Raw genomic sequence first — 144,179 nt, 5'->3', positions numbered from 1 at the left:
ATGCTTCACTTCAGGTTTACTGTATCCCTCTGACCTTCTTATTGACGATGAAACACAGAAATTGCATCGGTATTAAATACAAAAGGGACAATGCCGACTTAAGTACAAGAAGACTGACTCTTCCTACTGTCTATGTTTTGAACCATTCCTGTGACACTAGTTATAGATTCCGATGCTACACTTCAGGTTTACTGTATCCCTCTGACCTTACTATTGGCGATGAATCACAGAAATTGCATCGGAATTAAATACAAATGGAACAATGCCGACTTAAGTACAAGAAGACTGACTCACCTTACTGTCTACGTTTTGAACCATTCCTGTGACACAAGATATAGATTCCGATGCTTCACTTCAGGTTTACTGTATCTCTTGGACCTTCTTATTAACGATGAAACACAGAAATTGCATCGGAATTACATAAAAATGCACAATGCCGACTTAAGTACAAGAAGACTGACTCATCTTACTCTCTATGTTTTGAGCCATTCCTGTTACGCAAGTCACAGATTCTGATGCTTCACGTCAGGTTTACTGAATCCCTCTGACCTTCTTATTGGCGATGAAACACTGAAATTGGATCGGAATTAAAATAAAAAAACACAATGCCGACTTAAGTACAAGAAGACTGACTCTTTTCACTGACTATGATTTGAACCATTCCTGTGACACTAGTTATAGATTCCGATGCTTCACTTAAGGTTTACTGCATCCCTCTGACATTCTTATTGACGATGAAACACAGAAATGGCACGGAATTAAATACAAAATGCACAATGCCGACTTAAGTACAATAAGACTGACTCTTCGTACTGACTATGTTTTGGACCATTCCTGTGACACTAGTTATAGATTCCTATGCTTAACTTCATGTTTACTGTATCCCTCTTACCTTCTTATTGACGATGAAACACGGAAATTGCATCGGAATTAAATAGAAAAGGCACAATGCCGACTTATGTACAAGAAGACTGACTCTTCTTACTGTCTATGTTTTCAACCATTCCTGTGACGCTAGTTACAGATTCCGATGCTTCACTTCAGGTTTACTGTATCCCTTGGACCTTCTTATTGACGATGAAACACAGATATTGCATCGGAAATAAATACAAAAGGCACAATCCCGACGTAAGTACAAGAAGACTGACTCTTCTTACTGACTATGTTTTGAACACTTCCTGTGACACTACTTACAGATTCCGATGCTTCACTTCTGGTTTACTGTATCCCTCTGACCTTCTAATTGACGATGAAACACAGTAATTGCATCGGAATTAAATTGAAAATGGCACAATGCCGACTTAAGTACAAGAAGACTGACTCTTCTTACTGTCTACGTTTTGAACCATTCCTGTGACGCTAGTAACAGATTCCGATGCTTCACTTCGGGTTTACTGTACCCTCTGACTTTCTTATTGACGAAGAAACACAGAAATGGCACGGACTTAAATACAAAAGGCACAATGCCGACTTAAGTACAAGAAGACTGATTCCTCTTTTTGTCTATATTTTGAACCATTCCTGTGACACTAGTTATAGATTCCGATGCTTCACTTGAGGTTTACTGTATCCCCTGGTCCTTCTTATTGACGATGAAACACAGAAAGTGCATCGGAATTAAATACAAAAGGCACAATGCCGACTTAAGTACAAGAGGACTGACTCTTCTTACTGTCTATGATTTGAAACATTCCTGTGACACTAGTTACAGATTCCGATGCTTCACTTCAGGTTTACTAAATGCCTTGGACCTTCTTATAGGCCATGAAACACAGAAATTCCATCGGATTTATAAACAAAAGGCACAATGCCGACTTAAGTACAAGAAGACTGACTCTTCCTACTGTCTAGGTTTTGAACTATTCCTGTGACACTAGTTATAGATTCCGATGCTACACTTCAGGTTTACTGTATCCCTCTGATCTTCTTATTGACGATGAAACACAGAAATTGCATCGTAATTAAATACAAAAGGCACAATGCCGACTTAAGTACAAGAAGACCGACTCTTCTTAGTGACTGTTTTGAACCATTCCTGTGACACTAGTTATAGATTCCGATGCTACACTTCAGGTTTACTGTATCCCTCTGACCTTCTTATTGACGATGAAACTCAGAAATTGCATCGGAATTAAATACAAAAGGCACAATGCCGACTTAAGTACAAGAAGACTGACTCGTCTTTTTGTCTATGTTTTGAACCATTGCTGTGACACTAGTTATAGATTCCTATGCTTCACTTCAGGTTTACTGTATCCCATGGACCTCCTTATTGACGATGAAACACAGAAATTGCATCGGAATTAAATAGAAAATTCACAATGCAGACTTAAGTACAAGAAGACTGACTCTTCCTACTTTCTATGTTTTGAACCATTCCTGTGACACTAGTTATAGATTCCGATGCTTCACTTCAGGATTACTGTATCCCTCTGACCTTCTTGTTGACGATGAAACACAGAAACTGAATCGGAAGTAGTTACAAAAGGCACAATGCCGACTAAAGTACAAGAAGACAGACTCTTCTTACTGTCTATGCTTTGAAAAATTCCTGTGACACTAGTTATAGATTCCGATGCTTCACTTCAGGTTTACTGTACCCCTAGGACCTTCTTATTGACGATGAATCACAGAAATTGCATCGGAATGAAATACAAATGGCACAATGCCGACTTAAGTACAAGAAGACTGACTCTTCTTTTCGTCTATGATTTGAACCATTCCTGTGACACTAGTTATAGATTCCGATGCTTCACTTCAGGCTTACTGTATCCCTTGGACCTTCTTATTGACGAAGAAACACAGAAATTGCGTCGGAATTAAATAGAAAAGGGACAATGCCGACTTAAGTACAAGAAGACTGACTCTTCCTACTGTCTATGATTTGAACCATTCCTGTAACACTAGGTATAGATTCCGATGCTTCTCCTCAGGTTTACTGTATCCCTTGGACGTTCTTATTGACGATGAAACACAGAAATTGCATCGGAATTAAATACAAAAGGCACAATGCCGACTTAAGTACAAGAGGACTGACTCTTCTTACTGTCTATGATTTGAACCATTCCTGTGACACTAGTTATAGATTCCGATGCTTCACTTCAGGTTTACTGAATTCCTTGGACCTCCTTATTGACGATGAAACACAGAAATTGCATCGGAAATAAATAGAAAAGGCACAATGCCGCCTTAAGTACAAGGAGACTGACTCTTCTTACTGTCTATGCCTTGAACAATTCCTGTGACGCTAGTTACAGATTCCGATGCTTCATTTCAGGTTTACTCTATCCCTCTGACGTTCTTATTGACGATGAAAAACAGAAATTGCATCGGAATTAAATACAAAAGGCACAATGCCGACTTAAGTACAAGAGGACTGACTCTTCTTACTGACTGTTGTGAACCATTCTTGTGACACTAGTTATAGATTCCGATGCTTCACTTGAGGTGTACTGTATCCTTCTGACCTTCTTATTGACGATGAAACACAGACATTGCATCGGAATTAAATACAAATGGCACAATGCCGACTTAAGTACAAGAAGACTGACTCTACTTACTGTCTATGTTTTGAACCATTCCTGTGACACTAGATACAGATTCCGATGCTTCACTTCAGGTTTACTGTATCGCTTGGACCTTCTTATTGACGATGAAACACAGATATTGCATCGGAATTAAATACAAAACGCACAATGCCTACCTAAGAACAAGAAGCCTGACTCTTCTTACTGACTATGTTTGGAACCATTCCTGTGACACCAGTTAGAGATTCCGATGCTTCACTTCAGGTTTACTGTATCCCTCTGACCTTCTTATTGACGATGAAACACAGTAATTGCATCGGAATTAAACAGAAAAGGGCTTAATGCCGACCTATGTACAAGTAGTCTGACTCTTCTTACTGTCTATGTTTTGAACCATTCCTGTGACACTAGTTATAGATTCCGATTCTTCACTTCACGTTTCCTGTATCCCTTGGACCTTCTTATTGACGATGAACCACAGAAATTGCATCTGAATTTAATACAATAGGCACAACGCCGACTTAAGTACAAGAAGACTGACTCTTCTTACTGACTTAGTTTTGAACCATTCCTGTGACACTAGTTACAGATCACGATGCTTCACTTCAGGTTTACTGTATCCCTCTGACCTTCTTATTGACGATTAAACATAGAAATTGCGTCGGAATTAAATACAAATGGCACAATGAAGACTTAAGTACATGTAGTCTGACTCTTCCTACTGTCTAAATTTTGAAACATTCCAGCGACGCTAGTAATAGATTCCGATGCTTCATTTCATGTTTACTGTATACCTTGGACCTTCTTATTGACGATGAAACACAGAAAGTGCATCGGAATCAAATAGAAAAGGCACAATGCTGACTTAAGTACAAGAAGACTGACACTTTCTACTGTCTATGTTTTTAACCATTCCTGCGGCACTAGTTATAGATTCCGATGTTTCACTTCAGGAATACTGTATCCCTCTGATATTCTTAATGACGATGAAACACAGGAATTGCATCGGAATTAAATACAAAAGGCTGAATGCCGACTTAAGTACAAGAAGACTGACCTTTCTTACTGTCTATGCTTTGAACCATTCCTGTGACACTAGTTATAGATTCCGATGCTTCACTTCAGGTTTACTGAGTCCCTTGGACCTTCTTATTGACGATGAATCTCAGAAATTGCATCGGAATTAAATATAAAAGGCACAATGCTGACTTAAGTACAAGAAGACTGACTCATCCTACAGTCTATATTTTGAACCATTCCTGTGACACTAGTTATAGATTCCGATACTTCACTTCATGTTTACTGTATCCCTTGGACGTTCTTATTGACGATGAAACAGAGAAATTGCATCGGAATTAAATACAAAAGGCACAATGCCGACTTAAGTTCAAGAAGACTGACTCTTCCTACTGTCTATGTTTGAACCATTCCTGTGACACTAGTTATAGATTCCGATGCTTCACTTCAGGTTTACTGTATCCCTCTGACCTTCTTATTGACGGTGAAACGCAGTAATTGCATCGGAATTAAATTGAAATGGGCATAATGCCGACTTAAGTACAAGATTTCTGACTCTTCTTACTGTCTATATTTTGAACCATTCCTGTGGCACTAGTTATAGATTCCGATGCTTCATTTCAGGTTACTGTATCCCCTGGTCCTTCTTATTGACGATGAAACACAGAAATTGCATCGGAATTAAATACAAAAGGCACAATGCTGACTTAAGTACATGTAGACTGACTCTTCCTACTGTCTATGCTTTGAAACATTCCTGTGACGCTAGTTATAGATTCCGATGCTTCATTTCAGGCTTACTGTGTCCCTTGGACCTTCTTATTGACGATGAAACACAGAAAGTGCATCGGAATTAAATATAAAAGGCACAATGCCGACTTAAGTACAAGAAGACTGTCTCTTCTTACTGTCTATGCTTTGAACAATTCCTGTGACACTAGTTATAGATTCCGATGCTTCACTTCAGGTTTATTGAATGCCTTGGACCTTCTTATAGGCCATGAAACACAGAAATTGCATCGGAATTATAAACAAAAGGCACAATGCCGACTTAAGTACAAGAAGATTGACTCTTCCTACTGTCTAGGTTTTGAACTATTCCTGTGACACTAGTTATAGATTCCGATGCTACACTTCAGGTTTACTGTATCCCTCTGATCTTCTTATTGACGATGAAACACAGAAATTGCATCGTAATTAAATACAAAAGGCACAATGCCGACTTAAGTACAAGAAGACCGACTCTTCTTAGTGACTGTTTTGAACCATTCCTGTGACACTAGTTATTGATTCCGATGCTTCACTTCAGGTTTACTGTATCCCTCTGACCTTCTTATTGACGATGAAACACAGAAATTGCATCGGAATTAAATACAAAAGGCACAATGCCGACTTAAGGACAAGAAGACTGACTCGTCTTTTTGTCTATGTTTTGAACCATTGCTGTGACACTAGTTATAGATTCCTATGCTTCACTTCAGGTTTACTGTATCCCATGGACCTCCTTATTGACGATGAAACACAGAAATTGCATCGGAATTAAATAGAAAATTCACAATGCAGACTTAAGTACAAGAAGACTGACTCATCCTACTTTCTATGTTTTGAACCATTTCAGTTACACTAGTTATAGATTCCGATGCTTCACTTCAGGATTACTGTATCCCTCTGACCTTCTTGTAGACGATGAAACACAGAAACTGAATCGGAAGTAGTTACAAAAGGCACAATGCCGACTAAAGTACAAGAAGACAGACTCTTCTTACTGTCTATGCTTTGAAAAATTCCTGTGACACTAGTTATGGATTCCGATGCTTCACTTCAGGCTTACTGTATCCCTTTTACCTTCTTATTGACGATGAAACACAGAAATTGCGTCGGAATTAAATGGAAAAGGCACAATGCCGACTTAAGTACAAGAAGACTGACTCTTCCTACTGTCTATGTTTTGAACCATTCCTGTAACACTAGTTATAGATTCCGATGCTTCTCCTCAGGTTTACTGTATCCCTTGGACGTTCTTATTGACGATGAAACACAGAAATTGCACCGGAATTAAATACAAAAGGCACAATGCCGACTTAAGTACAAGAAGACTGACTCTTCTTACTGACTGTTTTGAACCATTCTTGTGACACTAGTTATAGATTCCGATGCTTCACTTGAGGTGTACTGTATCCTTCTGAACTTCTCATTGACGATGAAACACAGACATTGCATCGGAATTAAATACAAATGGCACAATGCCGACATAAGTACAAGAAGACTGACTCCACTTACTGTCTATGATTTGAACCATTCCTGTGACACTAGATACAGATTCCGATGCTTCACTTCAGGTTTACTGTATCGCTTTGACCTTCTTATTGACGATGAAACACAGATATTGCATCGGAATTAAATACAAAACGCACAATGCCTACCTAAGAACATGAAGACTGACTCTTCTTACTGACTATGTTTGGAACCATTCCTGTGACACCAGTTAGAGATTCCGATGCTACACTTCAGGTTTACTGTATCCCTCTGACCTTCTTATTGACGATGAAACACAGTAATTGCATCGGAATTAAATAGAATAGGGCTTAATGCCGACCTATGTACAAGTAGTCTGACTCTTCTTACTGTCTATGTTTTGAACCATTCCTGTGACACTAGTTATAGATTCCGATTCTTCACTTCAGGTTTCCTGTATCCCTTGGACCTTCTTATTGACGATGAACCACAGAAATTGCATCGGAATTTAATACAATAGGCACAACGCTGACTTAAGTACAAGAAGACTGACTCTTCTTACTGACTTTGTTTTGAACCATTCCTGTGACACTAGTTACAGATTCCGATGCTTCACTTCAGGTTTACTGTATCCCTCTGACCTTCTTATTGACGATGAAACATAGAAATTGCGTCGGAATTAAATACAAAAGGCACAATGACGACTTAAGTACATGTAGACTGACTCTTCCTACTGTCTATGTTTTGAAACATACCTGTGACGCTAGTAATAGATTCCGATGCTTCATTGCATGTTTACTGTATACCTTGGACCTTCTTATTGACGATGAAACACAGAAAGTGCATCGGAATTAAATAGAAAAGGCACAATGCTGACTTAAGTACAAGAAGACTGACTCTTCCTACTGTCTATGTTTTTAACCATTCCTGTGACACTAGTTATAGATTCCGATGCTTCACTTCAGGATTACTGTATCCCTCTGATATTCTTATTGACGATGAAACACAGAAATTGCATCGGAATTAAATACAAAAGGCTCAATGCCGACTTAAGTACAAGAAGACTGACCTTTCTTACTGTCTATGCTTTGAACCATTCCTGTGACACTAGTTATAGATTCCGATGCTACACTTCAGGTTTAATGTATCCCTCTGACCTTCTTATTGACGATGAAACACAGATATTGCATCGGAATTAAATACGAAAGGCACAATGCCGACTTAAGTACAAGAAGACTGTCTCTTCTTACTGAGTGTTTTGAACCATTCCTGTGACACTAGTTATAGATTCCGATGCTTCACTTCAGGTTTACTGTATCCCTCTGACCATCTTATTGACGACGAAACACAGAAATTGCATCTGAATTAAATACAAATGGCACAATGCCGACTTAAGTTCAAGAAGACTGACTCTCCTTACTGACTATGTTTTTGAGCCATTCCTGTGACACTAGAAATAGATTCCGATGCTTCACTTCAGGTTTACTGTATCCCTCTGACCTTCTTATTGACGATGAAACACAGTAATTGCATCGGAATTAAATTGAAATGGGCATAATGCCGACTTAAGTACAAAAAGTCTGACTCTTCTTACTGTCTATGTTTTGAATCATTCCTGTGACACTAGTTATAGATTCCGATGCTTCACTTCAGATTTACTGTAACCCTTGGACCTTCTTATTGACGATGGAACACAGAAATTGCATCGGAATTGAATACAAATGGCACGATGCCGACCTAAGTACAAGAAGACTGACTCTTTTTACCGACTGTTTTGAATCATTCCTGTGACACTAGTTATAGATTCCGATGCTTCACTTCAGGTTTACTGTATCCCTCTGACCTTCTTATTGACGATGAATCACAGAATTTGCTTCGGAATTAAATGCAAAATGCACAATGCCGACTTGAGTACAAGAAGACTGACTCTTCTTTTTGTCTATGTTTTGAACCATTCCTGTGACACTAGTAATAGATTCCGATTCTTCACTTCAGGTTTTATTTATCCCTTTGACCTTCTTATTGACGATGAAACACAGAAATTGCATCGGAATTAAATAGGAAGGTCACAATGCCGACTTAAGTACAAGAAGACTGACTCTTCCTACTGTCTATGTTTTGAACCATTCCTGTGACACTAGTTATAGATTCCGATGCTACACTTCAGGTCTACTGTATCCCTCTGAAATTCTTATTGACGATGGAACACAGAAATTGCATCGGAATTAAATACAAAAGGCACAATGCCGACGTAAATACAAGTAGACTGACTCTACTTACTGACTGTTTTGAACCATTCCTGTGACACTAGTTATAGATTCCGATCCTTCACTTGAGGTGTACTGTATCCTTCTGACCTTCTTATTGACGATGAAACACAGACATTGCATCGGAATTAAATACAAATGGCACAATGCCGACTTAAGTACAAGAAGACTGACTCTATTTACTGTCTATGTTTTGAACCATTCCTGTGACACTAGATACAGATTCCGATGCTTCACTTCAGGTTTACTGTATCGCTTGGACCTTCTTATTGACGATGAAACACAGATATTGCATCGGAATTAAATACAAAAGGCACAATGCCTACCTAAGAACAAGAAGACTGACTCTTCTTACTGACTATGTTTTGAACCATTCCTGTGACACCAGTTAGAGATTCCGATGCTTCACTTCAGGTTTACTGTATCCCTCTGACCTTCTTATTGACGATGAAACACAGTAATTGCATCGGAATTAAATAGAAAAGGGCTTAATGCCGACCTATGTACAAGTAGTCTGACTCTTCTTAATGTCTATGTTTTGAACCATTCCTGTGACACTAGTTATAGATTCCGATTCTTCACTTCAGTTTTCCTGTACCCCTTGGACCTTCTTATTGACGATGAACCACAGAAATAGCATCGGAATTAAATACAAAAGTCACAATGACGACTTAAGTACATGTAGACTGACTCATCCTACTGTATATGTTTTGAAACATTCCTGTCACGCTAGTAATAGATTCCGATGCTTCATTTCATGTTTACTGTATACCTTGGACCTTCTTATTGACGATGAAACACAGAAAGTGCATCGGAATTAAATACAAAAGGCACAATGCCGACTCAAGTACAAGAAGACTGACTCATCCTACTGTCTATATTTTGAACCATTCCTGTGACACTAGTAATAGATTCCGATGCTTCACTTCATGGTTACTGTATCCCTTGGACGTTCTTATTGACGATGAAACAGAGAAATTGCATCGGAATTAAGATCAAAATGCACAATGCCGGCTTAAGTACAAGAAGACTGAATCTTCTTACTGTCTAAGATTTGAACCATTCCTGTGACACTAGTTATAGATTCCATTGCTTCACTTCAGGTTTATTGAGTCCCTTGGACCTTCTTATTGACGATGAAACACAGAGATTGCATCGGAATTAAATACAAAAGGCACAATGCCGACTTAAGTACAAGAAGACTGACTTTTCCTACTGTCTATGTTTTGAACCATTCCTGTGACACTAGTTATAGATTCCGATGCTACACTTCAGGTTTAATGTATCCCTCTGACCTTCTTATTGACGATGAAACACAGAAATTGCATCGGAATTAAATACAAAAGGCACAATGCCGACTTAAGTACAAGAACACTGTCTCTTCTTACTGAGTGTTTTGAACCATTCCTGTGACACTAGTTATAGATTCCGATGCTTCACTTCAGGTTTACTGTATCCCTCTGACCATCTTATTGACGACGAAACACAGAAATTGCATATGAATTAAATACAAATGGCACAATTCCGACTTAAGTTCAAGAAGACTGACTCTTCTTACTGTCTATGTTTTGAACCATTCCTGTGACACTAGTTATAGATTCCGATGCTTCACTTCAGATTTACTGTAACCCTTGGACCTTCTTATTGACGATGGAGCACAGAAATTGCATCGGAATTAAATACAAATGGCACGATGCCGACCTAAGTACAAGAAGACTGACTCTTCTTAAAGACTGTTTTGAACCATTCCTGTGACACTAGTTACAGATTCCGATGCTTCACTTCAGGTTTACTGTATCCCTCTGACCTTCTTATTGACGATGAATCACAGAAATTGCATCGGAATTAAATGCAAAATGCACAATGCCGACTTGAGTACAAGAAGACTGACTCTTCTTTTTGTCTATGTTTTGAACCATTCCTGTGACTCTAGTTATAGATTCCGATTCTTCACTTCAGATTTTCTGTATCCCTTGGACCTTCTTATTGCCGATGAAACACAGAAATTGCATCGGAATTAAATAGGAAGGTCACAATGCCGACTTAAGTACAAGATGACTGACTCTTCCTACTGTCTATGTTTTGAACCATTCCTGTGACACTAGTTATAGATTCCGATGCTACACTTCAGGTCTACTGTATCCCTCTGATATTCTTATTGACGATGGAACACAGAAATTGCATCGGAATTAAATACAAAAGGCACAATGCCGACGTAAGTACAAGTAGACTGACTCTTCTTACTGACTGCTTTGAACCATTCCTGTGACACTAGTTATAGATTCCGATGCTTCACTTCAGGTTTACTGTATCCCTCTGACCTTCTTAGTGACGATGAAACACAGAAATTGCATCGGAATTATATACAATTGGCACAATGCCGACTTAAGTGCAAGAAGACTGACTCTCCTTACTGTCTATGTTTTGAAAAATTCCTGTGACACTAGTTATAGATTCCGATGCTTCACTTCAGGTCTACTGTACCCCTTGGACCTTCTTATTGACGATGAATCACAGAAATTGCATCGGAATGAAATTCAAATGGCGCAATGCCGACTTAAGTACAAGAAGACTGACTCTTATTTTTGTCTATGTTTTGAACCATTCCTGTGACACTAGTTATAGATTCCGATGCTTCACTTCAGGCTTGCTGTATCCCTTGGACCTTCTTATTAACGATGAAACACAGAAATTGCGTCGGAATTAAATAGAAAAGGCACAATGCCGACTTAAGTACAAGAAGACTGACTCTTACTACTGTCTATGTTTTGAACCATTCCTGTGACACTAGTTATAGATTCCGATGCTTCTCCTCAGGTTTACTGTATCCCTTGGACGTTCTTATTGACGATGAAACACAGAAATTGCTTCGGAATTAAATACAAAAGGCACAATGCCGACTTAAGAATAAGAGGACTGACTCTTCTTACTGTCTATGATTTGAACCATTCCTGTGACACTAGTTATAGATTCCAATGCTTCACTTCAGGTTTACTGAATTCTTTGGACCTCCTTATTGACGATGAAACACAGAAATTGCATCGGAATTAAATAGGAAAGGCACAATGCCGACTTAAGTACAAGAAGACTGACTCATCTTACTGTCTATGTTTTGAACCATTCCTGTGACGCTAGTTACAGATTCCGATGCTTCATTTCAGGTTTACTCTATCCCTCTGACCTTCTTATAGACGATGAAACACAGAAATTGCATCGGAATGAAATAGAAAAGGCACAATGCCGACTCAAGTACAAGAAGACTGACTCTTCCTACTGTCTATTATTTGAACCATTCCTGTGACACTAGTTATAGATTCCGATGCTTCACTTCAGGTTTACTGTATCCCTTGGACGTTCTTATTGACGATGAAACACAGAAATTGCATCGGAATTAAATAGAATGCTCACAATGCCGACTTAAGTACAAGAAGACTGATTCTTCCTACTGTCTATGTTTTTAACCATTCCTGTGACACTAGTTATAGATTGCGATGCTTCACTTCAGGATTACTGTATCCCTCTGATATTCTTATTGACGATGAAACACAGAAATTGCATCGGAATTATATACAAAAGGCACAATGCCGACTTAAGTACAAGAAGACTGACCTTTGTTACTGTCCATGCTTTGAACCATTCCTGTGACACTAGTTATAGATTCCGATGCTTCACTTCAGGTTTACTGAGTCTCTTGGACCTTCTTATTGACGATGAATCTCAGAAATTGCATCAGAATTTAATGCAAAAGGCACAATGCCGACTTAAGTACAAGAAGACTGACTCATCCTACTGTCTATATTTTGAACCACTCATGTGACACTAGTAATAGATTCCGATGCTTCACTTCATGTTTACTGTATCCCTTGAACGTTCTTATTGACGATGAAACAGAGATATTGCATCTGAATTAAATACAAAAGGCACAATGCCGGCTTAAGTACAAGAAGACTGACTCTTCTTACTGTCTAAGATTTGAACCATTCCTGTGACACTAGTTATAGATTCCAATGCTTCACTTCAGGTTTATTGAGTCCCTTGGACCTTCTTATTGACGAAGAAACACAGAAATTGCATCGGAATGAAATACAAAAGGCACAATGCCGACTTAAGTACAAGAAGACTGACTCTTCCTACTGTCTATGTTTTGAACCATTCCTGTGACACTAGTTATAGATTCTGATGCTACACTTCAGGTTTACTGTATCCCTCTGACCTTCATATTGACGATGAAACACAGAAATTGCATCGGAATAAAATACAAAAGGCACAATGCCGACTTAAGTACAAGAAGACTGTCTCTTCTTACTGAGTGAGTTGAACCATTCCTGTGACACTAGTTATAGATTCCGATGCTTCACTTCTGGTTTACTGTATCCCTCTGACCATCTTATTGACGACGAAACACAGAAATTGCATGTGAATTAAATGCAAATGGCACAATGCCGACTTAAGTTCAAGAAGACTGACTCTCCTTACTGACTATGTTTGAACCATTCCTGTGACACTAGTTATAGATTCCGATGCTTCACTTCAGATTTACTTTAACCCTTGGACCTTCTTATTGACGATGGAACACAGAAATTGCATCGGAATTAAATACAAATGGCACGATGCCGACCTAAGTACAAGAGGACTGACTCTTCTTACCGACTGTTTTGAACCATTCCTGTGACACTAGTTATAGATTCCGATGCTTCACTTCAGGTTGACTGTATCCCTTGGACGTTCTTATTGACGATGAAACACAGAAATTGCATCGGAATTGAATAGAATGCTCACAATGCCGACTTAAGTACAAGAAGACTGACTCTTCTTACTGTCAATGATTTGAACCATTCCTGTGACACTAGTTATAGATTCCGATGCTTCACTTCAGGTTTACTGTATCCCTCTGAGCTTCTTATTGACGATGAAACACAGAAATTGCATCGAAATTAAAAACAAAAGTCACATTGCCGACTTAAGTACATGTAGACTGACTCTTCCTACTGTCTATGTTTTGAAACATTCCTGTGACACTAGTTTTAGATTCCGATGCTTCACTTCAGGTTTACTGAATTCCTTGGACCTTCTTATTGACGAAGAAACACAGAAATTGCATCGGAATTAAATACAAAGGGCACAATGCCGACCTAAGTAGACGAAGACTGACTCTTTCTACTGTCTATGTATTGAACCATTCCCGTGACACTAGTTATAGATTCCGATGCTACACTTCAGGTCTACTGTATCCCTCTGAAATTCTTATTGACGATGGAACACAGAAATTTTATCGGAATTAAATACAAAAGGCACAATGCTGACGTAAGTACAAGAAGACTGACTCTTCTTACTGACTGTTTTGAACCATTCCTGTGACACTAGTTATAGATTCCGATGCTTCACTTCAGGTGTACTGTATCCCTCTGACCTTCTTAGTGACGATGAAACACAGAAATTGCATCGGAATTAAATACAAATGGCACAATGCCGACTTAAGTACAAGAAGACTAACTCTCCTTACTGTCTATGTTTTGAACCATTCCTGTGACACTAGATATAGATTCCGATGCTTCACTTCAGGATTACTGTATTCCTTGGACCTTCTTACTGACGATGGAACACAGAAATTGCATCGGAATTAAATAGAAAAGGCACAATGCCGACTTAAGTACAAGAAGACTGACTCTTCCTACGGTCTATGCTTTGAACCATTCCTGTGACACTAGTTATAGATTCCAAATCTTCACTTCAGGTTTACTGTATCCCTTGGACCTTCTTATTGACGATGAAACACAGAAATTGCATCGGAGTTAAATACAAAATGCACAATGCCGACTTAAGTACAAGATGACTGACTCTTCCTACTGTCTATGTTTTGAAACATTCCTGTGACGCTAGTTATAGATTCCGATGCTTCATTTCAGGTTTACCGTATACATTGGACCTTCTTATTGACGATGAAACACAGAAAGTGCATTGGAATTAAATAGAAAAGGCACAATGCTGACTTAGTTACAAGAAGACTGACTCTTCCTACTGTCTACGTTTTGAACCATTCCTGAACACTAGTTATAGATTCCGATGCTTCACTTCAGGATTACTGTATCCCACCTGACCTTCGTATTGACGATGAAACACAGAAATTGTGTCGGAATTAAATACAAAAGGCACAATGCCGACTTAAGTACAAGAAGACTGACTCTTCTTTCTGAGTGTTTTGAACCAATCCTGTGACACTAGTTATAGATTAAGTAGCTTCACTTCAGGTTTACTGTATCCCTCTGACCTTCTTATTGACGATGAAACACGGTAATTGCATCGGAATTAAATACAAAAGGCACGATGCCGACGTAAGTACAAGAAGACTGACTCGTCTTACTGACTATGTTTTGAACCATTCCTGTGACACTAGCTAGAGATTCCGATGCTTCTCTTCAGGTTTACTGTATCCCTCTGACCTTCTCATTGACGATGAAACACGGTAACTGCATCGGAATTAAATTGAAAAGGGCATAATGCCGACTTAAGTACAAGAAGTCTGTCTCTTCTTACTGTCTACGCTTTGAACCATTCCTGTGACACTGGTTATAGATTCCGATGCTTCACTTCAGATTTACTTTATCCCTTGGACCTTCTTCTTGACGATGAAACACAGAAATTTCATCGGAATTAAATACAAAAGGCACGATGCCGACGTAAGTACAAGAAGACTGGCTCTTCTTACCGATTGTTTTGAACCACTCCTGTGACACTAGTTATAGATTCCGATGCTTCACTTCCGGTTTACTGTATCCCTCTGACCTTCGTAATGACGATGAATCACAGTAATTGCATCGGAATTAAATGCAAAAGGCACAATGCCGACTTGAGTACAAGAAGACTGACTCTTCTTTTTGTCTATGTTTTGAACCAGTCCTGAGACACTAGTTATAGATTCCGATGCTTCACTTCAGGTTTTCTGTATCCCTTGGACCTTCTTATGGACGATGAAACACAGAAATTGCATCGGAATTAAATAGAACTGGCACAATGCCGAAAATTGCATCGGAATTAAATAGAACTGGCACAATGCCGACTTTAAGTACAAGAAGACTGACTCTTCCTACTGTCTATGTTTTGAACCATTCCTGTGACACTAGTTATAGATTCCGATGCTTTACTTCAGGTTTACTGTATCCCTTGGACGTTCCTATTGACGATGAAACACAGAAATTGCATCGGAATTAAATAGAAAAGGCACAATGCCGACTTAAGTACAAGAAGACTGACTCTTCTTACTAAGTGTTTTGAACCATTCCTGTGACACTAGTTATAGATTCCGATGCTTCACTTCAGGTTTACTGTATCCCTCTGACCATCTTATTGACGATGAAACACAGAAATTGCCTGTGAATTAAATACAATTGGCACAATGCCGACTTAAGTACAAGAAGACTGACTCTTCCTTCTGTCTATGTTTTGAACCATTCCTGTGACACTCGATATAGATTCCGATGCTTCACTTCAGGTTTACTGTACCCTTGGACGTTCTTATTGACGATGAAACACAGAAATTGCATCGGAATTAAATAGAAATGGCACAATGCCGACTTAAGTACAAGAAGACTGACTCTTCTTACTGACTATGATTTGAACCACTCCTTTGACTCTAGTTAGAGATTCCGATGCTTCACTTCAGGTTTACTGTATCCCTTGGACCTTCATATTGACGATGAAACACAGATATTGCATCGGAATTAATTTGAAAAGGGCATAATGCCGACTTAAGTACAAGAAGTCTGACTCTTCTTACTGTCTATGTTTTGAACCATTCCTGTGACACCAGTTATAGATTCCGATGCTTCACTTCAGATTTACCTTATCCCTTGGACTTTCTTATTGACGATGAAACACAGAAATTTCATCGGAATTGTATACAAAAGGCACGATGCCGACGTCAGTACAAGTGGTCTGACTCTTCTTACCGACTGTTTTGAACCATTCTTGTGACACTAGTTATAGATTCCGATGCTTCACTTCAGGTTTACTGTATCCCTCAGAACTTCGTATTGACGATGAATCACAGAAATTGCATCGGAATTAAATGCAAAAGGCACAGTGCCGACTTAAGTACAAGAAGACTGACTCTTCTAACTGTCTATGATTTGAACCATTCCTGTGACACTAGTTATAGATTACGATGCTTCACCTCAGGTTTACTATATCCCTTGGACGCTCTTATTGACGATGAAACACAGAAATTGCATCGGAATTAAATAGAAAGGGCACAATGCCGACTTAAGTACAAGAAGACTGACTCTTCTTACTGTCTATGATTTGAACCATTCCTGTGACACTAGTTATAGACTCCGATGCTTCACTTCAGGTTTACTGTATCCCTCTGACCTTCTTATTGACGATGAAACACAGAAATTGCATCGGAATTAAATAGAAAAGGCACAATGCCGACTTAAGTACTAGAAGACTGACTCTTCCTACTGTCTATGTTTTGAACCATTCCTGTGACACTAGTTATAGATCCCGATGCTTCACTTCAGGTTTACTGTATCCCTCTGACCTTCTTTTTGACGATGAAACACAGAAATTGCATCGGAAATATATACAAAATGCACTATGCCGACTTAAGTACAAGAAGACTGACTCTTCCTACTGTCTATGTTTAGAACGATTCCTGTGCCACCAGTTATGGATTCCGATGCATCACTACAGGTTTACTGTATCCTTTGGACCTTCTTATTGGCGACGAAATACAGAAATTGCATCGGAATTGAATAGAAAAGGCACAATGCCGACTTAAGTACAAGAAGACTGACTCTTCTATTTGTCTATGTTTTGAACCATTCATGTGACACTAGTAATAGATTCCGATGCTTCACTTCAGGTTTACTGTATCCCTTTGTACCATCTTATTGACGATGAAACACAGACATTGCATCGGCATTAAATAGAAACGGCACAATGCCGACTTAAGTACAAGAAGACTGACTCTTCCTACTGTCTATGTTTTGAACCATTCCTGTGACACTCGATATAGATTCCGATGCTTCACTTCAGGTTTACTGTATCCCTTGGACGTTCTTATTGACGATGAAACACAGAAATTGCATCGGAATTAAATTGAAATGGCACAATGCCGACTTAAGTACAAGAAGACTGACTCTTCTTACTGACTATGATTTGAACCACTCCTTTGACTCTAGTTACAGATTCCGATGCTTCACTTCAGGTTTACTGTATCCCTTGGACCTTCTTATTGACGATGAAACACAGATATTGCATCGGAAAGAATTTGAAAAGGGCATAATGCCGACTTAAGTACAAGAAGTCTGATTCTTCTTACTGTCTATGTTTTGAACCATTCCTGTGACACCAGTTATAGATTCCGATGATTCACTTCAGATTTACTGTATCCATTGGACCTTCTTATTGACGATGAAACACAGAAATTTCATCGGAATTGTATACAAAAGGCACGATGCCGACGTCAGTACAAGTGGACTGACTCTTCTTACCGACTGTTTTGAACCATTCTTGAGACACTACTTATAGATTCCGATGCTTCACTTCAGGTTTACTGTATCCCTCTGACCTTCGTATTGACGATGAATCACAGAAATTGCATCGGAATTAAATGCAAAACGCACAGTGCCGACTTAAGTACAAGAAGACTGACTCTTCTAACTGTCTATGATTTGAACCATTCCTGTGACACTAGTTATAGATTCCGATGCTTCACTTCAGGTTACCTGTATCCCTCTGACCTTCTTATTGACGATGAAACACAGAAATTGCATCGGAATTAATTACAAAAGGCACAATGCCGACTTAAGTACAAGAAGAATGACTCTTCCTACTATCTATGTTTGAACCATTCCTGTGACACCAGTTATAGATTCCGATGCTACACTTCAGGTTTACTGTATCCCTCTGACCTTCTTATTGACGATGAAACACAGAAATTGCATCGGAATTAAATACAAAAGGCACAATGCCGACTTAAGTACAAGAAGACTGACTCTTCTTACTAAGTGTTTTGAACCATTCCTGTGACACTAGTTATAGATTCCGATGCTTCACTTCAGGTTTACTGTATCCCTCTGACCATCTTATTGACGATGAAACACAGAAATTGCCTGTGAATTAAATACAATTGGCACAATGCCGACTTAAGTACAAGAAGACTGACTCTTCCTTCTGTCTATGTTTTGAACCATTCCTGTGACACTCGATATAGATTCCGATGCTTCACTTCAGGTTTACTGTACCCTTGGACGTTCTTATTGACGATGAAACACAGAAATTGCATCGGAATTAAATAGAAATGGCACAATGCCGACTTAAGTACAAGAAGACTGACTCTTCTTACTGACTATGATTTGAACCACTCCTTTGACTCTAGTTACAGATTCCGATGCTTCACTTTAGGTTTACTGTATCCCTTGGACCTTCATATTGACGATGAAACACAGATATTGCATCGGAATTAATTTGAAAAGGGCATAATGCCGACTTAAGTACAAGAAGTCTGACTCTTCTTACTGTCTATGTTTTGAACCATTCCTGTGACACCAGTTATAGATTCCGATGCTTCACTTCAGATTTACCTTATCCCTTGGACCTTCTTATTGACGATGAAACACAGAAATTTCATCGGAATTGTATACAAAAGGCACGATGCCGACGTCAGTACAAGTGGTCTGACTCTTCTTACCGACTGTTTTGAACCATTCTTGTGACACTAGTTATAGATTCCGATGCTTCACTTCAGGTTTACTGTATCCCTCAGACCTTCGTATTGACGATGAATCACAGAAATTGCATCGGAATTAAATGCAAAAGGCACAGTGCCGACTTAAGTACAAGAAGACTGACTCTTCTAACTGTCGATGATTTGAACCATTCCTGTGACACTAGTTACAGATTACGATGCTTCACTTCAGGTTTACTATATCCCTTGGACGCTCTTATTGACGATGAAACACAGAAATTGCATCGGAATTAAATAGAAAGGGCACAATGCCGACTTAAGTACAAGAAGACTGACTCTTCTTACTGTCTATGATTTGAACCATTCCTGTGACACTAGTTATAGACTCCGATGCTTCACTTCAGGTTTACTGTATCCCTCTGACCTTCTTATTGACGATGAAACACAGAAATTGCATCGGAATTAAATAGAAAAGGCACAATGCCGACTTAAGTACTAGAAGACTGACTCTTCCTACTGTCTATGTTTTGAACCATTCCTGTGACACTAGTTATAGATCCCGATGCTTCACTTCAGGTTTACTGTATCCCTCTGACCTTCATTTTGACGATGAAACACAGAAATTGCATCGGAAATATATACAAAATGCACTATGCCGACTTAAGTACAAGAAGACTGACTCTTCCTACTGTCTATGTTTAGAACGATTCCTGTGCCACCAGTTATGGATTCCGATGCATCACTACAGGTTTACTGTATCCTTTGGACCTTCTTATTGGCGACGAAATACAGAAATTGCATCGGAATTGAATAGAAAAGGCACAATGCCGACTTAAGTACAAGAAGACTGACTCTTCTATTTGTCTATGTTTTGAACCATTCATGTGACACTAGTAATAGATTCCGATGCTTCACTTCAGGTTTACTGTATCCCTTTGTACCATCTTATTGACGATGAAACACAGACATTGCATCGGCATTAAATAGAAAAGGCACAATGCCGACTTAAGTACAAGAAGACTGACTCTTCCTACTGTCTATGTTTTGAACCATTCCTGTGACACTCGATATAGATTCCGATGCTTCACTTCAGGTTTACTGTATCCCTTGGACGTTCTTATTGACGATGAAACACAGAAATTGCATCGGAATTAAATTGAAATGGCACAATGCCGACTTAAGTACAAGAAGACTGACTCTTCTTACTGACTATGATTTGAACCACTCCTTTGACTCTAGTTACAGATTCCGATGCTTCACTTCAGGTTTACTGTATCCCTTGGACCTTCTTATTGACGATGAAACACAGATATTGCATCGGAAAGAATTTGAAAAGGGCATAATGCCGACTTAAGTACAAGAAGTCTGATTCTTCTTACTGTCTATGTTTTGAACCATTCCTGTGACACCAGTTATAGATTCCGATGATTCACTTCAGATTTACTGTATCCCTTGGACCTTCTTATTGACGATGAAACACAGAAATTTCATCGGAATTGTATACAAAAGGCACGATGCCGACGTCAGTACAAGTGGACTGACTCTTCTTACCGACTGTTTTGAACCATTCTTGAGACACTACTTATAGATTCCGATGCTTCACTTCAGGTTTACTGTATCCCTCTGACCTTCTTATTGACGATGAAACACAGAAATTGCATCGGAATTAAATTCAAAAGGCACAATGCCGACTTAAGTACAAGAAGACTGACTCTTCCTACTGACTGTTTTGAACCATTCCTGTGACACTAGTTATAGATTGCGATGCTTCACTTCATGTTTACTGTATCCCTCTGACCTTCTTATTGACGGTGAAACACAGAAATTGCATCGGAATTAAATACAAATGGCACAATGCCGACTTAAGTACAAGAAGACTGACTCTTCTTACTGACTATGATTTGAACCACTCCTTTGACTCTAGTTACAGATTCCGATGCCTCACTTCAGGTTTACTGTATCCCTTGGACCTTCTTATTGACGATGAAACACAGATATTGCATCGGAATTAAATACAAAAGGCACAATGCCGACTTAAGTACAAGAAGACTGACTCTTCCTACTGTCTATGTTTTGAACCATTCCTGTGACACTAGTTATAGATTCCGATGCTTCACTTCAGGTTTACTGTATCCCTCTGACCTTCTTTTTGACGATGAAACACAGATATTGCATCGTAATGAAATACAAAAGGCACAATGCCGACTTAAGTACAAGATGACTGACTCTTCCTACTGTCTATGTTTTGAACGATTCCTGTGACATTAGATATAGATTCCGATGCTTCACTTCAGGTTTACTGTATCCTTTGGACCTCCTTATTGGCGACGAAATACAGAAATTGCATCGCAATTAAATAGAAAAGGCACAATGCCGACTTAAGTACAAGAAGACTGCCTCATCCTACTGTCTATGTTTTGAACCATTCCTGTGACACTAGTTATAGATTCCGATGCTTCAACTCAGGTTCACTGTATCCCTCTGACCTTCTTATTGACGATTAAACACAGAAATCGCATCGGAATTAAATAGAAGAGGCACAATGCCGTCTGAAATACAAGCAGACTGACTCTTCTTAGTGTCTATGCTTTGAACCATTCCTGTGACGCTAGTTACAGATTCCGATGCTTCACTTCAGGTTTACTGTATCCCTGCGACCTTCTTATTGACGATGAAACACAGAAATTGCATCGGAATTAAATACAAAAGGCACAATGCCGACTAAAGTACAAGGAGACTGACTCTTCTTAGTGACTAAGTTTGAACCATTCCTGTGACACTAGTTAGAGATTCCGATGCTTCAATTCAGTTTTACAGTATCCCTCTGACCTTCTTTTTGACGATGAAACACAGAAATTGCATCGGAATTAAATAGAAAAGGCACAATGCCGACTTAAGTATAAGAGGACTGACTCTTCTTACAGTGTATGTTTTGAACCATTCCTGTGACACTAGTTATAGATTCCGTTGCTTCACTTCAGGTTTAGTGTATCCCTTGGACCTTCTAATTGACGATGAAACACAGAAATTGCATCGGAATTAAATAAATAGGCACAATGCCGAATTAAGTACAAGAAGACTGACTCTTCTTACTGACTATGTTTTGAACCATTCCTGTGACACTAGTTATAGATTCCGATGCTTCACTTCAGGTTTACTGTATCCCTCTGACCTTCTTATTGACGATGAAACACAGAAATTGCATCGGAATTAAATTCAAAAGGCACAATGCCGACTTAAGTACAAGAAGACTGACTCTTCCTACTGACTGTTTTGAACCATTCCTGTGACACTAGTTATAGATTGCGATGCTTCACTTCAGGTTTACTGTATCCCTCTGACCTTCTTATTGACGGTGAAACACAGAAATTGCATCGGAATTAAATACAAATGGCACAATGCCGACTTAAGTACAAGAAGACTGACTCTCCTTACTGTCTATAATTTGAACCATTCCTGTGACACTAGATATAGATTCCGATGCTTCACTTCAGGTTTACTGTATCCCTTGGACCTTCTTATTGAAGATGAAACACAGAAATTGCATCGGAATAAAATAGAAAAGGCACAATGCCGACTTAAGTACAAGAAGACTGACTCTTCTTACTGTCTATGTTTTGAACCATACCTCAGACGCAAGTTACAGATTCCGAAGCTTCACTTCAGGTTTACTGTATCCCTCTGACATCCTTATTGACGGTGAAACACTGAAATTGCATCGGAATGAAATGGAAAAAGCACATTGCCGACTTAAGTACAAGATGACTGACTCTTCTCACTGACTATGATTTGAACCATTCCTGTGACACTAGTTATAGATTCCGTTGCTACACTTCAGTTTTACTGTATCCCTCTGACCTTCTTATTGCCGATGAAACACAGAAATTGCATCGGAATTAAATAGAAAAGGCACAATGCCGACATAAGTACATGAAGACTGTCCCCTCGTACTGACTATGTTTTGAACCACTCCTGTGACGCTAGTTACAGATTCCGATGCTTCACTTCAGGTTTACTGTAGCCCTTGGACCTTCCTATTAACGATGCAACACAGATATTGCATCTGAATTAAATACAAAAGGCACAGTGCCGACTTAAGTACAAGAAGACTGACTCTTCCTACTGTCTATGTTTTCAACCATTCCTGTGACACTAGATATAGATTCCGATGCTTCACTTCAGGTTTACTGTATCCCTTGGACCTTCTTATTGACGATGAAACACAGATATTGCATCGGAATTAAATAGAAAAGCACAATGCCGACTTAAGTACAAGAAGACTGACTCTTCTTACTGTCTATGTTTTGAACTATTTCTCTGACGCAAGTTACTGATTCTGATGCTTCACTTCAGGATTACTGTATTACACTGACATTCGTATTGACGATGAAACACTGGAATTGCATCGGTATGAAATAGAAAAAGCACAATGCCGACTTAAGTACAAGATGACTGACTCTTCTCACTGACTATGATTTGAAATATTCCTGTGACACTAGTTATAGATTCCGTTGCTACACTTCAGGTTTACTGTATCCCTCCGACCTTCTTATTGCCGATGAAACACAGAAATTGCATCGGAATTAAATAGAAAAGGCACAATGCCGACTTAAGTACAAGAAGACTGACTCCTCGTACTGACTATGTTTTGAACCACTCCTGTGACGCTAGTTAGAGATTCCGATGCTTCACTTCAGGTTAACTTTAGCCCTCTGACCTTCTTTTCGACGATGAAACACAGAAATTGCATCGGAATTAAATACAAAATGCACAATGCCGACTTAAGTACAAGAAGTCTGACTCTTCTTACTGACTGTTTTGAACCATTCCTGTGACACTAGTTATAGATTGCGATGCTTCACTTCAGGATTACTGTATCCCTCTGACCTTCTTATTGACGTTGAAACACACAAATTGCATCGGACTTAAATACAAATGGCACAATGCCGACTTAAGTACAAGAAGACTGACTCTCCAAACTGCCTATAATTTCAACTATTCCTGTGACACTAGATATAGATTCCGATGCATCACTTCAAGTTTACTGTATCCTTGCACCTTCTTATTGTAGATGAAACACAGAAATTGCATCGGAATTAAATAGAAAAGGCACAATGCCGACTTAAGTACAAGAAGACTGACTCTTCTTATGGTCTACGTTTTGAACCATTCCTCTGACGCAAGTTAGAGATTCCGATGCTTCCCTTCAGGTTTACTGTTTCCCTCTGACATTCTTGTTGACGATGAAACACTGAAAATGCATCGAAATGAAATAGAAAAAGCACAATGCCGACTTAAGTACAAGAAGACTGACTTTTCTTACTAACTATGATTTGAACAATTCCTGTGACACTAGTTATAGATTCCGATGCTACACTTCAGGTTTACTGTATCCCTCTGACCTTCTTATTGACGATGAAACACAGAAATTGCATCGGAATTAAATAGAAAAGGCACAATGCCGACTTAAGTACAAGAAGGCTGACTCTTATAAACTGTCTATGTTTTGGACCACTCCTGTGACGCTAGTTACTGATTCCGATGCTTCACTTCAGGTTTACTGTAGCCCTTGGACCTTCTTATTGTCGATGAAACACAGATAAAGCATCGAAATGAAATACAAAAATCACAATGCTGACTTAAGTACAAGAAGACTGACTCTTCCTACTGTCTATGTTTTGAACCGTTCCTGTGACACTAGTTATAGATTCCGATGCTTCACTTCAGGTTTACTGTATCCCTCTGACCTTCTTTTTGACGATTAATCACAGAAATTGCACCGGAATTAAATACAAAAGGCACAATTCCAACTTAAGTACAAGAAGACTGACTCTTCCTACTGTCTGTGTTTTGAACGATTCCTGTGACGCAAGTTACAGATTCCGATGTTTCACTTCAGGTTTACTGTATCCATCTGACCTTCTAATTGACGATGAAACACAGAAATTGCATCGGAATTAAATTCAAAAGGCACAATGCCGACTTAAGTACAAGAAGACTGACTCTTCCTACTGACTGTTTTGAACCATTCCTGTGACACTAGTTATAGATTGCGATGCTTCACTTCAGGTTTACTGTATCCCTCTGACCTTCTTATTGACGGTGAAACACAGAAATTGCATCGGAATTAAATACAAATGGCACAATGCCGACTTAAGTACAAGAAGACTGACTCTCCTTACTGTCTATAATTTGAACCATTCCTGTGACACTAGATATAGATTCCGATGCTTCACTTCAGGTTTACTGTATCCCTTGGACCTTCTTATTGAAGATGAAACACAGAAATTGCATCGGAATAAAATAGAAAAGGCACAATGCCGACTTAAGTACAAGAAGACTGACTCTTCTTACTGTCTATGTTTTGAACCATACCTCAGACGCAAGTTACAGATTCCGAAGCTTCACTTCAGGTTTACTGTATCCCTCTGACATCCTTATTGACGGTGAAACACTGAAATTGCATCGGAATGAAATGGAAAAAGCACATTGCCGACTTAAGTACAAGATGACTGACTCTTCTCACTGACTATGATTTGAACCATTCCTGTGACACTAGTTATAGATTCCGTTGCTACACTTCAGTCTTACTGTATCCCTCTGACCTTCTTATTGCCGATGAAACACAGAAATTGCATCGGAATTAAATAGAAAAGGCACAATGCCGACATAAGTACATGAAGACTGTCCCCTCGTACTGACTATGTTTTGAACCACTCCTGTGACGCTAGTTACAGATTCCGATGCTTCACTTCAGGTTTACTGTAGCCCTTGGACCTTCCTATTAACGATGCAACACAGATATTGCATCTGAATTAAATACAAAAGGCACAGTGCCGACTTAAGTACAAGAAGACTGACTCTTCCTACTGTCTATGTTTTCAACCATTCCTGTGACACTAGATATAGATTCCGATGCTTCACTTCAGGTTTACTGTATCCCTTGGACCTTCTTATTGACGATGAAACACAGATATTGCATCGGAATTAAATAGAAAAGCACAATGCCGACTTAAGTACAAGAAGACTGACTCTTCTTACTGTCTATGTTTTGAACTATTTCTCTGACGCAAGTTACTGATTCTGATGCTTCACTTCAGGATTACTGTATTACACTGACATTCGTATTGACGATGAAACACTGGAATTGCATCGGTATGAAATAGAAAAAGCACAATGCCGACTTAAGTACAAGATGACTGACTCTTCTCACTGACTATGATTTGAAATATTCCTGTGACACTAGTTATAGATTCCGTTGCTACACTTCAGGTTTACTGTATCCCTCTGACCTTCTTATTGCCGATGAAACACAGAAATTGCATCGGAATTAAATAGAAAAGGCACAATGCCGACTTAAGTACAAGAAGACTGACTCCTCGTACTGACTATGTTTTGAACCACTCCTGTGACGCTAGTTAGAGATTCCGATGCTTCACTTCAGGTTAACTTTAGCCCTCTGACCTTCTTTTCGACGATGAAACACAGAAATTGCATCGGAATTAAATACAAAATGCACAATGCCGACTTAAGTACAAGAAGTCTGACTCTTCTTACTGACTGTTTTGAACCATTCCTGTGACACTAGTTATAGATTGCGATGCTTCACTTCAGGATTACTGTATCCCTCTGACCTTCTTAATTACGTTGAAACACAGAAATTGCATCGGACTTAAATACAAATGGCACAATGCCGACTTAAGTACAAGAAGACTGACTCTCCAAACTGTCTATAATTTCAACTATTCCTGTGACACTAGATATAGATTCCGATGCATCACTTCAAGTTTACTGTATCCCTTGCACCTTCTTATTGTAGATGAAACACAGAAATTGCATCGGAATTAAATAGAAAAGGCACAATGCCGACTTAAGTACAAGAAGACTGACTCTTCTTATGGTCTACGTTTTGAACCATTCCTCTGACGCAAGTTAGAGATTCCGATGCTTCCCTTCAGGTTTACTGTTTCCCTCTGACATTCTTGTTGACGATGAAACACTGAAAATGCATCGAAATGAAATAGAAAAAGCACAATGCCGACTTAAGTACAAGAAGACTGACTTTTCTTACTAACTATGATTTGAACAATTCCTGTGACACTAGTTATAGATTCCGATGCTACACTTCAGGTTTACTGTATCCCTCTGACCTTCTTATTGACGATGAAACACAGAAATTGCATCGGAATTAAATAGAAAAGGCACAATGCCGACTTAAGTACAAGAAGGCTGACTCTTATAAACTGTCTATGTTTTGGACCACTCCTGTGACGCTAGTTACTGATTCCGATGCTTCACTTCAGGTTTACTGTAGCCCTGGGACCTTCTTATTGTCGATGAAACACAGATAAAGCATCGGAATTAAATACAAAAATCACAATGCTGACTTAAGTACAAGAAGACTGACTCTTCCTACTGTCTATGTTTTGAACCGTTCCTGTGACACTAGTTATAGATTCCGATGCTTCACTTCAGGTTTACTGTATCCCTCTGACCTTCTTTTTGACGATTAATCACAGAAATTGCACCGGAATTAAATACAAAAGGCACAATTCCAACTTAAGTACAAGAAGACTGACTCTTCCTACTGTCTGTGTTTTGAACGATTCCTGTGACGCAAGTTACAGATTCCGATGTTTCACTTCAGGTTTACTGTATCCATCCGACCTTCTAATTGACGATGAAACACAGAAATTGCATCGGAATTAAATAGAAAAGGCACAGTGCCGACTTAAGTACAAGAAGACTGACTCTTCTTACTGTCTATGTTTTGAACCACTCCTGTGATGCTAGTTACATATTCCGATGCTTCACTTCAGGTTTACTGTATCCCTTGGACCTTCCTATTGACGATGAAACACAGATATTGCATCTGAATTAAATACAAAAGGCACAATGCCTACTTAAGTACAAGAAGACTGACTCTTCCTACTGTCTATGTTTTGAACCATTCCTGTAACACTAGATATAGATTCCGATGCATCACTTCAGGTTTACTGTATCCCTTGGACCTTCTTATTGACGATGAAACACAGATATTGCATCGGAATTAAATAGAAAAGCACAATGCCAACTTAAGTGCAAGAAGACTGACTCTTCTTACTGTCTATGTTTTGAACTATTCCTCTGACGCAAGTTACAGATTCCGATGCTTCACTTCAGGTTTACGGTATCCCTCTGTCATTCGTATTGACGATGAAACACTGGAATTGCATCGGTATGAAATACAAAAAGCACAATGCCGACTTAAGTGCAAGAAGACTGACTCTTCTTACTGTCTATGTTTTGAACCATTCCTGTGACACTAGTTATAGATTCCGATGCTTCACTTCATGTTTACTGTATCCATTGGACCTTCTTATTGACGATGAAACACAGAAATTGCATCGGAATTAAATACAAAAGGCACAATGCCGACTTAAGTACAAGAAGTCTCCCTCTTCTTACTGACTGTTTTGAACCATTGCTGTGACACTAGTTATAGATTGCGATGCTTCACTTCAGGTTTACTGTATCCCTCTGACCTTCTTATTGACGTTGAAACACAGAAATTGCATCGGACTTAAATACAAATGGCACAATGCCGACTTAAGTACAAGAAGACTGACTCTCCTTACTGTCTATAATTTCAACCATTCCTGTGACACTAGATATAGATTCCGATGCTTCACTTCAGGTTTACTGTATCCCTCTGACATTCTTATTGACGATGAAACACTGAAATTGCATTGGAATGAAATAGAAAAAGCACAATGCCGACTTAAGTACAAGAAGACTGACTCTTCATACTGTCTATGTTTTGAACCTTTCCTGTGACACTAGTTACAGATTCCGATGCTTCACTTCAGCTTTACTGTATCCCTCTGACCTTCGTATTGACGATGAAACACAGAAATTGCATCGGAATAAAATAGAAAAGGCATAATGCCGACTAAAGTACAATAAGACTGACTCTTCTTACTGTCTATGTTTTGAACCACTCCTGTGACGATAGTTACAGATTCCGATGCTTTACTTCAGGTTTATTGTAGCCCTTGGACCTTCTTATTGACGATGAAACACAGATATTAAATCGGAATTAAATACAAAAGGCACAATGCCGAATTAAGTACAGGAAGACTGACTCTTCCTACTGTCTATGCTTTGAACCATTCCTGTGACACTAGATATAGATTCCGATGCTTCACTTCAGGTTTACTGTATCCCTCTGACCTTCTTTTTGACGATGAAACACAGAAATTGCACCGGAATTAAATAGAAAAGCACAATGCCGACTTAAGTACAAGAAGACTGACTCCTCCTACTGTCTATGTTTGAAAACGATTCCTGTGACATTAGTTATGGATTCCGATGCATCACTTCAGGTTTACTGCATCCTTTGGACCTTCTTATTGGCTACGAAATACAGAAATTGCATCGGAATTAAATAGAAAAGGCACAATGCCGACTTAAGTACAAGAAGACTGACTCTTCTTACTGACTATGTTTTGAACCATTCCTGTGACACTAGTTACAGATTCGGATGCTTCACTTCAGGTTTAATGTATCCCTTGGACCTTCTTATTGACAATGAAACACAGAAATTGCATCTGAATTAAATACAAAAGGCACAATGCCGACTTAAGTACGTGTAGACTGACTCTTCCTACTGTCTATGTTTTGAAACATGCCTGTGACACTAGTTATAGATTCCGATGCTCATTTCAGGTTTACTGTATCCATTGGACCATCTTATTGACCATGAAACACAGAAAGTGCATCGGAATTAAATAGAAAAGGCACAATGCTGACTTAAGTAGAAGAGGACTGACTCTTCCTACTGTCTATGTTTTGAACCATTCCTATGACACTAGTTATAGATTCCGATGCTTCACTTCAGGTTTTCTGTATCACTCTGATCTTCGTATTGACGATAAAACACAGAAATTGCATCGGAATTAAATACAAATGTCACAATGCCGACTTAAGTACAAGAAGACTGACCTTTCTTACTATCTATGCTTTGAACCATTCCTGTGACAGTAGTTATAGATTCCGATGCTTCACTTCAGGTTTACTGTATCCCTCTGACCTTCTTATTGACGATGAAACACAGAAATTGCTTCGGAATTAAATACAAAGGCACAATGCCGACTTAAGTACATGTATACTGACTCTTCCTACTGTCTATGTTTTGATACATTCCTGTGACACTAGTTATAGATTCCGATGCTTCATCTCAGGTTTACTCTATCCCTTGGACCTTCTTATTGACCATGAAACAAAGAAAGTGCATCGGAATTAAATACAAAAGGCACAATGCTGACTTAAGTACAGGAAGACTGACTCTTCCTTCTGTCTATGTTTTGAACCATTCCTGTGACACTAGTTATATATTCCGATGCTTCACTTCCGGTTTTCTGTAATTCTCTTACCTTCTTATTGACAATGAAACACAGAAATTGCATCGGAATTAAATACAAATGGCACAATGCCGACTTAAGTACAAGAAGACTGACTCTTCTTACTGACTATGATTTGAACCACTCCTTTGGCTCTAGTTACAGATTCCGATGCCTCACTTCAGGTTTACTGTATCCCTTGGACCTTCTTATTGACGATGAAACACAGATATTGCATCGGAATTAAATACAAAACGCACAATGCCGATTTAAGTACAAGAAGACTGACTCTTCCTACTGTCTATGTTTTGAACCATTCCTGTGACACTAGTTATAGATTCCGATGCTTCACTTCAGGTTTACTGTATCCCTCTGCCCTTCTTTTTGACGATGAAACACAGAAATTGCATGGTAATGAAATACAAAAAGCACAATGCCGACTTAAGTACAAGATGACTGACTCTTCCTACTGTCTATGTTTTGAACGATTCCTGTGACATTAGATATAGATTCCGATGCTTCACTTCAGGTTTACTGAATCCTTTGGACCTCCTTATTGGCGACGAAATACAGAAATTGCAAGGCAATTAAATAGAAAAGGCACAATGCCGACTTAAGTACAAGAAGACTGACTCTTCCTACTGTCTATGTTTTGAACCATTCCTGTGACACTAGTTATAGATTCCGATGCTTCAACTCAGGTTCACTGTATCCCTCTGACCTTCTTATTGACGATTAAACACAGAAATCGCATCGGAATTAAATAGAAGAGGCACAATGCCGTCTGAAATACAAGCAGACTGACTCTTCTTCGTGTCTATGCTTTGAACCATTCCTGTGACGCTAGTTACAGATTCCGAAGCTTCACTTCAGGTTTACTGTATCCCTGCGACCATCGTATTGACGATGAAACACAGAAATTGCATCGGAATTAAATACAAAAGGCACAATGCCGACTTAAGTACAAGGAGACTGACTCTTCTTAGTGACTAAGTTTTGAACCATTCCTGTGACACAAGTTAGAGATTCCGATGCTTCAATTCAGTTTTACAGTATCCCTCTGACCTTCTTTTTGACGATGAAACACAGAAATTGCATCGGAATTAAATAGAAAAGGCACAATGCCGACTTAAGTATAAGAGGACTGACTCTTCTTACAGTCTATGTTTTGAACCATTCCTGTGACACTAGTTATAGATTCCGTTGCTTCACTTCAGGTTTAGTGTATCCCTTGGACCTTCTTATTGACGATGAAACACAGAAATTGCATCGGAATTAAATAAATAGGCACAATGCCGAATTAAGTACAAGAAGACTGACTCTTCTTACTGACTATGTTTTGAACCATTCCTGTGACACTAGTTATAGATTCCGATGCTTCACTTCAGGTTTACTGTATCCCTCTGACCTTCTTATTGACGATGAAACACAGAAATTGCATCGGAATTAAATTCAAAAGGCACAATGCCGACTTAAGTACAAGAAGACTGACTCTTCCTACTGACTGATTTGAACCATTCCTGTGACACTAGTTATAGATTGCGATGCTTCACTTCAGGTTTACTGTATCCCTCTGACCTTCTTATTGACGGTGAAACACAGAAATTGCATCGGAATTAAATACAAATGGCACAATGCCGACTTAAGTACAAGAAGACTGACTCTCCTTACTGTCTATAATTTGAACCATTCCTGTGACACTAGATATAGATTCCGATGCTTCACTTCAGGTTTACTGTATCCCTTGGACCTTCTTATTGAAGATGAAACACAGAAATTGCATCGGAATAAAATAGAAAAGGCACAATGCCGACTTAAGTACAAGAAGACTGACTCTTCTTACTGTCTATGTTTTGAACCATACCTCTGACGCAAGTTACAGATTCCGAAGCTTCACTTCAGGTTTACTGTATCCGTCTGACATTCTTATTGACGTTGAAACACTGAAATTGCATCGGAATTAATTAGAAAAGGCACAATGCCGACTTAAGTACAAGAAGACTGTCTCCTCGTACTGACTATGTTTTGAACCACTCCTGTGACGCTAGTTACAGATTCCGATGCTTCACTTCAGGTTTACTGTAGCCCTTGGACCTTCCTATTAACGATGCAACACAGATATTGCATCTGAATTAAATACAAAAGGCACAGTGCCGACTTAAGTACAAGAAGACTGACTCTTCCTACTGTCTATGTTTTCAACCATTCCTGTGACACTAGATATAGATTCCGATGCTTCACTTCAGGTTTACTGTATCCCTTGGACCTTCTTATTGACGATGAAACACAGATATTGCATCGGAATGAAATAGAAAAGCACAATGCCGACTTAAGTACAAGAAGACTGACTCTTCTTACTGTCTATGATTTGAACTATTTCTCTGACGCAAGTTACTGATTCTGATGCTTCACTTCAGGATTACTGTATTACACTGACATTCGTATTGACGATGAAACACTGGAATTGCATCGGTATGAAATAGAAAAAGCACAATGCCGACTTAAGTACAAGATGACTGACTCTTCTCACTGACTATGATTTGAAATATTCCTGTGACACTAGTTATGGATTCCGTTGCTACACTTCAGGTTTACTGTATCCCTCTGACCTTCTTATTGCCGATGAAACACAGAAATTGCATCGGAATTAAATAGAAAAGGCACAATGCCGACTTAAGTACAAGAAGACTGACTCCTCGTACTGACTATGTTCTGAACCACTCCTGTGACGCTAGTTAGAGATTCCGATGCTTCACTTCAGGTTAACTTTAGCCCTCTGACCTTCTTTTCGACGATGAAACACAGAAATTGCATCGGAATTAAATACAAAATGCACAATGCCGACTTAAGTACAAGAAGTCTGACTCTTCTTACTGACTGTTTTGAACCATTCCTGTGACACTAGTTATAGATTGCGATGCTTGACTTCAGGATTACTGTATCCCTCTGACCTTCTTATTGACGTTGAAACACAGAAATTGCATCGGACTTAAATACAAATGGCACAATGCCGACTTAAGTACAAGAAGACTGACTCTCCAAACTGTCTATAATTTCAACTATTCCTGTGACACTAGATATAGATTCCGATGCATCACTTCAAGTTTACTGTATCCCTTGCACCTTCTTATTGTAGATGAAACACAGAAATTGCATCGGAATTAAATAGAAAAGGCACAATGCCGACTTAAGTACAAGAAGACTGACTCTTCTTATGGTCTATGTTTTGAACCATTCCTCTGACGCAAGTTAGAAATTCCGATGCTTCCCTTCAGGTTTACTGTTTCCCTCTGACATTCGTGTTGACGATGAAACACTGAAAATGCATCGAAATGAAATAGAAAAAGCACAATGCCGACTTAAGTACAAGAAGACTGACTTTTCTTACTAACTATGATTTGAACAATTCCTGTGATACTAGTTATAGATTCCGATGCTACACTTCAGGTTTACTGTATCCCTCTGACCTTCTTATTGACGATGAAACACAGAAATTGCATCGGAATTAAATAGAAAAGGCACAATGCCGACTTAAGTACAAGAAGGCTGACTCTTATAAACTGTCTATGTTTTGGACCACTCCTGTGAAGCAAGTTACAGATTCCGATGCTTCACTTCAGGTTTACTGTAGCCCTTGGACCTTCTTATTGTCGATGAAACACAGATAAAGCATCGGAATTAAATACAAAAATCACAATGCTGACTTAAGTACAAGAAGACTGACTCTTCCTACTGTCTATGTTTTGAACCGTTCCTGTGACACTAGTTATAGATTCCGATGCTTCACTTCAGGTTTACTGTATCCCTCTGACCTTCTTTTTGACGATTAATCACAGAAATTGCACCGGAATTAAATACAAAAGGCACAATTCCGACTTAAGTACAAGAAGACTGACTCTTCCTACCGTCTGTGTTTTGAACGATTCCTGTGACGCAAGTTACAGATTCCGATGTTTCACTTCAGGTTTACTGTATCCCTCTGACCTTCTAATTGACGATGAAACACAGAAATTGCATCGGAATTAAATAGAAAAGGCACAGTGCCGACTTAAGTACAAGAAGACTGACTCTTCTTACTGTCTATGTTTTGAACCACTCCTGTGACGCTAGTTACATATTCCGATGCTTCACTTCAGGTTTACTGTATCCCTTGGACCTTCCTATTGACGATGAAACACAGATATTGCATCTGAATTAAATACAAAAGGCACAATGCCTACTTAAGTACAAGAAGACTGACTCTTCCTACTGTCTATGTTTTGAACCATTCCTGTAACACTAGATATAGATTCCGATGCAACACTTCAGGTTTACTGTATCCCTTGGACCTTCTTATTGACGATGAAACACAGATATTGCATCGGAATTAAATAGAAAAGCACAATGCCGACTTAAGTACAAGAAGACTGACTCTTCTTACTGTCAATGTTTTGAACTATTCCTCTGACGCAAGTTACAGATTCCGATGCTTCACTTCAGGTTTACGGTATCCCTCTGTCATTCGTATTGACGATGAAACACTGGAATTGCATCGGTATGAAATACAAAAAGCACAATGCCGACTTAAGTGCAAGAAGACTGACTTTTCTTACTGTCTATGTTTTGTACCATTCCTGTGACGCTAGTTACAGATTCCGATGCTTCACTTCAGGGTTACTGTATCCCTTGGGCCTTCTTATTGACGATGAAACACAGATATTGCATCGGAATTAACTACAAAAGGTTCAACGCCGACGTAAGTACAAGAAGACTGACTCTTCTTACTGACTATGTTTCGAACCATTTCTGTGACACTAGTTAGAGATTCCGATGCTTCACATCAGGTTTACGGTATCCCTCTGACCTTCCTATTGACGATGCAACACAGTAATTACATCGGAATTAAATTGAAAAAGGCACAATGCGGACTTAAGTACAAGAAGACTGACTCTTCTTACTGTCTATGTTTTGAACCATTCCTGTGACACTAGTTATAGATTCCGATGCTTCACTTCATGTTTACTGTATCCCTTGGACCTTCTTATTGACGATGAAACACAGAAATTGCATCGGAATTAAATACAAAAGGCACAATGCCGACTTAAGTACAAGAAGTCTCCCTCTTCTTACTGACTGTTTTGAACCATTGCTGTGACACTAGTTATAGATTGCGATGCTTCTCTTCAGGTTTACTGTATCCCTCTGACCTTCTTATTGACGTTGAAACACAGAAATTGCATCGGACTTAAATACAAATGGCACAATGCCGACTTAAGTACAAGAAGACTGACTCTCCTTACTGTCTATAATTTCAACCATTCCTGTGACACTAGATATAGATTCCGATGCTTCACTTCAGGTTTACTGTATCCCTCTGACCTTCTTTTTGACGATGAAACACAGAAACTGCATCGGAATAAAATAGAAAAGGCATAATGCCGACTAAAGTACAATAAGACTGACTCTTCTTACTGTCTATGTTTTGAACCACTCCTGTGACGATAGTTACAGATTCCGATGCTTTACTTCAGGTTTATTGTAGCCCTTGGACCTTCTTATTGACGATGAAACACAGATATTACATCGGAATTAAATACAAAAGGCACAATGCCGAATTAAGTACAGGAAGACTGACTCTTCCTACTGTCTATGCTTTGAACCATTCCTGTGACACTAGATATAGATTCCGATGCTTCACTTCAGGTTTACTGTATCCCTTGGACCTTCTTATTGACGATGAAACACAGATATTGCATGGGAATTAAATAGAAAAAGCACAATGCCGACTTAAGTACAAGAAGACTGACTCTTCCTACTGTCTATGTTTGAAACGATTCCTGTGACATTAGTTATAGATTCCGATGCTTCACTTCAGGTTTACTGTATCCTTTGGACCTTCTTATTGGCGACGAAATACAGAAATTGCATCGGAATTAAATAGAAAAGGCACAATGCCGACTTAAGTACAAGAAGACTGACTCTTCTTACTGACTATGTTTTGAACCATTCCTGTGACACTAGTTACAGATTCGGATGCTTCACTTCAGGTTTAATGTATCCCTTGGACCTTCTTATTGACAATGAAACACAGAAATTGCATCTGAATTAAATACAAAAGGCACAATGCCGACTTAAGTACGTGTAGACTGACTCTTCCTACTGTCTACCTTTTGAAACATGCCTGTGACACTAGTTATAGATTCCGATGCTCATTTCAGGTTTACTGTATCCATTGGACCATCTTATTGACCATGAAACACAGAAAGTGCATCGGAATTAAATAGAAAAGGCACAATGCTGACTTAAGTAGAAGAAGACTGACTCTTCCTACTGTCTATGTTTTGAACCATTCCTATGACACTAGTTATAGATACCGATGCTTCACTTCAGGTTTTCTGTATCACTCTGATCTTCGTATTGACGATAAAACACAGAAATTGCATCGGAATTAAATACAAAAGTCACAATGCCGACTTAAGTACAAGAAGACTGACCTTTCTTACTTTCTATGCTTTGAACCATTCCTGTGACAGTAGTTATAGATTCCGATGCTTCACTTCAGGTTTACTGTATCCCTCTGACCTTCTTATTGACGATGAAACACAGAAATTGCTTCGGAATTAAATACAAAGGCACAATGCCGCCTCAAGTACATGTATACTGGCTCTTCCTACTGTCTATGTTTTGAAACATTCCTGTGACACTAGTTATAGATTCCGATGCTTCATCTCAGGTTTACTCTATCCCTTGGACCTTCTTATTGTCCATGAAACACAGAAAGTGCATCGGAATTAAATACAAAAGGCACAATGCTGACTTAAGTACAGGAAGACTGACTCTTCCTGCTGTCTATGTTTTGAACCATTCCTGTGACACTAGTTATATATTCCTATGCTTCACTTCCGGTTTTCTGTAATTCTCTTACCTTCTTATTGACAATGAAACACAGAAATTGCATCGGAATTTAATACAAAAGGCACAATGCTGACTTAAGTACAAGAAGACTGACTCTTCACACAGTCTATGTTTGAACCATTCCTGTGACACGAGTTATAGATTCCGAAGCTTCACTTCAGGGTTTCAGTATCCATCTGACCTTCTTATTGGCGATGAAACACAGAAATTGCAACGGAATTAAATACTAAAGGCACAATGCCGACTTAAGTACAAGGAGACTGACTCTTCTTACTGACTGTTTTGAACCATTCCTGTGACACTAGTTATGGATTCCGATGCTGCACTTCAGGTTTACTGTATCCCTCTGACCTTCTTATCGACGTTGAAACACAGAAATTGCATCGGAATTAAATGCAAATGGAACAATGCCGACTTAAGTACAAGAAGACTGACTCTCCTTACTGTCTAAGTTTTGAACCATTCCTGTGACACTAGATATAGATTCTGATGCTTCACTTCAGGTATACTGTATCCCTCTGACATTCATATTGACGATGAAACACTGAAATTGCATCGGAATTAAATAGAAAAAGCACAATGCCGACTTAAGTACAAGAAGACTGACACTTCTTACTGACTATGATTTGAACCATTCCTGTGACACTAGTTATAGATTCCGATGCTACACTTCATTTTTACTGTATCCCTCTGACCTTCTTATTGACGATGAAACACAGAAATTGCATCGGATTTAAATAGAAAAGGCACAATGCCGACTTAAGTACAAGAAGACTGACTCTTCTTAATGACTATGATTTGAATCACTCCTGTGACGCTAGTTACAGATTCCGATGCTTCACTTCAGGTTTACTATATCCCTTGGACCTTCTTATTGACGATGAAACACAGAAATTGCATCGGAATTAAATACAAAACGCACAATGCTACTTAAGTACAAGAAGACTGACTCTTCCTACTGTCTATGTTTTGAACCGTTCCTGTGACACTAGTTATAGATTCCGATGCTTCACTTCAGGGTTACTGTATCCCTTGGACGTTCTTATTGGCGATGAATCACAGAAATTGCATCGGAATTAAATACAAAATGCACAATGCCAACATAAGTACAAGAAGACGGACTCTTCTTACTGACTTTGTTTTTAACCACTCCTGTGACACTAGTTATAGATTCCGATGCTTCACTTCAGGTTTACTGTATCCCTCTGACCTTCCTATTGCCGATGAAACACAAAAATTGCATCTGAATTAAATACAAAAGGCACAATGCCGACTTAAGTACATGTAGACAGACTCCTCCTACTGTATATGTTTTGAAACATTCCTGTGACACTAGTTATAGATTCCGATGCTTCATTTCAGGTTTACTGTATCCCTTGGACCATCATATTGACCATGAAACATAGAAAGTGCATCGGAATTATATAGAAAAGGCACAATGGTGACTTAAGTATAAGACGACTGACTCTTCCTACTGTCTATGTTTTGAACGATTCCTGTGACACTAGATATAGATTCCGATGCTTCACTTCAGGTTTACTGTATTTCATGGACCTTCTTATTGACGATGAAACACAGATATTGCATCGGAATTATATAGAAAACACAATGCCGACTTTAGTACAAGAAGACTGACTCTTCTTACTGTCTATGTTTTGAACTATTCCTCTGACGCAAGTTACAGATTCCGATGCTTCACTTCAGGTTTACTGTATACCTCTGACATTCTTATTGACGATGAAACACTGGAATTGCATCGGTATGAAATAGAAAAAGCACAATGCCGACTTAAGTACAAGTAGACTGACTCTTCTTACTGACTATGATTTGAACCATTTCTGTGACACTAGTTATAGATTCCGTTGCTACACTTCAGGTTTACTGTATCCCTCTGACCTTCTTATTGACGATGAAACACAGAAATTGCATCGGAATTAAATACAAAAGGCACAATGCCGACTTAAGTACAAGAAGACTGACTCCTCTTACTGACTATGTTTTGAACCACTATTATGACGCTGGTTACAGATTCCGATGCTTCACTTCAGGTTTACTGTAGCCTTTGGACCTACTTATTGACCATGAAACACAGAAAGTGCATCGGAATTAAATACAAAACGCACATTGCTGACTTAAGTACAAGAAGACTGACTCTTCCTACTGTCTATGATTTGAACCATTCCTGTGACACTAGTTATATATTCCGATGCTTCACTTCAGGTTTTCTGTAATTCTCTGACCTTCTTATTGACGATGAAACACAGAAATTGCATCGGAATTAAATACAAAAGGCACAATGCTGACTTAAGTACAAGAAGACTGACTCTTCACACTGTCTATGTTAGAAATATTCCTGTAACACTAGTTATAGATTCCGATGCTTCACTTCAGGTTTTCAGTATCCCTCTGACCTTCTTATTGACGAAGAGACACAGAAATAGCATCCGAATAAAATACAAAAGGCACAATGCCGACTTAAGTACAAGAAGACTGACTCTTCTTACTGACTGTTTTGAACCATTCCTGTGACACTAGATATGGATTCCGATGCTTCACTTCAGGTTTACTGTATCCCACTGACCTTCTTATTGACGTTGAAACACAGAAATTGCATCGGAATTAAATACAAATGGCACTATGCCGACTTAAGTACAAGAAGACTGACTCTCCTTACTGTCTATGTTTTGAACCATTCCTGTGACATTAGATATAGATTCCGATGCTTCACTTCAGGTTTACTGTATCACTCTGACATTCTTATTGACGATGAAACACTGAAATTGCATCGGAATGAAATAGAAAAAGCACAATGCCGACTTAAGTACAAGAAGACTAACTCTTCTTACTGACTATGATTTGAACCATTCCTGTGACACTAGTTATAGATTCCGATGCTACACTTCAGGTTTACTGTATCCCTCTGACCTTCTTATTGACGATGAAACACAGAAATTGCATCGGATTTAAATAGAAAAGGCACAATGCCGACATAAGTACAAGAAGACTGACTCTTCTTGCTGACTATGTTTTGAACCACTCCTGTGACACTAGTTATAGATTCCGATGCTTCACTTCAGGTTTATTGTATCCATTGGACCATCTTATTGACCATGAAACACAGAGAGTGCATCGGAATTATATGGAAAAGGCACAATGCTGTCTTAAGTACAAGAAGACTGACTCTTCTTACTGTCTATGTTTTGAACCACTCCTGTGACACTTGTTATAGATTCCGATGCTTCACTTCAGGTTTATTGTATCCCACTGACCTTCCTATTGACGATGAAACACAGAAATTGCATCTGAATTAAATACAAAAGGCACAATGCAGACTTAAGTACAAGAAGACTGACTCTTCTTACTGACTATGTTTTGAACCATTCCTGTGACACTAGTTATAGATTCCGATGCTTCACTTCAGGTTTACTGTATTCCTTGGACCTTCTTATTGGCAATGAAACACAGAAATTGCATCTGAATTAAATACAAAAGGCACAATGCCGACTTAAGTACGTGTAGACTGACTCTTCCCACTGTCTATGTTTTCAAACATTCCTGTGACACTAGTTATAGATTCCGATGCTTCATTTCAGGTTTACTGTATCCATTGGACCATCTTATTGACCATGAAACACAGAAACTGCATCGGAATTATATGGAAAAGGCACAATGCTGTCTTAAGTACAAGAAGAGTGACTCTTCTTACTGTCTATGTTTTGAACTATTTCTCTGCCGCAAGTTACAGATTCCGATGCTTCACTTCTGGATTACTGTATCCCTCTGACATTCGTATTGACGATGAAACACTGGAATTGCATCGGTATGAAATAGAAAAAGCACAATGCCGACTTGAGTACAAGAAGACTGACTCTTCTCACTGACTATGATTTGAACCATTCCTGTGACACTAGTTATAGATTCCGTTGCTACACTTCAGGTTTACTGTATCCCTCTGACCTTCTTATTGCCGATGAAACACAGAAATTGCATCGGAATTAAATAGAAAAGGCACAATGCCGACTTAAGTACAAGAAGACTGACTCCTCGTACTGACTATGCTTTGAACCACTCCTGTGACCCTAGTTACAGATTCCGATGCTTCGCTTTATGTTAACTGTAGCCCTTGGACCTTCTTATTGACGATGAAACACAGATATTGCATCGGAATTAAATACAAAGGCACAACGCCGCCTTAAGTACAAGAAGACTGACTCTTCCTACTGTCTATGTTTTGAACCATTCCTGTGACACTAGTTATAGATTCCGATGCTTCACTTCAGGTTTACTGTATCCCTCTGACCTTCTTTTTGACGATGAAACACAGAAATTGCTTCGGAATTAAATACAAAATGCACAATGATGACTTAAGTACAAGAAGATTGACTCTTATAAACTGTCTATGTTTTGGACCACTCCTGTGACGCTACTTACAGATCCCGATGCTTCACTTCAGGTTTACTGTAGCCCTTGGACCTTCTTATTGTCGATGAAACACAGATATAGCATCGGAATTAAATACAAAAAACACAATGCCGACTTAAGTACAAGAAGACTGACTCTTCCTACTGTCTATGTTTTGAACCGTTCCTGTGATACTAGTTATAGATTCCGATGCTTCACTTCAGGTTTACTGTATCCCTCTGACCATCTTTTTGACGATGAAACACAGAAATTGCACCGGAATTAAATACAAAAGGCACAATGCCGACTTAAGTACAAGAAGACTGACTCTTCCTACTGTCTATGTTTTGAACGATTCCTGTGACGCAAGTTACAGATTCCGATGTTTCACTTCAGGTGTACTGTATCCCTCCGACCTTCTAATTGACGACGAAACACAGAAATTGCGTCGGAATTAAATAGAAAAGGCACAGTGCCGACTTAAGTACAAGAAGACTGACTCTTCTTACTGTCTATGCTTTGAACCACTCCTGTGACGCTAGTTACAGATTCCGATGCTTCACTTCAGGTTTACTGTAGCCCTTGGACCTTCCTATTGACGATGAAACACAGATATTGCATCTGAATTAAATACAAAAGGCACAATGCCGACTTAAGTACAAGAAAACTGACTCTTCCTACTGTCTATGTTTTGAACGATTCCTGTGACGCAAGTTACAGATTCCGATGTTTCACTTCAGGTTTACTGTATCCCTCTGACCTTCTAATTGATGATGAAACACAGAAATTGCATCGGAATTAAATAGAAAAGGCACAATGGTACTTAAGTACAAGAAGACTGACTCTTCCTACTGTCTATGTTTTGAACCGTTCCTGTGACACTAGTTATAGATTCCGATGCTTCACTATAGGTTTTGTGTATCCCTTGGACGTTCTTATTGACGATGCAACACAGAAATTGCATCGGAATTAAATACAAAAGGCACAATGCCGACATAAGTACAAGAAGACTGACTCTTCTTGCTGACTATGATTTGAACCACTCCTGTGACACTAGTTATAGATTCCGATGCTTCACTTCAGGTTTATTGTATCCCACTGACCTTCCTATTGACGATGAAACACAGAAATTGCATCTGAATTAAATACAAAAGGCACAATGCCGACTTAAGTACAAGAAGACTGACTCTTCTTACTGACTATGTTTTGAACCATTCCTGTGACACTAGTTATAGATTCCGATGCTTCTCTTCAGGTTTACTGTATCCCTTGGACCTTCTTATTGGCAATGAAACACAGAAATTGCATCTGAATTAAATACAAAAGGCACAATGCCGACTTAAGTACGTGTAGACTGACTCTTCCCACTGTCTATGCTTTCAAACATTCCTGTGACACTAGTTATAGATTCCGATGCTTCATTTCAGGTTTACTGTATCCATTGAACCATCTTATTGACCATGATACACAGAAACTGCATCGGAATCATATAGAAAAGGCACAATTCTGTCTTAAGTACAAGAAGACTGACTCTTCTTACTGTCTATGTTTTGAACTATTTCTCTGACGCAAGTTACAGATTCCGATGCTTCACTTCTGGATTACTGTATCCCTCTGACATTCGTATTGACGATGAAACACTGGAATTGCATCGGTATGAAATAGAAAAAGCACAATGCCGACTTAAGTACAAGAAGACTGACTCTTCTCACTGACTATGATTTGAACCATTCCTGTGACACTAGTTATAGATTCCGTTGCCACACTTCAGGTTTACTGTATCCCTCTGACCTTCTTATTGCCGATGAAACACAGAAATTGCATCGGAATTAAATAGAAAAGGCACAATGCCGACTAAAGTACAAGAAGACTGACTCCTCGTACTGACTATGTTTTGAACCACTCCTGTGACGCTAGTTAGAGATTCCGATGCTTCACTTTAGGTTAACTGTAGCCCTTGGACCTTCTTATTGACGATGAAACACAGATATTGCATCGGAATTAAATACAAAAGGCACAACGCCGCCTTAAGTACAAGAAGACTGACTCTTCCGACTGTCTATGTTTTGAACCATTCCTGTGACACTAGTTATAGATTCCGATGCATCACTTCAGGTTTACTGTATCCCTCTGACCTTCTTTTTGACGATGAAACACAGAAATTGCTTCGGAATTAAATACAAAATGCACAATGATGACTTAAGTACAAGAAGATTGACTCTTATAAACAGTCTATGTTTTGGACCACTCCTGTGACGCTAGTTACAGATCCCGATGCTTCACTTCAGGTTTACTGTAGCCCTTGGACCTTCTTATTGTCGATGAAACACAGATATAGCATCGGAATTAAATACAAAAAGCACAATGCCGACTTAAGTACAAGAAGACTGACTCTTCCTACTGTCTATGTTTTGAACCGTTCCTGTGATACTAGTTATAGATTCCGATGCTTCACTTCAGGTTTACTGTATCCCTCTGACCATCAATTTGACGATGAAACACAGAAATTGCACCGGAATTAAATACAAAAGGCACAATGCCGACTTAAGTACAAGAAGACTGACTCTTCCTACTGTCTATGTTTTGAACGATTCCTGTGACGCAAGTTAAAGATTCCGATGTTTCACTTCAGGTGTACTGTATCCCTCCGACCTTCTAATTGACGATGAAACACAGAAATTGCATCGGAATTAAATAGAAAAGGCACAGTGCCGACTTAAGTACAAGAAGACTGACTCTTCTTACTGTCTATGCTTTGAACCACTCCTGTGACGCTAGTTACAGATTCCGATGCTTCACGTCATGTTTACTGTAGCCCTTGGACCTTCCTATTGACGATGAAACACAGATATTGCATCTGAATTAAATACAAAAGGCACAATGCCGACTTAAGTACAAGAAAACTGACTCTTCCTACTGTCTATGTTTTGAACGATTCCTGTGACGCAAGTTACAGATTCCGATGTTTCACTTCAGGTTTACTGTATCCCTCTGACCTTCTAATTGACGATGAAACACAGAAATTGCATCGGAATTAAATAGAAAAGGCACAATGGTACTTAAGTACAAGAAGACTGACTCTTCCTACTGTCTATGTTTTGATCCGTTCCTGTGACACTAGTTATAGATTCCGATGCTTCACTACAGGTTTTGTGTATCCCTTGGACGTTCTTATTGTCGATGCAACACAGAAATTGCATCGGAATTAAATACAAAAGGCACAATGCCGACATAAGTACAAGAAGACTGACTCTTCTTGCTGACTATGTTTTGAACCACTCCTGTGACACTAGTTATAGATTCCGATGCTTCACTTCAGGTTTATTGTATCCCACTGACCTTCCTATTGACGATGAAACACAGAAATTGCATCTGAATTAAATACAAAAGGCACAATGCCGACTTAAGTACAAGAAGACTGACTCTTCTTACTGACTATGTTTTGAACCATTCCTGTGATACTAGTTATAGATTCCGATGCTTCACTTCAGGTTTACTGTATCCCTTGGACCTTCTTATTGGCAATGAAACACAGAAATTGCATCTGAATTTAATACAAAAGGCACAATGCCGACTTAAGTACGTGTAGACTGACTCTTCCCACTGTCTATGCTTTCAAACATTCCTGTGACACTAGTTATAGATTCCGATGCTTCATTTCAGGTTTACTGTATCCATTGAACCATCTTATTGACCATGATACACAGAAACTGCATCGGAATCATATAGAAAAGGCACAATGCTGTCTTAAGTACAAGAAGACTGACTCTTCTTACTGTCTATGTTTTGAACTATTTCTCTGACGCAAGTTACAGATTCCGATGCTTCACTTCTGGATTACTGTATCCCTCTGACATTCGTATTGACGATGAAACACTGGAATTGCATCGGTATGAAATAGAAAAAGCACAATGCCGACTTAAGTACAAGAAGACTGACTCTTCTCACTGACTATGATTTGAACCATTCCTGTGACACTAGTTATAGATTCCGTTGCCACACTTCAGGTTTACTGTATCCCTCTGACCTTCTTATTGCCGATGAAACACAGAAATTGCATCGGAATTAAATAGAAAAGGCACAATGCCGACTAAAGTACAAGAAGACTGACTCCTCGTACTGACTATGTTTTGAACCACTCCTGTGACGCTAGTTAGAGATTCCGATGCTTCACTTTAGGTTAACTGTAGCCCTTGGACCTTCTTATTGACGATGAAACACAGATATTGCATCGGAATTAAATACAAAAGGCACAACGCCGCCTTAAGTACAAGAAGACTGACTCTTCCGACTGTCTATGTTTTGAACCATTCCTGTGACACTAGTTATAGATTCCGATGCATCACTTCAGGTTTACTGTATCCCTCTGACCTTCTTTTTGACGATGAAACACAGAAATTGCTTCGGAATTAAATACAAAATGCACAATGATGACTTAAGTACAAGAAGATTGACTCTTATAAACAGTCTATGATTTGGACCACTCCTGTGACGCTAGTTACAGATCCCGATGCTTCACTTCAGGTTTACTGTAGCCCTTGGACCTTCTTATTGTCGATGAAACACAGATATAGCATCGGAATTAAATACAAAAAGCACAATGCCGACTTAAGTACAAGAAGACTGACTCTTCCTACTGTCTATGTTTTGAACCGTTCCTGTGATACTAGTTATAGATTCCGATGCTTCACTTCAGGTTTACTGTATCCCTCTGACCATCTTTTTGACGATGAAACACAGAAATTGCACCGGAATTAAATACAAAAGGCACAATGCCGACTTAAGTACAAGAAGACTGACTCTTCCTACTGTCTATGTTTTGAACGATTCCTGTGACGCAAGTTACAGATTCCGATGTTTCACTTCAGGTGTACTGTATCCCTCCGACCTTCTAATTGACGATGAAACACAGAAATTGCATCGGAATTAAATAGAAAAGGCACAGTGCCGACTTAAGTACAAGAAGACTGACTCTTCTTACTGTCTATGCTTTGAACCACTCCTGTGACGCTAGTTACAGATTCCGATGCTTCACGTCATGTTTACTGTAGCCCTTGGACCTTCCTATTGACGATGAAACACAGATATTGCATCTGAATTAAATACAAAAGGCACAATGCCGACTTAAGTACAAGAAAACTGACTCTTCCTACTGTCTATGTTTTGAACGATTCCTGTGACGCAAGTTACAGATTCCGATGCTTCACTTCAGGTTTATTGTATCCCACTGACCTTCCTATTGACGATGAAACACAGAAATTGCATCTGAATTAAATACAAAAGGCACAATGCCGACTTAAGTACAAGAAGACTGACTCTTCTTACTGACTATGTTTTGAACCATTCCTGTGACACTAGTTATAGATTCCGATGCTTCACTTCAGGTTTACTGTATCCCTCTGACCTTCTTATTGACGGTGAAACACAGAAATTGCATCGGAATTAAATACAAATGGCACAATGCCGACTTAAGTACAAGAAGACTGACTCTCCTTACTGTCTATAATTTGAACCATTCCTGTGACACTAGATATAGATTCCGATGCTTCACTTCAGGTTTACTGTATCCCTTGGACCTTCTTATTGACGATGAAACACAGATATTGCATCGGATTTAAATAGAAAAGCACAATGCCGACTAAAGTACAAGAAGACTGACTCTTCTTACTGTCTATGTTTTGAACTATTTCTCTGACGCAAGTTACAGATTCCGATGCTTCACTTCAGGATTACTGTATCCCTCTGACATTCGTATTGACGATGAAACACTGGAATTGCATCGGTATGAAATAGAAAAAGCACAATGCCGACTTAAGTACAAGAAGACTGATTCTTCTCACTGACTATGATTTGAACCATTCCTGTGACACTAGTTATAGATTCCGTTGCTACACTTCAGGTTTACTGTATCCCCCTGACCTTCTTATTGCCGATGAAACACAGAAATTGCATCGGAATTAAATAGAAAAGGCACAATGCCGACTTAAGTACAAAAAGACTGACTCCTCGTACTGACTATGTTTTGAACCACTCCTGTGACGCTAGTTAGAGATTCCGATGCTTCACTTCAGGTTAACTGTAGCCCTTGGACCTTCTTATTGACGATGAAACACAGATATTGCATCGGAATTAAATACAAAAGGCACAATGCCGCCTTAAGAACAAGAAGACTGACTCTTCCTACTGTCTATGCTTTGAACCATTCCTGTGACACTAGTTATCGATTCCGATGCTTCACTTCTGGTTTACTGTATCCCTCTGACCTTCTTTTTGACGATGAAACACTGATATTGCATCGGAATTAAATACAAAATGCACAATGGCGACTTAAGTACAAGATGTCTGACTCTTCTTACTGACTGTTTTGAACCATTCCTGTGACACTAGTTATAGATTGCGATGCTACACTTCAGGATTACTGTATCCCTCTGACCTTCTTATTGACGTTGAAACACAGAAATTGCATCGGACTTAAATACAAATGGCACAATGCCGACTTAAGTACAAGAAGACTGACTCTCCAAACTGTCTATAACAATCAACTATTCCTGTGACACTAGATATAGATTCCGATGCATCACTTCAAGTTTACTGTATCCCTTGCACCTTCTTATTGAAGATGAAACACAGAAATTGCATCGGAATTATATAGGAAAGGCACAATGCCGACTTAAGTACAAGAAGACTGACTCTTCTTATTGTCTATGTTTTGAACCAATCCTCTGACGCAAGTTAGAGATTCCGATGCTTCCCTTCAGGTTTACTGTTTCCCTCTGACCTTCTTGTTGACGATGAAACACTGAAATTGCATCGAAATGAAATAGAAAAAGCACAATGCCGACTTAAGTACAAGAAGACTGATTTTTCTTACTAACTATGATTTGAACAATTCCTGTGACACTAGTTATAGATTCCGATGCTACACTTCAGGTTTACTGTATCCCTCTGACCTTCTTATTGACGATGAAACACAGAAATTGCATCGGAATTAAATAGAAAAGGCACAATGCCGACTTAAGTACAAGAAGACTGACTCTTATAAACTGTCTATGTTTTGGACCACTCCTGTGACGCTAGTTATAGATTCCGATGCTTCACTTCAGGTTTACTGTATCCCTTGGACCTTCTTATTGACGATGGAACACAGATATTGCATCGGAATAAAATAGAAAAGCACAATGCCGACTTAAGTATAAGAAGACTGACTCTTCTTACTGTCTATGTTTTGAACTATTCCTCTGACGCAAGTTACAGATACCGATGCTTCACTTCAGGTTTACGGTATCCCTCTGACATTCGTATTGACGATGAAACACTGGAATTGCATCGGTATGAAATAGAAAAAGCACAATGCCGACTTAAGTGCAAGAAGACTGACTCTTCTTACTGTCTCTGTTTTGAACCATTCCTGTGACGGTAGTTACAGATTCCGATGCTTCACTTCAGGTTTACTGTATCACTTTTGCCTTCTTATTGACGATGAAACACAGATATTGCCTCGGAATTAACTACAAAAGGCACAACGCCAACGTAAGTACAAGAAGACTGACTCTTCTTACTGACTATGTTTTGAACCATTACTGTGACACTAGTTAGAGATTCCGATGCTTCACATCAGGTTTACGGTATCCCTCTGACCCTCCTATTGACGATGCAACACAGTAATTACATCGGAATAGAATTGAAAAAGGCACAATGCCGACTTAAGTACAAGAAGACTGACTCTTCTTACTGTCTATGTTTTGAACCATTCCTGTGACACTAGTTATAGATTCCGATGCTTCACTTCATGTTTACTGTATCCCTTGGACCTTCTTATTGACGATGAAACACAGAAATTGCATCGGAATTAAATACAAAATGCGCAATGCCGACTTAAGTACAAGAAGTCTCCCTCTTCTTACTGACTGTTGTGAACCATTCCAGTGACACTAGATCTAGATTCCGATGCTTCACTTTAGGTCTACTGTATCCCTCTGACATTCTTATTGACGATGAAACACTGAAATTGCATTGGAATGAAATAGAAAAAGCACAATGCCGACTTAAGTACAAGTAGACTGACTCTTCATACTGTCTATGTTTTGAACCATTCCTGTGACACTAGTTATAGATTCCGATGCTTCACTTCAGGTTTACTGTATCCCTCTGACCTTCTTATTGACGATGAAACACAGAAATTGCATCGGAATAAAATAGAAAAGGCATAATGCCGACTAAAGTACAATAAGACTGACTCTTCTTACTGTCTATGTTTTGAACCACTCCTGTGACGATAGTTACAGATTCCGATGCTTTACTTCAGGTTTATTGTAGCCCTTGGACCTTCTTATTGACGGTGTAACACAGATATTAAATCGGAATTAAATACAAAAGGCACAATGCCGGATTAAGTACAGGAAGACTGACTCTTCCTACTGTCTATGTTTGAACCATTCCTGTGACACTAGATATAGATTCCGATGCTTCACTTCAGGTTTACTGTGTCCCTCTGACCTTCTTTTTGACGATGAAACACAGAAATTGCACCGGAATTAAATACAAAAGGCACAATGCCGACTTAAGTACAAGAAGACTGACTCTTCCTACTGTCTATGTTTTGAACGATTCTTGTGACGCAAGTTACAGATTCCGATTGTTCACTTCAGGTTTACTGTATCCCTCTGACATTCTTATTGACGATGAAACACTGAAATTGCATTGGAATGAAATAGAAAAAGCACAATGCCGACTTAAGGACAATAAGACTGACTGTTCATACTGTCTATGTTTTGAACCTTTCCTGTGACACTAGTTATAGATTCCGATGCATCACTTCAGGTTTACTGTATCCCTCTGACATCCTTATTGACGATGAAACACAGAAATTGCATCGGAATAAAATAGAAAATGCATAATGCCGACTAAAGTACAATAAGAGTGACTCTTCTTACTGTCTATGTTTTGAACCACTCCTGTGACGATAGTTACAGAATCCGATGCTTTACTTCAGGTTTATTGTAGCCCTTGGACCTTCTTATTGACGATGAAACACAGATATTACATCGGAATTAAATACAAAAGGCACAATGCCGAATTAAGTACAGGAAGACTGACTCTTCCTACTGTCTATGCTTTGAACCATTCCTGAGACACTAGATATAGATTCCGATGCTTCACTTTAGGTTTACTGTATCCCTTGGACCTTCTTATTGACGATGAAACACAGATATTGCATGGGAATTAAATAGAAAAGCACAATGCCGACTTAAGTACAAGAAGACTGACTCTTCCTATTGTCTATGTTTGAAACGATTCCTGTGACATTAGTTATAGATTCCGATGCTTCACTTCAGGTTTACTGTATCCTTTGGACCTTTTTATTGGCGACGAAATACAGAAATTGCATCGGAATTAAATTGAAAAGGCACAATGCCGACTTAAGTACAAGAAGGCTGACTCTTCTTACTGACTATGTTTTAAACCATTCCTGTGATACTAGTTATAGATTCCCATGCTTCACTTCAGGTTTACTGTATCCCTTGGACCCTCTTATTGACGATGAAACACAGAAATTGCATCGGAATTAAATACAAAGGCACAATGCCGACTTAAGTACAAGGACACTGACTCTACCTACTCTCTATGTTTTGAAACATTCCTGTGACACTAGTTATAGATTCCGACGCATCATTTCAGGTTTACTGTATCCCTTGGACCTTCCTATTGACCATGAAACACAGAAAGTGCATTGGAATTAAATACAAAAGGCACAATGCTGACTTAAGTAAAGGAAGACTGACTTTTCCTACTGTCTATGTTTTGAACCATTCCTGTGACACTAGTTATATATTCCGATGCTTCACTTCAGGATTTCTGTATTTCTCTTACCTTCTTTTTGACAATGAAACACGGAAATTGCATCGGAATTAAATACAAAAGGCACAATGCTGACTTAAGTACAAGAAGACTGACTCTTCACACAGTCTATGTTTGAAACATTCCTGTGACACTAGTTATAGATTCCGATGCTTCACTTCAGGTTTTCAGTATCCCTCTGACCTTATTATTGACGATGAAACACAGAAATTGCATCGGAATTAAATACAAAAGGCACAATGCCGACTTAAGTACAAGGAGACTGACTCTTCTTACTGACTGTTTTGAACCATTCCTGTGACACTAGTTATGGATTCCGATGCTTTACTTCAGGTTTACTGTATCCCTCTGACCTTATAATCGACGTTGAAACACAGAAATTGCATCGGAATTAAATGCAAATGGCACAATGCCGACTTAAGTACAAGAAGACTGACTCTCGTTACTATCTAAGTTTTGAACCATTCCTGTGACACTAGATATAGATTCCGATGCTTCACTTCAGGTATACTGTATCCCTCTGACATTCTTATTGACGATGAAACACTGAAATTGAATCGGAATTAAATAGAAAAAGCACAATGCCGACTTAGGTACAAGAAGACTGGCTCTTCTTACTGACTATGATTTTAACCATTCCTGTGACACTAGTTATAGATTCCGATGCTACACTTCAGGTTTACTGTATCCCTCTGACTTTCTTATTGACGATGAAACACAGGAATTGCATCGGATTTAAATAGAAAAGGCACAATGCCGACTTAAGTACAAGAAGACTGACTCTTCTTAATGACTATGATTTGAATCACTCCTGTGACGCTAGTTACAAATTCCGATGCTTCACTTCAGGTTTACTGTATCCCTTGGACCTTCTTATTGACGATTAAACACAGAAATTGCATCGGAATTAAATAAAAAAGGCACAATGCTACTAAAGTACAAGAAGACTGACTCTTCCTACTGTCTATGTTTTGAACCGTTCCTGTGACACTAGTTATAGATTCCGATGCTTCACTTCAGGTTTACTGTATCCCTTGGACGTTCTTATTGACGATGAAACACAGAAATTGCATCGGAATTAAATACAAAAGGCACAATGCCGACATAAGTACAAGAAGACGGACTCTTCTTACTGACTATGTTTTGAACCACTCCTGTGACACTAGTTATAGATTCCGATGCTTCACTTCAGGTTTACTGTATCCCTCTGACCTTCATATTGCCGATGAAACACAGAAATTGCATCTGAATTAAATACAAAAGGCACAATGCCGACTTAAGTACATGTAGACTGACTCCTCCTACTGTCTATGTTTTGAAACATTCCTGTGACACTAGTCATAGATTCCGATGCTTCATTTCAGGTTTACTGTATCCCTTGGACCATCATATTGACCATGAAACACAGAAAGTGCATCGGAATTATATAGAAAAGGCACAATGCTGACTTAAGTATAAGACGACTGACTCTTCCTACTGTCTATGTTTGAACCATTCCTGTGACACTAGATATAGATTCCGATGCTTCACTTCAGGTTTACTGTATTTCTTGGACCTTCTTATTGCCGATGAAACACAGATATTGCATCGGAATTAAATAGAAAACACAATGCCGACTTTAGTACAAGAAGACTGACTCTTCTTACTGTCTATGTTTTGAACTATTCCTCTGACGCAAGTTACAGATTCCGATGCTTCACTTCAGGTTTACTGTATCCCTCTGCATTCTTATTGACGATGAAACACTGGAATTGCATTGGTATGAAATAGAAAAAGCACAATGCCGACTTAAGTACAAGAAGAATGACTCTTCTTACTGTCTATGATTTGAACCATTTCTGTGACACTAATTATATATTCCGTTGCTACACTTCAGGTTTACTGTATTCCTCTGACCTTCTTATTGACGATGAAACACAGAAATTGCATCGGAATTAAATAGAAAAGGCACAATGCCGACTTAAGTACAAGAAGACTGACTCCTCTTACTGACTATGTTTTGAACCACTATTATACGCTGGTTACAGATTCCGATGCTTCACTTCAGATTTACTGTAGCCCTTGGACCTTCTTATTGACCATGAAACACAGAAAGTGCATCGGAATTAAATACAAAACGCACATTGCTGACTTAAGTACAAGAAGACTGACTCTTCCTACTGTCTATGCTTTGAACCATTCCTGTGACACTAGTTATATATTCCGATGCTTCACTTCAGGTTTTCTGTAATTCTCTGACCTTCTTGTTGACGATGAAACACAGAAATTGCATCGGAACTAAATACAAAAGGCACAATGCTGACTTAAGTACAAGAAGACTGACTCTTCACACTGTCTATGTTAGAAATATTCCTGTAACACTAGTTATAGATTCCGATGCTTCACTTCAGGTTTTCAGTATCCCTCTGACCTTCTTATTGACGAAGAAACACAGAAATTGCATCGGAATTAAATACAAAAGGCACAATGCCGACTTAAGTACAAGAAGACTGACTCTTTTTACTGACTGTTTTGAACCATTCCTGTGACACTAGTTATGGATTCCGATGCTTCACTTCAGGTTTACTGTATCCCACTGACCTTCTTATTGACGTTGAAACACAGATATTGCATCGGAATTAAATGCAAATGGCACAATGCCGACTTAAGTACAAGAAGACTGACTCTCCTTACTGTCTATGTTTTGAACCATTCCTGTGACACTAGTTATAGATTCCCATGCTTCACTTCAGGTTTACTGTATCCCTTGGACCCTCTTATTGACGATGAAACACAGAAATTGCATCGGAATTAAATAGAAAAGGCATAATGCCGACTTAGGTACAGGAAGACTGACTCTTCTTACTGACTATGTTTTGAACCATTCCTGTGACACTAGTTATAGATTCCCATGCTTCACTTCAGGTTTACTGTATCCCTTGGACCCTCTTATTGACGATGAAACACAGAAATTGCATCGGAATTAAATAGAAAAGGCACAATGCCGACTTATGTACAGGAAGACTGACTCTTCTTACTGACTATGTTTTGAACCACTCCTGTGACACTAGTTATAGATTCCGATGCTTCACTTCAGGTTTACTGTATCCCTTGGACCTTCTTATTGACAATGAAACACAGAAATTGCATCTGAATTAAATACAAAAGGCACAATGCCGACTTAAGTACGTGTAGACTGACTCTTCCTACTGTCTATGTTTTGAAACATTCCTGTGACACTAGTTATAGATTCCGATGCTTCATTTCAGGTTTACTGTATCCATTGGACCATCTTATTGACCATGAAACACAGAAAGTGCATCGGAATTATGTAGAAAAGGCACAATGCTGACTTAAGTACAAGAAGACTGACTCTTCCTACTGTCTATGTTTTGAACCTTTCCTATGACACTAGTTATAGATTCTGATACTTCACTTCAGGTTTTCTGTATCACTCTGATCCTCGTATTGACGATAAAACACAGAAATTGCATCGGAATTAAATACAAAAGTCACAATGCCGACTTAAGTACAAGAAGACTGACCTTTCTTACTCTCTATGCTTTGAACCATTCCTGTGACACTAGTTATAGATTCCGATGCTTCACTTCAGGTTTACTGTATCCCTCTGACCTTCTTATTGACGATGAAACACAGAAATTGCTTCGGAATTAAATACAAAGGCACAATGCCGACTTAAGTACATGTATACTGACTCTTCCTACTGTCTATGTTTTGAAACATTCCTGTGACACTAGTTATAGATTCCGATGCTTTATTTCAGGTTTACTGTATCCCTCGGACCTTCTTATTGACCATGAAACACAGAAAGTGCATCGGAATTAAATACAAAAGGCACAATGCTGACTTAAGTACAGGAAGACTGACTTTTCCTACTGTCTATGTTTTGAACCATTCCTGTGACACTAGTTATATATTCCGATGCTCCACTTCAGGTTTTCTGTATTTCTCTTACCTTCTTATTGACAATGAATCACAGAAATTGCATCGGAATTAAATACAAAAGGCACAATGCTGACTTAAGTACAAGAAGACTGACTCTTCACACAGTCTATGTTTGAACCATTCCTGTGACACTAGTTATAGATTCCGATGCTACACTTCAGGTTTACTGTATCCCTTGGACCTTCTTATTGACGATTAAACACAGAAATTGCATCGGAATTAAATAAAAAAGGCACAATGCTACTAAAGTACAAGAAGACTGACTCTTCCTACTGTCTATGTTTTGAACCGTTCCTGTGACACTAGTTATAGATTCCGATGCTTAACTTCAGGTTTACTGTATCCCTTGGACGTTCTTATTGACGATGAAACACAGAAATTGCATCGGAATTAAATACAAAAGGCACAATGCCGACTTAAGTACAAGGAGACTGACTCTTCTTACTGACTGTTTTGAACCATTCCTGTGACACTAGTTATGGATTCCGATGCTTTACTTCAGGTTTACTGTATCCCTCTGACCTTATAATCGACGTTGAAACACAGAAATTGCATCGGAATTAAATGCAAATGGCACAATGCCGACTTAAGTACAAGAAGACTGACTCTCGTTACTATCTAAGTTTTGAACCATTCCTGTGACACTAGATATAGATTCCGATGCTTCACTTCAGGTATACTGTATCCCTCTGACATTCTTATTGACGATGAAACACTGAAATTGAATCGGAATTAAATAGAAAAAGCACAATGCCGACTTAGGTACAAGAAGACTGGCTCTTCTTACTGACTATGATTTTAACCATTCCTGTGACACTAGTTATAGATTCCGATGCTACACTTCAGGTTTACTGTATCCCTCTGACTTTCTTATTGACGATGAAACACAGGAATTGCATCGGATTTAAATAGAAAAGGCACAATGCCGACTTAAGTACAAGAAGACTGACTCTTCTTAATGACTATGATTTGAATCACTCCTGTGACGCTAGTTACAAATTCCGATGCTTCACTTCAGGTTTACTGTATCCCTTGGACCTTCTTATTGACGATTAAACACAGAAATTGCATCGGAATTAAATAAAAAAGGCACAATGCTACTAAAGTACAAGAAGACTGACTCTTCCTACTGTCTATGTTTTGAACCGTTCCTGTGACACTAGTTATAGATTCCGATGCTTCACTTCAGGTTTACTGTATCCCTTGGACGTTCTTATTGACGATGAAACACAGAAATTGCATCGGAATTAAATACAAAAGGCACAATGCCGACATAAGTACAAGAAGACGGACTCTTCTTACTGACTATGTTTTGAACCACTCCTGTGACACTAGTTATAGATTCCGATGCTTCACTTCAGGTTTACTGTATCCCTCTGACCTTCATATTGCCGATGAAACACAGAAATTGCATCTGAATTAAATACAAAAGGCACAATGCCGACTTAAGTACATGTAGACTGACTCCTCCTACTGTCTATGTTTTGAAACATTCCTGTGACACTAGTCATAGATTCCGATGCTTCATTTCAGGTTTACTGTATCCCTTGGACCATCATATTGACCATGAAACACAGAAAGTGCATCGGAATTATATAGAAAAGGCACAATGCTGACTTAAGTATAAGACGACTGACTCTTCCTACTGTCTATGTTTGAACCATTCCTGTGACACTAGATATAGATTCCGATGCTTCACTTCAGGTTTACTGTATTTCTTGGACCTTCTTATTGCCGATGAAACACAGATATTGCATCGGAATTAAATAGAAAACACAATGCCGACTTTAGTACAAGAAGACTGACTCTTCTTACTGTCTATGTTTTGAACTATTCCTCTGACGCAAGTTACAGATTCCGATGCTTCACTTCAGGTTTACTGTATCCCTCTGCATTCTTATTGACGATGAAACACTGGAATTGCATTGGTATGAAATAGAAAAAGCACAATGCCGACTTAAGTACAAGAAGAATGACTCTTCTTACTGTCTATGATTTGAACCATTTCTGTGACACTAATTATATATTCCGTTGCTACACTTCAGGTTTACTGTATTCCTCTGACCTTCTTATTGACGATGAAACACAGAAATTGCATCGGAATTAAATAGAAAAGGCACAATGCCGACTTAAGTACAAGAAGACTGACTCCTCTTACTGACTATGTTTTGAACCACTATTATACGCTGGTTACAGATTCCGATGCTTCACTTCAGATTTACTGTAGCCCTTGGACCTTCTTATTGACCATGAAACACAGAAAGTGCATCGGAATTAAATACAAAACGCACATTGCTGACTTAAGTACAAGAAGACTGACTCTTCCTACTGTCTATGCTTTGAACCATTCCTGTGACACTAGTTATATATTCCGATGCTTCACTTCAGGTTTTCTGTAATTCTCTGACCTTCTTGTTGACGATGAAACACAGAAATTGCATCGGAACTAAATACAAAAGGCACAATGCTGACTTAAGTACAAGAAGACTGACTCTTCACACTGTCTATGTTAGAAATATTCCTGTAACACTAGTTATAGATTCCGATGCTTCACTTCAGGTTTTCAGTATCCCTCTGACCTTCTTATTGACGAAGAAACACAGAAATTGCATCGGAATTAAATACAAAAGGCACAATGCCGACTTAAGTACAAGAAGACTGACTCTTTTTACTGACTGTTTTGAACCATTCCTGTGACACTAGTTATGGATTCCGATGCTTCACTTCAGGTTTACTGTATCCCACTGACCTTCTTATTGACGTTGAAACACAGATATTGCATCGGAATTAAATGCAAATGGCACAATGCCGACTTAAGTACAAGAAGACTGACTCTCCTTACTGTCTATGTTTTGAACCATTCCTGTGACACTAGTTATAGATTCCCATGCTTCACTTCAGGTTTACTGTATCCCTTGGACCCTCTTATTGACGATGAAACACAGAAATTGCATCGGAATTAAATAGAAAAGGCATAATGCCGACTTAGGTACAGGAAGACTGACTCTTCTTACTGACTATGTTTTGAACCATTCCTGTGACACTAGTTATAGATTCCCATGCTTCACTTCAGGTTTACTGTATCCCTTGGACCCTCTTATTGACGATGAAACACAGAAATTGCATCGGAATTAAATAGAAAAGGCACAATGCCGACTTATGTACAGGAAGACTGACTCTTCTTACTGACTATGTTTTGAACCACTCCTGTGACACTAGTTATAGATTCCGATGCTTCACTTCAGGTTTACTGTATCCCTTGGACCTTCTTATTGACAATGAAACACAGAAATTGCATCTGAATTAAATACAAAAGGCACAATGCCGACTTAAGTACGTGTAGACTGACTCTTCCTACTGTCTATGTTTTGAAACATTCCTGTGACACTAGTTATAGATTCCGATGCTTCATTTCAGGTTTACTGTATCCATTGGACCATCTTATTGACCATGAAACACAGAAAGTGCATCGGAATTATGTAGAAAAGGCACAATGCTGACTTAAGTACAAGAAGACTGACTCTTCCTACTGTCTATGTTTTGAACCTTTCCTATGACACTAGTTATAGATTCTGATACTTCACTTCAGGTTTTCTGTATCACTCTGATCCTCGTATTGACGATAAAACACAGAAATTGCATCGGAATTAAATACAAAAGTCACAATGCCGACTTAAGTACAAGAAGACTGACCTTTCTTACTCTCTATGCTTTGAACCATTCCTGTGACACTAGTTATAGATTCCGATGCTTCACTTCAGGTTTACTGTATCCCTCTGACCTTCTTATTGACGATGAAACACAGAAATTGCTTCGGAATTAAATACAAAGGCACAATGCCGACTTAAGTACATGTATACTGACTCTTCCTACTGTCTATGTTTTGAAACATTCCTGTGACACTAGTTATAGATTCCGATGCTTTATTTCAGGTTTACTGTATCCCTCGGACCTTCTTATTGACCATGAAACACAGAAAGTGCATCGGAATTAAATACAAAAGGCACAATGCTGACTTAAGTACAGGAAGACTGACTTTTCCTACTGTCTATGTTTTGAACCATTCCTGTGACACTAGTTATATATTCCGATGCTCCACTTCAGGTTTTCTGTATTTCTCTTACCTTCTTATTGACAATGAATCACAGAAATTGCATCGGAATTAAATACAAAAGGCACAATGCTGACTTAAGTACAAGAAGACTGACTCTTCACACAGTCTATGTTTGAACCATTCCTGTGACACTAGTTATAGATTCCGATGCTACACTTCAGGTTTACTGTATCCCTTGGACCTTCTTATTGACGATTAAACACAGAAATTGCATCGGAATTAAATAAAAAAGGCACAATGCTACTAAAGTACAAGAAGACTGACTCTTCCTACTGTCTATGTTTTGAACCGTTCCTGTGACACTAGTTATAGATTCCGATGCTTAACTTCAGGTTTACTGTATCCCTTGGACGTTCTTATTGACGATGAAACACAGAAATTGCATCGGAATTAAATACAAAAGGCACAATGCCGACATAAGTACAAGAAGACGGACTCTTCTTACTGACTATGTTTTGAACCACTCCTGTGACACTAGTTATAGATTCCGATGCTTCACTTCAGGTTTACTGTATCCCTCTGACCTTCATATTGCCGATGACACACAGAAATTGCATCTGAATTAAATACAAAAGGCACAATGCCGACTTAAGTACATGTAGACTGACTCCTCCTACTGTCTATGTTTTGAAACATTCCTGTGACACTAGTTATAGATTCCGATGCTTCATTTCAGGTTTACTGTATCCCTTGGACCATCATATTGACCATGAAACACAGAAAGTGCATCGGAATTATATAGAAAAGGCACAATGCTGACTTAAGTATAAGACGACTGACTCTTCCTACTGTCTATGTTTGAACCATTCCTGTGACACTAGATATAGATTCCGATGCTTCACTTCAGGTTTACTGTATTTCTTGGACCTTCTTATTGACGATGAAACACAGATATTGCATCGGAATTAAATAGAAAACACAATGCCGACATTAGTACAAGAAGACTGACACTTCTTACTGTCTATGTTTTGAACTATTCCTCTGACGCAAGTTACAGATTCCGATGCTTCACTTCAGGTTTACTGTATCCCTCTGACATTCTTATTGACGATGAAACACTGGAATTGCATCGGTATGAAATAGAAAAAGCACAATGCCGACTTAAGTACAAGAAGAATGACTCTTCTTACTGACTATGATTTGAACCATTCCTATGACACTAGTTATAGATTCCGATGCTTCACTTCAGGTTTTCTGTATCACTCTGACCTTCTTATTGACGAAGAAACACAGAAATTGCATCGGAATTAAATACAAAAGGCACAATGCCGACTTAAGTACACGAAGACTGACTCTTCTTACTGACTATGTTTTGAACCATTCCTGTGACACTAGTTATAGATTCCGATGCTTCACTTCAGGTTTACTGTATCCCTTGGACCTTCTTATTGACAATGAAACGCAGAAATTGCATCTGAATTATATACAAAAGGCACAATGCCGACTTAAGTACGTGTAGACTGACTCTTCCTACTGTCTATGTTTTGAACCATTCCTATGACACTAGTTATAGATTCCGATGCTTCACTTCAGGTTTTCTGTATCACTCTCATCTTCGTATTGACGATAAAACACAGAAATTGCATCGAAATTAAATACAAAAGTCACAATGCCGACTTAAGTACAAGAAGACTGACCTTTCTTACTGTCTATGCTTTGAACCATTGCTGTGACACTAGTTATAGATTCCGATGCTTCACTTCAGGTTTACTGTATCCCTCTGACCTTCTTATTGACGATGAAACACAGAAATTGCTTCGGAATTAAATACAAAGGCACAATGCCGACTTAAGTACATGTATACTGACTCTTCCTACTGTCTATGTTTTGAAACATTCCTGTGACACTAGTTATAGATTCCGATGCTTTATTTCAGGTTTACTGTATCCCTTGGACCTTCTTATTGACCATGAAACACAGAAAGTGCATCGGAATTAAATACAAAAGGCACAATGCTGACTTAAGTACAGGAAGACTGACTTTTCCTACTGTCTATGTTTTGAACCATTCCTGTGACACTAGTTATATATTCCGATGCTTCACTTCAGGTTTTCTGTATTTCTCTTACCTTCTTATTGACAATGAAACACAGAAATTGCATCGGAATTAAATACAAAAGGCACAATGCTGACTTAAGTACAAGAAGACTGACTCTTCACACAGTCTATGTTTGAACCATTCCTGTGACACTAGTTATAGATTCCGATGCTTCACTTCAGGTTTTCAGTATCCCTCTGACCTTCTTATTGACGATGAAACACAGAAATTGCATCGGAATTAAATACAAAAGGCACAATGCCGACTTAAGTACAAGGAGACTGACTCTTCTTACTGACTGTTTTGAACCATTCCTGTGACACTAGTTATGGTTTCCGATGCTTCACTTCAGGTTTACTGTATCCCTCTGACCTTCTTATCGACGTTGAAACACAGAAATTGCATCGGAATTAAATGCAAATGGCACAATGCCGACTTAAGTACAAGAAGACTGACTCTCCTTACTGTCTAAGTTTTGAACCATTCCTGTGACACTAGATATAGATTCCGATGCTTCACTTCAGGTATACTGTATCCCTCTGACATTCTTATTGACGATGAAACACTGAAATTGCATCGGAATGAAATAGAAAAAGCACAATGCCGACTTAGGTACAAGAAGACTGACTCTTCTTACTGACTATCATTTGAACCATTCCTGTGACACTAGTTATAGTTTCCGATGCTACACTTCAGGTTTACTGTATCCCTCTGTCTTTCTTATTGACGATGAAACACAGAAATTGCATCGGATTTAAATAGAAAAGGCACAATGCCGACGTAAGTACAAGAAGACTGACTCTTCTTAATGACTATGATTTGAATCACTCCTGTGACGCTAGTTACAGATTCCGATGCTTCACTTCAGGTTTACTGTATCCCTTGGACCTTCTTATTGACGATGAAACACTGAAATTGCATCGGAATTAAATAAAAAAGGCACAATGCTACTAAAGTACAAGAAGACTGACTCTTCCTACTGTCTATGCTTTAAACCGTTCCTGTGACACTAGTTATAGATTCCGATGCTTCACTTCAGGTTTACTGTATCCCTTGGACGTTCTTATTGACGATGAAACACAGAAATTGCATCGGAATTAAATACAAAAGGCACAATGCTGACATAAGTACAAGAAGACGGACTCTTCTTACTGACTATGTTTTGAACCAATCCTGTGACACTAGTTATAGATTCCGATGCTTCACTTCAGGTTTACTGTATCCCTCTGACCTTCCTATTGCCGATGAAACACAGAAATTGCATCTGAATTAAATACAAAAGGCACAATGCCGACTTAAGTACATGTAGACTGACTCCTCCTACTGTCTATGTTTTGTAACATTCCTGTGACACTAGTTATAGATTCCGATGCTTCATTTCAGGTTTACTGTATCCCTTGGACCATGATATTGACCATGAAACACAGAAAGTGCATCGGAATTATATAGAAAAGGCACAATGCTGACTTAAGTATAAGACGACTGACTCTTCCTACTGTCTATGATTTGAACCATTCCTGTGACACTAGATATAGATTCCGATGCTTCACTTCAGGTTTACTGTATTTCTTGGACCTTCTTATTGACGATGAAACACAGATATTGCATCGGAATTAAATAGAAAACACAATGCCGACTTTAGTACAAGAAGACTGACTCTTCTTACTGTCTATGTTTTGAACCATTCCTCTGACGCAAGTTACAGATTCCGATGCTTCACTTCAGGTTTACTGTATCCCTCTGACATTCTTATTGACGATGAAACACTGGAATTGCATCGGTATGAAATAGAAAAAGCACAATGCCGACTTAAGTACAAGAAGAATGACTCTTCTTACTGACTATGATTTGAACCATTTCTGTGACACTAGTTATAGATTCTGTTGCTACACTTCAGGTTTACTGTATCCTTCTGACCTTCTTATTGACGATGAAACACAGAAATTGCATCGGAATTAAATAGAAAAGGCACAATGCCGACTTAAGTACAAGAAGACTGACTCCTCTTACTGACTATGTTTTGAACCACTATTATGACGCTGGTTACAGATTCCGACGCTTCACTTCAGGTTTACTGTAGCCCTTGGACCTTCTTATTGACCATGAAACACAGAAAGTGCATCGGAATTAAATACAAAACGCACATTGCTGACTTAAGTACAAGAAGACTGACTCTTCTTACTGTCTATGTTTTGAACCATTCCTGTGACACTAGTTTTATATTCCGATGCTTCACTTCAGGTTTTCTGTAATTCTCTGACCTTCTTATTGACGATGAAACACAGAAATTGCATCGGAATTAAATACAAAAGGCACAATGCTGACTTAAGTAAAAGAAGACTGACTCTTCACACTGTCTATGTTAGAAATATTCCTGTAACACTAGTTATAGATTCCGATGCTTCACTTCAGGTTTTCAGTATCCCTCTGATTTTCTTATTGACGAAGAAACACAGAAATTGCATCGGAATTAAATGCAAAAGGCACAATGCCGACTTAAGTACAAGAAGACTGACTCTTCTTACTGACTGTTTTGAACCATTCCTGTGACACTAGTTATAGATTCCCATGCTTCACTTCAGGTTTACTGTATCCCTTGGACCCTCTTATTGACGATGAAACACAGAAATTGCATCGGAATTAAATAGAAAAGGCACAATGCCGACTTAAGTACAGGAAGACTGACTCTTCTTACTGACTATGTTTTGAACCATTCCTGTGACACTAGTTATAGATTCCGATGCTTCACTTCAGGTTTACTGTATACCTTGGACCTTCTTATTGACAATGAAACACAGAAATTGCATCTGAATTAAATACAATAGGCACCATGCCGACTTAAGTACGTGTAGACTGACTCTTCCTACTGTCTATGTTTTGAAACATTCCTGTGACACTAGTTATAGATTCCGATGCTTCATTTCAGGTTTACTGTATCCATTGGACCATCTTATTGACCATGAAACACAGAGAGTGCATCGGAATTATGTAGAAAAGGCACAATGCTGACTTAAGTACAAGAAGACTGACTCTTCCTACTGTCTATGTTTTGAACCATTCCTATGACACTAGTTATAGATTCCGATGCTTCACTTCAGGTTTTCTGTATCACTCTGATCTTCGTATTGACGATAAAACACAGAAATTGCATCGGAATTAAATACAAAAGTCACAATGCCGACTTAAGTACAAGAAGACTGACCTTTCTTACTGTCTATGCTTTGAACCATTTCTGTGACACTAGTTATAGATTCCGATGCTTCACTTCAGGTTTACTGTATCCCTCTGACCTTCTTATTGACGATGAAACACAGAAATTGCTTCGGAATTAAATACAAAGGCACAATGCCGACTTAAGTACATGTATACTGACTCTTCCAACTGTCTATGTTTTGAAACATTCCTGTGACACTAGTTATAGATTCCGATGCTTTATTTCAGGTTTACTGTATCCCTTGGACCTTCTTATTGACCATGAAACACAGAAAGTGCATCGGAATTAAATACAAAAGGCACAATGCTGACTTAAGTACAGGAAGACTGACTTTTCCTACTGTCTATGTTTTGAACCATTCCTGTGACACTAGTTATATATTCCGATGCTTCACTTCAGGTTTTCTGTATTTCTCTTACCTTCTTATTGACAATGAAACACAGAAATTGCATCAGAAATAAATACAAAAGGCGCAATGCTGACTTAAGTACAAGAAGACTGACTCTTCACACAGTCTATGTTTGAACCATTCCTGTGACACTAGTTATAGATTCCGATGCTTCACTTCAGGTTTTCAGTATCCCTCTGAACTTCTTATTGACGATGAAACACAGAAATTGCATCGGAATTAAATACAAAAGGCACAATGCCAACTTAAGTACAAGGAGACTGACTCTTCTTACTGACTGTTATGAACCATTCCTGTGACACTAGTTGTGGATTCCGATGCTTCACTTCAGGTTTACTGTATCCCTCTGACCTTCTTATCGACGTTGAAACACAGAAATTGCATCGGAATTAAATGCAAATGGCACAATGCCGACTTAAGTAAAAGAAGACTGACTCTCCTTACTGTCTAAGTTTTGAACCATTCCTGTGACACTAGATATAGATTCCGATGCTTCACTTCAGGTATACTGTATCCCTCTGACATTCTTATTGACGATGAAACACTGAAATTGCATCGGAATTAAATAGAAAAAGCACAATGCCGACTTCAGTACAAGAAGACTGACTCTTCTTACTGACTATGATTTGAACCATTCCTGTGACACTAGTTATAGATTCCGATGCTACACTTCAGGTTTACTGTATCCCTCTGACTTTCTTATTGACGATGAAACACAGAAATTGCATCGGATTTAAATAAAAAAGGCACAATTCCGACTTAAGTACAAGAAGACTGACTCTTCTTAATGACTATGATTTGAATCACTCCTGTGACGCTAGTTACAGATTCCGATGCTTCACTTCAGGTTTACTGTATCCCTTGGACCTTCTTATTTACGAAGAAACACAGAAATTGCATCGGAATTAAATAAAAAAGGCACAATGCTACTAAAGTACAAGAAGACTGACTCTTCCTACTGTCTATGTTTGAACCGGTCCTGTGACACTAGCTATAGATTCCGATGCTTCACTTCAGGTTTACTGTATCCCTTGGACGTTCTTAATGACGATGAAACACAGAAATTGCATCGGAATTAAATACAAAAGGCACAATGCCGACATAAGTACAAGAAGACGGACTCTTCTTACTGACTATGTTTTGAACCACTCCTGTGACACTAGTTATAGATTCCGATGCTTCACTTCAGGTTTACTGTATCCCTCTGACCTTCCTATTGCCGATGAAACACAGAAATTGCATCTGAATTAAATACAAAAGGCACAATGCCGACTTAAGTACATGTAGACTGACTCCTCCTACTGTCTATGTTTTGAAACATTCCTGTGACACTAGTTATAGATTCCGATGCTTCATTTCAGGTTTACAGTATCCCTTGGACCATCATATTGACCATGAAACACAGAAAGTGCATCGGAATTATATAGAAAAGGCACAATGCTGACTTAAGTATAAGACGACTGACTCTTCCTACTGTCTATGTTTTGAACCATTCCTGTGACACTAGATATAGATTCCGATGCTTCACTTCAGGTTTACTGTATTGCTTGGACTTTCTTATTGTCGATGAAACACAGATATTGCATCGGAATTAAATAGAAAACACAATGCCGACTTTAGTACAAGAAGACTGACTCTACTTACTGTCTATGTTTTGAACTATTCCTCTGACGCAAGTTACAGATTCCGATGCTTCACTTCAGGTTTAGTGTATCCCTCTGACATTCTTATTGACGATGAAACACTGGAATTGCATCGGTATGAAATAGAAAAAGCACAATGCCGACTTAAGTACAAGAAGACTGACTCTTCTTACTGACTAAGATTTGAACCATTTCTGTGACACTAGTTATAGATTCCGTTGCTACACTTCAGGTTTACTGTATCCCTCTGACCTTCTTATTGACGATGAAACACAGAAATTGCATCGGAATTAAATAGAAAAATCACAATGCCGACTTAAGTACAAGAAGACTGACTCCTCTTACTGACTATGTTTTGAACCACTATTATGACGCTGGTTACAGATTCCGATGCTTCACTTCAGGTTTACTGTAGCCCTTGGACCTTCTTATTGACCATGAAACACAAAAAGTGCATCGGAATTATATATAAAACGCACATTGCTGACTTAAGTACAAGAAGACTGACTCTTCCTACTGTCTATGTTTTGGATCATTCCTGTGACACTAGTTATATATTCCGATGCTTCACTTCAGGTTTTCTGTGATTCTCTGACCTTCTTATTGACGATGAAACACAGAAATTGCATCGGAATTAAATACAAAAGGCACAATGCTGACTTAAGTACAAGAAGACTGACTCTTCACACTGTCTATGTTAGAAATATTCCTGTAACACTAGTTATAGATTCCGATGCTTCACTTCAGGTTTTCAGTATCCCTCTGACCTTCTTATTGACGAAGAAACACAGAAATTGCATCGGAATTAAATACAAAAGGCACAATGCCGACTTAAGTACAAGAAGACTGACTCTTCTTACTGACTGTTTTGAACCATTCCTGTGACACTAGTTATGGATTCCGATGCTTCACTTCAGGTTTACTGTATCCCACTGACCTGCTTATTGACGTTGAAACACAGAAATTGCATCGGAATTAAATACAAATGGCACAATGCCGACTTAAGTACAAGAAGACTGACTCTCCTTACTCTCTATGTTTTGAACCATTCCTGTGACACTAGATATAGATTCCGATGCTTCACTTCAGGTTTACTGTATCCCTCTGACATTCTTATGACGATGAAACACTGAAATTGCATCGGAATGAAATAGAAAAAGCACAATGCCGACTTAAGTACAAGAAGACTAACTCTTCTTACTGACTGTGATTTGAACCATTCCTGTGACACTAGTTATAGATTCTGATGCTACACTTCAGGTTTAATGTATGCCTCTGACCTCCTTATTGACGATGAAACACAGAAATTGCATCGGAATTAAATAGAAAAGGCACAATGGCACTTAAGTACAAGAAGACTGACTCTTCCTACTGTCTATGTTTTGAACCGTTCCTGTGACACTAGTTATAGATTCCGATGCTTCACTACAGGTTTAGTGTATCCCTTGGACGTTCTTATTGACGATGCAACACAGAAATTGCATCGGAATTAAATACCAAAGGCACAATGCCGACATAAGTACAAGAAGACTGACTCTTCTTACTGACTATGTTTTGAACCACTCCTGTGACACTAGTTATAGATTCCGATCCTTAACTTCAGGTTTATTGTATCCCTGTGACCATCCTATTGACGATGAAACACAGAAATTGCATCTGAATTAAATACAAAGGGCACAATGCCGACTTAAGTACAAGAAGACTGACTCTTCTTACTGACTATGCTTTGAACCATTCCTGTGACACTAGTTATGGATTCCCATGCTTCACTTCAGGTTTACTGTATCCCTTGAACCCTCTTATTGACGATGAAACACAGAAATTGCATCGGAATTAAATAGAAAAGGCACAATGCCGACTTAAGTACAAGAAGACTGACTCTTCTTACTGACTATGTTTTGAACCATTCCTGTGACACTAGTTATAGATTCCCATGCTTCACTTCAGGTTTACTGTATCCCTTGGACCCTCTTATTGACGATGAAACACAGAAATTGCATCGGAATTAAATAGAAAAGGCACAATGCCGACTTAAGTACAGGAAGACTGACTCTTCTTACTGACTATGTTTTGAACCATTCCTGTGACACTAGTTATAGATTCCGATGCTTCACTTCAGGTTTCCTGTATCCCTTGGACCTTCTTATTGACAATGAAACACAGAAATTGCATCTGAATTAAACACAAAAGGCACAATGCCGACTTAAGTACGTGTAGACTGACTCTTCCTACTGTCTATGTTTTGAAACATTCCTGTGACACTAGTTATAGATTACGATGCTTCATTTCAGGTTTACTGTATCCATTGGACCATCTTATTGACCATGAAACACAGAAAGTGCATCGGAATTATATAGAAAAGGCACAATGCTGACTTAAGTATAAGACGACTGCCTCTTCCTACTGTCTATGTTTTGAACCATTCCTGTGACACTAGATATAGATTCCGATGCTTCACTTCAGGTTTACTGTATTTCTTGGACTTTCTTATTGTCGATGAAACACAGATATTGCATCGGAATTAAATAGAAAACACAATGCCGACTTTAGTACAAGAAGACTGACTCTTCTTACTGTCTATGTTTTGAACTATTCCTCTGACGCAAGTTACAGATTCCGATGCTTCACTTCAGGTTTACTGTATCCCTCTGACCTTCTTATTGACGATGAAACACAGAAATTGCATCGGAATTAAATAGAAAAATCACAATGCCGACTTAAGTACAAGAAGACTGACTCCTCTTACTGACTATGTTTTGAACCACTATTATGACGCTGGTTACAGATTCCGATGCTTCACTTCAGGTTTACTGTAGCCCTTGGACCTTCTTATTGACCATGAAACACAGAAAGTGCATCGGAATTATATATAAAACGCACATTGCTGACTTAAGTACAAGAAGACTGACTCTTCCTACTGTCTATGTTTTGGATCATTCCTGTGACACTAGTTATATATTCCGATGCTTCACTTCAGGTTTTCTGTAATTCTCTGACCTTCTTATTGACGATGAAACACAGAAATTGCATCGGAATTAAATACAAAAGGCACAATGCAGACTTAAGTACAAGAAGACTGACTCTTCACACTGTCTATGTTAGAAATATTCCTGTAACACTAGTTATAGATTCCGATGCTTCACTTCAGGTTTTCAGTATCCCTCTGACCTTCTTATTGACGAAGAAACACAGAAATTGCATCGGAATTAAATACAAAATGCACAATGCCGACTTAAGTACAAGAAGACTGACTCTTCTTACTGACTGTTTTGAACCATTCCTGTGACACTAGTTATGGATTCCGATGCTTCACTTCAGGTTTACTGTATCCCACTGACCTTCTTATTGACGTTGAAACACAGAAATTGCATCGGAATTAAATACAAATGGCACAATGCCGACTTAAGTACAAGAAGACTGACTCTCCTTACTCTCTATGTTTTGAACCAATCCTGTGACACTAGATATACATTCCGATGCTTCACTTCAGGTTTACTGTATCCCTCTGACATTCTTATTGACGATGAAACACTGAAATTGCATCGGAATGAAATAGAAAAAGCACAATGCCGACTTAAGTACAAGAAGACTAACTCTTCTTACTGACTATGATTTGAAACATTCCTGTGACACTAGTTATAGATTCCGATGCTACACTTCAGGTTTAATGTATGCCTCTGACCTCCTTATTGACGATGAAACACAGAAATTGCATCGGAATTAAATAGAAAAGGCACAATGGCACTTAAGTACAAGAAGACTGACTCTTCCTACTGTCTATGTTTTGAACCGTTCCTGTGACACTAGTTATAGATTCCGATGCTTCACTACAGGTTTAGTGTATCTCTTGGACGTTCTTATTGACGATGCAACACAGAAATTGCATCGGAATTAAATACCAAAGGCACAATGCCGACATAAGTACAAGAAGACTGACTCTTCTTACTGACTATGTTTTGAACCACTCCTGTGACACTAGTTATAGATTCCGATCCTTAACTTCAGGTTTATTGTATCCCTCTGACCTTCCTATTAACGATGAAACACAGAAATTGCATCTGAATTAAATACAAAGGGCACAATGCCGACTTAAGTACTAGAAGACTGACTCTTCTTACTGACTATGTTTTGAACCATTCCTGTGACACTAGTTATGGATTCCCATGCTTCACTTCAGGTTTACTGTATCCCTTGAACCCTCTTATTGACGATGAAACACAGAAATTGCATCGGAATTAAATAGAAAAGGCACAATGCCGACTTAAGTACAAGAAGACTGACTCTTCTTACTGACTATGTTTTGAACCATTCCTGTGACACTAGTTATAGATTCCCATGCTTCACTTCAGGTTTACTGTATCCCTTGGACCCTCTTATTGACGATGAAACACAGAAATTGCATCGGAATTAAATAGAAAAGGCACAATGCCGACTTAAGTACAGGAAGACTGACTCTTCTTACTGACTATGTTTTGAGCCATTCCTGTGACACTAGTTATAGATTCCGATGCTTCACTTCAGGTTTCCTGTATCCCTTGGACCTTCTTATTGACAATGAAACACAGAAATTGCATCTGAATTAAACACAAAAGGCACAATGCCGACTTAAGTACGTGTAGACTGACTCTTCCTACTGTCTATGTTTTGAAACATTCCTGTGACACTAGTTATAGATTACGATGCTTCATTTCAGGTTTACTGTATCCATTGGACCATCTTATTGACCATGAAACACAGAAAGTGCATCGGAATTATATAGAAAAGGCACAATGCTGACTTAAGTACAAGAAGACTGACTCTTCTTACTGACTATGTTTTGAACCACTCCTGTGACACTAGTTATAGATTCCGATGCTTCACTTCAGGTTTACTGTATCCCTCTGACCTTCTTATTGACGATGAAACACAGAAATTGCATCGGAATTAAATAAAAAAGGCACAATGCTACTAAATTACAAGAAGACTGACTCTTCCTACTGTCTATGTTTTGAACCGTTTCTGTGACACTAGTTATAGATTCCGATGCTTCACTTCAGGTTTTCTGTAATTCTCTGACCTTCTTATTGACAATGAAACACAGAAATTGCATCGGAATTAAATACAAAAGGCACAATGCTGACTTAAGTACAAGAAGACTGACTCTTCACACAGTCTATGTTTGAACCATTCCTGTGACACTAGTTATAGATTCCGATGCTTCACTTCAGGTTTTCAGTATACCTCTGACCTTCTTATTGACGATGAAACATAGAAATTGCATCGGAAATAAATACAAAAGGCACAATGCCGTCTTAAGTACAAGGAGACTGACTCTTCTTACTGACTGTTTTGAACCATTCCTATGACACTAGATATAGATACCGATGGTTCACTTCAGGTATACTGTATCCCTCTGACATTCTTATTGACGATGAAACACTGAAATTGCATCGGAATTAAATAGAAAAAGCACAATGCCGACTTAAGTACAAGAAGACTGACTCTTCTTACTGACTATGATTTGAACCATTCCTGTGACACTAGTTATAGATTCCGATGCTTCACTTCAGGTTTACTGTATCCCTTGGACCTTCTTATTGACGATGAAACACAGAAATTGCATCGGAATTAAATAAAAAAGGCACAATGCTACTAAATTACAAGAAGACTGACTCTTCCTACTGTCTATGTTTTGAACCGTTTCTGTGACACTAGTTATAGATTCCGATGCTTAACTTCAGGTTTACTGTATCCCTTGGACGTTCTTATTGACGATGAAACACAGAAATTGCATCGGAATTAAATACAAAAGGCACATTGCCGACATAAGTACAAGAAGACGGACTCTTCTTACTGACTATGTTTTGAACCACTCCTGTGACACTAGTTATAGATTCCGATGCTTCACTTCAGGTTTACTGTATCCCTCTGACCTTCCTATTGCCGATGAAACACAGAAATTGCATCTGAATTAAATACAAAAGGCACAATGCCGACTTAAGTACATGTAGACTGACTCCTCCTACTGTCTATGTTTTGAAACATTCCTGTGACACTAGTTATAGATTCCGATGCTTCATTTCAGGTTTACTGTATCCCTTGGACCATCATATTGACCATGAAACACAGAAAGTGCATCGTAATTATATAGAAAAGGCACAATGCTGACTTAAGTATAAGACGACTGACTCTTCCTACTGTCTATGTTTTGAACCATTCCTGTGACACTAGATATAGATTCCGATGCTTCACTTCAGGTTTACTGTATCTCTTGGACCTTCTTATTGACGATGAAACACAGATATTGCATCGGAATTAAATAGAAAACACAATGCCGACATTAGTACAAGAAGACTGACCTTTCTAACAGTCTATGTTTTGAACTATTCCTCTGACGCAAGTTACAGATTCCGATGCTTCACTTCAGGTTTACTGTATCCCTCTGACATTCTTATTGACGATGAAACACTGGAATTGCATCGGTATGAAATAGAAAAAGCACAATGCCGACTTAAGTACAAGAAGACTGGCTCTTCTTACTGACTATGATTTGAACCATTTCTGTGACACTAGTAATAGATTCCGTTGCTACACTTCAGGTTTACTGTATCCCTCTGACCTTCTTATTGACGATGAAACACAGAAATTGCATCGGAATAAAATAGAAAAGGCACAATGCCGACTTAAGTACAAGAAGACTGACTCCTCTTACTGACTATGATTTGAACCACTATTATGACGCTGGTTAGAGATTCCGATGCTTCACTTCAGGTTTACTGTAGCCCTTGGACCTTCTTATTGACCATGAAACACAGAAAGTGCATCGGAATTAAATACAAAACGCACATTGCTAACTTAAGTACAAGATGACTGACTCTTCCTACTGTCTATGTTTTGAACGATTCCTGTGACACTAGTTATATATTCCGATGCTTCACGTCAGGTTTTCTGTAATTCTCTGACCTTCTTATTGACGATGAAACACAGAAATTGCATCAGAATTAAATACAAAAGGCACAATGCTGACTTAAGTACAAGAAGACTGACTCTTCAGACTGTCTATGTTAGAAATATTCCTGTAACACTAGTTATAGATTCCGATGCTTCACTTCAGGTTTTCAGTATCCCTCTGACCTTCTTATTGACGAAGAAACACAGAAATTGCATCGGAATTAAATACAAAAGGCACAATGCCGACTTAAGTACAAGAAGACTGACTCTTCTTACTGACTGTTTTGAACCATTCCTGTGACACTAGTTATGGATTCCGATGCTTCACTTCAGGTTTACTGTATCCCACTGACCTTCTTATTGACGTTGAAACACAGAAATTGCATCGGAATTAAATACAAATGGCACAATGCCGACTTAAGTACAAGAAGACTTACTCTCCTCACTGTCTATGTTTTGAACCATTCCTGTGACACTAGATATAGATTCCGATGTTTCACTTCAGGTTTACTGTATCCCTCTGACATTCTTATTGACGATGAAACACTGAAATTGCATCGGAATGAAATAGAAAAAGCACAATGCCGACATAAGTACAAGAAGACTAACTCTTCTTACTGACTATGATTTGAACCATTCCTGTGACACTAGTTATAGATTCCGATGCTACACTTCAGGTTTACTGTATGCCTCTGACCTTCTTATTGACGATGAAACACAGAAATTGCATCGGATTTAAATAGAAAAGGCACAATGCCGACTTAAGTGCAAGAAGACTGACTCTTCTTACTGACTATGTTTTGAACCACTTCTGTGACGCTAGTTACAGATTCCGATGCTTCACTTCAGGTTTACCGTATCCCTTGGACCTTCTTATTGACGATGAAACACAGAAATTGCATCGGAATTAAATAGAAAAGGCACAATGGTACTTAAGTACAAGAAGACTGACTCTTCCTACTGTCTATGTTTTGAACCGTTCCTGTGACACTAGTTATAGATTCCGATGCTTCACTACAGGTTTAGTGTATCCCTTGGACGTTCTTATTGACGATGCAACACAGAAATTGCATCGGAATTAAATACCAAAGGCACAATGCCGACATAAGTACAAGAAGACTGACTCTTCTTACTGACTATGCTTTGAACCCCTCCTGTGACACTAGTTATAGATTCCGATCCTTCACTTCAGGTTTATTGTATCCCTCTGACCTTCCTGTTGACGATGAAACACAGAAATTGCATCTGAATTAAATACAAAGGGCACAATGCCGACTTAAGTACAAGAAGACTGATTCTTCTTACTGACTATGTTTTGAACCATTCCTGTGACACTAGTTATAGATTCCCATGCTTCACTTCAGGTTTACTGTATCCCTTGAACCCTCTTATTGACGATGAAACACAGAAATTGCATCGGAATTAAACAGAAAAGGCACAATGCCAACTTAAGTACTAGAAGACTGACTCTTCTTACTGACTATGTTTTGAACCATTCCTGTGACACTAGTTATAGATTCCCATGCTTCACTTCAGGTTTACTGTATCCCTTGGACCCTCTTATTGACGATGAAACACAGAAATTGCATCGGAATGAAATAGAAAAGGCACAATGCCGACTTAAGTACAGGAAGACTGACTCTTCTTACTGACTATGTTTTGAACCATTCCTGTGACACTAGTTATAGATTCCGATGCTTCACTTCAGGTTTACTGTATCCCTTGGACCTTCTTATTGACAATTATTATTATTATTATTATTAAGCATTACAATCCATGAAGGCTTTTTGCTGCAGAATGGACAATGTTGAACCACATTGCTCTGTCTTTACAAGTAATTTGCCACTGTCTGTCATGTCCTAGTTTTCTGAGATCGTCTTGAATATTGTCCAAGTATCTCATGCGTGGGCGTCCAAGAGGTCGTCTTCCGGTGGGAATCTCTTCAGTCACTTTCTTGATGGTCCTGTTTGGTGGTGCTCTGATGACATGCCCTATCCATTTCAGTCTTTTGGCTTTAATTTTGGCCACTATATCGGAGTCTTTATATAATTTGTAAATTTCATTGTTATTTAGCAATCTCCATTCATCACTGATCCTATCTCTTATGGGTCCAAATATTTTTCTCAAAATTTTTCGTTCAAATACTCTTAATCTGTTTTCCTCTTTTTTTGTGAGAGTCCAGGTTTCAGATCCATAGGTGAGTACTGGTATAATCAATGATTTGTATACTTGTAGTTTGGTGTTCCTAGAAATTAACTTGCTTTTGAAAACTGTCAAGAGACTATAGTAGCATTTGTTAGCCTTCTGAATTCGTGATTCTATTTCAATTTTTATGGAGTTGTCAGAGGTTACTATTGTACCAAGGTAATTAAATTCATTTGTCTTTGTGAAAGCTGTGTTATTAATTTGCAGTACATTATTATTTGATGGATAGCGGGATAAGATAAAGTACATTGTTTTGTCTGTATTCAGCTGGAGGCCTGTGCCATTTGTGGCTTTAATTAATTGTGCTGTAAGAAGCTTCAAATCATTCTCACTGTCAGATAATAATGCAATGTCATCAGCGTATGCTACAATGTTAATTTTGCTTTCCAGTTGTGCTCCAATTTGTAGTAGCTTTACTTTTTGGATTATTCTATTGATTACTATGTTAAAAAGAACTGGTGAGAGTGAATCCCCTTGTTTGACTCCAGTTTTAACCTCAAAGTCTTCAGAAAGTTTGCTAGCTACTTTTATTTTGTATTTTGAGTTTAAAGTGCAAGATTTTATTAAATTTATCAATTTGTTAGGGATGCCAATCTGCCTCATGCACTTCCATAAATATTCCCTGTTGATACTGTCAAAAGCTTTTTTAAAATCAATGAAAAGCATATGTACATTTTGATTGAATTCATATTTCTTTTCACCCAACATCCTTAGGACATATATATTGTCAATAGTCGATCTGTTAGGTCTAAATCCACATTGGGCATCATCTAGGGAGTCTTCAACGTAAGGGCTTATCCTTGCTAACAGTATATTTGTCAGAATTTTATATGTTGTGTTTAGTAACGCAATTCCTCTGTAGTTTGAACAATTTGTTGGGTCCCCCTTCTTGTATATAGGGCACACAACTACTTCTCTCCAATCATGTGGGACCTGTTCCTGCTTCCAGATGTTGGTGATGATTTTGTGTAAGCAGTTTACAAAAGGAAATTTACTGAGCTTCCATATATCTGTGTCTATACCATCACTTCCAGGAGCTTTATGTCTCTTCAGCTTCTTGATGCTTTCTTTAATTTCTGCTAAGCTGGGCTCTTCGTCCGATGGGTCAGCAGTAAGATATTCATTGTCATCTTCCTGAGAGACGCTTATAGTTGGAGCATTTAGTAACTCATTAAAATATTCCTTCCATCTGTTAGCAATGTCACTTCTTTCTGTTAGCAAGGAGCCATCTGGGTCTGTTATGAACTGTCCATAATTTTTTATATTCCCACTTTTAAACATATTTATGCTCTTGAAAAATCCTCTGGAGTCTGTGGTACGGTCATTCTCAGCTCTTTTTAATTTGTAATTCATAAAATCCCTTTTCTTTTTCCTAATGAGTTTCCTGGCAAGTTTCTGTTTCTCTTCAAAAATAAGTTTGTTTTGTGTTATTGGTTTTTGTAGGACTTTTTCCCTTGCTAATTTTCTATCTTCGATAGCGTTCGAGCACTCGGCATCAAACCAGGGGTTCTTAGTTGTAGTAAAATGTCCCAAAACTGAGGTAGTTGCTCGTGTGATATTTTCTTTCAGAGCGTTCCAGGCTTGATTAGTATCATCATTGTTAATTTTACTTTCCACTTCAGGTTTGTGTGTTTCTAATTCTCTAATGTACTGGTTGAGAATGTTTGGGTTTTTCAGTTTCATTGTATTAAACCTAGGAACACCATTTAATTTAGACCATTTATGTCTTGAGAGTGAGATCTTGAACTTGGCTTTTACAAGAAAGTGATCCGAATCACAGTCTGCTCCCCTTTGACTTCTGATATCATGTATGCATTTACGGTGTTGTTTTTCGATTAATACATGATCAATTTGATTTTTTGTGATGCCATCTCTTGAAGCCCATGTTTGTTTATGTATATCTTTATGTGCAAAATATGTACTTTTGATCAACATGTTTTTGGAAGTGGCAAAGCTAATAAGTTTTGTTCCGTTTTCATTACTCTGCTGATGTAGACTATGAGGTCCAATTGTAGGTTTATAATGATTTTCATGTCCTAACTTGGCATTGAAATCTCCTAGAATTATTTTAATTGAATTTTTCGAGAATGTATCATATACCTGTTCCAATTTGTTGTAAAATTCTTCTTTAATATTGTCCTCTTTATCCTCTGTTGGAGCATGGCAATTTATAACATTTAAAGTCTTATATTTGCATTGAATCGTAATGTGAGATATCCTTTCATTCACTGCCTCAAATTTCCTAATAAAAGGTAACAATTTGTTTTTTATTATAAATCCTGTCCCTAGTGCATGTATTTGTGTATCATTTCCCCCATACATTATTGTATACTTATTTTTGTTTATACTTCCATTACCCGTCCATCTGGTTTCTTGTACTGCAACTAAATCCATTTTATACCTTTCAAGTTCCTGTATGACATTTATCAGTGATCCTGATCTATAGAGACTTAATACATTCCATGTTCCCATATTCATAACCTTTAAATTTTGCAAGTTCGTCATCAAGTTTGGTGGCCCAGCATTCTTGTCATTCTGATTCGTAGCAATCCATTTTCTCCTACAGGATCCTGTGATAGGGTCGCTGGCCCTAAGCACAACCCCCAACCTGGAGGACCAGGGTCTTGATTTCGGGGATGCCTACCCCTAGAGCAGTTGCTTTCACTTCAGCTAACGGACTTGCTCTGCCCGGCCTGTTGGTCCGCGGGAGGTATTTGATTTCCCTCCTACCACCCATATCTGGGAGGCGTTCCCCGATCCGCCACCTAGGGACGCGCCCTCTAGGAGTTACAGGCTCTCCCGAGGGTTCTTATTGACAATGAAACACAGAAATTGCATCTGAACTAAATACAAAAGGCACAATGCCGACTTAAGTACGTGTAGACTGACTCTTCCTACTGTCTATGTTTTGAAACATTCCTGTGACACTAGTTATAGATTCCGATGGTTCATTTCAGGTTTACTGTATCCATTGGACCATCTTATTGACCATGAAACACAGAAAGTGCATCGGAATTATATAGAAAAGGCACAATGCTGACTTAAGTACAAGAAGACTGACTCCTCCTACTGTCTATGTTTTGAACCATTCCTATGACACTAGTTATAGATTCCGATGCTTCACTTCAGGTTTTCTGTATCACTCTGATCTTCGTATTGACGATAAAACACAGACATTGCATCGGAATTAAATACAAAAGTCACAATGCCGACTTAAGTACAAGAAGACTGACCTTTCTTACTGTCTATGCTTTGAACCATTCCTGTGACACTAGTTATAGATTCCGATGCTTCACTTCAGGTTTTCTGTAATTCTCTGACCTTCTTATTGACAATGAAACACAGAAATTGCATCGGAATTAAATACAAAAGGCACAATGCTGACTTAAGTACAGAAGACTGACTCTTCACACAGTCTATGTTTGAACCATTCCTGTGACATTAGTTATAGATTCCGATGCTTCACTTCAGGTTTTCAGTATACCTCTGACCTTCTTATTGACGATGAAACATAGAAATTGCATCGGAATTAAATACAAAAGGCACAATGCCGACTTAAGTACAAGGAGACTGACTCTTCTTACTGACTGTTTTGAACCATTCCTGTGACACTAGTTATGGATTCCGATGCTTCACTTCAGGTTTACTGTATCCCTCTGACCTTCTTATCGACGTTGAAACACAGAAATTGCATCGGAATTAAATGCAAATGGCACAATGCCGACTTAAGTACAAGAAGACTGACTCTCCTTACTGTCTAAGTTTTGAACCATTCCTGTGACACTAGATATAGATTCCGATGCTTCACTTCAGGTATACTGTATCCCTCTGACCTTCTTATTGACGATGAAACACAGAAATTGCATCGGAATTAAATAGAAAAGGCACAATGCCGACTTAAGTACAAGAAGACTGACTCCTCTTACTGACTATGTTTTGAACCACTATTATGACGCTGGCTACAGATTCCGATGCTTCACTTCTGGTTTACTGTAGCCCTTGGACCTTCTTATTGACCATGAAACACAGAAAGTGCATCGGATTTAAATAGAAAAGGCACAATGCCGAATTAAGTGGAAGAAGACTGACTCTTCTTACTGACTATGTTTTGAACCACTTCTGTGACGCTAGTTACAGATTCCGATGCTTCACTTCAGGTTTACCGTATCCTTTGGACCTTCTTAATGACGATGTAACACAGAAATTGCACCGGAATTAAATAGAATAGGCAGAATGCTACTTAAGTACAAGAAGACTGACTCTTCCTACTGTCTATGTTTTGAACCGTTCCTGTGACACTAATTATAGATTCCGATGCTTCACTACAGGTTTAGTGTATCCCTAGGACGTTCTTATTGACGATGCAACACAGAAATTGCATCGGAATTATATACAAAAGGCACAATGCCGACATAAGTACAAGAAGACTGACTCTTCTTACTGACTATGATTTGAACCACTCGTGTGACACTAGTTATAGATTCCGATGCTTCACTTCAGGTTTATTGTATCCCTCTGACCTTCCTATTGACGATGAAACACAGAAATTGCATTTGAATTAAATACAAAAGGCACAATGCAGACCTAAGTACATGTAGACTGACTCTTCCTACTGTCTATGTTTTGAATCATTCCTGTGACACTAGTTATACATTCCGATGCTTCATTTCAGGTTTATTGTATCCCTTGGTCCATCTTATTGACCATGAAACACAGAAAGTGCATCGGAATTATATAGAAAAGGCACAATGCTTACTTAAGTACAAGAAGACTGACTCTTCCTACTGTCTATGTTTTGAACCATTCCTGTGACACTAGTTATAGATTCCGATGTTTCACTTCAGGTTTTCTGTATCCCTCTGATCTTCTTATTGACGATGAAACACAGAAATTGCATCGGAATTAAATACAAAAGGCACAATGCCGACTTAAGTACAAGAAGACTGACCTTTCTTACTGTCTATGCTTTGAACCATTCCTGTGACACTAGTTATAGATTCCGATGCTTCACTTCAGGTTAACTCTATCCCTTGGACCTTCTTATTGGAGATGAAACACAGAAATTGGATCGGAATTAATACAAAAGGTACAATGCCGACTTAAGTACAAGAAGACTGACTCTTCCTACTGTCTATGTTTTGAACCATTCCTGTGACACTACTTATAGATTCCGATGCTTTACCTCAGGTTCACTGTATCCCTCTGACCTTCTTATTGACGATGAAACACAGAAATCACATGGGAATAAAATAGAAAAGGCACAATACCGTCTTCAGTACACGCTGACTGACTCTTCTTAGTGGGTATGCTTTGAACCATTCCTGTGATGCTAGTTACAGATTCCGATGCTTCACTTCAGGTTTACTGTATCCCTTGGACGTTCTTATTGACGATGAAACACAGAAATTGCATCGGAATTAAATACAAAAGGCACAATGCCGACATAAGTACAAGAAGACTGACTCTTCTTACTGACTATGTTTTGAACCACTCCTGTGACACTAGTTATAGATTCCGATGCTTCACTTCAGGTTTTCTGTATCCCTCTGATCTTCTTATTGACGATGAAACACTGAAATTGCATCGGAATTAAATACAAAGGGCACAATGCCGACTTAAGTACAAGAAGACTGACTCTCCTTACTGTCTATGTTTTGAACCATTCTTGTGACACTAGATATAGATTCCGATGCTTCACTTCAGGTTTACTGTATCCCTTCGACCTTCTTATTGACGATGAAACACAGATATTGCATCGGAATTGAATAGAAAAGGCACAAAGCCGACTTAAGTACAAGAAGACTGACTCTTCTTACTGTCTATGTTTTGAACCATTCCTGTGACGCAAGTTACAGATTCCGATGCTTCACATCAGGTTTACTGGATTTCTCTGACATTCTTATTGACGATGAAACACTGAAATTGCTTCGGAATGAAATAGAAAAAGCACAATGTGGACTTAAGTACTAGAAGACTGATTCTTCTTACTGACTATGATTTGAACCGTTCCTGTGACCCTAGTTATAGATTCCGATGCTTCACGTCAGGTTTACTGTATCCCTTCGACCTTCTTATTGACGATGAAACACAGATATTGCATCGGAATTGAATAGAAAAGGCACAATGCTGACTTAAGTACAAGAAGACTGACTCTTCTTACTGTCTATGTTTTGAACCATACCTCTGACGCAAGTTACAGATTCCGAAGCTTCCCTTCAGGTTTACTGTATCCCTCTGACATTCTTATTGACGGTGAAACACTGATATTGCATCGGAATGAAATGGAAAAAGCACAATGCCGACTTAAGTACAAGAAGACTGACTTTTCTTACTGGCTATGATTTTAACCATTCCTGTGACACTAGTTATAGATCCCGATGCTATACTTCAGGTTTACTGTATCCCTCTGACCTTCTAATTGACGATGAAACACAGAAATTGCATCGGAATTAAATAGAAAAGTCACAGTGCCGACTTAAGTACAAGAAGACTGACTCTTCTTACTGTCTATGTTTTGAACCACTCCTGTGACGCTAGTTACGGATTCCGATGCTTCACGTCAGGTTTCTTGTAGCCCTTGGACCTTCCTATCAACGATGAAACACAGATATTGCATCTGAAGTAAATGCAAAAGGCACAGTTCCGACTTAAGTACAAGACGACTGACCCTTCCTACTGTCTATGTTTTAAACCATTCCTGAGACACTAGATATAGATTCCGATGCTTCACTTCAGGTTTACTGTATCCCTTGGACCTTCTTATTGACGATGAAACACAGACATTGCATCGGAATTAAGTAGAAAAGCACTATGCCGACTTAAGTACAAGAAGACTGACACTTCTTACTGTTTATGTTTTGAACTATTTCTCTGACGCAAGTTACAGATCCCGATGCTTCACTTCAAGATAACTGTATCCCTCTGACATTCGTATTGACGATGAAACACTGGAATTGCATCGGTATGAAATAGAAAAAGCACAATGCCGACTTAAGTACAAGAAGACTGACTCTTCTCAGTGACTATGATTTGAACCATTCCTGTGACACTAGTTATAGATTCCGTTGCTACACTTCATGTTTACTGTATCCCTCTGACCTTCTTATTGACGATGAAACACCAAAATTGCATCGGAATTAAATAGAAAAGGCACAATGCCGACTTAAGTACAAGAAGACTGACTCCTCGTACTGACTATGATATGAACCACTCCTGTGACGCTAGTTAGAGATTCCGATAATTCACTTTAGGTTAACTGTAGCCCTTGGACCTTCTTATTGACGATGAAACACAGATATTGCATCGGAATGAAAGCCAAAAGGCACAACGCCGCCTTATGTACAAGAAGACTGACTCTTCCTACTGTCTATGTTTTGAACCATTCCTGTGACACTAGTTATAGATTCCGATGGTTCACTTCAGGTATACTGTATCCCTCTGACCTTCTTTTTGACGATGTAACACAGAAATTGCATCGGAATTAAATACAAAATGCACAATGCCGACTTAAGTACAAGAAGACTGACTCTTATAAACTGTCTATGTTTTGGACCACTCCTGTGACGCTAGTTACAGATTCCGATGCTTCACTTCAGGTTTACTGTAGCCCTTGGACCTTCTTATTGTCGATGAAACACAGACATAGCATCGGAATTAAATACAGAAATCACAATGCCGACTTAAGTACAAGAAGACTGACTCTTCCTACTGTCTATGTTTTGAACCGTTCCTGTGACACTAGTTATAGATTCCGATGCTTCACTTCAGGTTTACTGTATCCCTCTGACCATCTTCTTGACGATGAAACACAGAAATTGCACCGGAATTAAATACAAAAGGCACAATGCCGACTTCAGTACAAGAAGACTGACTCTTCCTCCAGTATATGTTTTGAAAGATTCCTGTGACGCAAGTTACAGAGACCGATGTTTCACTTCAGGTTTACTGTATCCCTCTGACCTTCTAATTGACGATGAAACACAGAAATTGCATCGGAATTAAATAGAAAAGGCACAGTGCCGACTTAAGTACAAGAAGACTGACTCTCCTTACTGTCTATAATTTCAACCATTCCTGTGACACTAGATATAGATTCCGATGCTTCACTTCAGGTTTACTGTATCCCTTGGACCTTCTTATTGAAGATGAAACACAGAAATTGCATCGGAATTAAATAGAAAAGGCACAATGCCGACTAAAGTACAAGAAGACTGACTCTTCTTACTGTCTATGTTTTGAACGAATCCTCTGACGCAAGTTACAGATTCCGATGCTTCCCTTCAGGTTTACTGTATCCCTCTGACATTCTTGTTGACGATGAAACACTGAAATTGCATCGAAATGAAATAGATAAAGCACAATGCCGACTTAAGTACAAGAAGACTGACTTTTCTTACTGACTATGATTTGAACAATTCCTGTGACACTAGTTATAGATTCCGAAGCTACACTTCAGGTTTACTGTATCCCTCTGACCGTATTATTGACGATGAAACACAGAAATTGCCTCGGAATTAAATAGAAAAGGCACAATGCCGACTTAAGTACAAGAAGACTGACTCTTCTTACTGTCTATGTTTTGAACCATTCCTGTGACACTAGTTATAGATTCCGATGCTTAACTTCATGTTTACTGTATCCCTTGGATTTTCTTATTGACGATGAAACACAGAAATTGCATCGGAATTAAATACAAAATGCGCAATGCAGACTTAAGTACAAGAAGTCTCCCTCTTCTTACTGACTGTTTTGAACCATTCCTGTGACACTAGTTATAGATTGCGATGCTTCACTTCAGGTTTACTGTATCCCTCTGACCCTCTTATTGACGTTGAAACACAGAAATTGCATCGGACTTAAATACAAATGGCACAATGCCAACTTAAGTACAAGAAGACTGACTCTCCTTACTGTCTATAATTTCAACCATTCCTGTGACACTAGATATAGATTCCGATGCTTCACTTCAGGTTTACTGTATCCCTTGGACCTTCTTATTGAAGATGAAAAACAGAAATTGCATCGGAATTAAATAGAAAAGGCACAATGCCGACTAAAGTACAAGAAGACTGACTCTTCTTACTGTCTATGTTTTGAACCAATCCTTTGACGCAAGTTACAGATTCCGATGCTTCCCTTCAGGTTTACTGTATCCCTCTGACATTCTTGTTGACGATGAAACACTGAAATTGCATCGAAATGAAATAGAAAAAGCACAATGCCGACTTAAGTACAAGAAGACTGACTTTTCTTACTGACTATGATTTGAACAATTCCTGTGACACAAGTTATAGATTCCGATGCTACACTTCAGGTTTACTGTATCCCTCTGACCTTATTATTGACGATGAAACACAGAAATTGCATCGGAATTAAATAGAAAAGGCACAATGCCGACTTAAGTACAAGAAGACTGACTCTTCCTACTGTCTATGTTTTGAACCGTTCCTGTGACACTAGTTATAGATTCCGATGCTTCACTTCAGGTTTACTGTATCCCTCTGAACTTCTTTTTGACGATGAAACACTGAAATTGCATTGGAATGAAATAGAAAAATCACAGTGCCGACTTAAGTACAAGAAGACTGACTCTTCATACTGTCTATGTTTTGACCTTTCCTGTGACACTAGTTATAGATTCCGATGCTTCACTTCAGGTTTACTGTATCCCTCTGAATTTCATTTTGACGATGAAACACAGAAATTGAATCGGAATAAAATAGAAAATGCATAATGCCGACTAAAGTACAATAAGTCTGACTCTTCTTACTGTCTATGTTTTGAACCACTCCTGTGACGATAGTTACAGATTCCGATGCTTTACGTCAGGTTTATTGTAGCCCTTGGACCTTCTTATTGACGTTGAAACACAGATATTGCATCGGAATTAAATACAAAACGCACAATGCGGAATTAAGTACAAGAAGACGGACTCTTCCTACTGTCTATGTTTTGAACCATTCCTGTGACACTAGATATAGATTCCGATGCTTCACTTCAGGTTTACTGTATCCCTTGTACCTTCTTATTGACGATGAAACACAGATATTGCATGGGAATTAAATAGAAAAGCACAATGCCGACTTAAGTACAAGAAGACTGACTCTTCCTACTGTCTATGTTTGAAACGATTCCTGTGACATTAGTTATAGATTCCGATGCTTCACTTCAGGTTTACTGTATCCTTTGGAACTTCTTATTGGCGACGAAATACAGAAATTGCATCGGAATTAAATAGAAAAGGCACAATGCCGACTTAAGTACAAGAAGACTGACTCTTCCTACTGTCTATGTTTTGAACCATTCCTATGAAACTAGTTACAGTTTCCGATGCTTCACTTCAGGTTTTCTGTATCACTCTGATCTTCTTATTGACGATAAAACACAGAAATTGCATCGGAATTAAATACCAAAGTCACAATGCCGACTTAAGTACAAGAAGACTGACCTTTCTTACTGTCTATGCTTTGAACCATTCCTGTGACACTAGTTATGGATTCCGATGCTTCACTTCAGGTTTACTGTATCCCTCTGACCTTCTTATTGACGATGAAACACAGTAATTGCATCGGAATTAAATACAAAGGCATAATGCCGACTTAAGTACATGTATACTGACTCTTCCTACTGTCTATGTTTTGAAACATTCCTGTGACACTAGTTACTGATTCCGATGCTTCATTTCAGGTTTACTGTATCCCTTGGACCTTCTTACTGACAATGAAACACAGAAAGTGGATCGGAATTAAAGACAAAAGGCACAATGCTGACTTAAATACAGGAAGACTGACTCTTCCTACTGTCTATGTTTTGAACCATTCCTGTGACACTAGTTATATATTCCGATGCTTCACTTCAGGTTTTCTGTAATTCTCTGACCTTCTTATTGAAAATGAAACACAGAAATTGCATCGGAATTAAATACAAAAGGCACAATGCTGACTTAAGTACAAGAAGACTGACTCTTCACACAGTCTATGTGTGAACCATTCCTGTGACACTAGTTATAGATTCCGATGCTTCACTTCAGGTTTACTGTATCCCTCTGACCTTCTAATTGACGATGAAACACAGAAATTGCAACGGAATTAAATAGAAAAGGCACAGTGCCAACTTAAGTACAAGAAGACTGACTCTTCATACTGTCTATGTTTTGAACCACTCCTGTGACGCTAGTTACAGATTCCGATGCTTCACTTCAGGTTTACTGTAGCCCTTGGACCTTCCTATTGACGATGAAACACAGATATTGCATCTGAATTAAATACAAAACGCACAATGCCGACTTAAGTACAAGAAAACTGACTCTTCCTACTGTCTATGTTTTGAACGATTCCTGTGACGCAAGTTACAGATTCCGATGTTTCACTTCAGGTTTACTGTATCCCTATGACCTTCTAATTGACGATGAAACACAGAAATTGCATCGGAATTAAATAGAAAAGGCACAATGCCGACTTAAGTACAAGAAGACTGACTCTCCTTACTGTCTATAATTTCAACCATTCCTGTGACACTAGATATAGATTCCGATGCTTCACTTCAGGTTTACTGTATCCCTTGGACCTTCTTATTGAAGATGAAACACAGAAATTGCATCGGAATTAAATAGAAAAGGCACAATGCCGACTAAAGTACAAGAAGACTGACTCTTCTTGCTGTCTATGTTTTCAACCAATCCTCTGACGCAAGTTACAGATTCCGATGCTTCTCTTCAGGTTTACTGTATCCCTCTGACATTCTTGTTGACGATGAAACACTGAAATTGCATCGAAATGAAATAAAAAATGCACAATGCCGACTTAAGTACAAGAAGACTGACTTTTCTTACTGACTATGATTTGAACAATTCCTGTGACACTAGTTATAGATTCCGATGCTACACTTCAGGTTTACTGTATCCCTCTGACCTTATTATTGACGATGAAACACAGAAATTGCATCGGAATTAAATAGAAAAAGCACAATGCCGACTTAAGTACAAGAAGACTGACTCTTCTTACTGTCTATGTTTTGAATCATTCCTGTGACACTAGTTATAGATTCCGATGCTTAACTTCATGTTTACTGTATCCCTTGGACCTTCTTATTGACGATGAAACACAGAAATTGCATCGGAATTAAATACAAAATGCGCAATGCCGACTTAAGTACAAGAAGTCTCCCTCTTCTTACTGACTGTTTTGAACCATTCCTGTGACACTAGTTATAGATTGCGATGCTTCACTTCAGGTTTACTGTATCCCTCTGACCTTCTTATTGACGTTGAAACACAGAAATTGCATCGGACTTAAATACAAATGGCACAATGCCGACTTAAGTACAAGAAGACTGACTCTCCTTACTGTCTATAATTTCAACCATTCCTGTGACACTAGATATAGAACCGATGCTTCACTTCCGGTTTACTGTATCCCTTGGACCTTCTTATTGAAGATGAAACACAGAAATTGCATCGGAATTAAATAGAAAAGGCACAATGCCGACTAAAGTACAAGAAGACTGACTCTTCTTACTGTCTATGTTTTGAACCAATCCTCTGATGCAAGTTACAGATTCCGATGCTTCCCTTCAGGTTTACTGTATCCCTCTGACAATCTTGTTGACGATGAAACACTGAAATTGCATCGAAAAGAAATAGAAAAATCACAATGCCGACTTAAGTACAAGAAGACTGACTTTTCTTACTGACTATGATTTGAACAATTCCTGAGACACTAGTTATAGATTCCGATGCTACACTTCAGGTTTACTGTATCCCTCTGACCTTATTATTGACGATGAAACACAGAAATTGCATCGGAATTAAATAGAAAAGGCACAATGCCGACTTAAGTACAAGAAGACTGACTCTCCTTACTGCCTATGTTTTGAACCATTCCTGTGACACTAGTTATAGATTCCGATGCTTCACTTCAGGTTTACTGTATCACTTGGACCTTCTTATTGACGATGAAACACAGAAATGGCATCGGAATTAAATAGAAAAGGCACAATGCCGACTTAAGTACAAGAAGACTGACTCTTCCTACTGTCTATGTTTGAACCGTTCCTGTGACAGTAGTTATAGATTCCGATGCTTCACTTCAGGTTTACTGTATGCCTCTGACCTTCTTTTTGACGATGAAACACAGAAATTGCACCGGAATTAAATACAAAAGGCACAATGCCGACTTAAGTAAAAGAAGACTGACTCTTCCTACTGACTATGTTTTGAACGATTCCTGTGACGCAAGTTACAGATTCCGATGTTTCACTTCAGGTTTACTGTATCCCTCTGACATTCTTATTGACGATGAAACACTGAAATTGCATTGGAATGAAATAGAAAAAGCACAATGCCGACATAAGTACAAGAAGACTGACTCTTCATACTGTCTATGTTTTGAACCTTTCCTGTGACACTAGTTATACATTCCGATGCTTCACTTCAGGTTTACTGTATCCCTCTGAATTTCTTTTTGACGATGAAACACAGAAATTGCATCGGAATAAAATAGAAAAGGCATAATGCCGACTAAAGTACAATAAGACTGACTCTTCTTACTGTCTATGTTTTGAACCACTCCTGTGACGATAGTTACAGATTCCGATGCTTTACTTCAGGTTTATTGTAGCCCTTGGACCTTCTTATTGACGATGAAACACAGATATTGCATCGGAATTAAATACAAAAGGCACAATGCGGAATTAAGTACAGGAAGACGGACTCTTCCTACTGTCTATGTTTTGAACCATTCCTGTGACACTAGATATAGATTCCGATGCTTCACTTCAGGTTTACTGTATCCCTTGGGCCTTCTTATTGACGATGAAACACAGGTATTGCATGGGAATTAAATAGAAAAGCACAATGCCGACTTAAGTACAAGAAGACTGACTCTTCCTACTGTCTATGTTTGAAACGATTCCTGTGACATTAGTTATAGATTCCGATGCTTCACTTCAGGTTTACTGTATCCTTTGGACCTTCTTATTGGCGACGAAATACAGAAATTGCATCGGAATTAAATAGAAAAGGCACAATGCCGACTTAAGTACAAGACGACTGACTCTACCTACTGTCTATGTTTTGAACCATTCCTATGACACTAGTTATAGATTCCGATGCTTCACTTCAGGTTTTCTGTATCACTCTGATCTTCTTATTGTTGATAAAGCACAGAAATTGCATCGGAATTAAATACAAAAGTCACAATGCCGACTTAAGTACAAGAAGACTGACCTTTCTTACTGTCTATGCTTTGAACCATTCCTGTGACACTAGTTATGGATTCCGATGCTTCAATTCAGGTTTACTGTATCCCTCTGACCTTCTTATTGACGATGAAACACAGAAATTGCATCGGAATTAAATACAAAGGCATAATAGCGACTTAAGTACATGTATACTGACTCTTCATACTGTCTATGTTTTGAAACATTCCTGTGACACTAGTTACTGATTCCGATGCTTCATTTCAGGTTTACTGTATCCCTTGGACCTTCTTATTGACCATGAAACACAGAAAGTGCATCGGAATTAAATACAAAAGGCACAATGCTGACTTAAGTACAGGAAGACTGACTCTTCCTACTGTCTATGTTTTGAACCATTCCTGTGACACTAGTAATATATTCCCATGCTTCACTTCAGGTTTTCTGTAATTCTCTGACCTTCTTATTGACAATGAAACACAGAAATTGCATCGGAATCAAATACAAAAGGCACAATGCTGACTTAAGTACAAGAAGACTGACTCTCCACACAGTCTATGTTTGAACCATTCCTGTGACACTAGTTATAGATTCCGATGCTTCACTTCAGGTTTATTGTATCCCTTGGACGTTCTTATTGACGATGAAACACAGAAATTGCATCGGAATTAAATACAAAAGGAACAATGCCGACATAAGTACAAGAAGACCGTCTCTTCTTACTAACTATGTTTTGAACCACTCCTGTGACACTAGTTATAGATTCCGATGCTTCACTTCAGGTTTACTGTATCCCTCTGACCTTCCTATTGCCGATGAAACACATAAATTGCATCTGAATTAAATACAAAAGGCACAATGCCGACTTAAGTACATGTAGACTGACTCTTCCTACTGTCTATGTTTTGAATCATTCCTGTGACACTAGTTATAGATTCCGATGCTTCATTTCAGGTTTACTGTATCCCTTGGACTATCGTATTGACTATGAAGCACAGGAAATGCATCGGAATTATATAGAAAAGGCACAATGCTGACTTAAGTATAAGACGACTGACTCTTCCTACTGTCTATGTTTTGGACCATTCCTGTGACACTAGATATAGATTCCGATGCTTCACTTCAGGTTTACTGTATCCCTTGGACCTTCTTATTGACGATGAAACACAGATATTGCATCGGAATTAAATAGAAAAGCACAATGCCGACTTTAGTACAAGAAGACTGACTCTTCTTACTGTCTATGTTTTGAACTATTCCTCTGACGCAAGTTACAGATTCCGATGCTTCACTTCAGGTTTACTGTATCCCTCTGACATTCTTATTGCCGATGAAACACTGGAATTGCATCGGTATGAAATAGAAAAAGCACAATGCCGACTTAAGTACAAGAAGACTGACTCTTCTTACTGACTATGATTTGCACCATTTCTGTGACACTAGTTATAGATTCCGTTGCTACACTTCAGGTTTACTGTATCCCTCTGACCTTTTTATTGACGATGAAACACAGAAATTGCATCGGAATTAAATAGAAAAGGCACAATGCTACTTAAGTACAAGAAGACTGACTCTTCCTACTGTCTATGGTTTGAACCGTTCCTGTGACACTAGTTATTGGTTCCGATGCTTCACTACAGGTTTACTGTATCCCTTGGACGTTCTTATTGACGATGCAACACAGAAATTGCATCGGAATTAAATACAAAAGGCATAATGCAGACATAAGTAGAAGAAGACTGACTCTTCTTACTGACTATGTTTTGAACCACTCCTGTGACACTAGTTATAGATTCCAATGCTTCACTTCAGGTTTACTGTATCCCTCTGACCTTCCTATTGACGATGAAACACAGAAATTGCATCTGAATTAAATACAAAGGGCACAATGCCGACTTAAGTACATGTAGACTGACTCTTCCTACTGTCTATGATTTGAAACATTCCTGTGACACTAGTTATAGATTCCGATGCTTCACTTCAGGTTAACTCTATCCCTTGGACCTTCTTATTGAAGATGAAACACAGAAATTGGATCGGAATTAATACAAAAGGTACAATGCCGACTTAAGTACAAGATGACTGACTCTTCCTACTGCCTATGTTTTTAACCATTCCTGTGACACTAGTTATAGATTCCGATGCTACACTTCAGGTTTACTGTATCCCTCTGACCTTCTCATTGACGATGAAACACAGAAATTGCATCGGAACTAAATACAAATGGCACAATGCCGACTTAAGTACAAGAAGACTGACTCTTCTTACTGTCTGTTTTGAACCAATCCTGTGACACTAGTTATAGATTCCGATGCTTCACTTCAGGTTTACTGTATCCCTCTGACCTTCTTATTGACGTTGAAACACAGAAATTGCTTCGGAATTAAATACAAATGGCACAATGCCGACTTAAGTACAAGAAGACTGACTCTCCTTACTGCCTATGTTTTGAACCATTCCTGTGACACTAGATATAGATTCCGATGCTTCACTTGAGGTTTACTGTATCCCTTGGACCTTCTTATTGACGATGAAACACAGAAATGGCATCGGAATTAAATAGAAAAGGCACAATGCTGACTTAAGTACAAGAAGACTGTCTCTTCTTACAGTCTATGTTTTGAACCATTCCTCTGACGCAAGTTACAGGTTCCGATGCCTCACTTCAGGTTTACTGTATCTCTCTGACATTCTTATTGACGATGAAACACTGATATTGCATCGGAATGGAATAGAAAAAGCACAATGACGACTTAAGTACAAGAAGACTGACTTTTCTTACCGTTATGATTTGAACCATTCCTGTGACACTAGTTATAGATTCCGATGCTTCACTTCAGGTTAACTGTATCCCTCTGACGTTCTTTTTTACGATGAAACACAGAAATTGCATCGGAATTAAATACAAAAGGCACAATGCCGACTTAAGTACAAGAAGACAGACTCTTCCTACTGTCTATGTTTTGAACCATTCCTGTGACACTACTTATAGATTCCGATGCTTCACCTCAGGTTCACTGTATCCCTCTGACCTTCTTATTGACGATGAAACACAGATATCACATGGGAATAAAATAGAAAAGGCACAATACCGTCTTCATTACACGCTGACTGACTCTTCTTAGTAGGTATGCTTTGAACCATTCCTGTAACGCTAGTTACAGATTCCGATGCTTCACATCAGGTTTACAGTATCCCTTGGACCTACTTATTGACGATGAAACACAGATATTGCATCGGAATTAAATTTAAAAGGCACAATGCCGACTTAAGTACAAGAAGACTGACTCTTCTTACTGACTATGTTTTGAACCATTCCTGTGACACTAGTTAGAGAATCCGATGCTTCCCTTCAGGTGTACTGTATCCCTCTGACCTTCTTATAGAAAATGAAACACAGAAATTGCATCGGATTGAAATAGAAAAAGCACAATGCGGACTTAAGTACAAGAAGACTGACCCTTCTTACTGACTATGATTTGAACCATTCCTGTGACACTAGTTATAGATTCCGATGCTACACTTCAGGTTTTCTGTATCCCTCTGACCTTCTTATTGACGATGAAACACAGAAATTGCATCGGAATTAAATAGAAAGGGCACAATGCCGACTTAAGTACAAGACGACTGACTCTTCCTACTGTCTATGTTTTGAACCGTTCCTGTGAACCTAGTTATAGATTCCGATGCTTCACTTCAGGTTACTGTATCCCTTGGACGTTCTTATTGACGATGAAACACAGAAATTGCATCGGAATGAAATACAAAAGGCACAATGCCGACATAAGTACAAGAGGACTGACTCTTCTTACTGACTATGTTTAGAACCACTCCTGTGACACTAGTTATAGATTCCGATGCTTCACTTCAGTTTTTCTGTATCCCTCTGACCTTCTTATTGACGATGAAACACAGAAATTGCATCTGAATTAAATACAAAAGGCACAATGCCGACTTAAGTACATGTAGACAGACTCTTCCTACTGTCTATGTTTTGAAACATTCCTGTGACACTAGGTATAGATTCCGATGCTTCATTTCAGGTTTACTGTATCCCTTGGAACATATTATTGACCATGAAACACAGAAAGTGCATCGGAATTATATAGAAAAGGCACAATGCTGACTTAAGTACAAGATGACTGACTCTTCTTACTGTCTATGTTTTGAACCATTCCTGTGACACTAGTTATAGATTCCGATGCTTCACGTCAGGTTTTCTGTATCCCTCTGATCTTCTTATTGACGATGAAACACTGAAATTGCATCGGAATTAAATAGAAAAGGCACAATGCCGACTTAAGTACAAGAAAACTGACCTTTCTTACTGTCTATGCTTTGAACCATTCCTGTGACACTAGTTATAGATTCCGATTCTTCACTTCTGGTTGACTGTATCCCTTGGACCTTCTTATTGAAGATGAAACACAGTAATTGGATCGGAATTAAATACAAAAGGCACAATGCTGACTTAAGTACAAGAAGACTGACTCTTCCTACTGTCTATGATTTGAACCATTCCTGTGACACTAGTTATAGATTCCGACGCTACACTTCAGGTTTACTGTATCCCTCAGACCTACTCATAAACGATGAAACACAGAAATTGCATCGGAATTAAATACAAAAGGCACAATGCCGACTTAAGTACAAGAAGTCTGACTCTTCTTACTGTCTGTTTTGAACCATTCCTGTGACACTAGTTATAGATTCCGATGCTACACTTCAGGTTTATTGTATCCCTCTGTCCTTCCTATTGACGTTGAAACACAGAAGTTGCATCGGAATTAAATACAAATGGCACAATGCCGACTTAAGTACAAGAAGACTGACTCTCCTTACTGTCTATGTTTTGAACCATTCCTGTGACACTAGATATAGATTCCGATGCTTCATTTCAGGTTTACTATATCCCTTGGACATTCCTATTGACGATGAAACACAGAAATTGCATCGGAATTAAATAGAAAAGGCACAATGCCGACCTAAGTACAAGAAGGCTGACTCTTCTTACTGTCTATGTTTTGAACCATTCCTCTGTCGCAAGTTACAGATTCCGATGCTACACTTCAGGTTTTCTGTATCCCTCTGACCTTCTTATTGACGATGAAACACAGAAATTGCATCGGAATTAAATAGAAAGGGCACAATGCCGACTTAAGTACAAGAAGACTGACTCTTCTTTCTAACTATGTTTTAAACCATTCCTGTACACTAGCTAAGGATTCCGATGCTTCACTTCAGGTTTACTGTATCCCTCTGACCTTCTTATTGACGATGAAACACAGATATTGCATCGGAATTAAATTGAAAAAGGCACAATGTCGACTTAAGTACAAGAAGACTGACTCTTCTTACTGTCTATGTTTTGAACCATTCCTGTGACACTAGTTATAGATTCCGATGCTTCATTTCAGGTTTACTGTATCCCTTGGACCTTCTTATTGACGATGAAACACAGAAAGTGCATCGGAATTAAATAGAAAAGGCACAATGCCGACTTAAGTACAAGAAGACTGACTCTTCCTACTGTCTATGTTTTGAACCATTCCTGTGACACTAGTTATAGATTCCGATGCTTCATTTCAGGTATACTGTATCCCTTGGATCTTCTTATTGACGATGAAATACACATAGTGCATCGGAGTTAAATACAAAATGCACAATGCCGACTGAAGTACAAGAAGATTGACTCTTCCTACTGTCTATGCTTTGAACTATTCCTGAGACACTAGTTATAGATTCCGATGCTTCACTTTAGGTTAACTGTATCCCTTGGACCTTCTTATTGAAGATGAAACACAGAAATTGGATCGGAATTAAATACAAAAGGCACTATGCCGACTTAAATACAAGAGGACTGACTCTTCTTACTGTCTATGTTTTGAACCATTCCTGTGACACTAGTTATAGATTCCGATGCTACACTTCAGGTTTACAATATCCCTCTGACCTTCTTAGTAACGATGAAACACAGAAATTGCATCGGAATTAAATACAAAAGGCACAATGCCGACATAAGTACAATAAGACAGACTCTTCTTACTGACTGTTTTGAACCATTCCTGTGACACTAGTTATAGCTTCCGATGGTTCACTTCAGGTTTACTGTATCCCTCTGACCTTCTTATTGACGTTGAAACACAGAAATTGCATCGGAATTAAATACAAATGGCACAATGCCGACTTAAGTACAAGAAGACTGACTCTCCTTACTGTCTATGTTTGAACCATTCCTGTGACACTAGATATAGATTCCGATGGTTCACTTCAGGTTTACTGTATCCCTTGGACCTTCTTATTGACGATGAAACACAAAAATGGCATCGGAAATAAATAGAAAAGCACAATGCCGACATAAGTACAAGCAGACTGACTCTTCTTAGTGTCTATGCTTTGAACCATTCCTGTGACACTAGATATAGATTCCGATGCTTCACTTCAGGTTTACTGTATCCCTTGGACCTTCTTATTGACGATGAAACACTGAAATTGCATCGGAATTAAATAGAAAAGGCACAATGCCGACTTAAGTACAAGAAGACTGACTCTTCTTACTGACTATGTTTTGAACCATTACTGTGACACTAGTTAGAGATTCCGATGCTTCACTTCATGTTTACTGTATCCCTCTGACCTTCCTATTGACGATGAAACACAAAATTGCATCGGAATTAAATACAAAAGGCACAATGCCGACTTAAGGACATGTAGACTGACTCTTCCTACTGTCTATGATTTGAAACATTCCTGTGACCTTAGTTATAGATTCCGATGCTTCATTTGAGGTTAACTGTATCCCTTGGACCTTCTTATTGAAGATGAAACACAGAAATTGTATCGGAATTAAATACAAATGGCACAATGCCGACTTAAGTACAAGAAGTCTGACTCTTCTTACTGACTATGTCTTGAACCATTCCTGTGACACTAGTTATAGATTCCGATACTTCACTTCAGGTTTACTGTATCCCTCTGACCTTCCTATTGACGATGAAACACAAAATTGCATCGGAATTAAATACAAAAGGCACAATGCCGACTTAAGTACATGTAGACTGACTCTTCCTACTGTCTATGATTTTAACATTCCTGTGACCTTAGTTATAGATTCCGATGCTTCATTTCTGGTTTACTGTATCCCTTGGACCTTCTTATTGACGATCAAACACAGAAAGTGCATCGGAATTAAATAGAAAAGGCACAATGCCGACTTAACTACAAGAAGACTGACTCTTCCTACTGTCTATGTTTTGAACCATTCCTGTGACACTAGTTATAGATTCCGATGCTTCATTTCAGGTTTACTGTATCACTTGGATCTTCTTATTGACGATGAAATACAGAAAGTGCATCGGAGTTAAATACAAAATGCACAATGCCGACTGAAGTACAAGAAGACTGACTCTTCCTACTGTCTATGCTTTGAAACATTCCTGAGACACTAGTTATAGATTCCGATGCTTCACTTTAGGTTAACTGTATCCCTTGGACCTTCTTATTGAAGATGAAACACAGAAACTGGATCGGAATTAAATACAAAAGGCACTATGCCGACTTAAATACAAGAGGACTGACTCTTCTTACTGTCTATGTTTTGAACCATTCCTGTGACACTAGTTATAGATTCCGATGCTACACTTCAGGTTTACTGTATCCCTCTGACCATCTTATTGACGATGAAACACAGAAATTGCATCGGAATTAAATAGAAAGGGCACAATGCCGACTTAAGTACAAGAAGACTGACTCTTCTTTCTGACTATGTTTTAAACCATTCCTGTACACTAGCTAAGGATTCCGATGCTTCACTTCAGGTTTACTGTATCCCTCTGACCTTCTTATTGACGATGAAACACAGAAATTGCATCGGAATTAAATAGAAAAGGCACAATGCCGACTTAAGTACAAGAAGACTGACCCTTCTTACTGTCTATGTTTTGAACCATTCCTGTGACGCTAGTTACAGATTCCGATGCTTCACTTCATGTTTACTGTATCCCTTGGGCCTTCTTATTGACGATGAAACACAGATATTGCATCGGAATTAAATAGAAAAGGCTCAATGGCGACTTAAGTACAAGAAGACTGACTCTTCTTACTGACTATGTTTTGAACCATTACTGTGACACTAGTTAGAGATTCCGATGCTTCACATCAGGTTTACGGTATCCCTCTGACCTTCTTATTGACGATTCAACACAGTAATTACATCGGAATTAAATTGAAAATTTACAATGCCGACTTAAGTACAAGAAGACTGACTCTTCTTACTGTCTATGTTTTGAACCATTCCTGTGACACTAGTTATAGATTCCGATGCTTCACTTCATGTTTACTGTATCCCTCTGACCTTCCTATTGACGATGTAACACAAAATTGCATCGGAATTAAATACAAAATGCACAATGCCGACTTAAGTACATGTAGACTGACTCTTCCTACTGTCTATGATTTGAAAAATTCCTGTGACCTTAGTTATAGATTCCGATGCTTCATTTCTGGTTTACTGTATCCCTTGGACCTTCTTATTGACGATCAAACACAGAAAGTGCATCGGAATTAAATAGAAAAGGCACAATGCCGACTTAACTACAAGAAGACTGACTCTTCCTACTGTCTATGTTTTGAACCATTCCTGTGACACTAGTTATAGATTCCGATGCTTCATTTAAGGTTTACTGTATCCCTTGGATCTTCTTATTGACGATGAAATACAGAAAGTGCATCGGAGTTAAATACAAAATGCACAATGCCGACTGAAGTACAAGAAGACTGACTCTTCCTACTGTCTATGCTTTGAACCATTCCTGAGACACTAGTTATAGATTCCGATGCTTCACTTTAGGTTAACTGTATCCCTTGGACCTTCTTATTGAAGATGAAACACAGAAACTGGATCGGAATTAAATACAAAAGGCACTATGCCGACTTAAATACAAGAGGACTGACTCTTCTTACTGTCTATGTTTTGAACCATTCCTGTGACACTAGTTATAGATTCCAATGCTTCACTTCAGGTTTACTGTGACCCTTGGACCTTCCTATTGACGATGAAACACAAAAATTGCATCGGAAATAAATAGAAAAGCACAATGCCGACTTAAGTACAAGAAGACTGACTCTTCTTACTGTCTATGATTTGAACCACTCCTCTGACGCAAGTTACAGATTCAGATGCTTCACTTCAGGTTTACTGTAACCTTCAGCGTTCTTATTGACGATGAAACACTGAAATTGCATCGGAAAGAAATAGAAAAAGCACAATGCCGTCTTAAGTACAAGCAGACTGACTCTTCTTAGTGTCTATGCTTTGAACCATTCCTTTGACGCTAGTTACAGATTCCGATGCTTCACTTCAGGTTTACTGTATCCCTCTGACCTTCTCATTGACGATGAAACACAGAAATTGCATCGGAATTAAATAGAAAAGGCACAATGCCAACTTAAGTACAAGAATACTGACTCTTCTTTCTGACTATGTTTTGAACCATTCCTGTGACACTAGTTATAGATTCCGATGCTTCACGTCAGGTTCACTGTATCCCTCTGACCTTCTTATTGTCGATGAAACACAGAAATCGCATCGGATTTAAATAGAAAAGGCACATTGCCGTCTTAAGTACAAGCAGACTGACTCTTCTTAGTGCCTATGCTTTGGACCATTCCTGTGACGCTAGTTACTGATTCCGATGCTTCACTTCAAATTTACTGTATCACTTGGACCTTCTTATTGACGATGAAACCCAGAAATTGCATCGGAACTAAATACAAAACGCACAATGCCGACTTAAGTACAAGAAGTCTGACTCTTCTTACTGCCTGTTTTGAACCATTCCTGTGACACTAGTTATAGATTCCGATGCTTCACTTCAGGTTTATTGTATCCCTGTGTCCTTCCTATTGACGTTGAAACACAGAAATTGCATCGGAATTAAATACAAATGGCACAATGCCGACTTAAGTACAAGAAGACTGACTCTCCTTACTGTCTATGTTTTGAACCATTCCTGTGACACTAGATATAGATTCCGATGCTTCAGTTCAGGTTTACTGTATCCCTTGGACCTTCTTATTGACGATGAAACACAGAAATTGCATCGGAATTAAATAGAAAAAGCACAATGCCGACTTAAGTACAAGAAGACTGACTCTTCTTACTGACTATGTTTTGAACCATTACTGTGACACTAGTTAGAGATTCCTATGCTTCACATCAGGTTTATGGTATCCCTCTGACCTTCTTATTGACGATGCAACACCGTAATTACATCGGAATTAAATTGAAAAAGGCACAATGCCGACTTAAGTACAAGAAGACTGACTCTTCTTACTGTCTCTGTTTTGAACCATTCCTGTGACACTAGTTATAGATTCCGATGCTTCACTTCATGTTTACTGTATCCCTCTGACCTTCCTATTGACGATGAAACACAAAATTTCATCGGAATTAAATACAAAAGGCACAATGCCAACTTAAGGACATGTAGACTGACTCTTCCTACTGTCTATGATTTGAAACATTCCTGTGACCTTAGTTATAGATACCGATGCTTCATTTGAGGTTAACTGTATCCCTTGGACCTTCTTATTGAAGATGAAACACAGAAATTGGATCGGAATTAAATACAAATGGCACAATGCCGACTTAAGTACAAGAAGTCTGACTCTTCTTACTGACTATGTCTTGAACCATTCCTGTGACACTAGTTATAGATTCCGATACTTCACTTCAGGTTTACTGTATCCCTCTGACCTTCCTATTGACGATGAAACACAAAATTGCATCGGAATTAAATACAAAATGCACAATGCCGACTTAAGTACATGTAGACTGACTCTTCCTACTGTCTATGATTTGAAAAATTCCTGTGACCTTAGTTATAGATTCCGATGCTTCATTTCTGGTTTACTGTATCCCTTGGACCTTCTTATTGACGATCAAACACAGAAAGTGCATCGGAATTAAATAGAAAAGGCACAATGCCGACTTAACTACAAGAAGACTGACTCTTCCTACTGTCTATGTTTTGAACCATTCCTGTGACACTAGTTATAGATTCCGATGCTTCATTTCAGGTTTACTGTATCCCTTGGATCTTCTTATTGACGATGAAATACAGAAAGTGCATCGGAGTTAAATACAAAATGCACAATGTCGACTGAAGTACAAGAAGACTGACTCTTCCTACTGTCTATGCTTTGAACCATTCCTGAGACACTAGTTATAGGATCCGATGCTTCACTTTAGGTTAACTGTATCCCTTGGACCTTCTTATTGAAGATGAAACACAGAAACTGGATCGGAATTAAATACAAAAGGCACTATGCCGACTTAAATACAAGAGGACTGACTCTTCTTACTGTCTATGTTTTGAACCATTCCTGTGACACTAGTTATAAGTTCCAATGCTTCACTTCAGGTTTACTGTGTCCCTTGGACCTTCCTATTGACGATGAAACACAAAAATTGCATCGGAAATAAATAGAAAAGCACAATGCCGACTTAAGTACAAGAAGACTGACTCTTCTTACTGTCTATGATTTGAACCACTCCTCTGACGCAAGTTACAGATTCAGATGCTTCACTTCAGGTTTACTGTAACCTTCTGCGTTCTTATTGACGATGAAACACTGAAATTGCATCGGAATGAAATAGAAAAAGCACAATGCCGTCTTAAGTACAAGAAGACTGACTCTTCTTAGTGTCTATGCTTTGAACCATTCCTGTGACGCTAGTTACAGATTCCGATGCTTCACTTCAGGTTTACTGTATCCCTCTGACCTTCTTATTGACGATGAAACACAGAAATTGCATCGGAATTAAATAGAAAAGGCACAATGCCAACTTAAGTACAAGAATACTGACTCTTCTTTCTGACTATGCTTTGAACCATTCCTGTGACACTAGTTATAGATTCCGATGCTTCACGTCAGGTTCACTGTATCCCTCTGACCTTCTTATTGACGATGAAACACAGAAATCGCATCGGATTTAAATAGAAAAGGCACATTGCCGTCTTAAGTACAAGCAGACTGACTCTTCTTAGTGTCTATGATTTGAACCATTCCTGTGACGCTAGTTACTGTTTCCGATGCTTCACTTCAGGTTTACTGTATCACTTGGACCTTCTTATTGACGATGAAACACAGAAATTGCATCGGAATTAAATACAAAAGGCACAATGCCGACTTAAGTACAAGAAGTCTGACTTTTCTTACTGTCTGTTTTGAACCATTCCTGTGACACTAGTTATAGATTCCGATGCTTCACTTCAGGTTTATTGTATCCCTCTGTCCTTCCTATTGACGTTGAAACACAGAAATTGCATTGGAATTAAATACAAATGGCACAATGCCGTCTTAAGTACAAGCAGACTGACTCTTCTTAGTGTCTATGCTTTGAACCATTCCTGTGACGCTAGTTACTGTTTCCGATGCTTCACTTCAGCTTTACTGTATCCCTCTGACCTTCTTATTGACGATGAAACACAGAAAGTGCATCGGAATTAAATAGAAAAGGCACAATGCCGACTTAAGTACAAGAAGACTGACTCTTATTACTGTCTATGTTTTGAACCATTCCTGTGTCACTAGTTATAGATTCCGATGATTCATTTTAGGTTTACTGTATCCCTCGGATCTTCTTATTGACGATGAAATTCAGATAGAGCATCGGAGGTAAATACAAAATGCACAATGCCGACTGAAGTACAAGAAGACTGACTCTTCCTACTGTCTATGCTTTGAACCATTCCTGAGACACTAGTTATAGATTCCGATGCTTCACTTTAGGTTAACTGTATCCCTTGGACCTTCTTATTGAAGATGAAACACTGAAATTGGATCGGAATTAAATACAAAAGGCACTATGCCGACTTAAATACAAGAGGACTGACTCTTCTTACTGTCTATGTTTGGAACCATTCTAGTGACACTAGTTATAGATTCCGATGCTACACTTCAGGTTTACTGTGTCCCTCTGACCTTCGTAGTAACGATGAAACACAGAAATTGCATCGGAATTAAATACAAAAGGCACAATGCCGACTTAAGTACAATAAGACTGACTCTTCTTACTGACTGTTTTGAACCATTCCTGTTACACTAGATATAGATTCCGATGGTTCACTTCAGGTTTACTGTATCCCTTGGACCTTCTTATTGACGTTGAAACACAAAAATTGCATCGGAAATAAATAGAAAAGCACAATGCCGACTTAAGTACAAGTAGACTGACTCTTCTTACTGTCTATGATTTGAACCACTCCCCTGACGCAAGTTACAGATTCCGATGCTTCACTTCAGGTTTACTGTAACCGTCTGCGTTCTTATTGACGATGAAACACTGAAATTGCATCGGAATGAAATAAAAAAAGCACAATGCCGTCTTAAGTACAAGCAGACTGACTCTTCTTAGTGTCTATGCTTTGAACCATTCCTGTGACGCTAGTTACTGATTCCGATGCTTCACATCAGGTTTACTGTATCCCTCTGACCTTCTTATTGACGATGAAACACAGAAATTGCATCGGAATTAAATAGAAAAGGCACAATGCCAACTTAAGTACAAGAAGACTGAATCTTCTTTCTGACTATGTTTTGAACCATTCCTGTGACACTAGTTATAGATTCCGATGCTTCACGTCAGGTTCACTGTATCCCTCTGACCTTCTTATTGACGATGAAACACAGAAATCGCATCGGAATTAAATTGAAAAGGCACAATGCCGTCTTAATAACAAGCAGACTGACTCTTCTTAGTGTCTATGCTTTGAACCATTCCTGTGACGCTAGTTACTGATTCCGATGCTTCAGTTCAGGTTTACTGTATCACTTGGACCTTCTTATTGACGATGAAACACAGAAATTGCATCGAAATTAAATACAAAAGGCACAATGCCGACTTAAGTACAAGAAGACTGACTCTTCTTACTGACTTTGTTTTGAACCATTCCTGTGACACTAGTTAGAGATTCCGATGCTTCCCTTCAGGTTTACTGTATCCCTCTGACCTTCTTATTGAGGATGGAACACAGAAATTGCATCGGAATTAAATACAAAAGGCTCAATGCCGACTTAATTAAAAGAAGACTGACTCTACTTACTGACTATGTTTTGAACCATTCCTGTGACTCAAGTTATAGATTCCGATGCTTCACTTCAGGTTTACTGTATCCCTCTGACCTTCTTATTGACGATGAAACACAGATATTGCATCGGAAGTGAACAGAAAAGGCACAATCCCGACTTAAGTACAAGAAGACTGACTCTTCTTACTGACTATGATTTGAAAAATTCCTGTGACCTTAGTTATAGATTCCGATGCTTCATTTCTGGTTTACTGTATCCCTTGGACCTTCTTATTGACGATCAAACACAGAAAGTGCATCGGAATTAAATAGAAAAGGCACAATGCCGACTTAACTACAAGAAGACTGACTCTTCCTACTGTCTATGTTTTGAACCATTCCTGTGACACTAGTTATAGATTCCGATGCTTCATTTCAGGTTTACTGTATCCCTTGGATCTTCTTATTGACGATGAAATACAGAAAGTGCATCGGAGTTAAATACAAAATGCACAATGTCGACTGAAGTACAAGAAGACTGACTCTTCCTACTGTCTATGCTTTGAACCATTCCTGAGACACTAGTTATAGGATCCGATGCTTCACTTTAGGTTAACTGTATCCCTTGGACCTTCTTATTGAAGATGAAACACAGAAACTGGATCGGAATTAAATACAAAAGGCACTATGCCGACTTAAATACAAGAGGACTGACTCTTCTTACTGTCTATGTTTTGAACCATTCCTGTGACACTAGTTATAAGTTCCAATGCTTCACTTCAGGTTTACTGTGTCCCTTGGACCTTCCTATTGACGATGAAACACAAAAATTGCATCGGAAATAAATAGAAAAGCACAATGCCGACTTAAGTACAAGAAGACTGACTCTTCTTACTGTCTATGATTTGAACCACTCCTCTGACGCAAGTTACAGATTCAGATGCTTCACTTCAGGTTTACTGTAACCTTCTGCGTTCTTATTGACGATGAAACACTGAAATTGCATCGGAATGAAATAGAAAAAGCACAATGCCGTCTTAAGTACAAGCAGACTGACTCTTCTTAGTGTCTATGCTTTGAACCATTCCTGTGACGCTAGTTACAGATTCCGATGCTTCACTTCAGGTTTACTGTATCCCTCTGACCTTCTTATTGACGATGAAACACAGAAGTTGCATCGGAATTAAATAGAAAAGGCACAATGCCAACTTAAGTACAAGAATACTGACTCTTCTTTCTGAGTATGTTTTGAACCATTCCTGTGACACTAGTTATAGATTCCGATGCTTCACGTCAGGTTCACTGTATCCCTCTGACCTTCTTATTGACGATGAAACACAGAAATCGCATCGGATTTAAATAGAAAAGGCACATTGCCGTCTTAAGTACAAGCAGACTGACTCTTCTTAGTGTCAATGATTTGAACCATTCCTGTGACGCTAGTTACTGTTTCCGATGCTTCACTTCAGGTTTACTGTATCACTTGGACCTTCTTATTGACGATGAAACACAGAAATTGCATCGGAATTAAATACAAAAGGCACAATGCCGACTTAAGTACAAGAAGTCTGACTCTTCTTACTGTCTGTTTTGAACCATTCCTGTGACACTAGTTATAGATTCCGATGCTTCACTTCAGGTTTATTGTATCCCTCTGTCCTTCCTATTGACGTTGAAACACAGAAATTGCATTGGAATTAAATACAAATGGCATAATGCCGTCTTAAGTACAAGCAGACTGACTCTTCTTAGTGTCTATGCTTTGAACCATTCCTGTGACGCTAGTTACTGTTTCCGATGCTTCACTTCAGCTTTACTGTATCCCTCTGACCTTCTTATTGACGATGAAACACAGAAAGTGCATCGGAATTAAATAGAAAAGGCACAATGCCGACTTAAGTACAAGAAGACTGACTCTTATTACTGTCTATGTTTTGAACCATTCCTGTGTCACTAGTTATAGTTTCCGATGATTCATTTTAGGTTTACTGTATCCCTCGGATCTTCTTATTGACGATGAAATTCAGATAGTGCATCGGAGGTAAATACAAAATGCACAATGCCGACTGAAGTACAAGAAGACTGACTCTTCCTACTGTCTATGCTTTGAACCATTCCTGAGACACTAGTTATAGATTCCGATGCTTCACTTTAGGTTAACTGTATCCCTTGGACCTTCTTATTGAAGATGAAACACTGAAATTAGATCGGAATTAAATACAAAAGGCACTATGCCGACTTAAATACAAGAGGACTGACTCTTCTTACTGTCTATGTTTGGAACCATTCCTGTGACACTAGTTATAGATTCCGATGCTACACTTCAGGTTTACTGTGTCCCTCTGACCTTCGTAGTAACGATGAAACACAGAAATTGCATCGGAATTAAATACAAAAGGCACAATGCCGACTTAAGTACAATAAGACTGACTCTTCTTACTGACTGTTTTGAACCATTCCTGTTACACTAGATATAGATTCCGATGGTTCACTTCAGGTTTACTGTATCCCTTGGACCTTCTTATTGACGTTGAAACACAAAAATTGCATCGGAAATAAATAGAAAAGCACAATGCCGACTTAAGTACAAGTAGACTGACTCTTCTTACTGTCTATGATTTGAACCACTCCCCTGACGCAAGTTACAGATTCCGATGCTTCACTTCAGGTTTACTGTAACCGTCTGCGTTCTTATTGACGATGAAACACTGAAATTGCATCGGAATGAAATAAAAAAAGCACAATGCCGTCTTAAGTACAAGCAGACTGACTCTTCTTAGTGTCTATGCTTTGAACCATTCCTGTGACGCTAGTTACTGATTCCGATGCTTCACATCAGGTTTACTGTATCCCTCTGACCTTCTTATTGACGATGAAACACAGAAATTGCATCGGAATTAAATAGAAAAGGCACAATGCCAACTTAAGTACAAGAAGACTGAATCTTCTTTCTGACTATGTTTTGAACCATTCCTGTGACACTAGTTATAGATTCCGATGCTTCACGTCAGGTTCACTGTATCCCTCTGACCTTCTTATTGACGATGATACACAGAAATCGCATCGGAATTAAATTGAAAAGGCACAATGCCGTCTTAATAACAAGCAGACTGACTCTTCTTAGTGTCTATGCTTTGAACCATTCCTGTGACGCTAGTTACTGATTCCGATGCTTCAGTTCAGGTTTACTGTATCACTTGGACCTTCTTATTGACGATGAAACACAGAAATTGCATCGGAATTAAATAGAAAAGGCACAACGCCGACTTAGGTACAAGAAGCCTGACTCTTCTTACTGTCTATGATTTGAACCATTCCTGTGACACTAGTTATAGATTCCGATGCTTCATTTTAGGTTTACTGTATCTCTTGGATCTTCTTATTGACGATGAAATACAGATAGTGCAACGGAGTTAAATACAAAATGCACAATGTCGACTTAAGTACAAGAAGACTGACTCTCCTTACTGACTTTGTTTTGAACCATTCCTGTGACACTAGTTAGAGATTCCGATGCTTCCCTTCAGGTTTACTGTATCCCTCTGACCTTCTTATTGAGGATGGAACACAGAAATTGCATCGGAATTAAATACAAAAGGCTCAATGCCGACTTAATTAAAAGAAGACTGACTCTACTTACTGACTATGTTTTGAACCATTCCTGTGACTCAAGTTATAGATTCCGATGCTTCACTTCAGGTTTACTGTATCCCTCTGACCTTCTTATTGACGATGAAACACAGATATTGCATCGGAAGTGAACAGAAAAGGCACAATCCCGACTTAAGTACAAGAAGACTGACTCTTCTTACTGACTATGATTTGAACCATTCCTGTGACACTAGTTATAGATTCCAATGCTTCACTTCAGGTTTACTGTATCCCGCTGAGCTTCTTATTGACGATGAAACACAGAAATTGCATCGGAATTAAATAGAAAAGGCACAACGCCGACTTAGGTACAAGAAGCCTGACTCTTCTTACTGTCTATGATTTGAACCATTCCTGTGACACTAGATATAGATTCCGATGGTTCACTTCAGGTTTACTGTATCCCTTGGACCTTCATATTGACGATGAAATACAAAAATTGCATCGGAAATAAATAGAAAAACACAATGCCGACTTAAGTACAAGAAGACTGACTCTTCTTACTGTCTATGATTTGAACCACTCCTCTGACGCAAGTTACAGATTCCGATGCTTCACTTCAGGTTTACTGTAACCTTCTGCGTTCTTATTGACGATGAAACACTGAAATTGCATCGGAATGAAATAGAAAAAGCACAATGCCGTCTTAAGTACAAGCAGACTGACTCTTCTTAGTGTCTATGCTTTGAACCATTCCTGTGACGCTAGTCACAGATTGCGATGCTTCACTTCAGGTTTGCTGTATCCCTCTGACCTTTTTATTGACGATGAAACACAGAAATTGCATCGGAATTAAATAGAAAAGGCACAATGCCAACTTAAGTACATGAAGACTGACTCTTCTTTCTGATTATGTTTTGAACTATTCCTGTGACACTAGTTATAGATTCCGATGCTTCACGTCAGGTTCACTGTATCCCTCTGACCATCTTATTGACGATGAAACGCAGAAATCGCATCGGAATTAAATAGAAAAGGCACAATGCCGTCTTAAGTACAAGCAGACTGACTCTTCTTAGTGTCTATGCTTTGAACCATTCCTGTGACGGTAGGTAGTGATTCCGATGCTTCACTTCAGGTTTACTGTATCCCTCTGACCTTCTTATTGAGGATGGAACACAGAAATTGCATCGGAATTAAATACAAAAGGCACAATGCCGACTTAATTACAAGAAGACTGACTCTACTTACTGACTATGTCTTGAACCATTCCTGTGACTCAAGTTATAGATTCCGAAGCTTCACTTCAGGTTTACTGTATCCCTCTGACCTTCTTATTGACGATGAAACACAGATATTGCATCGGAATTGAACAGAAAAGGCACAATCCCGACTTAAGTACAAGAAGATTGACTCTTCTTACTGACTATGATTTGAACCATTCCTGTGACACTAGTTATAGATTCCAATGCTTCACTTCAGGTTTACTGTATCCCGCTGACCTTCTTATTGACGATGAAACACAGAAATTGCATCGGAATTAAATAGAAAAGGCACAACGCCGACTTAAGTACAAGAAGCCTGACTCTTCTTACTGTCTATGATATGAACCATTCCTGTGACACTAGTTATAGATTCCGATGCTTCACTTCAGGTTTACTGTATCCCTCTGACCTTCTTATTGACGATGAAACACAGAAATTGCATCGGAATAAAATACAAAAGGCACAATGCCGACTTAAGTACAAGAAGACTGACTCTTCCTACTGTCTATGTTTTGAACCATTCCTGTGACACTAGTTATGGATTCCAATGCTTCACTTCAGGTTAATTGTATCCCTTGGACGTTCTTATTGGCAATGAAACACAGATATTGCATCGGAATTAAATGGAAGAGGCACAATGCCGACATAAGTACAAGAAGACTGACTCTTCTTACTGACTGCTTTGAACCATTCCTGTGACACTAGTTATAGATTCCGATGCTTCACTTCAGGTTTACTGTATCCCTCTGACCTTCTTATTCACGTTGAAACAGAGAAATTGCATCGTAATTAAATACAAATGGCACAATGCCGACTTAAGTACAAGAAGACTGACTCTCCTTACTGTCTATGTTTTGAACCATTCCTGTGACACTAGATATAGATTCCGATGCTACACCTCAGGTATACTGTATCCCCCTGACATTCTTATTGACGATGAGACACTGAAATTGCATCGGAACTAAATACAAAAGGCACAATGCCGACTTAAGTACAAGAAGCATGACTCTTCCTACTGTCTATGTATGAACGATTCCTGTGACATTAGTTATAGATTCCGATGCTTCACTTCAGGTTTACTATATCCTTTGGACTTTCTTATTGGCGACGAAATACAGAAATTGCATTTGAATTAAATAGAGGAGGCACATTGCCGACGTAAGTACAAGAAGACTGACTCTTCTTACTGACTATGATTTGAACCATTCCTGGGACACTAGCTATAGATTCCGATGCTTCACTTCAGATTTACTGTATCCCTCTGACCTTCCTATTGTCGATGAAACACAGAAATTGCATCGGAATGAAATACAAAAGGCACAATGCCGACTTAAGTACAAGAAGACTGACTCTTCTTACTGTCTATGTTTTGAACCATACCATTGACACTAGTTATAGATTCCGATGCTTCACTCCAGGTTTACTGTATCCCTTGGACCTTCTTATTGACGATGAAACACAGAAATTGCATCGGGATTAAATAGAAAAGGCACAATGCCGACTTAAGTACAAGAAGACTGACTCTTCTTAATGTCTATGTTTTGAACCATTCCGGTGACGCTAGTTAAAGTTTCCGATGCTTCACTTCAGGTTTACTGTATACCTCTGACCTTCTTATTGAAGATGAAATACAGAAATTGCATCGGAATTGAATAGAAAAGGCGCAATGCTACTTAAGTACAAGAAGACTGATTGTTCCTACTGTCTATATTTTGATCCGTTCCTGTGACACTAGTTATAGATTCCGATGCTTCACTTCAGGTTTACTGTATCCCTTGGACGCTCTTATCGACGATGAAACACAGAAACTGCATCGGAACTAAATACAAAAGGCACAATGCCGACATAAGTACAAGAAGACTGACTCTTCTTACTGACTATGTTTTGAACCACTCCTGTGACACTAGTTATAGATTCCGATGCTTCCCTTCAGGTTTACTGTATCCGTCTGACCTTCATATTGACAATGAAACACAGAAATTGCATCTGAATTAAATACAAAAGGCACAATGCCGACTTAAGTACGTGTAGACTGACTCTTCCTACTGTCTATGCTTTCAAACATTCCTGTGACACTAGTTATAGATTCCTATGCTTCATTTCGGGTTTACTGTATCCATGGGACAATTTTATTGACCATGAAACACAGAAAGTGCATCGGAATTTTATAGAAAAGGCTCAATGCTGACTTAAGTACAAGAAGACTGACTCTTCCTACTGTCTATATTTTGAACCATTCCTATGATACTAGTTATAGATTCCAATGCTTCACTTCAGCTTTTCTGTATCCCTCTGATCTTCTTATTGACGATAAATCAGAGAAATTGCATCGGAATTAAATACAAAAGGCACAATGCCGACTTAAGTACAAGAAGATTGACCTTTCTTACTGTCTATGCTTTGAACCATTCCTGTGACACTAGTTGTAGGTTCCGATGCTTCACTTCAGGTTTACTGTATCCCTCTGACCTTCTTATTGACGATGAGACACAGAAATTGCATCGGAATTAAATACAAAGGCACAATGCCGACTTAAGTACATGTAGACTGACTCTTCCTACTGTCTATGTTTTGAAACATTCCTGTGACACTAGTTATAGATTACGATGCTTCATTTCAGGTTTACTGTATCCCCTGGACCTTCTTATTGACCATGAAACACAGAAAGTGCATTGGAATTAAATACAAAAGGCACATTGCTGACTTAAGTACAAGAAGACTGACTCTTCCTACTGTCTATGTTTTGAACCATTCCTGTGACACTAGTTATACATTCCGATGCTTCACTTCCGGTTTTCTGCAATTCTCTGACCTTCGTATTGACGATGAAACACAGAAATTGCATTGGAATTTAATACAAAAGGCACAATGCTGACTTAAGTACAAGAAGACTGACTCTTCACACTGTCTATGTTTGAAATATTCCTGTAACACTACTTACAGATTCAGATGCTTCACTTCAGGTTTACTGTATCCCTCTGACATTCTTATTGGCGATGAAACACTGAAATTGCATCGGAATGAAATAGAGAAAGCACAATGGCGACTTAAGTACAAGAAGACTGACTCCTCTTACTGACTATGTTTTGAACCGTTCCTGTGACACAAGTTATAGATTACGATTCTTCACTTCAGGTTTAATGTATCCCTCTGAACTTCTTATTGACGATGAAACACAGATATTGCATCGGAATTGAACTGAAAAGGCACAATGCCGACTTAAGTACAAGAAGACTGACTCTTCTTACTGACTATGATTTGAACCATTCCTGTGACACTAGTTATAGATCCAATGCTTCTCTTCAGGTTTACTGTATCCCGCTGACCTTCTTATATACGATGAAACACAGAAATTGCATCGGAATTACATAGAAAAGGCACATTGCTGACTTAAGTACAAGAAGACTGACTCTTCCTACTGTCTATATTTTGAACCATTCCTATGATACTAGTTATAGATTCCAATGCTTCACTTCAGCTTTTCTGTATCCCTCTGATCTTCTTATTGACGATAAATCAGAGAAATTGCATCGGAATTAAATACAAAAGGCACAATGCCGACTTAAGTACAAGAAGATTGACCTTTCTTACTGTCTATGCTTTGAACCATTCCTGTGACACTAGTTGTAGGTTCCGATGCTTCACTTCAGGTTTACTGTATCCCTCTGACCTTCTTATTGACGATGAGACACAGAAATTGCATCGGAATTAAATACAAAGGCACAATGCCGACTTAAGTACATGTAGACTGACTCTTCCTACTGTCTATGTTTTGAAACATTCCTGTGACACTAGTTATAGATTACGATGCTTCATTTCAGGTTTACTGTATCCCCTGGACCTTCTTATTGACCATGAAACACAGAAAGTGCATTGGAATTAAATACAAAAGGCACATTGCTGACTTAAGTACAAGAAGACTGACTCTTCCTACTGTCTATGTTTTGAACCATTCCTGTGACACTAGTTATACATTCCGATGCTTCACTTCCGGTTTTCTGCAATTCTCTGACCTTCGTATTGACGATGAAACACAGAAATTGCATTGGAATTTAATACAAAAGGCACAATGCTGACTTAAGTACAAGAAGACTGACTCTTCACACTGTCTATGTTTGAAATATTCCTGTAACACTACTTACAGATTCAGATGCTTCACTTCAGGTTTACTGTATCCCTCTGACATTCTTATTGGCGATGAAACACTGAAATTGCATCGGAATGAAATAGAGAAAGCACAATGGCGACTTAAGTACAAGAAGACTGACTCCTCTTACTGACTATGTTTTGAACCGTTCCTGTGACACAAGTTATAGATTACGATTCTTCACTTCAGGTTTAATGTATCCCTCTGAACTTCTTATTGACGATGAAACACAGATATTGCATCGGAATTGAACTGAAAAGGCACAATGCCGACTTAAGTACAAGAAGACTGACTCTTCTTACTGACTATGATTTGAACCATTCCTGTGACACTAGTTATAGATCCAATGCTTCTCTTCAGGTTTACTGTATCCCGCTGACCTTCTTATATACGATGAAACACAGAAATTGCATCGGAATTACATAGAAAAGGCACATTGCTGACTTAAGTACAAGAAGACTGACTCTTCTTACTGTCTATGTTTTGAACCATTCCTGTGACGCTAGTTACAGATTCCGATGCTTCACTTCAGGCTTACTGTATCCCTCTGACCTTCTTATTGACGATGAAACACAGAAATTGCATCGGAATTAAATAGAAGAGGCACAATGCCGACTTAAATACAAGAGGGCTGACTCTTCTTACTGTCTATGTTTTGAAACATTCCTGTGACACTAGTTATAGATTCCGATGCTACACTTCAGGTTTACTGCATTCCTCTGACCTTCTTAGTGACGATGAAACACAGAAATTGCATCGTAATTAAATACAAAAGGCACAATGCCGTCTTAAGTACAAGCAGACTGACTCTTCTTAGTGTCTATGCTTTGAACCATTCCTGTGACGCTAGGTACTGATTCCGATGCTTCACTTCAGGTTTACTGTATCACTTGGACCTTCTATTTGACGATGAAACACATAAATTGCATCGGAATTAAATGCAAAAGGCACAATGCCGACTTAAGTACAAGAAGACTGACTCTTCTTACTGACTATGTTTTGAACCATTCCTGTGACACTAGTTAGAGATTCCGTTGCTTCCCTTCAGGTTTACTGTATCCCTCTGACCTTCTTATTGAGGATGGAACACAGATATTGCATCGGAATTAAATACAAAAGGCACAATGCCGACTTAATTATAAGAAGACTGACTCTACTTACTGACTATGTTTTGAACCATTCCTGTGACTCAAGTTATAGTTTCCGAAGCTTCACTTCAGGTTTACTGTATCCCTCTGACCTTCTTATTGACGATGAAACACAGATATTGAATCGGAATTGAACAGAAAAGGCACAATCCCGACTTAAGTACAAGAAGACTGACTCTTCTTACTGACTATAATTTGAACCATTCCTGTGACACTAGTTATAGATTCCAAGGCTTCACTTCAGGTTTACTGTATCCCGCTGACCTTCTTATTGACGATGAAACACAGAAATTGCATCGGAATTAAACAGAAAAGGCACAACGCCGACTTAAGTACAAGAAGCCTGACTCTTCTTACTGTCTATGATTTGAACCATTCCTGTGACACTAGTTATAGATTCCGATGCTTCACTTCAGGTTTACTGTATCCCTCTGACCATCTTATTGACGATGAAACACAGAAATTGCATCGGAATAAAATACAAAGGGCACAATGCCGACTTATGTACAAGAAGACTGACTCTTCCTACTGTCTATGTTTTGAACCATTCCTGTGACACTGGTTATGGATTCCAATGCTTCACTTCAGGTTTATTGTATCCCTTGGACGTTCTTATTGGCGATGAATCACAGATGTTGCATCGGAATGAAATGGAAGAGGCACAATGCCGACATATGTACAAGAAGACTGACTCTTCTTACTGACTGCTTTGAACCATTCCTGTGACACTGGTTATAGATTCCGATGCTTCACTTCAGGTTTATTGCATCCCTCTGACCTTCTTATTCACGTTAAAACCGAGAAATTGCATCGGAATTAAATTCAAATGGCACAATGCCGACTTAAGTACAAGAAGACTGACTCTCCTTACTGTCTATGTTTTGAACCATTCCTGTGACACTAGATATAGATTCCGATGCTTCACTTCAGGAATACTGTATCCCTCTGACATACTTATTGACGATGAGACACTGAAATTGCATCGGAACTAAATACAAAAGGCACAATGCCGACTTAAGTACAAGAAGACTGACTCTTCCTACTGTCTATGTATGAACGATTCCTGTACCATTAGTTATAGATTCCGATGCTTCACTTCAGGTTTACTATATCCTTTGGACTTTCTTATTGGCGACGAAATACAGAAATTGCATTTGAATTAAATAGAAGAGGCACATTGCCGACGTAAGTACAAGAAGACTAACTCTTCTTACTGTCTATGTTTTGAACCTTTTCTGTGACGCTAGTTATTGATTCCGATGCTTCACTTCAGGTTTACAGTATCCCTCTGACCTTCTTATTGCCGATGAAACACAGAAATTGCATCGGAATTTAATACAAAAGGCACAATGCCGACTTAAGTACAAGAAGACTGACCCTTCTTACTGTCTATGTTTTGAACCATACCATTGACACTAGTTATAGATTCCGAAGTTTCACTCCAGGTTTACTGTATCCCTTGGACCTTCTTATTGACGATGAAACACAGAAATTGCATCGGGATTAAATAGAAAAGGCACAATGCCGACTTAAGTACAAGAAGACTGACTCTTCTTAATGTGTATGTTTTGAACCATTCCTGTGACGCTAGTTAAAGTTTCCGATGCTTCACTTCAGGTTTACTGGATACCTCTGACCTTCTTATTGACGATGAAATACAGAAATTGCATCGGAATTGAATAGAAAAGGCACAATGCTACTTAAGTTCAAGAAGACTGACTGTTCCTACTGTCTATATTTTGATCCGTTCCTGTGACACTAGTTATAGATTCCGATGCTTCACTTCAGGTTTACTGTATCCCTCGGACGCTCTTATCGACCATGAAACACAGAAACTGCATCGGAATTAAATACAAAAGGCACAATGCCGACATAAGTACAAGAAGACTGACTCTTCTTACCGACTATGTTTTGAACCACTCCTGTGACACTAGTTATAGATTCCGATGCTTCCCTTCAGGTTTACTGTATCCCTCTGACCTTCATTTTGACAATGAAACACAGAAATTGCATCTGAATTAAATACAAAAGGCACAATGCCGACTTAAGTACGTGTAGACTGACTCTTCCTACTGTCTATGTTTTGAAACATTCCTGTGACTCTAGTTATAGATTACGATGCTTCATTTCAGGTTTACTGTATCCATGGGACATTTTTATTGCCCATGAAACACAGAAAGTGCATCGGAATTATATAGAAAAGGCTCAATGCTGACTTAAGTACAAGAAGACTGACTCTTCCTACTGTCTATGATTTGAACCATTCCTATGACACTAGTTATAGCTTCCGATGCTTCACTTCAGGTTTACTGTATCCCTCTGACCTTCTTATTGACGATGAGACACAGAAATTGCATCGGAATTAAATACAAAGGCACAATGCCGACTTAAGTACATGTAGACTGACTCTTCCTACTGTCTATGTTTTGAAACATTCCTGTGACTCTAGTTATAGATCACGATGCTTCATTTCAGGTTTACTGTATCCCTTGGACCTTCTTATTGACCATGAAACACAGAAAGTGCATTGGAATTAAATACTAAAGGCACAATGCTGACTTAAGTACAAGAAGACTGACTCTTCCTACTGTCTATGTTTGAACCATTCCTGTGACACTAGTTATACATTCCGATGCTTCACTTCAGGTTTTCTGCAATTCTCTGACCTTCGTATTGACGATGAAACACAGAAATTGCATTGGAATTAAATACAAATGGCACAATGCTGACTTAAGTACAAGAAGACTGACTCTTCACACTGTCTATGTTTGAAATATTCCTGTAACACTAGTTACAGATTCCGATGCTTCACTTCAGGTTTACTGTATCGCTCTGACATTCTTATTGACGATGAAACACTGAAATTGCATCGGAATGAAATAGAAAAAGCACAATGCCGACTTAAGTACAAGAAGACTGACTCTTCTTACTGACTATGTTTTGAACCATTCCTGTGACACAAGTTATAGATTACGATTCTTCACATCAGGTTTAATGTATCCCTCTGACCTTCCTATTGACGATGAAACACAGATATTGCATCGGAATTGAACAGAAAAGGCACAATGCCGACTTAAGTACAATAAGACTGACTCTTCTTACTGACTATGATTTGAACCATTCCTGTGACATTAGTTATAGATTCCAATGCTTCTCTTCAGGTTTACTGTATCCCGCTGACCTTCTTATTGACGATGAAACACAGAAATTGCTCGGAATTACATAGAAAAGGCACAATGCCGACTTAAGTACAAGATGACTGACTCTTCTTACTGTCTATGTTTTGAACCATTCCTGTGACGCTAGTTACAGATTCCGATGCTTCACTTCAGGCTTACTGTATCCCTCTGAATTTCTTATTGACGATGAAACACAGAAATTGCATCGGAATTAAATAGAAGATGCACAATGCCGACATAAGTACAAGAAGACTGACTCTTCTTACTGACTGCTTTGAACCATTCCTGTGACCTTAGTTATAGATTCCAATGCTTCATTTCAGGTTTACTGTATCCCTTGGACCCTCTTATTGACGATGAAACACAGAAAGTGCATCGGAATTAAATAGAAAAGGCACTAAGCCGACTTAAATACAAGAGGGCTGACTCTTCTTACTGTCTATGTTTTGAAACATTCCTGTGACACTAGTTATAGATTCCGATGCTACACTTCAGGTTTACTGTATCCCTCTGACCTTCTTAGTGACGATGAAACACAGAAATTGCATCGGAATTAAATACAAAATGCACATTGCCGACTTAAGTACAATAAGACTGACTCTTCTTACTGACTGCTTTGAACCATTCCTGTGACACTAGTTATAGCTTCCGATGGTTCACTTCAGGTTTACTGTATCCCTCTGACCTTCTTATTGACGTTGAAACACAGAAATTGCATCGGAATTAAAAACAAATGGCACAATGCCGACTTAAGTACAAGAAGACTGACTCTCCTTACTGTCTATGTTTTGAACCATTCCTGTGACACTAGATATAGATTCCGATGCTTCACTTCAGGTTTACTGTATCCCTTGGACCTCCTTATTGACGATGAAACACTATAATTGCATCGGAAATAATTAGAAAACACAATGCCGACTTAAGTACAAGAAGACTGACTCTTCTTACTGTCTATGATTTGAACCACTCCTCTGACGCAAGTTACAGATTCCGATGCTTCACTTCAGGTTTACTGTAACACTGTGACATTCTTATTCACGATGAAACACTGAAATTGCATCGGAATGAAATAGAAAAAGCACAATGCCGACTTAAGTACAAGAAGACTGACTCTTCTTACTGACTATGATTTGAACCATTCCTGTGGCACTAGTTATAGATTCCGATGCTTCACTATAGGTTTACTGTATCCCTCTGACCTTCTTATTGACGATGAAACACAGAAATTGCATCGGAATTAAATAGAAAAGGCACAATGCCGACATATGTACAAGAAGACTGACTCTTCTTTCTGACTATGTTTTTAACCATTCCTGTGACACTAGTTATAGATTCCGATGCTTCACGTCAGATTCACTGTATCACTCTGACCTTCTTATTGACGATGAAACACAGAAATCGCATCGGAATCAAATAGAAAAGGCACAGTGCCGTCTTAAGTACAAGCAGACTGACTCTTCTTAGTGTCTATGCTTTGAACCATTCCTGTGACGCTAGTAATGGTTTACGATGCTTCACTTCAGGTTTACTGTATCACTTGGACCTTCTTATTGACGATGAAACACAGAAATTGCATCGGAATTAAATACAAAATGCACAATGAAGATTTAAGTACAAGAAGACTGACTCTTCTTACTGACTTTGTTTTGAACCATTCCTGTGACACTAGTTAGAGATTCCGATGCTTCCCTTCAGGTTTATTGTATCCCTCTGACCTTCTTATTGAGGATGAAACACAGAAATTGCATCGGAATTAAATACAAAAGGCACAATGCCGACTTAATTACAAGATGACTGACTCTTCTTACAGACTATGCTTTGAACCATTCCTGTGACACTAGTTATAGATTCCGATGCTTCACTTCAGGTTTACTGTGTCCCGCTGACCTTATTGACGATGAAACACAGAAATTGCATCGGAATTAAATAGAAAAGGCACAACGCCGACTTAAGTACAAGAAGCCTGACTCTTCTTACTGTCTATCATGTGAACCATTCCTGTGACACTGGTTATAGATTCCGATGCTTCACTTCAGGTTTACTGTATCCCTTGGACCTTCTTATTGACGATGAAACACAGAAATTGCATCGGAATAAAATAGAAAAGGCACAATGCCGACTTAAGTACAAGAAGAGTGACTCTTTTTACTGTCTATGTTTTGAACCATTCCTGTGACGCTAGTTACAGATTCCGATGCTTCACTTCAGGTTTATTGTATCCCTCTGACCTTCTTATTCACGATGAAACACAGAAATTGCATCGGAATTAAATACAAAAGGCACAATGCCGACCTAAGTACAAGAAGACTGACTCTTCCTACTGTCTATGTTTTGAACCATTCCCGTGATACTAGTTATAGATTCCAATGCTACACTTCAGGCTAACTGTATCCCTTGGACGTTCGTATTGACGATGTTGTTGTTGTTTGTTGTTGTTGTGGTCTTCAGTCCTGAGACTGGTTTGATGCAGCTCTCCATGCTACTCTATCCTGTGCAAGCTTTTTCATCTCCCAGTACCTACTGCAACCTACATCCTTCTGAATCTGCTTAGTGTATTCATCTCTTGGTCTCCCTCTACGATTTTTACCCTCCACACTGCCCTCCAATACTAAATTGGTGATCCCTTGATGCCTCAGAACATGTCCTACCAACCGATCCCTTCTTCTGGTCAAGTTGTGCCACAAACTTCTCTTCTCCCCAATCCTATTCAATACTTCCTCATTAGTTATGTGATCTACCCATCTAATCTTCAGCATTCTTCTGTAGCACCACATTTCGAAAGCTTCTATTCTCTTCTTGTCCAAACTATTTATCGTCCATGTTTCACTTCCATACATGGCTACACTCCATACGAATACTTTCAGAAATGACTTCCTGACACTTAAATCTATACTCGATGTTAACAAATTTCTCTTCTTCAGAAACGCTTTCCTTGCCATTGCCAGCCTACATTTTATATCCTCTCTACTTCGACCATCATCAGTTATTTTGCTCCCCAAATAGCAAAACTCCTTTACTACTTTAAGTGCCTCATTTCCTAATCTAATTCCCTCAGCATCACCCGACTTGATTAGACTACATTCCATTATCCTTGTTTTGCTTTTGTTGATGTTCATCTTATATCCTCCTTTGAAGTCACTGTCCATTCCATTCAACTGCTCTTCCAAGTCCTTTGCTGTCTCTGACAGAATTACAATGTCATCGGCGAACCTCAAAGTTTTTATTTCTTCTCCATGAATTTTAATACCTACTCCGAATTTTTCTTTTGTTTCCTTTACTGCTTGCTCAATATACAGGTTGAACAACATCGGGGAGAGGCTACAACCCTGTCTTACTCCCTTCCCAACCACTGCTTCCCTTTCATGTCCCTCGACTCTTATAACTGCCATCTGGTTTCTGTACAAATTGTAAATAGCCTTTCGCTCCCTGTATTTTACCCCTGCCACCTTTAGAATTTGAAAGAGAGTATTCCAGTCAACATTGTCAAAAGCTTTCTCTAAGTCTACAAATGCTAGAAACGTAGGTTTGCCTTTCCTTAATCTTTCTTCTAAGATAAGTCGTAAGGTCAGTATTGCCTCACGTGTTCCAGTGTTTCTACGGAATCCAAACTGATCTTCCCCGAGGTTGGCTTCTACTAGTTTTTCCATTCGTCTGTAAAGAATTCGTGTTAGTGTTTTGCAGCTGTGACTTATTAAGCTGATAGTTCGGTAATTTTCACATCTGTCAACACCTGCTTTCTTTGGGATTGGAATTATTATATTCTTCTTGAAGTCTGAGGGTATTTCGCCTGTTTCATACATCTTGCTCACCAGATGGTAGAGTTTTGTCAGGACTGGCTCTCCCACGGCCGTCAGTAGTTCCAATGGAATATTGTCTACTCCGGGGGCCTTGTTTCGACTCAGGTCTTTCAGTGCTCTGTCAAACTCTTCACGCAGTATCATATCTCCCATTTCATCTTCATCTACATCCTCTTCCATTTCCATAATATTGTCCTCAAGTACATCGCCCTTGTATAGACCCTCTATATACTCCTTCCACCTTTCTGCTTTCCCTTCTTTGCTTAGAACTGGGTTTCCATCTGAGCTCTTGATATTCATACAAGTCGTTCTCTTATCTCCAAAGGTCTCTTTAATTTTCCTGTAGGCGGTATCTATCTTACCCCTAGTGAGATAGGCCTCTACATCCTTACATTTGTCCTCTAGCCATCCCTGCTTAGCCATTTTGCACTTCCTGTCGATCTCATTTTTGAGACGTTTGTATTCCTTTTTGCCTGTTTCATTTACTGCATTTTTATATTTTCTCCTTTCATCAACTAAATTCAATATTTCTTCTGTTACCCAAGGATTTCTACTAGCCCTAGTCTTTTTACCTACTTGATCCTCTGCTGCCTTCACTACTTCATCCCTCAAAGCTACCCATTCTTCTTCTACTGTATTTATTTCCCCCATTCCTGTCAATTGCTCTCTTATGCTCTCCCTGAATCTCTGTACAACCTCTGGTTCTTTTAGTTTATCCAGGTCACATCTCCTTAAATTCCCACCTTTTTGCAGTTTCTTCAGTTTTAATCTACAGGTCATAACCAATAGATTGTGGTCAGAGTCCACATCTGCCCCTGGAAATGTCTTACAATTTAAAACCTGGTTCCTAAATCTCTGTCTTACCATTATATAATCTATCTGATACCTTTTAGTATCTCCAGGGTTCTTCCATGTATACAACCTTCTTTCATGATTCTTAAACCAAGTGTTAGTTATGATTATGTTGTGCTCTGTGCAAAATTCGACCAGGCGGCTTCCTCTTTCATTTCTGTCCCCCAATCCATATTCACCTACTACGTTTCCTTCTCTCCCTTTTCCTACACTCGAATTCCAGTCACCCATGACTATTAAATTTTCGTCTCCCTTCACTATCTGAATAATTTCTTTTATTTCATCATACATTTCTTCAATTTCTTCGTCATCTGCAGAGCTAGTTGGCATATAAACTTGTACTACTGTAGTAGGCGTGGGCTTCGTATCTATCTTGGCCACAATAATGCGTTCACTATGCTGTTTGTAGTAGCTTACCCGCATTCCTATTTTCCTATTCATTATTAAACCTACTCCTGCATTACCCCTATTTGATTTTGTGATTATAACCCTGTAGTCACCTGACCAGAAGTCTTGTTCCTCCTGCCACCGAACTTCACTAATTCCCACTATATCTAACTTCAACCTATCCATTTCCCTTTTTAAATTTTCTAACCTACCTGCCCGATTAAGGGATCTGACATTCCACGCTCCAATCCGTAGAACGCCAGTTTTCTTTCTCCTGATAACGACATCCTCTTGAGTAGTCCCCGCCCGGAGATCCGAATGGGGGACTATTTTACCTCCGGAATATTTTACCCAAGAGGACGGCATCATCATGTAATCATACAGTAAAGCTGCATGCCCTCGGGAAAAATTACGGCTGTAGTTTCCCCTTGCTTTCAGCCGTTCGCAGTACCAGCACAGCAAGGCCGTTTTGGTTATTGTTACGAGGCCAGATCAGTCAATCATCCAGACTGTTGCCCTTGCAACTACTGAAAAGGCTGCTGCCCCTCTTCAGGAACCACACGTTTGTCTGGCCTCTCAACAGATACCCCTCCGTTGTGGTTGCACCTACGGTACGGCTATCTGTATCGCTGAGGCACGCAAGCCTCCCCACCAACGGCAAGGTCCATGGTTCATGGGGGGGGGGTATTGACGATGAAACACAGAAATTGCATCGGAATTAAATAGAAGAGGCACAATGCCGACATAAGTACAAGAAGACTGACTCTTCTTACTGACTGCTTTGAACCATTCCTGTGACACTAGTTATTGATTCCGATGCTTCACTTCAGGTTTACTCTATCCCTCTGACCTTCTTATTCACGTTGAAACCCAGAAATTGCATAGGAATTAATTACAAATGGCACAATGCCGACTTAAGTACAAGAAGACTGACTCTTCTTACTGTCTTTGTTTTGAACCATTCCTCTGACGCAAGTTACAGATTCCGATGCTTCACTTCAGGTTTACTGTATCCCTCTGACACTGTTATTGACGATGAAACACTGAAATTGCATCGGAATGAAATAGAAAAAGCATATTGCCGACTTAAGTACAAGAAGACTGACTCTTCTTACTGACTATGATTTGAACCATTCCTGTGACACTAGATATAGATTCCGATGCTTCACTTCAGGTTTACTGTATCCCTCTGACCATCTTATGGACGATGAAACACAGAAATTGCATCGGAATTAAATAGGAAAGGCACAATGCCGACTTAAGTAAAAGAAGACTGACTCTTCTCTCTGACTATGTTTTGAACCATTCGTGTGACACTAGCTATAGATTCCGATGCTTCACTTCAGGTTTACTGTATCCCTCTGACCTTCTTATTGACGATGAAACACAGAAATTGCATCGGAATTAAATCGAAAAGGCACTATGCCGACTTAAGTACAAGAAGACTGACTCTTCTCACTGTCTATGTTTTGAGCCATTCCTGTGACGCTAGTTACAGATTCCGATGCTTAACTTCAGTTTCACTGTATCCCTTGGACCTTCTTATTGATGATGAAACACTGATATTGCATCGGAATTATATACAAAAGGCACAATGCCAACGTAAGTACAAGAAGACTGACTCTTCTTACTGACTATGTTTTGAACCATTCCTGTGACACTAGTTAGAGATTCCGGTGGTTCACTTCAGGTTTACTGTATCCCTCTGACCAATTTATTGACGATGAAACACAGTAATTGCATCGGAATTAAATTGAAAAAGGCACAATGCAGACTTAAGTACAAGAAGACTGACTCTTCTTACTGTCTATGTTTTGAACCATTCCTCTGACGCAAGTTACAGATTCCGATGCTTCACTTCAGGTTTACTGTATCCCTCTGCCACTGTTATTGACGATGAAACACTGAAATTGCATCGGAATGAAATAGAAAAAGCACATTGGCGACTTAAGTACAAGAACACTGATTCTTCTTACTGACTATGATTTGAACCATTCCTGTGACACTAGTTATAGATTCCGACGCTTCACTTCATGTTTACTGTATCCCTCTGACCTTCTTATTGACGATGAAACACAGAAATTGCATCGGAATTAAATAGAAAAGGCACAATGCCGACTTAAGTACAAGAAGACTGACTCTTCCTACTGTCTATGATTTGAACCATTCCTGTGACACTAGTTATAGATTCCAATGCATCACTTCAGGTTTACTATATCCCTTGGACGTTCTTATTGACGATGAAACGCAGAAATTGCATCGGAATTAAATAGAAGAGGTACAATGCCGACATAAGTACAAGAAGACTGACTCTTCTTACTGACTGCTTTGAACCATTCCTGTGTCACTAGTTATAGATTCCGATGCTTCACTTCCAGTTTACTGTATCCCTCTGACCTTCTTATTCACGTTGAAACCGAGAAATTGCATCGGAATTAAATACAAATGGCACAATGCCGACTTAAGTACAAGAAGACTGACTCTCCTTACTGTCTATGTTTTGAACCATTCCTGTGACACTAGATATAGATTCCGATGCTTCACTTCAGGTTTACTGTATCCCTTGGACCTTCTTATTGACGATGTAACACAGAAACTATATCGGAATTAAATAGAAAGGGCACAATGCCGACTTAAGTACAAGAAGACTGACTCTTCTTACTGTCTATGTTTTGAACCATTCCTCTGACGCAAGTTACAGATTCCGATGCTTCTCTCCAGGTTTACTGTATCCCTCTGACATTCTCATTCACGATGAAACACTGAAATTGCATCGGGATGAAATAGAAAAAGCACAATGCCGACTTAAGTACAAGAACACTGACTCTTCTTACTGACTATGATTTGAACCATTCCTGTGACCTTAGTTATATCTTCCGATTTTTCATTTCAGGTTTAGTGTATCCCTTGGACCTTCTTATTGACGATGAAACACAGAAAGTGCATCCTAATTAAATCGAAAAGGCACTACGCAGACTTAAATACAAGAGGACTGACTCTTCTTACTGTCTATGCTTTGAAACATTCCTGTGACACTAGTTATAGATTCCGATGCAACACTTCAGGTTTACTGTATCCCTCTGACATTCTTATTCACAATGAAACACTGAAATTGCATCGGAATGATATAGAAAAAGCACAATGCCGACTTAAGTACAATAAGACTGACTCTTCTTACTGACTGTTTTCAACCAATCCTGTGACACTAGTTATAGCTTCCGATGGTTCACTTCAGGTTTACTGTATCCCTCTGACCTTCTTATTGACGTTGAAACACAGAAATTGCATCGGAATCGAATACAAATGGCACAATGCCGACTTAAGTACAAGAAGACTGACTGTCCTTACTGTCTATGTTTTGAACCATTCCTGCGACACTAGATATTGATTCCGATGCTTCACTTCAGGCTTACTGTATCCCTTGGACCTCCTTATTGACGATGACACACAAAAATTGCATCGGAAATAAATAGAAAAGCACAATGCCGACTTAAGTACAAGAAGACTGACTCTTCTTACTGTCTATGATTTGAACCACTCCTCTGACGCAAGTTACAGATTCCGATGCTTCACTTCAGGTTTACAGTATCCCTCTGACATTCTTATTCACGATGAAACACTGAAATTGCATCGGAATGAAATAGAAAAAGCACAATGCCGACTTAAGTACAAGAAGACTGACTCTTCTTACTGACTATGATTTGAACCATTCCTGTGACACTAGTTATAGATTCCGATGCTTCACTATAGGTTTACTGTATCCCTCTGACCTTCTTATTGACGATGAAACGCAGAAATTCCATCGGAATTAAGTAGAAAAGGCACAGGGCCGACATAAGTACAAGAAGACTGACTCTTCTTTCTGACTATGATTTGAACCATTCCTGTGACACTAGTTATAGATTCCGATGCTTCACGTCAAGTTCACTGTATCCCTCTGACCTTCTTATTGACGATGAAACACAGAAATCGCATCGGAATTAAATAGAAAAGGCACAATGCCGTCTTAAGTACAAGCAGACTGACTCTTCTTAGTGTCTATGCTTTGAACCATTCCTGTGACGCTAGTTACGGATTCCGATGCTTCACTTCAGGTTTTCTGTATCACTTGGACCTTCGTATTGACGATGAAACACAGAAATTGCATCGGAATTAAATACAAAATGCATAATGTCGACTTAAGAACAAGAAGACTGACTCTTCTTACTGACTATGTTTTGAACCATTCCTGTGACACTAGTTAGAGATTCCGATGCTTCCCTTCAGGTTAACTGTATCCCTCTGACCTTCTTATTGAGGATGAAACACAGAAATTGCATCGGAATTAAATACAAAAGGCACAATGCCGACTTAATTACAAGAAGCCTGACTCTTCTTACTGTCTATGATGTGAACCATTCCTGTGACACTAGTTATAGATTCCGATGTTTCACTTCAGGTTTACTGTATCCCTAGGACCTTCTTATTGACGATGAAATACAGAAATTGCATCGGAATTATACAGAAAAGGCACAATGCCGACTTAAGTACAAGAAGACTGACTCTTCTTACTGTCTATCTTTTGAACCATTCCTGTGACGCTAGTCACAGATTCCGATGCTTCACTTCAGGTTTACTGTATCCCTCTGACCTTCTTATTGACGATGAAACACAGACATTGCATCGGAATTAAATAGAAAAGGCACAATGCCGACTTAAGTACAAGGAGACTGACTCTCCTTGCTGTCTATGTTTTGAACCATTCCTGAGACACTAGATATAGATTCCGATGCTTCACTTCAGGTTTACTGTATCCCTTGGACATTCTTATTGACGACGAAACACAGAAATTATATCGGAATTAAATAGAAAGGGCACATTGCCGACTTAAGTACAAGAAGACTGACTCTTCTTACTGTCTATGTTTTGAACCATTCCTCTGACGCAAGTTACAGATTCCGATGCTTCACTTCAGGTTTACTGTATCCCTCGGACACTATTATTGACGATGAAACACTGAAATTGCATCGGGATGAAATAGAAAAAGCACAATGCCGACTTAAGTACAAGAACACTGACTCTTCTTACTGACTATGATTGGAACCATTCCTGTGACCTTAGTTATATCTTCCGATGTTTCATTTCAGGTTTAGTGTATCCCTTGGGCCTTCTTATTGACGATGAAACACAGAAAGTGCATCGGAATTAAATAGAAAAGGCACTTTGCCGACTTAAATACAAGAGGACTGACTCTTCTTACTGTCTATGCTTTGAAACATTCCTGTTACACTAGTTATAGATTCCGATGCAACACTTCAGGTTTACTGTATCCCTCTGACCTTCTTAGTGACGATGAAACACAGAAATTGCATCGCAATTAAATACAAAAGGCACAATGCCGACTTAAGTACAATAAGACTGACTCTTCTTACTGACTGTTTTGAACCATTCCTGTGACACTAGTTATAGCTTCCGATGGTTCACTTCAGGTTTACTGTATCCCTCTGACCTTCTTATTGACGTTGAAACACAGAAATTGCATCGGAATCGAATACAAATGGCACAATGCCGACTTAAGTACAAGAAGACTGACTCTCCTCACTGTCTATGTTTTGAACCATTCCTGTGACACTAGATATAGATTCCGATGCTTCACTTCAGGCTTACTGTATCCCTTGGACCTCCTTATTGACGATGAAACACAAAAATTGCATCGGAAATAAATAGAAAAGCACAATGCCGACTTAAGTACAAGAAGACTGCCTCTTCTTACTGTCTATGATTTGAACCACTCCTCTGACGCAAGTTACAGATTCCGATGCTTCACTTCAGGTTTACTGTATCCCTCTGACATTCTTATTCACGATGAAACACTGAAATTGCATCGGAATTAAATAGAAAAGCCACAATGCCGACATAAGTACAAGATGGCTGACTCTTCTTTCTGACTATGATTTGAACCATTCCTGTGACACTAGTTATAGATTCCAATGCTTCACGTCAAGTTCACTGTATCCCTCTGACCGTCTTATTGAGGATGAAACACAGAAATTGCATCGGAATTAAATACAAAAGGCACATTGCCGACTTAAGTACAAGAGGACTGACTCTTCTTACTGACTATGATTTGAACCATTCATGTGACACTAGTTATAGATTCCGATGCTTCACTTCAGGTTTACTGTATCCATCTTACCTTCTTATTGACGATGAAACACAGAATTTGCATCGGAATTAAATAGAAAAGGCACAATGCCGCCTTAAGTACAAGAAGACTGACTCTTCTCTCTGACTATGTTTTGAACCATTCCTGTGACACTAGCTATAGATTCCGATGCTTCACTTCAGGTTTACTGCATACCTCTGACCTTCTTATTGACGATGAAACACAGAAATTGCATCGGAATTAAATCGAAAAGGCACTATGCCGACTTAAGTACAAGAAGACTGACTCTTCTCACAGTCTATGTTTTGAACCATTCCTGTGACGCTAGTTGCAGATTCCGATGTTTAACTTCAGCTTCACTGTATCCCTTGGACCTTCTTATTGACGATGAAACACAGATATTGCATCGGAATGAAATACAAAAGGCACAATGCCGACTTAAGTACAAGAAGACTGACTCTTCGTACTATGTTTTGAACCATTCCTGTGACACTAATTATACATTCCGATGGTTCACTTCAGGTTTAATGTATACCTTGGACCTTCTTATTGACGATGAATCACAGAAATTGCATCAGAAATAAATAGAAAAGGCACAATGCCGACTTAAGTGCAAAAAGACTGACTCTTGTTACCGACTATGTTTGGAACCATTCCTGTGACTCTAGTTATAGATTCCGATGCTTCACTTCAGGTTTACTGTATCCCTCTGACCTTCTTATTGACGATGAAACACAGATATTGCATCGGAATTAAATAGAAAAGGCACAATGCCGACTTAAGTACAAGAAGACTGACCCTTCTTACTGACTAATATTTGAACCATCCTGTGACACAAGTTATAGATTCCAATGCTTCACTTCAGGTTTACTGTATCCCTCTGACCTTCTTATTGCCGATGAAACACAGAAATTGCATCGGAATTAAATAGAAAAGGCACACTGCCGACTTAAGTACAAGAAGACTGACACTTCTTACTGTCTATGATTTGAGCAATTCCTGTGACACTAGTTATAGATTCCGATGCTTAACTTCAGGTTTACTGTATCCCTTGGACCTTCTTATTGACGATAAAACACAGAAATTGCATCGGAATAAAATGGAAAAGGCACAATGCCGACTTAAGTACAAGAAGACTGACTCTTCTTACTGTCTATGTTTTGAACCATTCCTTTGACGCTAGTTACAGATTCCGATGCTTCACTTCAGGTTTACTGTATCCCTCTGACCATCTTATTGACGATGAAACACAGAAATTGAATAGGAATTAAATAGAAAAGGCACAATGCCGACTTAAGTACAAATAGACTAACTCCTCTTACTGTCTATGTTTTGAACCATTCCTGTGACGCTAGTTACAGATTCCGATGCTTCACTTCAGGTTTACTGTATCCCACTGACGTTCTTATTGACGATGAAACACAGAAATTGCATCGGAATTAAATAGAAAAGGCACAATGCCGACTTAAGTACAAGAAGACTGACTCTTCTTACTGACTATGATTTGAACCATTCCTGTGACACTAGCTATAGATTCCGATGCTTCACTTCAGGTTTACTGTATCCCTCTGACCTTCTTATTGACGATGAAACACAGAAATTGCATCGGAATTAAATACAAAAGGCACAATGCCGACTTAAGTACAAGAACACTGACTCTTCTTACTGACTATGTTTTGAACCATTCCTGTGACACTAGTTATAGATTCCGATGCTTCACTTCAGGATTACTGTATCCCTCTGACCTTCTTATTGACGCAGAAACACAGAAATTGCATCGGAATTAAATTTAAAAATGCACAATGCCGACTTAAGTGCAAGAAGACTGACTCTTCTTACTGACTATGATTTGAACCATTCCTAAGACGATAGTTACGGATTCCGATGCTTCACTTCTGGTTTACTGTATCCCTTGGACCATCTTATTGACGATGAAACACAGATATTGCATCGGAATTAAATACAATAGGCACAATGCCGACTTAAGTGCAAGAAGACTGACTCTTCTTACTGACTATGTTTTGAACCATTCCTGTGACACTAGTTATAGATTCCGATGCTTCACTTCAGGTTTACTGTATCCCTTGGTCCTTCTTATTGAAGATGAAACACAGAAATTGCATTGGAATTAAATACATAAGGCACAATGCCGACTTAAGTACAAGAAGACTGACTCTTCTTACTGACTATGTTTGAAACATTACTGTGATACTAGTTATAGATTCCGATGCTTCACTTCAGATATACTGTATCCCTTCGACCATCTTATTGACGATGAATCACAGAAAGTGCATCGGAATGAAATCGGAAAGGCACAATGCTGACTGAAGTACAAGAAGACTGACTCCTCCTACTGTCTATGTTTTGAACCATTCCTGTGACACTAGTTATAGATTCCGATGCTTCACTTCAGGTTTTCTGTATCCCTCTGACCTTCTTATTGACGATGAAATACAGAAATTGCATTGGAATTAAAAACAAAAGGCACAATGCCGACTTAAGTACTAGAAGACTGACTCTTCTTACTGACTATGATTTGAACCATTCCTGTGACACTAGCTATAGATTCCGATGCTTCACTTCAGGTTTACTGTATCCCTCTGACCTTCTTATTGACGATGAAACACAGAAATTGCATCTGAATTAAATACAAAAGGCACAACGCCGACTTAAGTACAAGAACACTGACTCTTCTTACTGACTATGTTTTGAACCATTCCTGTGACACTAGTTATAGATTCCGATGCTTCACTTCAGGTTTACTGTATCCCTCTGAACTTCTTATTGACGCTGAAACACAGAAATAGCATCGGAATTAAATACTATAGGCACAATGCCGACTTAAGTGCAAGAAGACTGACTCTTCTTACTGACTATGTTTTGAACCATTCCTGTGACACTAGTTATAGATTCCGATGCTTCACTTCAGGTTTACTGTATCCCTTGGACCTTCTTATTGAAGATGAAACACAGAAATTGCATCGGAATTAAATACGAAAGGCACAATGCCGACTTAAGTACAAGAAGACTGACTCTTCTTACTGACTATGTTTGAAACATTCCTGTGACGCTAGTTACAGATTCCGATTCTTCAATTCAGGTTTACTGTATCTCTCTGACCTTCAGATTGACGATGAAACACAGAAATTACATCGGAATTAAATAGAAAAGGCACAATGCCGACTTAAGTACAAGAGGAATGACTCTTCCTACTGTCTACGTTTTGAACCATTCCTGTGACAATAGTTATAGATTCCAATGCTTCACTTAAGGTTTACTGTATCCCTTGGACGTTCTTATTGACGATGAAACACAGAAATTGCATCGGAATTAAATAGAAGAGGCACAATGCTGACATAAGTACAAGAAGACTGACTCTTCTTACTGTCTATGTTTTGAACCATTCCTGTGACGCTAGTTACAGATTCCGATTCTTCAATTCAGGTTTACTGTATCTCTCTGACCTTCAGATTGACGATGAAACTCAGAAATTACATCGGAATTAAATAGAAAAGGCACAATGCCGACTTAAGTACAAGGAGACTGACTCTTCCTACTGTCTATGTTTTGAACCATTCCTGTGACACTAGTTATAGATTCCAATGCTTCACTTAAGGTTTACTCTATCCCTTGGACGTTCTTATTGATGATGAAACACAGAAATGGCATCGGAATTAAATAGAAGAGTTACAATGCCGACATAAGTACACGAAGACTGACTCATCTTACTGACTATGTTTTGAACCATTCCTAAGACGCTAGTTACAGATTCCGATGCTTCACTTCTGGTTTACTGTATCCCTTGGACCTTCTTATTGACGATGAAACACAGATATTGCATCGGAATTAAATACAATAGGCACAATTCCGACTTAAGTGCAAGAAGACTGACTCTTCTTACTGACTATGTTTTGAACCATTCCTGTGACACTAGTTATAGATTCCGATGCTTCACTTCAGGTTTTCTGTATCCCTCTGACCTTCTTATTGACGATGGATTACAGAAATTGCATTGGAATTAAATAGAAAAGGCACAATGCCGACTTAAGTAGAAATAGACTAACTCTTCTTACTGTCTATGTTTTGAACCATTCCTGTGACGCTAGTTACAGATTCCGATGCTGCACTTCAGGTTTACTGTATTACTCTGACCTTCTTATTGACGATGAAACACAGAAATTGCATCGGAATTAAATACAAAAGGCACAACGCCGACTTAAGTACAAGAAGACTGACTCTTCTTACTGACTATGTTTGAAACATTCCTGTGACACTAGTTATAGATTCCAATGCTTCACTTCAGATTTACTGTATCCCTTCGACATTCTTATTGACGATGAAACACAGAAAGTGCATCGGAGTGAAATAGGCAAGGCACAATGCTGACTTAAGTACAAGAAGACTGACTCTTCCTACTGTCTATGATTTGAACCATTCCTGTGACACTATTTATATCTTCCGATGCTTCACTTCAGGTTTTCTGTATCCCTCTGACCTTCTTATTGACGATGAAACACAGAAATTACATCGGAATTAAATAGAAAAGGCACAATGCCGACTTAAGTACAAGGAGACTGACTCTTCCTACTGTCTATGTTTTGAACCATTCCTGTGACACTAGTTATAGATTCCGATGCTTCACTTCAGGTTAACTGTATCCCTTCGACCTTCTTATTGACGATGAAACACAGAAAGTGCATCGGAATTAAATACAAAAGGCACAATGACGACATAAGTACAAGAAGACAGATTCTTCCTACTGTCTATGTTAGAACCATTCCAGTGCCACTAGGTATAGATTCCGATGCTACTATTCAGGTTTACTGTAACCCTCTGACCTTCTTATTGCCGCTGAAACACAGAAATTGCTTCGGAATTAAATACAATAGGTACAATGCCGACATAAGTACAAGAAGTCTGACTCTTCTTACTGACTACTTTGAACCATTCCTGTGACACTAGTTATAGATTCCGATGCTTCGCTTCAGGTTTACTGTATCCCTCTGACCTTCTTATTCACGTTGAAACCCAGAAATTGCATCGGAATTAAATACAAATGGCACAATGCCGACATAAGTACAAGAAGACTGACTCTTCTTACTGACTATGTTTTGAACCATTCCTAAGACACTAGTTACAGATTCCGATGCTTCACTTCTGGTTTACTGTATCCCTTGGACCTTCTTATTGACGATGAAACACAGATAATGCATCGGAATTAAATACAAAAGGCACAATGCCGACGTAAGTACAAGAAGACTGACTCTTCTTACTGACTATGTTTTGAACCATTCCTGTGACACTAGTTAGAGATTCCGATGCTTCACTTTAGGTTTACTGTATCCGACTGACCATCTTATTGACGATGAAACACAGTATTTGCATCGGAATAAAATTGAAAAGGGCACAATGCCGACTTAAGTACAAGAAGACTGACTCTTCTTACTGTCTATGATTTGAACCATTCCTGTGACATTAGTTATGGATTCAGATGCTACACTTCAGGTTTACTGTATCCCTTGGACCTTCTTATTGACGATGAATACAGAAATTGCATCGGAATTACACACAAAAGGCACAATGCCGACTTAAGTACAAGAACACTGACTCTTCTTATTGACTATGATTTGAACCATTCCTGTGACACTAGTTATAGATTCCGATGCTTCACTTCAGGTTAACTGTATCCCTCTGACCTTCTCATTGACGCTGAAACACAGAAATTGCATCGGAATTAAATTCAAAAGGCACAATGCCGACTTAAGTGCTAGAAGACTGACTCTTCGTACTGACTATGTTTTGAACCCTTCCTTTGACACTAGTTATAGATTCCGAAGCTTCACTTCAGGTTTACTGTATCCCTTGGACCTTCTTATTGACGATGAAACACAGAAATTGCATCGGAAATAAATAGAAAAGGTACAATGCCGACTTAAGTGCAAGAAGACTGACTCTTGTTACTGACAATGTTTGGAGCCATTCCTGTGACACTAGATATAGATTCCGATGCTTCACATCAGGTTTACTGTACCCCTTGGACCTTCTTATTGACGATGAAACACAGAAATTGCATGGGAATGAAATAGAAAAGGCACAATGCCGACTTACGTACAAGAAGACTGACTCTGCTTACTGTCTATGTTTTGAACCATTCCTCTGACGCAAGTTACAGATTCCGATGCTTCACTTCAGGTTTACTGTATCCCCCTGACACTGTTATTGACGATGAAACACTGAAATTGCATCGGAATGAAATAGAAAAAGCACAATGCCGACTTAAGTACAAGAAGACTGACTCTCCTTACTGGCTATGATTTGAACCATTCCTGTGACACTAGTTATAGATTCCGATGCTTCACTTCAGGTTTACTGTATCCCTCTGACCTTCTTATTGACGATGAAACACAGAAATTGCATCGGAATTAAATAGAAAAGGCACAATGCCGACTTAAGTACAAGAAGACTGACTCTTCTTTCTGACTATGTTTGGAATCATTCCTGTGACACTAGTTATAGATTCCAATGCTTCACTTCAGGTTTACTGTATCCCTTGGACCTTCTTATTGACAATGAAACACAGATATTGCATCGGAATTAAATACAATAGGCACAATGCCGACTTAAGTGCAAGAAGACTGACTCTTCTTACTGACTATGTTTTGAACCATTCCTGTGACACTAGTTATAGATTCCGATGCTTCACTTCAGGTTTACTGTATCCCTTGGACCTTCTTATTGAAGATGAAACACAGAAATTGCATCGGAATTAAATACAAAAGGCACAATGCCGACTTAAGTACAAGATGACTGACTCTTCTTACTGACTATGTTTGAAACATTCCTGTGACACTAGTTATGGATTCCGATGCTTCACTTCAGATTTACTGTATCCCTTCGACCTTCTTATTGACGATGAAACACAGAAAGTGCATCGGAATGAAATAGGACACGCACAATGCTGACTTAAGTACAAGAAGACTGACTCTTCCTACTGTCTATGTTTTGAACCATTCCTGTGACACTAGTTATAGATTCCGATGCTTCACTTCAGGTTTTCTGTATCCCTCTGACCTTCTTATTGACGATGAAACACAGAAATTGCATCGGAATTAAATACAAAAGGTACAATGCCGACGTAAGTACAAGGAGACTGACTCTTCTTACTGTCTATGATATGAACCTTTCCTGTGACACTAGTTATAGATTCAGATGCTACACTTCGGGTTTACTGTATCCCTTGGACCTTCTTATTGACGATGAAACACAGAAATTACATCGGAATTAAATACAAAAGGCACAATGCCGACTTAAGTACAAGAAGACTGACTCTTCTTACTGACTATGATTTGAAACATTCCTGTGACACTAGTTATAGATTCCGATGCTTCACTTCAGGTTTACTGTATCCCTCTGACCTACTTATGGACGATGAAACACAGAAATTGCATCGGAATTAATTCAAAACGCACAATGCCGACATAAGTGCAAGAAGACTGACTCTTCGTACTGACTATGATTTGAACCACTCCTGTGACACTAGTTATAGATTCCGATGCTTCACTTCAGGTTTACTGTAACCCTTGGACCTTCTTATTGACGATGAAACACACAAATTGCATCGGAATTAAATACAAAAGGCACAATGCCGACTTAAGTACAAGAAGACTGACTCTTCGTAATGACTATGTTTTGAACCATTCCTGTGACACTAATTATAGATTCCGATGGTTCACTTCAGGTTTACTGTATCCCTTGGACCTTCTTATTGACGATGAAACACAGAAATTGCATCGGAAATAAATAGAAAAGGCACAATGCCGACTTAAGTGCAAGAAGACTGACTCTTGTTACTGACTATGTTTGGAGCCATTCCTGTGACACTAGTTATAGATTCCGATGCTTCACTTCAGGTTTACTGTATCCCTCTGACCTTCTTATTGACGATGAAACACAGATATTGGATCGGAATTAAATAGAAAATACACAATGCCGACTTAAGTACAAGAAGACTGACTCTTCTTACTGACTATAATTTGAACTATTCCTGTGACACTAGTTATAGATTCCGATGCTTCACCTCAGGTGTACTGTATCCCTCTGACCTTCTTATTGACGATGAAACACAGAAATTGCCTCGGAATTAAATAGGAAAGGCACAATGCCGACTTAAGTACAAGATGACTGACTCTTCTTACTGTCTATGATTTGAACCATTCCTGTGACACTAGTTATAGATTCCGATGCTTCTCTTCAGGTTTACTGTATCCCTTGGACCTTCTTATTGACGATGAAACACAGAAATTGCATCGGAATTAAATAGAAAATTCACAATGCCGACTTAAGTACAAGAAGACTATCTCTTCTTACTGTCTATGTTCTGAACCATTCCTGTGACGCTAGTTACAGATTCCGATGCTTCACTTCATGTTTACTGGATCCCTCTGACCTTCTTATTGACGATGAAACACAGAAATTGCATCGGAATTAAATAGAGAAGGCATAATGCGGACTTAAGTACAAGATGACTGACACTTCTTACTGACTATGATTTGAACCATTCCTGTGACACTAGCTACAGATTCCGATGCTTCACTTCAGGTTTACCGTATCCCTCTGACCTTCTTATTGACGATGAAACACACAAATTGCATCGGAATTAAATACAAAAGGCACAATGCCGACTTAAGTACAAGAAGACTGACTCTTCTTACTGACTATGTTTTGAACCATTCCTGTGACACTAGTTATAGATTCCGATGCTTCACTTCAGGGTTACTGTATCCCTCTGACCTTCGTATTGACGCTGAAACACAGAAATTCCATCGGAATTAAATTTAAAAATGCACAATGCCGACTAAAGTGCAAGAAGACTGACTCTTCGTACTGACTATATTTTGAACCACTCCTGTGACACTAGTTATGGATTCCGATGCTTCACTTCAGGTTTACTGTATCCCTTGGACCTTCTTATTGACGATGAAACACAGAAATTGCATCGGAATTAAATAGAAAAGGCACAATGCCGACTTTAGTACAAGAAGACTGACTCTACGTACTGACTATGTTTTGAACCATTCCTGTGACACTAGTTATAGATTCCGATGATTCACTTCAGGTTTACTGTATCCCTCTGACCTTCTCATTGACGCTGAAACACAGAAATTGAATCGGAATTAAATTCAAAAGGCACAATGCCGACTTAAGTGCTAGAAGACTGACTCTTGTTACTGACTATGTTTGGAGCCATTCCTGTGACACTAGATATAGATTCCGATGCTTCACTTCAGGTTTACTGTATCCCCCTGACACTGTTATTGACGATGAAACACTGAAATTGCATCGGAATGAAATAGAAAAAGCACAATGCCGACTTAAGTACAAGAAGACTAGCTCTTCTTACTGTCTATGTTCTGAACCATTCCTGTGACGCTAGTTACAGATTCCGATGCTTCACTTCATGTTTACTGGATCCCTCTGACCTTTTTATTGACGATGAAACACAGACATTGCGTCGGAATTAAATAGAAGAGGCACAATGCCGACATAAGTACAAGAAGACTGACTCTTCTTACTGACTATGTTTTGAACCATTCCTAAGACGCTAGTTACAGATTCCGATGCTTCACTTCAGGTTTACTGTATCCCCCTGACACTGTTATTGACGATGAAACACTGAAATTGCATCGGAATGAAATAGAAAAAGCACAATGCCGACTTAAGTACAAGAAGACTGACTCTTCTTACTGGCTATGATTTGAACCATTCCTGTGACACTAGTTATAGATTCCGATGCTTCACTTCAGGTTTACTGTATCCCTCTGACCTTCTTATTGACGATGAAACACAGAAATTGCATTGGAATTAAATAGAAAAGGCACAATGCCGACTTAAGTACAAGAAGACTGACTCTTCTTTCTGACTATGTTTGGAATCATTCCTGTGACACTAGTTATAGATTCCAATGCTTCACTTCAGGTTTACTGTATCCCTTGGACGTTCTTATTGACGATGAAAGACAGAAATTGCGTCGGAATTAAATAGAAGAGGCACAATGCCGACATAAGTACAAGAAGACTGACTCTTCTTACTGACTATGTTTTGAACCATTCCTAAGACGCTAGTTACAGATTCCGATGCTTCTCTTCAGGTTTACTGTATCCCTTGGACCTTCTTATTGACAATGAAACACAGATATTGCATCGGAATTAAATACAATAGGCACAATGCCGACTTAAGTGCAAGAAGACTGACTCTTCTTACTGACTATGTTTTGAACCATTCCTGTGACACTAGTTATAGATTCCGATGCTACACTTCAGGTTTACTGTATCCCTTGGACCTTCTTATTCAAGATGAAACACAGAAATTGCATCGGAATTAAATACAAAAGGCACAATGCCGACTTAAGTACAAGAAGACTGACTCTTCTTACTGACTATGTTTGAAACATTCCTGTGACACTAGTTATGGATTCCGATGCTTCACTTCAGATTTACTGTATCCCTTCGACCTTCTTATTGACGATGAAACACAGAAAGTGCATCGGAATGAAATAGGAAACGCACAATGCTGACTTAAGTACAAGAAGACTGACTCTTCCTACTGTCTATGTTTTGAACCATTCCTGTGACACTAGTTATAGATTCCGATGCTTCACTTCAGGTTTTCTGTATCCCTCTGACCTTCTTATTGACGATGAAACACAGAAATTGCATCGGAATTAAATACAAAAGGCACAATGCCGACGTAAGTACAAGGAGACTGACTCTTCTTACTGTCTATGATATGAACCTTTCCTTTGACACTAGTTATAGATTCAGATGCTACACTTCGGGTTTACTGTATCCCTTGGACCTTCTTATTGACGATGAAACACAGAGATTACATCGGAATTAAATACAAAAGGCACAATGCCTACTTAAGTACAAGAAGACTGACTCTTCTTACTGACTATGATTTGAACCATTCCTGTGACACTAGTTATAGATTCCGATGCTTCACTTCAGGTTTACTGTATCCCTCTGACCTACTTATTGACGCTGAAACACAGAATTTGCATCGGAATTAATTCAAAAGGCACAATGCCGACATAAGTGCAAGAAGACTGACTCTTCGTACTGACTATGATTTGAACCACTCCTGTGACACTAGTTATAGATTCCGATGCTTCACTTCAGGTTTACTGTAACCCTTGGACCTTCTTATTGACGATGAAACACACAAATTGCATCGGAATTAAATACAAAAGGCACAATGCCGACGTAAGTACAAGGAGACTTACTCTTCTTACTGTCTATGATATGAACCTTTCCTGTGACACTAGTTATAGATTCAGATGCTACACCTCGGGTTTACTGTATCCCTTGGACCTTCTTATTGACGATGAAACACAGAAATTACATCGGAAATAAATAGAAAAGGCTCAATGCCGACTTAAGTGCAAGAAGACTGACTCTTGTTACTGACTATGTTTGGAGCCATTCCTGTGACACTAGTTATAGATTCCGATGCTTCACTTCAGGTTTACTGTATCCATCTGATCTTCTTATTGACGATGAAACACAGATATTGCATCGGAATTATATAGAAAATACACAATGCCGACTTAAGTACAAGAAGACTGACTCTTCTTACTGACTATAATTTGAACCATTCCTGTGACACTAGTTATAGATTACGATGCTTCACCTTAGGTTTACTGTATCCCTCTGACCTTCTTATTGACGATGAAACACAGATATTGCATCGGAATTAAATACAAAAGGCACAATGCCGACTTAAGTACAAGAAGACTGACTCTTCGTAGTGACTATGTTTTGAACCATTCCTGTAACACTAATTATAGATTCCGATGGTTCACTTCAGGTTTACTGTATCCCTTGGACCTTCTTATTGACGATGAAACACAGAAATTGCATCGGAAATAAATAGAAAAGGCACAATGCCGACTTAAGTGCAAGAAGACTGACTCTTGTTACTGACTATGTTTGGAGCCATTCCTGTGACACTAGTTATAGATTCCGATGCTTCACTTCAGGTTTACTGTATCCCTCTGACCTTCTTATTGACGATGAAACACAGATATTGGATCGGAATTAAATAGAAAATACACAATGCCGACTTAAGTACAAGAAGACTGACTCTTCTTACTGACTATAATTTGAACCATTCCTGTGACACTAGTTATAGATTCCGATGCTTCACCTCAGGTTTACTGTATCCCTCTGACCTTCTTATTGACGATGAAACACAGAAATTGCCTCGGAATTAAATAGAAAAGGCACAATGCCGACTTAAGTACAAGAAGACTGACTCTTCTTACTGTCTATGATTTGAACCATTCCTGTGACACTAGTTATAGATTCCGATGCTTCTCTTCAGGTTTACTGTATCCCTTGGACCTTCTTATTGACGATGAAACACAGAAATTGCAACGGAATTAAATAGAAAATTCACAATGCCGACTTAAGTACAAGAAGACTATCTCTTCTTACTGTCTATGTTCTGAACCATTCCTGTGACGCTAGTTACAGATTCCGATGCTTCACTTCATGTTTACTGGATCCCTCTGACATTCTTATTGACGATGAAACACAGAAATTGCATCGGAATTAAATAGAGAAGGCATAATGCGGACTTAAGTACAAGATGAGTGACACTTCTTACTGACTATGATTTGAACCATTCCTGTGACACTTGCTATAGATTCCGATGCTTCACTTCAGGTTTACCGTATCCCTCTGACCTTCTTATTGACGATGAAACACACAAATTGCATCGGAATTAAATACAAAAGGCACAATGCCGACTTAAGTACAAGAAGACTGACTCTTCTTACTGACTATGTTTTGAACCATTCCTGTGACACTAGTTATAGATTCCGATGCTTCACTTCAGGGTTACTGTATCCCTCTGACCGTCTTATTGACGCTGAAACACAGAAATTCCATCGGAATTAAATTTAAAAATGCACAATGCCGACTTAAGTGCAAGAAGACTGACTCTTCGTACTGACTATATTTTGAACCACTCCTGTGACACTAGTTATGGATTCCGATGCTTCACTTCAGGTTTACTGTATCCCTTGGACCTTCTTATTGACGATGAAACACAGAAATTGCATCGGAATTAAATAGAAAAGGCACAATGCCGACTTTAGTACAAGAAGACTGACTCTACGTACTGACTATGTTTTGAACCATTCCTGTGACACTAGTTATAGATTCCGATGATTCACTTCAGGTTTACTGTGTCCCTCTGACCTTCTCATTGACGCTGAAACACAGAAATTGCATCGGAATTAAATTCAAAAGGCACAATGCCGACTTAAGTGCTAGAAGACTGACTCTTGTTACTGACTATGTTTGGAGCCATTCCTGTGACACTAGATATAGATTCCGATGCTTCACTTCAGGTTTACTGTATCCCCCTGACACTGTTATTGACGATGAAACACTGAAATTGCATCGGAATGAAATAGAAAAAGCACAATGCCGACTTAAGTACAAGAAGACTATGTCTTCTTACTGTCTATGTTCTGAACCATTCCTGTGACGCTAGTTACAGATTCCGATGCTTCACTTCATGTTTACTGGATCCCTCTGACCTTTTTATTGACGATGAAACACAGACATTGCGTCGGAATTAAATAGAAGAGGCACAATGCCGACATAAGTACAAGAAGACTGACTCTTCTTACTGACTATGTTTTGAACCATTCCTAAGACGCTAGTTACAGATTCCGATGCTTCACTTCAGGTTTACTGTATCCCTTGGACCTTCTTATTGACAATGGAACACAGATATTGCATCGGAATTAAATACAATAGGCACGATGCCGACTTAAGTGCAAGAAGACTGACTCTTCTTACTGACTATGTTTTGAACCATTCCTGTGACACTAGTTATAGATTCCGATGCTTCACTTCAGGTTTACTGTATCCCTTGGACCTTCTTATTGAAGATGAAACACAGAAATTGCATCGGAATTAAATACAAAAGGCACAATGCCGACGTAAGTACAAGAAGACTGACTCTTCTTACTGACTATGTTTGAAACATTCCTGTGACACTAGTTATGGATTCCGATGCTTCACTTCAGATTTACTGTATCCCTTCGACCTTCTTATTGACGATGAAACACAGAAAGTGCATCGGAATGAAATAGGAAACGCACAATGCTGACTTAAGTACAAGAAGACTGACTCTTCCTACTGCCTATGTTTTGAACCATTCCTGTGACACTAGTTATAGATTCCGATGCTTCACTTCAGGTTTTCTGTATCCCTCTGACCTTCTTATTGACGATGAAACACAGAAATTGCATCGGAATTAAATACAAAAGGCACAATGCCGACGTAAGTACAAGGAGACTGACTCTTCTTACTGTCTATGATATGAACCTTTCCTTTGACACTAGTTATAGATTCAGATGCTACACTTCGGGTTTACTGTATCCCTTGGACCTTCTTATTGACGATGAAACACAGAAATTACATCGGAATTAAAAACAAAAGGCACAATGCCGACTTAAGTACAAGAAGACTGACTCTTCTTACTGACTATGTTTGAAACATTCCTGTGACACTAGTTATGGATTCCGATGCTTCACTTCAGATTTACTGTATCCCTTC

The sequence above is a fragment of the Schistocerca serialis genome, unplaced genomic scaffold (assembly GCF_023864345.2).
Source record: "Schistocerca serialis cubense isolate TAMUIC-IGC-003099 unplaced genomic scaffold, iqSchSeri2.2 HiC_scaffold_1393, whole genome shotgun sequence".
Lineage (NCBI taxonomy): Eukaryota > Metazoa > Arthropoda > Insecta > Orthoptera > Acrididae > Schistocerca > Schistocerca serialis.
The sequence above is the reverse complement of the archived record's forward strand: the minus strand, read 5'-3'. Positions refer to the sequence as shown.